Raw genomic sequence first — 144179 nt, 5'->3', positions numbered from 1 at the left:
AATAAAGTGGACATTACTTACTTCATTGGTAGGCCTTTACATGTATTATCTCCTCTGTATTCTTCATCAAGCGTAACTTTAATCTGCAATCCTGAGTAGGCCTCACCTTAAACAAACCCTTGGATAGGCCACACCTTATTGTCATCCTGGATTAATCATTTAAAATGCTAGGGACAGATTTATGATAGGTGTATGCCTCTTTTGTGCCACTGTGCGTCACTTTTATGATGCAGCGGCGGTGCTAATTTGCAATTAGCAATTTGCTCATTGCAAATTAGGAATGGTAAAGAATTGCTATTTATTCCTTAAAATTTGCTATTTAGGAAATGCAAAATAGTTTGATGGTACATATGGTGGTTCATCTGTAACAAGATAAGAAGCTTAGGGATACATTTATGATGACTGGCGCAATAAAGTGCACATTACTTACTTCATTGGTAGGCCTTTACATGTATTATCTCCTCTGTATTCTTCATCAAGCGTAACTTTAATCTGCAATCCTGAGTAGGCCTCACCTTAAACAAACCTCTGGATAGGCCACACCTTATCGTCATCCTGGATTAATCATTTAAAATGCTAGGGACAGATTTATGATAGGTGTATGCCTCTTTTGTGCCACTGTGCGTCACTTTTATGATGCAGCGGCGGTGCAAAAGATTTGCTATGAGGCGACAACATTACAAATTGATGCATTTAGGCAGATATGTCATGGTGTAAAAAAAACGTACCACATGAAACCGATGCAGCAGTGATGCAAAAGATGCACCATATCGCAAGACAGGCCTCACTTGGGGCCATATGTATCAAGCTAATTAGCATTCGCAAAGATCAAAATTCTACGAATTTCGGCCTTTGCGAATGTTAATTAGACAAATGGTATGTATCAAACAAGTTTGATGCAAAATAAGGAGTAGCAAAATTTGCTATTCCTTATTTTGCAATTGCACTGAAGGATTTGCAAATTTTGTGACTACTTAAATGCAATGTATCAAACAAAAAATATGTAAAAAATGACATTAAGGATTTGGAAACTATTGTGGTAAATTGGTGGTAATTTGTGAATTCTTTTCAAAAAGCTTTTTTTCAAAAAAACAAAAGGTGCCATATGACGCCAACACATGCCCTTAGGGCATGTATGTGTGCCATATGCCCCCAAATTTCTTTTTGAGGGGTGCAGCAGGGTGTTCTTGAGACACCCCTGCACCCTTGGAAAAATTCCTAGTTTGTGATGAGCAAATTGCTAATCGCAAATTAAACCTTCATTCCTATGAGCCTCCTAGCCCATGGAAATGAATGGGTAACTTGCAATTAGCAATTTGCTCATTGCAAATTAGGAATGGTAAAGAATTGCTATTTATTCCTTAAAATTCGCTATTTAGGAAATGCAAAATAGTTTGATGGTACATATGGTGGTTCATCTGTAACAAGATAAGAAGCTTAGGGATACATTTATGATGACTGGCGCAATAAAGTGCACATTACTTACTTCATTGGTAGGCCTTTACATGTATTATCTCCTCTGTATTCTTCATCAAGCGTAACTTTAATCTGCAATCCTGAGTAGGCCTCACCTTAAACAAACCTCTGGATAGGCCACACCTTATCGTCATCCTGGATTAATCATTTAAAATGCTAGGGACAGATTTATGATAGGTGTATGCCTCTTTTGTGCCACTGTGCGTCACTTTTATGATGCAGCGGCGGTGCAAAAGATTTGCTATGAGGCGACAACATTACAAATTGATGCATTTAGGCAGATATGTCATGGTGTAAAAAAAACGTACCACATGAAACCGATGCAGCAGTGATGCAAAAGATGCACCATGTCGCAAGACAGGCCTCACTTGGGGCCATATGTATCAAGCTAATTAGCATTCGCAAAGATCAAAATTCTACGAATTTCGGCCTTTGCGAATGTTAATTAGACAAATGGTATGTATCAAACAAGTTTGATGCAAAATAAGGAGTAGCAAAATTTGCTATTCCTTATTTTGCAATTGCACTGAAGGATTTGCAAATTTTGTGACTACTTAAATGCAATGTATCAAACAAAAAATATGTAAAAAATGACATTAAGGATTTGGAAACTATTGTGGTAAATTGATGGTAATTTGTGAATTCTTTTCAAAAAGCTTTTTTTCAAAAAAACAAAAGGTCCCATATGACGCCAACACATGCCCTTAGGGCATGTATGTGTGCCATATGCCCCCAAATTTCTTTTTCAGGGGTGCAGCAGGGTGTTCTTGAGACACCCCTGCACCCTTGGAAAAATTCCTAATTTGTGATGAGCAAATTGCTAATCGCAAATTAAACCTTCATTCCTATGAGCCTCCTAGCCCATGGAAATGAATGGGTAACTTGCAATTAGCAATTTGCTCATTGCAAATTAGGAATGGTAAAGAATTGCTATTTATTCCTTAAAATTCGCTATTTAGGAAATGCAAAATAGTTTCATGCTACATATGGCGGTTCATCTGTAACAAGATAAGAAGCTTAGGGATAGATTTATGATGACTGGTGCATCACCAGGGATGTGTCAGTCATCCTGCGCCGCTGTTCCGCCACCCATGGTGTGCTGCATTTAGAATGCGGGGCATCATGGGGCAAAAATGGCACAGATGCGTGACGTATCTGTGCTGTAAAGGTAGTGATTGCTGGAGTTGTATCGCAAGTGCGATGCAGCTCAAGCAAGGCTCAGGGGTGCCCCATCTCCACAATGTTGCGTCAAGACCTATGCCTGCTTAAAGCAGGCGCAGGGTTTTGACGAAGCTTTCTCCTATCTGATTGTAAATACGGCACACCATGGGTGGCAGAGTAGTGGTGCACGTTAACTGGTGCATGCCTGGGGATGTGCCATTTAACATAAATCTGCCCCTTTACATTTAAGTATGTGCAGGACACACAGAGTCGGTGAGGCTTATCCAAGGTTAAGAAGAGATGAGTCCTGTTCACTGAAAATTTAGACATAGTCTTCACCTGCTCAGCATTGCTGGACATGGCTAAATAATAGCTGCAAAATATTACTCTTGTTAAACAATTTTACTATTATAATCTCTGAGATTTGTCTCTTACTCTGCAACATCTCATTGTTGTTATCTTTCTTTAAAGATAAAGACAACCTCAACATGAGCGACAATCTGCAATCAGTTGATTTTGACCTCATCATTGAACTTGTAATTGAAACATCAGTGGATGTTGATCCCTTGGATGATTTAAATCCTGAGGATGAAGAAGAGCGTGATGAGGATGCAGATTTGTCCGAATTATATGACATAGGATGGGAAGCTGACCTGCTTGAGCCTATGGAAATATAAACATTTATTTTTAAAATTTATAATTAATAAAAAGTAAAAAGGTAAACCGTTTAATTTAAAAATAAAGACACCTTCAAAAGCAGGTTATGTGTAGTGTCTTCAATAAAATATTAAAATATGCTCATAAAATTAGATCAGATTCACATATAAAATAGCACAGGTAACATAAATATAAATGTCATTTCTTTTCTGCTATTTCTGTATTGTAAATTTGCAAGGACTAAAAAATCTTCTATTTAAAATGTCAAGTAGTGTGTTAAGTTTTTGATCACTGTTATTGTTTTACTGTTTGGTAATAATGGTTAATAACATTTTTTATTATATTTTACCACAGATTCAACTGCAGATCATTTCAAGATTTCACCATGCCAACAATAGAAAGACAGAGAAAGGCTGCAAAACGTCAAAGACAGCAGGTGAAAGAAAATAAGCAGCAGTCCTCCAACAAAAAGATTTGTCAAGTCACGAAGAAAGCACCGGGTAAGAGCACAAAATATTTCATAAGAAATATGTGTAGTAAAAAAAATATTACTACAGAAAATGTTTCAGTCCATAAAACGAGAAGGAATTCAAATGGAAAGGAAAGGCCAATCAAAAATGTTACTGCTAGAGCAAGAGATAACTCTGTGCATGATAGTAGAAGGAAACAACAGTTTAGGGAGATTCGTAAACGAATGTTCCACAACAGGATAATTGGCAATTTGTTAAAAAATATTAAGAAAGGTCAACAGAAACTGGTTTTTTATAAGAGAAAAAAAAAAGTTGAGAAAGTTATTGATCAGGCATTTGAAATTAAACGTAAGTTATTTATTTTGATAATCAATAGAATTAGGAAGCTAAACAAGGCAATTTATGATTTCAAAAGAAATAGTAGATGGAAGAGAATAGTTAATCGTAGTAATTTTTGTGAAGTTTTTTCTGGAGAATGGATGCATAGTTCAAGCTGTGAGGCATTTTTTAATGAGGAGAGTTATTTCCAGGATAATGATTTGGTGCATGCAGTTGACACCAGTGGTCGTGCTTATGAAGTGAAAGATGGTTGTCCAGTTGAAAAAGAAAAACTTGTGACAACAGAGGCAGAAGAGGTGTTAGGTAATGAGGTTTTAGGAAGACGTGCTAAGGGTCCTGTGTACACCTGGAAGTGTAGTAGTATTTGCAGTGTGCGACAGGATTCCATCAATTTGCTTTGTGATTTTGTACGGTCATTTAATAAGAAAAGTTTGAAGCAGAAAATAAGGTTGTTGCAAGAATTAGATCCTTGCAGAGTAAGAGAAGTGACAGGTTTGCATGGTCATTCACTGGCTTGTCTTTCCAGGAGAGTATGCCAGAGTGTTTTTCATCATTTCAGGATGCTAGCAGTGCATCATAATAAAGTGAGGAAATTAGTTAGAATGTTGTATTATGCTAAGAGTCCAGCAATTATGCTTAAACAATTATGCGCTGCTCTTTTGCATGGTTCTGAAATAGATGTGAAGAATATATGTGAAGAAATTGAGTTTTGTTACTTTGGAAGTAAAGAGGAGAATGTTGAAATTGAGCAAGAAGAAGAGGGTCATGTGGAAGATAGTGTACAGGTTTCCAGTACAGATAATTTCCAGAGGGAAATTGCGACGTTTGAGGTGAAATCAAGTGAGAGGCCTAATTTCACTTGTGTGTGTTGTCGACGCACTTATTATAAGAATCAGACTAAGTTAGTGGATTTATATGCAAAAAGTGAAAGGGAAAATAATAGTGAATGGAAGGATTTCGCAACATACTTGATGGTAGAAAATTGTTTTGATTTGGGATTGGATCAATGTGTGTGTAGTTATTGTTGTTGCAAATTAAATCAAAACCAGATGCCTGCTAGAGCAGTTCATAATAATCTGGAATTGGTTGAGATTCCTTCTGAATTGAAGGATTTAAATACTTATGAATCTATTTTGATTCAAAGTATCCATCCCTTTCAGGCTATTGTAAGAATGGAGCCAAAGACAGGGAAATTGCCTCCATCAGATTTATAGAGAGGATTAAAGGGAAGAGTTGTTTATTTGCCTCTAGATTTGAAGAAAAACATTAACACAATTGGAGTAGAAAAAGTGGAAGAGGAACCTCTGGTTATCTTAGGTAATGGGGTTCCGACAAAGAATAAGAAAATATGGCAAGATTTAGTAGATGTTAGGAAAGTTAAAAAGGCAACATTGTATTTGAAAAAAAATAATAAATACTATAAGAATGTATATGTTGCAGAAGAGGAAGTAAGTGAGGAAGAGGATAGCGATTTGTGTGTTGGTCAAATTGAGAAAGTAGAACCCTCTACTAGTGAAGAAATATATGAACATTATAGTGTTCATCCTTTGCATTCCAAGGAAGTCATGGGAAATGCTATTAAGTTGTTTCAAATGAAACAAGCCAAAGGGAGTCCCATTAGTGTTTGGGAGGAAAGTTTGGAAGCTCGGTGTTTCCCACAGCTTTTTCCAACAGGTCAGGGAGGAAGATATGATGAGCGACCTCATCAAATTCCTGCTTCTGAATACCGGACTTTGCGATTGTATGCAGGAGATGCTAGGTTTCGACAATGCATTCCTTATTTGTTTCATCTCCTGTTTGAAAGCGATCTGTCTGGACTGTCATATGCAGTGAACCACATCTTGAAAAGTGGTATACACATGCAAAACATCTCGGCAAGTGACTTTATGGATAAAGTCAATGTCCAAGACAGTATTTTGGATTCTCACCTGATTAATCTCATGGCGTGTCAGCGTGGTACTAATGAGTACTGGTACCGTCGTCATGGTGATTTAAAATGTATGCTGAGGAACTTAGGTACTCCCACATGGTTCCTCACTCTGAGCTGTGCCGAGTATGGCTGGGAAGACTTACTTGAATTTCTACGAGAGGCAAATGCTAACGTAGATAACATCGAATTCAAGACACCCGGAGAACTGTGCTCTTTGGATCCAGTCAATGTATGTAGGTACTTCAATCATAGATTTGAAGCTATGATGTCTTTCATCATGAATAAGAAGAATCCACCTCTTGGAGAGGTGTTGGATTTCTTCTGGAGAAAGGAGTACCAAGCAAGAGGTGCTCCTCATATACATATGTTGCTGTGGATCAAGGATGCACCTAAATTTGGAACGGATCCAGAAGACTCAGTGATGAGTTTCATCCAACAGTATTCTACGTGTGCTGTTCCAAACGCAAAGGAGAAGAAAAGCCTAAGAGAAAAAGTTCTGCGTTTCCAAAGCCATCGATGTGGAAAGTACTGCCGTCGTAAATTCCGAAACAAGGACAAGTTCTACACTAAATGTCGTTTCGGCTTTCCACGACCGGTGATTTCTAAAGGAAGAGTAAACAGTTTGATGTCTTCGCTGCGACACAATGTCATGAAGAAATCACCTAAAAACACTTACAATTTGAAGAGGAACGAAGAGTCCAAGTACATTAACGACTACAACCCGGTGATTTTGTCCATGTGGAATGCTAACATGGATATACAGTTTGTGGCTGATAACTGTATGGCTGTGGCTCGGTATGTGACGTCTTACATCACCAAAAAAGAGAAGACAGAATTGAAGGATATGTGGGAGGACATTTCCCATGAAAAGAGCCTCAGCAAGAAGTTGTACAGTTTCAGTCTGAAGATGTTGTCGCATCGAGAAATCGGAGCGTACGAATGTTCTGACCGGTTGTCTTCAGCAAGTCTCTATGCCAAGTCCAGAAGTATCGTTTGGGCGAGTCTTGGTCTTGCTGCAACGCGTAATCGAGTTCTTAAACCTGTGCGGGAAATTGAGTATTTGGCGGAAAAGGAGCCAAACAGTACCGACATTTTGAAGACCAACATGTTGGATACATATTATCCAAATCGAAGCATTCACCTCGAGAATGTTTGTCTGTATGAGGTTCTTCAAAATTACATATTCAAGAGGAACATCAAAGAAGATACTGAGAAAGGAGTGTATGCTGTAATAGGAAGTGAGGGATGTCTGGTCAAGCAAAGAAAATGCCACTTGGTAAACCATCGAAAATTGAGTGGCGAATCTCCTGAAAAAAAGGAGTTTTTCTATTTAGCACTTTTGCAACTTTTCAAGCCTTGGCGTGCAGAAGAGGAACTGCTTGGAGATTTCCTCTGTTACGAAGACTCTTTCAATGCCGCCAAGGAGACCATAGAATGTCCTTCTTTTCCCAAATATGTAGAAATGTTGAATGCGGAAATTGAGCAGGAAGCAACGATTGCAGCCGAGATTGCCAGAGACAGTTCTCAGGACGGTCAGAGTTCTGCTTCATTGAGTCAGGATCCACTAGGAGGACCTGTTATTGAAAATGAAGCTGCCACTGCTATGAATGAAGTGGAAAGAGCCATGGCACATGCTCAAGAGGATGCGGTTAACTTAGAAGAGTTGGAAAGACAACTCAACGTTGAGCAGAGGAAAATATATGACGAAGTTACCATGCAAATTGATCATGGATTAAGTCATGATAAGAAAGAGTGCTCATGTACGTCGTTGAAGCCTGTCCGACTGTACGTGAGTGGAGAAGCGGGAACTGGAAAAAGTTTCCTCATTAAAGCAATTTCATGCTATTTGCAGGAAAGGACAGAGTCATCGCTGTCTTGTGTTGTCACTGCTCCAACTGGACTGGCAGCACATAATATTAAAGGGATTACTTTACATCGTTTACTGATGCTGCCAGTGGAGCATGACAACAAATTACAATATCACAAGCTATCTGGAGATGCTTGTTTTGAAGTTTCAAGAATCTTGAGGAAAATGAAACTTCTTATCATTGACGAAGTAAGCATGGTTTCCAATGTCATGCTTGCCTTTGTGCATTTGAGGATGCAAGAAGTTCTCAAAACAGAGTATGATGTGTTATTTGGTGGCAAACACATCATTGTTTTCGGAGATCTTCTGCAGCTGACACCAGTGAAAGGGCAACCTGTGTTCAAAATGCTCACGCATGAAGATACCAGGAAGTGCCTAGGCAGCATTGGCAACGTCAATATATGGTTAAACTTCAATTATGCTGAACTGCATGAAAATATGCGTCAGGCGAAGGATGAAGTTTACAAGACTATTCTACAAGATGTTAGAATTGGAAAAGTGACCGAGCATGGGAAAGAAGCTTTACATGCACGATTACTGTCAAATTTATATCCAGAACAAGATGTTGTGCCTGAGAATATTTTTCAGAAAATTACTGAGAAGAAATCTGGAATATGTTTGATGCCAACTCTTGCAGAATGTGCCAAATTTAACAACAAAATGTTGCATTTAGAAAAGCAAGAGATTGTGAAACTGGAAGCTATTGATAGAGTAGAGCATATGGGATCAACAATTATTTTGTCTGAGAATCTGAAAACAAAATTGGATTCATTAGAGAAGAGTATATCTAAAACTGCAGGTTTTGAAAAGACTCTGAATGTGTGCTTGAACTGCCGTATAATTTTAAGAAGGAATTTACATGTTGAAAGAGGTCTGGTAAATGGATCAATGGGTAATGTTGTTGATTTTGTGAAATACAGAAATAGAGATGGAATTGAATTTTTAAAAATTAAATTTGATGGCATTGAGGAAGTACAGCTAATTGGTCGTTGTTCTGCTAGATTTTTGCTTGTAAAAGACTTATATGTTCGCCGTAAGCAGTTTCCTGTTTGCTTGGCATATGCGGTGACAATTCATAAATCGCAAGGTTTAAGTGTAGACAGTGCATTGGTGAATATTGGCAGTTCTGTGTTCAAGGAGGGTATGGCATATGTGGCATTGTCACGAGTTAGAACTTTATCGGGATTGTACTTGATTGAGTGTGATGTCACAAACATTTGTGCGGATCTAGATTGTGTTAAGGAATACAATAGGTTAAGAAGAGAGTATGCGCCACATTTGCCTCAGTATCCTTTGTTTGAGAAACGTGTGGTAGGCCGGAAACGAAGAAATGTGACCAATACTGGGGAGGTTGTAGCAAAAAGACAAAAAGTCAATGAACCTAAAATTACAAGCAGAAACAAAAAGGATTCTGTTGAAGATGTTGTTGGTTTTCAGTTTGAAAACAGTTCTGGTGTCAACTGCTATGCTAATGTAGTGGTTAATGTTTTGTTTTCTCTAGAAAATGTAAAAGAAGAGATTGTGGTCAATTCTGATCAAAGATTTTGCAGTTTGTTAAATTCTGTGTTAGAGAAATGTAGCACTGATAGAAGAAACATAGAAAGTGTGTCTGAAATTCGAAATCTGTTAGACAGATGTTCAGGGCAAACACAATTCTCTCAAAATATTCAGCAAGATTGTCAGGAGTTTTTAATGTATATGCTTGATGTATTACATGCTGAAGGTGTAGATGTAGATCAGCTGTTTGGGCTTTCTTATCAATGGCAGCATGACTGCGAGAACTGTATGGTATCAAGTACTACTAGTGTAGACTCAGAAAGATTTATATATTTAACTTTGCCAGACAGTAAATCAGTCTCTTTTAATAAGCTAGTAAAAGCAGCTGATCACAACATGGAGTGTAGCCAATGTAAATCTGAAATGATGTCCACATTATTTATACGAACATATGGCCAGTATGTAATTTTAATGTTCCAACGATGTAGGCCTGATGGAACAAAATTGACAACTTTAATTAAAAATTTTGTAGCTTCGCAGTTGTCAATATCAGGAAGGACTTTTGTAACTGCAGCAATTATATATCATGACGGCCCTTCAATAACATCAGGACATTACACAGCTTATTTAAAGTCTAGAAATGGCTGGTCATTCTGCAATGATTCTGTTTTAATTTTCACAAAAAAATTGCCGTATGACCTTAAAAACTCTTACCTGGTGTTTTTAAAACCAAAATTTTAGGGAAATAATCTCAGGATGTGCTCTGTGGAATTTCAAGAAGTTCTAATGGCTCCTACACAATTTGGCCTTGAGGATAAGTGTAGTTCAGAGACATAACTTCTAACCATAAGACTGGACGTCATGGAGAAATACGTGCACTTTGAATGAGTTCAGAAAAACTGTTTCTTTTTATAAGCTAATTGAAGCAGCCAATCAAAACATGGAGTAGAGGGAATGTAAGTCTGCAATGCTGTCTACTGTTTTACATTGCTTTGTGATTAAAAGTGATGTAGAGAATTAAATAATTGTAGTAGTCATAGAGGTAGTGTAAGTCTGCTTCATAGTAAGCAGTATCAGTGTCATAGGAAATGTAGAACATGACTGAGCAAGAAGGGGAAGATATTACTATTCCAGGATTGTGAAAATGATCTTCAACATTTTAATTCTGAAAGTTGCGGAAATGCCAAATGACGGGATTGGCTTACAAGAAATCCAAGAGTTATAAATGGCTCTGACAAGATTTGGCCTTGTGGAAACTTGTGGTAGAGAGCAAGAAGTCATTTATTGCATGTAACGTGTTTTTAAAAACGATGGAGATTTTCTTTCAGAAAGTGGCGGGCTGAAAGTAATAACAGCACAAAAGAGTGTAAGCTGTTCATAGGACATCCTTTGACGTCATGGAAAGTAAGTTAACTTTAAGGAGTTCTGAATTCTGATTTCTTATGTTGTATGGGTTTTTTAAACACAATCATTTTGATTGTGTTTTTTTTCCCCCGCTGTTACATGATGAATACCTTCAAGTCACTGATTTAAGTGAAATTTGATACATTCTGAGAACAGCAAAAATAAACCATTTAACATGTATAATTAATGTTCTACTTTTTGTACTTATGATATACATTTAGAAATGTGAGGTAGATATGGAGAAACTGAGGCTTCTGTAAGTGTCAAAGTTAATGCTTACAGTGCTGCACTTCTGGGTACTGTTTTTTTTTGAAAACTGAATAGGCCTCACCTTAAAGAAACCTCTTGAAAGGACACATCTTATTTGTATCCTGAAAGAATCATTTAAAATGTTAGACACAATTTTATGATGGCTTTACATCTTTTTTGCGCTGCTATTGCATTACTATTGTGAGACATCAGCAGTGCAAAAGATGCACCATGTTCCAAAATAGGCCTCACTTCATCAGCATCAAGATACTGTTTGTTTAAAATATATATCTTTAGGATTGTGTAGGGGACGTATAGCAGCAGAGGCTTCTGTAAATCTCAAAGTTTTTGAAAAACTGTTTCTTCTTGAACCTTTTCCCTTGTCTTTTCAAATTTTTAAATACATGTTTTAATATTTTTGAAATGTTTCTTCTCTCTTTTACAGATTGAAAGTATGAAAAAATATTTGAAAAAGTTAACAAGAATTATAAGGTAAATGTTTTCTACTCTTTTAACCCGCAATCCACTGCTGATGATGTCACTGACTATGTCATGAATGATGTAATAAGTGGACATGACTTACTTCATTGGTAGGCCTTCACATGTATTAATGCATACACTGCTGCACTTCTGCGTACTGTTTCATATGCTGAACTACATCTGCACTATGAGATACCTAAGCAAAGGCAACACAGGTGATGTGATTGTGAAATGAGCAAAAGAAACTCCACGTTTTTCAATTACATTACTTGTGTTTTCTAAGTTTACGGATGACATTGTGCAGATGAACTTTAGGTCTGTCTATGGACACAGAAGAGGTCTGGCCGTTGTTCAAGAGTGAAGTGGACATGTTTTACTTCAATGGTAGGCCTTCACATGTATTATCTCCTCTGTATTCTTCAACAAGCATAAATTTGATATGCAACCCTGAGTAGGCCTCATCTTAAACAAACTTTTGGAGAGGACACACCTTATCGTCATCCTGAATCAATCATTTAATCTATCACATTTAACATCTATTAGTTCTACTGCTTCATTTCTTTAATCCTTACTTTCCTGCGTTTGCTACTTCTCTCATTCCTTTCTCTATTACTTAATTATTCTACTCCTTCCAGTATTTTTCTCAGTCCCTCTCTTCTCATACTTCTTCATTATTATTCACTCATTCTGTCTCTATTAATGTTACTGTTTCTGAATGATCTCAAAAAAATTTTAAAACAAGAACAGTAAGTATAAGGATAGGAAACAGACATTTATGTTACAAGAAAGACAGCTATAGGAAGTAAACAAAAGATACTGTTACTCGCAATCCACTGCTGATGATGTCACTGACCATGTCAAGAATGATATAATATGTGACATGATCAGAAGTGGATTGCGGGTAACAGTATGTTTTCTTTACTCCCTGTAGCTGTCTTTCTTGTAACATAACTGTCTGTTTCCTTCCCTTATACTTACTGTTCTTTTTTAAAAAAAAAATTTTGGGTTCGCTCCTGGTTCGCGTACCGGAGTGCGAACTGGAAGCGAACTAAAAGAAATAGAGGTTGGCAGAGTTTCAAAAATTCTACCAATTTTTTTTATAATGGGGAGGTAGTTCTGAAAAGAACTTTTTTTTTGGGGTTTTGTTGTTTTAAATTTTTTTATTATTTTTCTGAACATTTTTTATATTTTTTTTGTTTTTTCTGAACATTTTGTAATTTTTTTGTTTTTTGGGGGGGAGGGGGGAAACAAAAATGATTCATTGAAAAGGGCTCAACAGGAGCAACGAAAAAAAGAAGAATTTATTTTTTGGGGCGTTTCGGGCAAACATGATTATTGATAGCTCTTATAAGAGTAATGCTACTTTCTCGGTAGCAAAGTGTTTGGTTGCACCACACGCACACTTGCTTTACTTCCCCCATGTCCATTTGAATGTTCGGGATCACCTCCCTCGCCTCTGGTCCCGATACTTCTTTGACAACAGATCTTCTCGCCATTGCCGGGGGATTTTGCTGTTCATCACGAAGCTGGGCAGCACTATAATTATTTGGGTGCCACCTACTCATATGCCTGTGCATCGTATAATTTCCGAAGCTGTATTTCTTGTCAGTGCCCCTTGAAAGTCGTTCGTCGCAAATACGGCAAAACACATATCTGGCATTGACTTTTTTTTGCCCTGCTGGAAATTTAAAAAATTGCCAGATGTAGTTTTCTTTTCTATTGTATCTTCTGGGCTCCTCTCGCAAAAACTCAGGCTCTTCCTCCTCTTGCTCCTCTTCTTGATCTTCCTCTTCTTCTATGATTGCTTGAGCAGGTGGTCCTTTCTTCCCTTGAGGAGGTGGGGGTGGTGGTGGGGGAACACTAGCTGAAGCAACAATGGAAGCCATTTCTCTAGAATGTAAAAGGGTCTTTCTCTCACCAAGATGAAAGTCAGAGTGAGGAAAGAAGGAGGGGTTTTCATCATTTGGGAAAAGCAAAAGTTCTCAACCAATGAAAAGTGTTATTTTTAGGTCACCTGACCTAGCCTTCCATCATTATGAAACCAAAAGTGAAATGAACCAATGAAAAGTTTTATTACCAAGTCACATGACCTCTCACGCTCATGTTACGCGCTGCGGAACGCGCCCCGGTTAGCTTCCGGGTCGCTAAGCTTCGCGCCCCGGTCCGCGCCCCGGGACACTTCCGGGTGCGCTAACGCAGTACGTCATAAGACGCATTACGCGGCAACGCGATACCGTCACTATGTTGATTTCTTATCGGTTCGCGGACCGGGTCGCGGCATCTATTTGAGCTAACGGAAAGCTTCCCGGTTCGCGGACCGGGAGCGAAACAAAAAAAATATTTAAAAAAATTTATTAATAAACATATAAAATATATTTTTGTATTTAAAGAAGAATACATTTTACAGCTATAGATATTAGCTTTTAAAAAACCAATGAAATTCATTGAAAAAACCATAGGTTATAGACCATACATAGTTAGGAATTTGCATTTACAAAACCTTGAAAATTCACTGAAAAAACCATAGGTTATACACCATATATAGTTAGGAATTAGCATTTAAAAAACCTTATTTTACTCACACAAAACCAATGAAATTCCATATATAGTTAGTTGTACTAACTATATATCACGCACCCGCAATCCACTGCTGATCATGTCACATATGACATCATTCATGACATGGTCAGTGACATCACTGATGACATCACTGATGACATCTCAAATGACATCACTGATGACATCACTGATGACATCTCAAATGACATAAAGTTCCAAAACTCCACACTTAGAAGAATTTTCAAGTGAAACCAGTCAATGTTAGCCAATAGAAGGAAATTAAAGTTACTGTAAGTATGGTTAGAATTACTTTTCAGGATCAGTAGTGGGTTGAAAGATGCAGCACTGAGGTCTCTCCTGATAACAGCTGAGTAAATCATAATTTGTTGTTCGACTGATTTTAGCTGAATATTTTAAAGTTCCAAAACTCCACATTTCCAAGTGAAACCAGTCAATGTTACCCTACGAAGGAAATTCACTTAGCAGGTAAGTAGTGTTATTGTTACTTTTTCTTACTCAGTGATGGATCCTGGATCCATCACTGGTGCATCTCCTGTAAACAGTTGAAAGAATGCGTTTAAGTCATACAGGCGATTTTTTAGGAATATTTTTAGTTTGTGAAAATAGACACTTAAAAACCTTTTCTGGTGAAAACCAGACAATGGATTCCTAGGGAAAGAAATACAAGTTACTGGTAAGTATGGTTAGAATTACTTTTCAGGGTCAGTGCTGGGCTAAAAGATGCAGATTGTGTTAGCTCCTGATAACAGGTGAGTAAATCGGAATTCGTTGTTCAGATGATTTTAGGTGAATATTTTAAATTTGCAAAACTCCACACTAAGAAGAATTTCCAAGTGAAACCAGTCAATGTTAGCCTATGGAAGGAAATTCAAGTTACTGGTAAGTATGGTTAGAATTACTTTTCAGGATCAGTACTGGGCTCAAAGATGCTGCACTGAGGTCTCTCCTGATAACAGGTGAGTAAATCGGAATTCGTAGTACATCCAGTAGGCGCCACAGAGCTGCGTAGCAGAAAGATGTAAAAAGGGGCACGGCCTGCACCACCTCTCTGCAACGCAGCGCAGTGGCGGTTCCTGAAAGCACCTGGTGGGCTACTTGGCCCCCATGGTCCCTCAGGTTTGAAGTGCAATTTTTTCCCCAACTTAAAGCGGGCACAGGGCGTGTTTGCACACATCACATCAGGCCCCTCCCCTCCCTTCACCACTGTGTGAACGCGCCCTGTCACCGTTCTAAATTGAGAGATTAAGTCCCCTTCAATCCTAAGGGTCCCTAGGGTCAAACTAGCCCACTAGGTACATCCAGTAAGCGCCACAGAGCTGCGTTGCAGCGAGGAGTAAAAAGGGGAGTGGCCTCTGAACACCTATCTGCAACGCAGCTCCCTGACGCATACTGGAGATACCTGTTGGCCTATTTGGCCCTCAGGGACCCTCAGTATTGAAATAGAATGAATTCCCCAACTTAAAACGTGCCGCAGGATGCGTTTGCACAGTGGTGAAAGAAGGAGGCATGGCCTATGGTGATATATCTGCAAGCACACCCTGTGTCGCGTTTTAAGTTAGAGAAATATTTCCTCCTCAATCCTGTGGGCCCCTGTGGGCAACAAGCCCACCAGGTCCCTCCGGTATGCGCCCTGAGGCTGCATTGCAGAGAGGTGTTCAGAGGCCATGCCCCTTTTTACAACACTCTGCAACGCAGCTCTGTGGCGCTTATTAGAGGTACCTGGCAGACTAGTTTGCCCCCAAGGACCCTCAGAATTGACAAGGAATTAATTCCCCAACTTAAACCGCACCACAGGGCGTGTTTGCACACATGTAAACTCAGGCCCCGCCCCCTCCCTTCACCACTGTGCAAACGAGCCCCGTGGCGCATTTTAAGTTGGGGAATTAAATCTCTTTGAATCCTGGGAGTCCCTGGGGTCCAACTAGCCCACCAGGTACCTCCTGTAAGCTCCAAAAGGCTGCTTTGCAGAGAGTTGTAAAAAGGGGCGTGGCCTCAGAATACCTCTCTGCAATGCAGTACCCTGGCGCATACTGGAGGTTCCTGGTGGGCTAGTTGGCCCCCAGGGGCCCCCAGTATTCAAGGTGAATTCTTTCCCCCTCTGCAAATGCACCAGGGGGCGCATTTGCAGAGTGGTGAAAGCAGGGGGCATGGCCTTCGGCGCGATGCCGGTCTTTTTTTTTTTTTTTAAGAAGGCCCCCCTACTTTTTTTATTTTTTGGGCCCTGGGGACCCCATCCCCCAGGGCCTGCCCCCAATTTTTAATAAAAAAAAAAAAATCAGCAAGGGGGCTGCATGGGCCCCCTCCCAAGGCCATAGTCTGCCATCCCATCCCCAAAGGCCGGCCATTTTTTTTTTTTTTGGAGGGGGGCCGCGTGGCCCCCCTCTTGTGCCACTTTTATCCCCAAACCCCTCACGGGCCCTGCCGGCTCCCCGCGTCCTGCGAGAGCCGGCATTGCTTTTCTACTTGGGCAATCGTCTTTGGTTTTTGGTAGAGAGAGCAGGTTTCCTGCTCTCTCTTCCAAAAACCAAAGCAGTTTGCTATGATAGGGCGGAAGCCGTAAGGCTCTGGCCCTACCATAGCAAACTACAGTGTCCCGGGGTGGCGGTCCCCAGGGCCACCACAAGGCTCCAGGAGGGGGCCCCCATCCCAACATTTAAAAGCCCCGGGTGGTGGTCCCCGGGGCTGGGGGGTCCTTCACGGACACCTCAATATAAAAATGTTGTGCCTTAGGGAGGAGGCGGTCCTTGGGGCATGTGGGGGGACTTGAGCTGACCCACACAGGTTTTTTTTATTTAAAAAAAAGAAGCCCGGGGGGTGGCGGTCCCCAAGGCTGCAGGGGGGGCAGTGAGCCCCTGCATACATAATATTTAAGCCCCGGGGGGTGGCGGTCCCCCAGGCCCCCCAATATTATCCAAGAAAAGCCACGGGGGTGGCGGTCTCCGGGGCTGCGGAGGGCCGAGCCCCCTGCATACATATTGTTAAAGCCCCAGGCTGATAATAAATCACATTGCCCCCGGGACTTGGCCCTCCCGGGGGCTAATTACCACTAATGCGGGCTTCGGGTTTCTTTTTTTTCACGGGATACGCGTATCCTACCCGTATCCCGCTATTTTTAAGGCCTGAGTAGTCCAAGGGGGTCAAGTTGTTCCTACCCTGCCCCCTTTGCCTCTTTTGCGCACTTGTTTTTCAGTTTTCTTGTGCCTCGGTTCTACTGAGACACAGGATGGCTGCCAACACTACCTGGTTTGGAGTGTTGACAGCCAATTAGCATGCAGCTCGTGCTCGTAAGGGTACGCGGAGGTTACGTGTCCCCTACGCGCCCATAGATATATCTATGATTTTACTTTTGATTTTCTCAGGAACTACTGCACGGATTTACACCATTTAACAAAAAGCGTGAACTGTGAACCAAACTCTACCTTTTTTATCCAAATTTGGTGTAATTCCGTTCAGCAGTCTGGGCTGTAGCCGCGGCTAAATGTCCCTATGGAAAATTGCATGGGAAAAACATGTTTTGGGACCCCCCTTTTTTCTCGGCCCCTGCTTGACGAATACCCCCGAAACTGTCAGGATAGGAGCGGAGCAGGGCAGGCCATCTTCTTAGAGAATTTCGCGATGGTTCGTCAACCGGCGCCAAAGTTATTCCAAATAGAATGTTGCAGATTTCCTATGGAAACTAGGTCTTACTATAACTACCTACTGGCGACCGCCGGGAGGGAATTATATATATATATATATATATATATATATATATATATAAATTTCACTCGTTGCTTTCCACCGCCTTGAATCCAGGCAAGAAACGAAAAGTCGACCCACAACTCTTGGTGCCAATCACATTTTTATTTTGTTGTTTCTCCGACCAGCCAGTCCGCCATGACGCGTTTCGACCCCTCACTGGGTCTTGATCACATGACACATTGCCATGGGGGAGGAGGCTTCTTAAAGTGCAACCAACACGTGAAAATGAACATGTGACCTACTAATGTGTAACGAGAGACAAAATACTCGGTCTGTCCGTGTGCAACTAATGCATGTGCAAAAATACGCCAAGGACAACACAGGATAATTTATAAATCGTAGAAATAAATGATCCTGATAATAAATAATGCATTGACATACATGACAAATGTGTTAGGCTAAAAACATATTCAATGTGCAAAATAGCGCTAGTGCAAATGTAAACAAAATTGAGTAAACATTTTTTTAAGTAAATATTTTTGGAAGCAGCCGCAGCCGGAACTATCCACATAATGCAAGTCATATTCCTCATGTGCAAATAACGCTAGTGCAATAAAGGCATGATCTGTAAACCATAAAATAGCAGCAATACAATAGCAGCAACAGTGGATAATGTCTGCATAGTGCAAATACTTGGGAAATGGACGATGTCACTCATCAGACCATCCCATACCTAAAGCAATTTTATCCAATCGAGAATAAATACATAAATATATAAATATATATAAATATAAAAAACAAATAAATAAATGCATTTCATAGGTATATTAAAAACCCACTGTGTGACACTCATTGCTTGTTCAAAATAAATTTAGCCACCTAATTTCTACACTATAAATGCTATAATGTCTGTATAGAGCCCAAGTGGGCATGTATATCTCCCTTAATCATAGTAGGTCTTTTATAGTGTCCCTATACCTGTGTAAAAATAATTCAAAATGTGCCTAATAACTGCCCAAAATATAACCTGTGCAACAAATACCTCATTCTAATCCCCTGTATCTGTAGAAACCAAATCCTCAGTTTATTACTACATGATACAATGTGCCTCCTCCAAACAATATTATTAGATAACTGTGAAATGTCTGTGTTTGAAATTGTTTCATAATATCCTTTCAACTATTGGTAATCAGTACATTTCTGCATAATTCCACTAATTCACCTATATCAAGGATGCTCTCGAAATCAGTAAAAAATGACTAGTTATAGACAAGAGACCTAAAAGATGTACACCATGTCCAGAATCTTGAGGTGCCTCTATCCGGAATTTCACCTACCCAGATATGCATATTTTCAATCCTTAATCCAGCCAAATTCAAGTGTTGAAATCCTCACTGGAATTTAAACCTGTAGGATGCTTAGTGTCTAATTCTAGTATGTACCTGGTCTCTAAGAGACGTAGTCTGGCCTCACGATTACCTCCCCGCTTCATTGGGTCTACTGAATCAATCACATAATATTGTACCAAATTGGGGTTGCTATTGTGCGATTGCTCGAAATGCCTGGCCACCGGGTACGTTTGATCTTTACAAGAAATAGCTCGAATGTGCTGGAGTATCCGTTTATGGGCCGGTAACTTTGTGCTACCAATGCACCTGAGCCCACACGGACACTCCAGCACATAGACAGCAAAGTCTGTCCTACAGATGAGTCTCTTGGTGATTGAGATAGGTTCTGCATGGAATGGACTGGTGTATTGGGTTCTATTGCTACCGAACTTGCAAGCCTTGCAGCTTGGACACTTTCTGAAACCCTTTATCAATGACATCCATGTGCCTACGGTAACCATTTCTGGGTTAGATTTAACCAGCTTGTCACCCATTGTTTGAGATTTTCTGAAGGTAAGCTCAGGCTTGTTGGATACCATACAGCCAATTACAGGATCCCCTTGTACCAGATTCCAATTACGGCTGAGTATCTTCCGTATTTGAGCATGTTGTTTACTATATGTGAGTATCATTCTGGTATGCGTGGAAGGAGGGCATATAGTTGCCTCCTCCTTCCGTGATTTTAAAACCAGAGCCTCACTTCTAGATAACTGTCTAGTTTTGTTGATAGCAGTATCCATAACACCCGGGGTATATCCCCTAGCCAAAAAACGTTCTTTACTGGCCTGTTGTGCAATTTGGCATTCAAGCTCTGTGCTACAAATGCGTTTTATCCACAACATCTCCCCATAAGGGATGCTGCGGATCAGATGTTGCAGATGGTGGCTCGACGCATGCAGCACGGTGTTGCCTGCCGTGGGCTTCCTATACAAACGGCTAGCCAAAGCATTACCCTCCACATACACCTCAACATCCAAAAAGAAAACAGAACTGGAACTGATAGTAGATGTAAAATTAGGGTTAAAGCAATTTGTGTTCAAACCTTCCACAAAATTAATTGCACTTTGCTCTGAGCCTTTCCAGATAAAAAACAAATCATCAATGTATCTCAGATACAAAATAACATGATTCTGCACCAACTGACCAAGTTCACCTCTAAGGACCTGCTCTTCCCACAGCCCCATGTGAAGGCATGAGTAGCTGGGGGAAAAGCAGGCCCCCATAGCTACCCCCCTTATTTGTTGGTAAATTTGGTTGTTAAACAAGAAATAATTGTGCTCAAGACAACCTTTAACCATGGATAGCAACATTTTGTTATGAGATGCACAGTTCATGGATCTCAGATTTAAAAAGTGCCCAATAGCTTTTAACCCATCTTGGTGTCTTATTGAGGTGTACAAGGAGGTTAGATCCAATGTCATTAGAACCATATCAGAACACCAGTCTATATGTTCAATTTTTCGAAGAAAGTCAGATGTATCTTGGACATATGAACAAAGGTTGTGTACCCATTCTTGCAGAAAGTAATCTATGTACTTGGACGTGTTTTCCATAATGCTTGCAATAGCGGAAATAATGGGTCTTCCAGGCGGCCTGGTCACAGATTTATGGACTTTCGGAATAAGATAAAATGTGGGGATGACTGGGTGATCTTTTTTAAGAAACTGTTATTCCGCATCGCTCACCAGTCCCCCACTTTTCCAAGCAAGCAACTTAGAGTAGTGTTCATTCCATGAATCCCGGACTATATGAATAAGGCTCTTCTTATAGCATGCTTTTGTCAGAGAGTTGTAATTCTGCTTCCGACATATATAGTTCCCGTGGCCATAAGACCACGTTACCTCCTTTGTCTGCTTGTCTCACAATTATCTTATTGTCCATTCCTAGTTTTTTCATCAAATTCCAATAGCAAGCATTGAGTTTATTTGTCACAACATGTGATTTGTTAACCGTTGTGTATAAATTTTTCAAATCCTGTGCGACCAGTTCATGATAAACATCAAGGTTATCGTGTAACATAATCGGATTGAAAATGGATTTGGGCTTGAATTTTGTCTCCCAAACTTTTCTATCAATACTTGTTGTCACGTTGTCTAATGCCATGACATCGTCTTGTTCCTTACGTTATGACCAGATATCTCCCCAATGATTCATAGTCACCAGCCATTAATACTGAGGGATTACCAGTGCTCAACATCGTTTCCCCCATTGCTCCCTTTTTCTCCTTTTTGTCTTTTGGTTGTAGCTGGTGAAATTTCATCAATTTTAATTTTCTTACAAATCTGTATATATACACTACAACTCGCCTTAACTTCTCTTCCGTACACAAACAGACAAGCGTGGACCCGATATTCAAGTGCAAATGTTTATTTCAGCAGTGCCGCCATTACGTGTTTCGGGAGATCCCTCCCTTGATCACATGAATATATATATATTACCTACTGGCATTCGCCAGTAGGATGTTATAGTTAGAACCTAGTTTCCATAGGAAAAGCATTTTTTGTTTTGCCGCCATTTGATGTATCTCCACAAATTTCTCAAACTAATTGTTCATTTAGGTTAGCTTCTGTCTTGAAAGTTTGGGGGTGATTTGTGAAGGGGGGCCAAGAAAAAAGGGGGTCCTAAAAGGTATTTTCTCCATGTTAATTTCCATAGGAAACTTTAGACACGGCTACAGACCCAACTGCTGAACAGAATTACACCAAATTTGGTCCAGAAAGCCCGCTTTTGTTTAAATGGTGTAAATCCATTCAGTAGTTTTGAGATATTTCAAGATTTAGAAATATCAATATTTGAGAATTGTGAGATCTGATTGGCTGAGGTGTTCCGAGCACGAGCTTGTGTGGGATTGGCTGCCATCACGTCAAACTAGGAAGCGTTGGCAGCCATTTTGTGAGTCAGCTGAAACGAGTAGGGGGAAAAGGGGGATAAAAGTATAAAATGGTAGGAAGGAACACTGTGACCTTCCTTGGGTGCTCAGGGGGTGACACAGGGAGTTGGAACGTAAAGAAACATTGTTATAGGTTTTCAGCAGGATTTACGTGGGGACTGGTAATGCGTGGTGTCTAGTGCTTCATTTAATTAAGACCCCGGATGTGCCAGTTCGTGGGAACAATGTTTAGTTATGATGCGGGCTTTACTTCTCTCACGGGGACCGGCACTTCCTTGGAGGACATACAACAATATGGGGGGGGTACGCGTCTTCCTTCCCTCTCCGTTCTGAGGAGCAGCACGTGTTTGGAAGTATACATTATACATCAAATTTAAGTATGCAGACACAGCTTTATTGACATTCTTCCTAGCTTTCTCAATCTGAGGACAGAATTGATTTGACTATTTCCACTTCTGTCTTTGGTATATATTGGAGTATACAAAGACAATTTGAGGCAAAAGCAACATCAATTGTGCAAAGGTATCCTTCATGAACATTTCCAGACCTACCCCAGTGTTAGACTTGGCATCTTTTGGCGTGTTTCCCCTGAGTTTTTGCTTTCTGACCTCCCGTTTTTTACTCTGTTTTTGCTGGTGTAATGATTCTGGGCACTTTCCCCACTGCTTTCTAGTGGTAAAGTGCAAGTGCTCCTGTATAAAATGCAATATGTATTGGTGTTTCCGTGATTGGCCTATTTGATTTATGTGTCATTCCCTAGTAAAGTGCCCTGCGAGTGCCAGGGCCTGTAAATCAAATGATGTTGGTGGGCTGCAGCACTGGATTGTACCTCCCACACAGACGGCTGTAAAGTGTAACTCTGGCCTGCCATTGCAGAGCCTGTCCGCAGCCTGGGGCTGCCATGTAGATTTGGAAAGTGCCCACACTTGAAAGTCCCTAAATCTTCCCTTTTCTACATGTGAGTCACCCCTAAGGTAGGCCCAAGGTACCCCCTGGGCAGGGTGCATTGTATGAGAAAGGTAGGGCATGCCTTGGTGTGTGGGGCATGTCCTGATAATGAATTACAGCCTACTTTGTTTTTCACTATTGCAAGGCTACCTGTTCGCCATAGGCCAGAGTGTGCAGTTTGATTATTACATCCTATAATCATAATTGACCCAGGGAACATGTGAGAAATTCAAGTTTAGTATGCCTGAACTCAAAATGATACAATAGTGGGTATTTTCTGACCTAACCATCCAGCCTACTTCTGCTACCTTGTGTATTGTCTGTCTGATTTGTGAGTGACAGGGGCTGGGGGAAACTCCAGGAGACAGGATGAGTCATCACAGGGCTGAATAGACCTATCTGCACATAGATGGGTGGGAGTAGTGGCACCTGGGCCTGAATAGAACTGTGCCTGCCTTCCACAATGCTGGCTCCACCTCCTGTGGTGCGTCTGAGGACCTTGACCCACATTGACAAAGGAAGAAGGTGCCCACTGGCAGGATGAACCCAAAACTGGCTTGAACTAGGTCCAGGCCCCTCTGCCTTCAGAGGACAAAGAAATTGCTGGTATAAATATTGGAGCCCAGACCCCAAGACTTTAGAACTCGCTGGAAGCAAGGAACCTGCCAAGAAGAAGAGCTGGAAGACCTGTCAGGAGGAGTACTGCCCCTTTGCTGTGTTGTTGCTTTGTTGGGATGGCCCACAGCTGCTGCTTTTGCCTTGGACAGTGAAAGGGCTGGACTGAACTGTCTCTACTAATCACATTTCTAACATTGTTTACAGTGGTGGGATGGGACTTGTGTTTGCACTGGCTTACAGTGATTAGTGTGCACTACTACCATATCGCAGACCATTATGTACCACATACAGGTTCTTTTTGTTCTTTTGACCTATTTCTAATCTTGCCAGTTTGAACTTGCTACTTCAACATGCCTAAATCAAGAGCATCATCAATTGCATCAATGGAAATTGCCTTTGAGGAGGATCTATTGGAAGCCTACAATGTAAAGGAGTTAAAATCGATTTCCAAGAACCTGAAACTCCAGGTCAGAGGCCTCACCAGAAAGTATTAGCTAGAAAAGGCGCTGAGGGCCTGGGTAGCAGCCAGACATGCCAGTGGGCAATCTGGTAATCTCAGTGGAGAAACGGAGGAGCCTGTTTCTAGGGTGGATGTGCTTTTGGGAGGTGAGGAACCCTCCAACCAAGGAAGCAGTAGCTTGTCCCCAGAGGAGCTGGAGGACAGGTGTGAAGCAAGGAAGTTTGAGTTGGCGAAACTCAGAATAGAAAGTGAGAGGGAAGACAAAATAATAGCCATGGATTAAAGGAAGATGATATTAGATCATGAGAGAATTATCAAGTAGCTGGAGCTAAAGAGTAGAACCGGCTCAGATGTTGGCAGCAACTCTTCAGCACACACAGACAGGATTATACACAACCCCAAGAAGGTCCCCGTGTGTTGTGGAAGGACCGTGGGCTCCCACGTGTACAGCCTGTAGCAGTGGAGAGTGACGGGGTGGAGGACTGACTGACCCCTCCAGATAGTACAGACGGCATCCCCCCCCTCCAAAATAGTCCTGCCGTTTCCGGGGCCTGATTTTACGAAGCCCAAGAGGGCATTACACTAGCATGCCTGACCTTACAATGGCAGCCCTGTGATGCCAGTCTACAAGCAGTAGAGGCATGAAATGGCTGAGTGGGGGTCATGCATGTGAGACTAGGATTTGCAGGCGCCCAGATGCATTCTACTTTGACGCAGTGCATGAAAAGTTGGAGGAGCAGTGACCGTCTGATGGGAATCTTTGCCTGACTCGAAGATGGCGTCTGGGAAGTAACACCGAGATACAGTGGAGAACCACAGCTCCAGTTGAAGATGCACAGCAACATACTGGGAATGAAGGCGGACGCACAATCATATAGTCCTATAGGGTCCTTAACTTCCACACTATCTCTTGGCTAGGTGAGCACACTACCCCTCCCCCTCCAGTGAGTTTACCAACTCGACGTAGTGCACAGCCTGCAGTCATTACAGAACTCTATAGCCCAAACCTTAGGTCAGGGGATGGTCGGCAACGTAAAACTACTCCGCGCATTGCAGCAATTCATTGGGGGGAATCAACCTGTGTTGGCAGGGGGAGTCCTTTGAGGTGCCCATTTACCACTAAAAAAGGTGATCCTTTACTAACAGCTCGGATTAGCTGATGGCTTGGGCGCATCTCTAATTGAGGTGTTATCCTCGCGGGCAGTAGCGGAGCTGATCTCCTTCCTGTGGGAACTTGGATCACTTCTTTAAAATCATTGGGACTGCCTGACCCCAAGATGACTGCCACAGTGTTCCCTACCATGTTGTGCTACTCCTTGAGAAAAAAAAAGTTGTCGTCCAGTCCTCATATACATCCCCCATCCGGCCTACCCTTCAGGACACCGAATCTGTGAACCTGGCTCTGACCATGGAGTCCTAGCTTTTTGGCCGATGCTACTTGATAGCTATAGAGGAGATGGGCTGCGAACTACCCCTTCGGCCATCACCTACCCAGCCGGACTTTGGGCAGACCTTACTTAGTCTCTCTGTCATACTTTCCCTCATTCCCCTTTACTTCACCCACTTTCTAATTTATGCTCCCTTTATCCCTCCTCTTTGCTCTCTAATTGTTTTCTCCTTGAGACCTAGACGCTTGACTGAAGCCCGATGGAGATACCTGTTAACTGTGGAGGACATGGGCTGTGGACTTCCCCCCTCGGCCGTCACCTACCCAGTCGGACTTTGGGCAGACTCTTCCTTCGTCTCTCCATCCATCCTATCTCCTTCCTCTCTCCCTCCTACACCCTACCCCACCTCATTACCCTTCTAAGCTCTTGAAATGTTCTCTTGTAACTGATGTAATCTTGTAATTGATGTAATTTTGTGGAACCTTATGTAAAGCGCTCTGATACCTCCGGGTCTAGCCAGCGCTATATAAAACTCAAATAAATAAATAAAAGTTTCAAGGGTAAGAGTCATCTATTCATATGAATGGGGTCCCTGAGAGGAACTGGGGGGCAGGGTTGTGGCCTCTCTTTCCAGAAGAAGCTAGGGATACGCCGATAGCTTTGGGTAAGGGGCAGCACCTCACCTATGCTGACATGAAAGACGCTATGCTCACTAGATATCGACTCACTCTTGAAAAGTACAGGGATCAGTTTAGGTCCAGTAAGAAGTCTGAGGCCAACACGTTGCAATGTGTAGATATCTTCTGTAGGTCGCTGGATGAAGGGCAGCAATGTAACAGATTTTCACAGGCTCTACAATTTGATTGTGTGGAAGCACTTGTCTAGTCTATGTTTTGCAGATCTGCACCAGCACCTAGTTGATAGAAAGCTGACTGAACCCAGAATGCTTGCTATGGAGGCGGACCACTGGGTGAGTAACAGGGTCCACAAGAAAGCGTTCGGGGGAGACTCAGATACAGGTGGGCAGGGTCCCCAGCAGAAAAGTGGGGGGGACAAAGGTAAAGCACAGGAGTTCTCTAAAGGACCCCAAACTAGTACCCAAGGTAAAGGTTCCCATCCCCCAGGTGATAAGAAGAAAGGGGTCTCTACAGGAAAGTCTGCTGAGACCGGCCCGCAAGTGTTTTTCATGTGACCAGGTGGGTCACTTGAAGGGAGACCCCAGGTGCCCAAAGGGGACACAGCCACCCACCGATGGACAGACCAAGGTGTTGGCTAGTGTAGCATTTAAGCAGGAGGGTGGGGATCCCGCAGAAATGACCCTCGTCTCACTAGGGAACAGTGAGATGGTCCCAGGAAACCAGGTGCCCCCTAACACAAAGAAATATAGCACCTAGGTGACCATCAATGGGAAAGGATAGAGGCTCTCAGAGATACTGGAGCCAGTGTGACATCAGTCCAGTGTCACCTGGTCTCTGAGAAGCAGGTAGTCCCAGAGGCATTCCACCAAGTAGTTGCTGTGGACAACTCTGAGTGCCAGTGTATCATGGCGCAGGTTCCCTTTGAATGGGGGGGTCTCAGGTCCCTTGAGGGTGGTTGTGAGCCCTACCATGACTGTAGATTGACTGCTAGGTAAAGACCTGGAGCTGTCCTTATGGAAGGATGTTGAGCTCAGGTCTCACTTGGAGATGCTTGGGTTGCCAGAGTGAGCATGCATGTCTACTCGGTCAATGGCAGTCAGAAAGGGTGATCAAGAGGACTTGGAGCCTGAAACAGTGGCCCAAGTCCCTTCCAAGAGAAAGGGCAGGGGGTGCGGAAATCGGCCCCTGAAGTTCCCACGGACTGGGAGGAGGCTGACCTTGAGGAGGACGCCCCAGTGCCTACAGGGGAACAAGTAACCTAACTGGGGGACATCTTTGAGCTGACCCATTGGCAGCAAGAAGGGGGTCCCACCAGGGAGGAATTCTGAAGGGAGTAGAAAGAGTGCCCTACTCTGGAGGATCTGCGGCAGCAAGTTGCAGACCAGGCAGCTGATAATCAGTCCAGGTCACATCTGATCTACTGGGAGAATGGTCTCCTATACAGTGAGCCTAATATTGCTGAGCCTGGATCAGCCCAAGTGCTGGTGGTACCCCAGGGCTTCAGGACCTTCCTACTGGCTCTGGCCCATGAAAAACCTTTGGCAGGACATTTGGGGCAGGACAAGACCTTTGACAACCTTGTCACACACTTCTTTTGGCCCAAAATGCGAAGGCAGTCAAATGCACACTGCAAGTCTTGCCAGACTTGCCAGGCAAGTGGCAAGAGTGGAAGGAAGGTCAACGCTCCTCTCCAACTTTTTCCTGTTGTTGAAACACCCTTTGAAAGGGTAGGGAAGGATATTGTGGGGCCACTGGATCCCAAGACAGCCATGGGCAACAGGTACATCCTGGTCTTGGTGGGCCATGCCACCTGGTACCCGGAGGCAATCCCTCTCAGGACAATGATGGCACCAGTGGTGGGCCGGGCATTAATGGGGATCTTTTCCTGAGTGGGATTCCCCAGCGAGGTGGTTTCTGACAAGGGGACCAATTTCATATCTAAGTATATGACACCCCAATGGAAGGAGTGTGGTGTAACCTACACGTTCACCACTCCTTACCACTCACAAGGAAATGGTCTGGTGAAGAGATTCAACTAGACCTTGAAAGGTATGATGAAGGGTCTAACAGAACTCATGAGGCGTAAGTGGGACGTCCTCTTGCCATGCCTTCTCTTTGCATACAGGGAGGTGCCTCAGAAGTCTATTGGGTACAGCCCCTCTGAGCTCCTGTATGGCCACCCTGTCAGAGGACCTCTGAGTCTGGTAGAGGAAGGCTGGGAGGCAGCTCCCAGGAATACTCCCCAGGATGTGTTTAGTTGCGTGCTGGCCTTCAGAAACAAAACTGCCCACTTCAGGAAGCTTTCTCAGATTAACCTAGAAGCAAGCCAGAAAGGAATGAAGAGGTGGTATGATCAGAATGCCACTCTGGTTGAATTTCAACCTGGGCAAAAAGTGTGGGTCATGGCCCCAGTGGAACCTTGTGCCTTGCAGGACAAGTGGACTGGGCCATATGAGGTGGTGGAGCGCAAAAGTAACGTCACCTACATGGTGGATTTGCAGACTCCAAGGAACCCTTTGAGGGCCCTTCAGGTGAACCGCCTCAAGCCCCACTTCGAGAAGTCCTAAGTGAGTATGCTCTTGGCCACCGATAATGGGGTGGAAGAGGAGAGTGAGCCTCTACCTGACCTCTTGTCTACCATGGAGCATGATGGGTCAGTAGAGGGTGTGATCCTCTCCCCTACACTGACTCAAGAGCAGCAGGGAGACTGTCCCCCATTGTTGGGACAGTTCACCCCACTGTTCTTTCTGACCCCGATGTTACTCACTGGTGTACCCATGATGTGGACAACGGTGACAGCCCCCCTGTAAAGCACAAAATGTACAGGTTGACTGACCGTGTCAGGGCCAGCATCAAGGAGGAGGTCTCAAAGATGTTGGCATTAGGGGTGATTGAGCCCTCCAGCAGTCCTTGGGCCAGCCCAGTGGTTTGGTATCAAAGGATGCTGCACCCGGTGCCACTCCAGAACTACGGTTTTGTGTGGGCTCAATGCCGTCACCAGGACTGACACGCACCCCATCCCCTGATGAACTTATTGATCGATTGGGAGCTGCCCAGTTCCTCAGCACATTTGATTTAGCGTCTGGGTATTGGCAGATTGCCTTAACCGATGGGGCCAAGGTGGGATCAGCATTCTCAACCCCAGAAGGTCATTACCAGTTTCGGGTGATGCCCTTTGGGTTGAAGAATGTCCCTGCCACCTTTCAGAGATTGGTCAATCAGGTATTGGCTGGACTGGAGTGTTTCAGTGCCACCTACCTGGATGACATTGCTGTGTTCAGTTCCAGCTGGGAAGAACATTTACACCACCTCGAGAAAGTGTTGAGGGCTCTGCAAGGAGCAGGCCTCACGATCAAGGCCAGTAAGTGCCAGATTGGGCAGGGTTCTGTGGTGTACTTGGGACACCAGGTAGGAAGCGGCCAGGTGGCATCATTGCAATATAAGAATGATACCATTCTGGCTTGGGAGCACCCCCAAGACCCAGACAGAGGTGAGAGCCTTCTTAGGTCTCACCAGCTACTATAGAACATTTGTTAAGGGTTGTGGCACCATTGTTTCCCCCTTAACAGAGCTGACTTCCAAGAAGCAGCCCAGGAAGGTGATCTGGACTGAGCCCTGCCAGAAAGCTTTTGATGCCCTAAAGGCAGCCATGTGCAAGGCGCCAATGCTCAAGGCACCAGACTTCTCCGTGCAGACTGATGCTTCCGAGCATGGTGTGGGAGTGGTGTTCTCACAACTGAAGGAAGAGGGCCTAGATCAGCCTGTAGTCTTCCTTAGCCAGAGACTACTCCTCAGAGAACTGAGGTGGAGTGCCATAGAAAGGGAAGCTTTTGCTGTGGTCTGGGGACTAAAGAAGCCGAGACCATACATGTTTGAGTCTTTCTTCCGGGTTCAGACAGACCACATTCCCCTCAGATGGCTGATGTAAATGGGGGAGAATCCAAAACTGCTGAGGTGGTCCTTCTCCCTAGAGGGAATGGACTTTAGGGTGAACACCGCCCTGGCACAGAACATGCCAATGCAGATGGTCAGTCCATGTTCTTCTGCCTTAGTTAAGAGAACTCCGATGAGTTTGGGTAGTTTTCCCTACTTTCAGCTGGAGGGGACATGTGTTCGACTTGGCATCTTTTGGTGTGTTTCCCCTGAGTTTTTGCTTTCTGACCTCCCGTTTTAGAGTCTCTTTTTGCTGATGTCATGATTCTGTGCACTTTCCCCACTGCTGTCCAGTGGTAAAGTGCATTTGCTCCTCTATAAAATATGTTATGGATTGGTGTTTCCATGATTGGCCTATTTGATTTATGTGTCAGTCCCTAGTAAAGTACACTGCGAGTGCCAGGGCCTCTAAATCAATTGCTGTTTGGTGGGCTGCAGCACTGGATTGTGCCACCCACGCAGACAGCCCGTAAAGTGTAACTCTGGCCTGCCATTGCAGAGCCTGTGCACAGCCTGGCGCTGCCATGTCGACTTGGCAAGTGCCAACACTTGCAAGTCCTTAAACCTTCCCTTTTCTACATGTGAGTCACCCCAAAGCTAGGCCCAAGGTACTCCACTGGGCAGAATGCATTGTATGAGAAAGGTAGGCCATGCCCTGGTGTGTGTGGCATGTCCTGATAGTGAATTACAGCCTACTTCTTTTTTCACTATTGCAAGGCTACCTTTAAACCTGGGCTTAGGACTACGCTACGCTTGCATAGTTTGCGTAGTTTGTGCAACTACGGGCTAAGCAAATTGCACGTAGCACAGTGCAAAAACACGTAGTGTAGCGGGCATTTTTTGCTTGCTCGCGGCCCACAATGTCAAGTTGGTGACCACGAGAGAGCAAAATACCATCCCGGCGAGACTTTTGCCTCGTTTGCAATCAGCAACATCAAGTTGCCGATCGCGAGCGTGGAAAATAAACCTCCCGGTGAGATTCTCAATGCAGAGAGGTCAGGTTTCTCATTGCGAGTGGTCGCGTATGCTCGCGACCACTCGCGATGAGAAACTACCAGTCCGCGTTGAGAAAGCTGCCATTCGAGTACAAATCTACTCGAGCGGCAGAAAACTACTGCTTGCACTGTGCAAGATGTCGTTTGCAATGATTGCACAGTGCGGATAAGCATCCGGCACTGTGCAATCAGTGCGAACAGCATTTTGCACAGTGCTCTACGCAGTTCGCGTAGCAACGCGTAGCTTGCTTAGTGCGAAGTGCACTTTGCGTAGCTAAGCGTAGCGCTACTACGCGAACTACGCCCAGGGTTAGCTACCGGTTCCCCATAGGCCAGAGTTGGTAGTTTGATAATAACATCCTATAATCCTAACTGATCCAGGGAACATGATAGAAATTCGAGTTTAGTATGCCTGAACTCAGAATGATAAAATACATATTTTAGTGAAGTTGGTTTTAACATTCTGTGTTTGAAAATACCACTTTTAGAAAATGGGTATTTTCTGACCTAACCATCCAGCCTGCCTCTGCTAGCTTGTGTATTGTATGTCTGGTTTGTTAGTGACAGGGGCTGGGGGAGACTCCAGGAGACCGGGTGAGTCAGCACAGGGCTGAATAGACCTATCTGCACATAGATGGGTGGGAGTAGTAGCACCTGGGCCTGAATAGGAGTATGCCTGCCTTCCACAATGCTAGCTCCACCTCCTGTGGTGCGTCTGAGGACCCTGGCCCACACTGGCAAAGAAAGAAGGTGCCCACTGGCAATATGCAACCAAAACTGGTTTGAACTAGGCCCAGGCCCCTATGCCTTCTGAGGACAAAGGAATTGCTGGTAAAAAATATTGAGGCCCAGACCCAAAGACTTTAGAACTTGCTAGAATCAAGGAACCTGCCAAGAAGAAGAGCTGGAAGTCCAGCCAGGAGGAGTACTGCCCCTTTGCTGTGTTGTTGCTGTGTTGGGTTGGCCTGCAGCTACTGCTTCTGCCTTGGGTAGTGAAAGGACTGGACTGAACTTTCCCTACTTGTGCTGAGTATCTCCAAGGGCCTGAAACGAAGCTGGCTTCCTGCTAAGAAGTCTCAGGGACCGCTGTTTCAGTTGCCAGAGAGAAGAGGGAACTACGACTGAGTCTGTCCCCACTCCGTCGCTGGCCTGGTGTCCAGAAGACACTGCAGGTCGCACCGTCTCGCCCTGCACCGCAAGCCTTGGTCTCACAAACACACCTGCACCGCAACGAGAGGACACCGCAGTCCGCACCGCCTCACTTCACTTCGCTGGCCTGGTCTCCCAGACACGGACGCTGCTGGCTCGAAACGCGTGACCGCCTCGTCACCCACAACTGTCTGGCTCGGCCAGCACCAATTCCCGCCAACCGGCTCTTTCGCTTGCATCGCAACCTGCTAGTATCGCATCGAGCACCGTCTCGCCCTGCACCGCAAACCTTGGCTTCACCGACGCCGTCTGCCCGATCGTCACAGAGCCGCTGCCTAGACCACATCGAGAGGACACCGCGCCCTGCACCGCTTCCACTTCGCATTATAACTGCAACGAATGCCAAAGCCGGCTCTGTCACCTGCACCGCAACCTACCAGCACCGCATCGAGCACCGTCTCACCCTGCACCGCCAGCCTTGGTCTCACCGACGCCGTCTTGGTGATCGTTACCGAGCAGCTGCTTGCACCGCATCGAGAGGACACCGCGCCTTGCACAGCTTCCAGTTTGCATCGCAACTGTGACAGATGTCAAGACCGACTCGCACCTCCGTGTGATCCGTCCTAAGATAGGTACTGTTAACGAGTCTGTTCACACTGTTGCTGGCCCATACCAATGGGAACTGTGAGACTCTGTTGTTTTCAGCTTCGCGGTAGGCTCGGACCGAGCTGCCGACTCGAATAAACTGTGTTTTCAACATATTTTTGAAATTTAAAGACATCTTGAGAATTAACTATTTTTAAAGTACTGTATTGTGGATTTTTATCATATTTAGTCTTGTTTTAAGTATATAACAATATTGGATATTATTCTAAACTTGTCTGGTGTCCTTTTGTACTGCTTAAACTGTATTATTGTTGGTTATGTGCCAATGCTTTACACACTGCCTCTAAGATAAGCCTGACTGCTCATGCCAAGCTACTAAGGGGGTGAGCTAGGGTTATTTTAGGAGTGGAACTCCTTATCCTGACTAGAGTGTTGGTTTTTGCCTCACTTTGACACAAGTCTCAGCTGGCCAGAAATCCCATTTCTAACACCCACTCACTGCACCTTGGTGATTGCCACCACAGTGCACAATCATGAGGTCAGGGGGTTGGAGATGCAAAGAGGTTTTAACCAAAGGCTACACTTGGTGCCACTTTAATCATCTCTGTGTAAACCATTTAATGTCCGTATTTTGTAAACCTAGGTCTTTGTCAATTTGTCTGTGTTCAGCGTACCTTTTGCACCAGAAAACAAAGCTGTGTCCTACGATACATACTAGCATTTTGAAGGTATGTCTGGAAGGAATCAAAAGATGTTTCTAGCTCGTGTAGTCAATTGGTAGAATAAGAGATATGTTGAAAGGTGGAGAAGAAGCTTTTTTTTGAGAAAACGATAATTGATTGGGTGATGAAGAACATTATGTAGTGAAAACTAGGGTGCGTGTTACTTTCGTGAAAAAGTATGTTTCTGATTTTTTAGCAAAAAATGTTTGAAACGTACACTACATAGAGTACGATCAGACCTGCGGAGCGCAACCACACCTGCTACTTTCATTTGGAAGGTACTGTTCTGAACTTAAAAAAATTGTGAACTTGTGACCTGCACCTGCTGTTGAATGTTCCAAAAACTGTTAGGATGAATCATGGTGAACTTATGACCTGCATGTGGCTTTGAATGTTCCAGAAACTGTTGGGATGACATTTGGTGAACTTGTGTCCTGCAGCCTTCCTTTGAATGTTGCAGAAACTGTTGGCATGGGAATTGGCAAAATGGTTATTGGGGGAGGAGTAGAAATAACTGTGGTTTTACAATATTAAATGTAAAATCAATTACAACTGGTAAGCTATTAAAGTTATTTTTTGTAAATGAGAAGTGTGTTATTTAAAATTTGCAGTAGTATTATTAGATATAGGCTTCTGAATTTTTGTAAGGCTTCGGGGCTGTATGGCGATGTAGCAGATGTTGTGCTCCGACTTTTGACTCTGGTGAGCTATATTTGTATATAAGTTTAGGTAACTGTCACTGTCTCTGGCCGTGCAGAATGTGCAGACATTAGAAGGCCGGCAGAATAATAGACTAAGAATGACACGTCCCTTTCTAGATGTATTTTTACAGGTGTTATGCATGGGAAGATTCGATAACTGTATAACAGCGGTATATAACTATTTGTCTTTTCTTTTAAGTATGTGCCACTAGGAAAAGATACAGCTCCATGTACACATGCTTTCAGTGGTATGGTGACACTCTCAACTGTGATACGAAAAGGGTTTCTGCTTTGCATTTGGATAGAGTCAACACTGTTGGCAGTTGCTGAGTATTGAAGAATGAAAAGACAGATGAGGTGAAATGAATGGAGTGATTGATTATTGTACTTCGTATGAGAGTTTGGGAAGGTATTGTTGAAGCGCACCATATATATTTAAGAGTTTTTGTGAAATGTGGAATGCAATCTCTTATGTTGAAAGGTCTGCAAGTTGTTGCGAGTAAGGTACAGTGTTGAATTAATATCGAAAATTGGCCCGGTCAATGTAACAGAAATAGGTATGTTTGTAGATTTTGCCTTGTCGGAAAATACAGGTGGAGGGGCATTTGTTTACAAGAGATATGTTTTATAAATGTGCAATAGATAAAAAAGAAATGGAAATAGTCCAAGCATATTCTGTGTACGAATTTGTTCACACTGGTGATGTACATGTGAATATAAATGGAGGGAATTGTCAGGGTCTTTCACTGTGCTAAATCTGCATATGTTACTGGCCCGGCAGATCAAGAGTTTGGGAATGACATGTCCCTTGACCCCTCCCCCTCCTTCCTCCAGCTCTCTAATGATGTGTCTCCCATTGTTTGTAGAAGGAAGGTAAGAGAGGCCCATGTACCCTAAAGAATAGCACTTAGACCTTCACTGGCTTGTTGGTAGCATCTGTGCAGCGCAGAGAAAGTTGCAATCGGTTTCCGTTGTACACGAGTGTAGTGTGTGATTTTGCAAGGGTTACATGGTCTTCTGTCTAAGATACAGGGATGAATTGGGGTCCAAAATCTGGTGGGGTAATGTACAAGAATTGGCCTTCTGCAGATTGAAGCTTTTGGGAAAATACTGGGGGGGGGGCTTTAACATGGACATGCTTTATTAACTTCAGTGAGATGAAAAAAATGAAACATTGTTTGCACACTTCGTGCACTGGTTTGTGCACACTTGTGAAGCACAGGTGAATATAAGTTAAGGTATTATCAAGCTTCCTGCTCGTGCTGAACCTGTGTACATCACAGGGGTGGCAGAACGAGAGACTGGGAAGTACATGTCCCTTGAGCCCCCCTCCTTCCTCCCGCTCTCTAACGGGTTGTTTCTCGACGTTTGTAGAAGGAAGGTAAGCTAGGTCCATGTCCCCTGAAAAATAGCACTAAGACCTTCACTGGCTTGTTGGTGGCATCTGTACAGCGCAGAGAAAGTTGCAGTCGGTTTCAGTGGTCTGCGAGTGCAGTGTGTGATGTTGCAAGGGTTACATGGTCTTGTGTCTAAGGTACAGGGATGAATTGGGGTCCAAAATTGGCCAGTGTAATGTCGAAGAAAATGCATTCTGCAGATTGTAGCTTGTGGGAAAACACAGGGGGGGCTTTAACACGGACATGCTTTATTAACTTTAGTGGGATGAAAACAATGAAATGTTCTTTGCACACTTCCTGCATTGGTTTGTGCACACTTGTGAAGCACACATGAATTACGTTAAGATATTGTCAAGCTTCCTACTCGTGCTGAAACTACGTACATCACAGGGACGGCAGATCAAGAAATTGGCAATGACACGTCCCTTTAACCCCCCCCTCCTTCGTCCCACTCTCTAACGGTTTGTCTCCGGATGTTTGTAAAAGGAAGGTAAGATAGGCCCATGTGCCCTGAGAAATAGCACTTAGACCTTTACTGGCTTGTTGGTGGCATCTGTACAGCGCAGAGAAAGTTGCAATAGGTTTCAGTGGTACAGGAGTGCAGTGTGTGATGTTTAAGCATGAGCACAAAATCCGTTCCGCTCGCGGATTTTGCGGATTTTTGGTAAATTCGCGATCCGCGAACTACCGCGAATTTACCAAAAATCCGCAAATCCGCGAGCGGCGGATCCGGGGGGGCAAAAGTTCAAGCCTTCAAGCTTGAAGTTGTTGTAACTATTTTAGGATGGCGCCGGCAAGCTGCCAGCGCCATCCTAAAATAGTTACTAAATTAGCTTCAACAGGAAGCACTAATAGATAAAATAAAGCTGGAGCTCGAGCACCTGCTTTATTTTATCTATTAGTGCTTCCTGTTGAAGCTAACTTAGTAACTATTTTAGGATGGCGCTGGCAGCTTGCCGGCGCCATCCTAAAATAGTTACAGGATGATGGACAGCTCACTCAAGGGACCCCTGCGCACATCGGTGCGATTGCATAGTAACACACACATGGTCGCTGGAACTAGTTGAAGCTCAAATTCAGTGACTCATTCATCAGCCCAAAAACAATCGTGAGCGTCGTCGAGGCTGGGCAGGTGTGCCTTCTTCCCAAATCTACAGTCGAAAATCAGCTGTGATGCTGGATAGAGGCCTTTGTATCCTTGACTTTCACGAGCGCAATCCTCGTGCTGACAGCTCACTCAAGGGACCCCTGCGCACATCGGTGCGATTGCATAGTAACCCACACATGGTCGCTGGAACTAGTTGAAGCTCAAATTCAGTGACTCATTCATCAGCCCAAAAACAATCGTGAGCGTCGTCGAGGCTGGGCAGGTGTGCCTTCTTCCCAAATCTACCGTCGAAAATCAGCTGTGATGCTGGATAGAGGCCTTTGTATCCTTGACTTTCACGAACGCAATCCTCGTGCTGACAGCTCACTCAAGGGACCCCTGCGCACATCGGTGCGATTGCATAGTAACACACACATGGTCGCTGGAACTAGTTGAAGCTCAAATTCAGTGACTCATTCATCAGCCCAAAAACAATCGTGAGCGTCGTCGAGGCTGGGCAGGTGTGCCTTCTTCCCAAATCTACCGTCGAAAATCAGCTGTGATGCTGGATAGAGGCCTTTGTATCCTTGACTTTCACGAGCGCAATCCTCGTGCTGACAGCTCACTCAAGGGACCCCTGCGCACATCGGTGCGATTGCATAGTAACACACACATAGTCGCTGGAACTAGTTGAAGCTCAAATTCAGTGACTCATTCATCAGCCCAAAAACAATCGTGAGTGTCGCCGAGGCTGGGCAGGTGTGCCTTCTTCCCAAATCTACCGTCGAAAATCAGCTGTGATGCTGGATAGAGGCCTTTGTATCCTTGACTTTCACGAGCGCAATCCTCGTGCTGACAGCTCACTCAAGGGACCCCTGCGCACATCGGTGCGGTTGCATAGTAACACACACATGGTCGCTGGAACTAGTTGAAGCTCAAATTCAGTGACTCATTCATCAGCCCAAAAACAATTGTGAGCGTCGCCGAGGCTGGGCAGGTGTGCCTTCTTCCCAAATCTACCGTCGAAACTCAGCTGTGATGCTGGATAGAGGCCTTTGTATCCTTGACTTTCACGAGCGCAATCCTCGTGCTGTTCCTGTGACCAGGAGCTTCTTTCTCTTCATCTGCTGCTGCTCTGATCGGTCTCTGACCATTTATACACACAAGAGGCACTTGAACTCGCACAGAAGACCCCCCCCATTTAAAAAATTTGCAAATTTGCAAATCCGCAAATTCGAGAATTTTGCGGATTCGCGAATACGCAAATCCTCAAATTCGCGAATTTGCAAAATTCGCCCATGCTTAGTGATGTTGCTAGGGTTACATAGTCCTGTGTCTAAGGTACAGGTATGAATTGGGGTCCAAAATCAGCCGCTGTAATGTAGAAGAAATGCCTTCTGCAAATTGAAGCTTGTGGGCAAATACTGGGGGGGGGGGGCTTTAACAAGGACATGGTTTATTAACTTGAGTGGGATAAAAAAAGGAAATGCTGTTTGCACACTTAGTGTATTGGTTTGTGCACACTTGTGAAGCGCACATGAATATAAGTTAAAGTATTGTCAAGCTTCCTGCTCGTGCTGAACCTGCGTACATCACAGGGGCGGCAGATTGATAAACTGTCAATGACACGTCCCTTGAGCCCCCCTCCTTCTTCCGGCTCTCTAATGGTTTGTGTAGCGTTGTTTTTAAAAGGAAGGCAAGAGAGCCCTATCTACCCTGAAAAATAGCACTGGACCTTCACTGGCTTGTTGGTGGCATCTTTACAGCGCAGAGAAAGTTGCAATTGGTTTCAGTGGTACACAAGTGCAGTGTGTGATGTTGCAAGGGTTACATGGTCTTGTGTATAAGGTACAGGGATGAATTGGGGTCCAAAATCGGCCGCTGTAATGTAGAAAAAATGCCTTCTGCAGATTGAAGCTTGTGGAAAAATACTGGGGGGGACTTTAACAAGGACATGAAAAAAATTTGATGAAAAAAAGGAAATGTTGTTTGCACACTTAGTGCATGGTTTGTGCACACTTTTGAAGCACACGTGAATATAAGTTAAGATATTGTCAAGCTTCCTGCTCGTGCTGAACATGCGTACATCACAGGGGTGGCAGATCGAGAGACTAGGAATGATACTTCCCTTGAGCCCCCCTCCTTCCTCCCACTCCCTAGCGGGTTGTCTCCCATCGTTTGTAAAAGGAAGGTAAGAGAGACCCATGTACCCTGAAAATAGCACTTAGACCTTCACTGCCTTGTTGGTGACAATTTGTACAGCGCAGAAAAAGTTGCAATCGGTTTCAGTGGTACAAGAGTGCAGTGTGTGATGTTGCAAGGGTTACATGTTCTTGTGTCTAAGGTACAGGGATAAATTGGGGTCCAAAATTGTCCCGGGTAATGTACAAGAAATGGCCTTCTGCAGATTGAAGCTTGTGGGAAAATACTGGTGGGGTGCTTTAACAAAGACATGCTTTATTAACTTCAGTGAGATGAAAAAAAATGATATGTTGTTTGCACACTTCGTGTATTGGTTTGTGCACACTTGTGAAGCACACGTGAATATAGGTTAAGGTATTGTCAAGCTTCCTGCTCGTGCTGCACCTGCGTACATTACAGGGGCGGCAGATCGAGTGACGGGCAATGACACGTCCCTTGAGCCCCCCTCCTTCCTCCTGCTTGCTAATGGTTCTTCTCGCATCGTTTGTAAAAGGAAAGTAAAAGTAGCCCATCTACTGTGAAAAATAGCACTTAGACCTTCACTGGCTTGTTTGTGGCAGCTGTACAGGGCAGAGAAAGTTACAATTGGGTTCAGTGGTACACGAATGCTGTGTGTGGTGTTGCAAGGGTTAATTGGTCTTGTGTCTAAGGTACAGGGATGAATTGAGGTCCAAAATCGGCCAGGGTAATGTACAAGAAATGGCCTTCTGCAGATTGAAGCTTGTAGGAAAATACTGGTGGAGGGGGGCTTTAACACATACATGCTTTATTAACTTCAGTGAGATGAAAAAATTAAATGTTGTTTGCACACTTCGTGCATTGGTTTTTGTGCACACTTGTGAGTTAAGGTATTGTCTAGCTTCCTGCTCATGCTGAACCTGCATACATCACAGGGGTGGCAGATTGCGAGACTGCGTATGACACGTCCCTTGAGCCTTCCCTTCTTCCTCCTGCGGTTTGTCTCCCGTCATTTGTAAAAGGAAGGTAAGAGAGCCCTGTGTACCCTGAAAAATAGCACTTAGAGATTCACTGACTTGTAGGTGGCATCTGTACAGCGCAGAGAAAGTTGCAATCGGTTTTAGTGGTAGATGAATTGGGGTCCAAAATCGGCTGGGGTAATGTACAAGAAATGGCCTTCTGCAGATTGAAGATTGTGGGAAAATACTGGGGGGCTTTAACATTGACATGCTTTATTAACTTCAGTGAGATGAAAAAAATGAAATGTTGTTTCCAAACTTCGTGCATTGGTTTGTGCACACTTGTGACGCACACATGAATATAAGTTAAGGTATTGTCAAGCTTCCTGCTCGTGCTGAACCTGCGTACATCACAGGGGTGGCTGATCGAGTGACAGGCAATGACACGTCCTTTTAGCCCCCACCTTCCTCCTGCTCTCTAACGGTTCTTCTCACATCATTTGTAAAAGGAAGGTAAGAGAGGCCCATCTACAGTGAAAATAGCACCTAGACCTTCCCTGGCTTGTTGGTGGCATCTGTACAGCGCAGAGAAAGTTGTAATCATTTTACCTAGTGTGAATGTGCTGGGTGCACGACTCTCAGCGCAGCACCTGAGTACTTCACAGGTCTTTAAAAGACCATTTACCTGTTAATGAGGCTTTGTTGTGTTTTCACCCCTTCTTAGAGCCCCTGCATCTCCACTCTGCCTATGACTGGAAGAATTACCCCCCTAAAATTTTTATCAGCCTACCCCGAAATTTGGCTCTAGTTGCCCTCCTGACTGGCATACGCCGGCTCTGCCTACTCTGCTTACGCTTACAGAATTCCGTAGATTCTATCCGCATATGTCAATAATAATATCTTGCAGACAGGATTCTGGGCCTTTTATTACCGGTACTCCACAGACCCAGCCTCTCGCTTTAGGGGATCTAGTGGAAGGGACTCCGGGGATCCAACAGTCAGAATTCCTTGATACAGGGATAAACGACCTGCGAGGGTATCCTCTGAATGAGAATGCAGTATACCACCATGAGAATTCCAAGCTCCTGAGCTCGGTTTTTCAGGCATCCGTGCGATATTCCCGCAAGCCAGTGGCCAAGGTTTTAGGGGGTGGGAACCCAGGGTACTAGAGCAAAGGCTGTGGGGATCCCGCAGCAAAGAAGGCAGATGCCTCAGGAACCCACGCAGTGCCTACTCACACTCCATGTGTAGCGGCGGCTCTCTCAAGGCTTGGTTTGCAATCCTGATGCTGCGCCTGGGTTGACACTGGTTGACAGTCAATAAAAGCCAAACCCTTGCTCGGGGGTTAGGCTCCACCAACATATGTACTTATCTAATCACTCCGCCAATCCCAAGCACTTATAAATTCACCATACACTCTCCTTGCAATACTCTAATCATCCAGTCTCTACCCATGTACTCATAGAATGACCCAGACAAAGCTACATAACCAAGGTCTTCCCCACTGCCAGAGGTAACATGGTTGCGTGCGTAGTCAACAGCACACTGTAATGTGGTAGGGCCCAGGGCCATCATGGATACTTAATGAACACACGGACACAGTTAGATAGATAATGGAACTGGCTACCGGCACGTGCACTCGCCCCTTTTTATGTCCAGTGACGTCTGTGCTGGATGCATGTGGGGTGAGTGTAAGCCAGCGCTCAGGGAATGGTTGGTGCTGGCAACAACTACAACAGTGATCATTGGATCACACAGAGATTCAATCATAAAGGGGGGGTCCATGACTTGTGGTGCACTAAGGTAGGGGCCCCAGACCTTAAATCACACACAAAAGATTGTATAGTAAAGAGTCCATGAGTTGTGGTGCACTGAGGTAGGGGCACCAGAGATGATCATACTCATTTGAAGAAATTGTTAATGTCCCTTCAGGGTATTCCTACAGCCTGAGGTGACATTGTTGCGTCCGGTGTCTACAGCACAAAAGTTAATCATAAAGGGTCCATGAGTTGTGATGCACATAGTTAGTGGCACCTGAAGAGCTCAGTGTGTGCTCAGCCAGCGATGATGGCGTGTCCTTGCAGGACAGGATTGGATTGGATATGTGTGAGACCTGCTGACCACAGTGTAGGCCAGAGGCAGTGGTCAGCAAGGGCCCACAACCATGTGGTGTTGACTTGTGATGCACTGAGTTAGTGGCAACAGTGGCGCTCAGCGTGTGCGCAGTCAGCGATGATACGTGGTTCAGGCAGGCCGCACTGGGAGTAATGTTTTTGCCTAATTAATTCTGCCTCAATAAGGCCACGTGGCTGTGACTTGTAGTGCACTGGGTTAGTGGCATCAGAAGCATTCAGCGTGTGCGCAGCCAGCGATGATGTGTGGTGCAGGTGGGCCGCACGGAGAGCAATGTCTGTTGCCTACTGGACTGTGTTATCTGTAATCGCGACTCAATCTGAATTGTGAGCCCTGCTGTGGGCAGTGTAAATGGAAGGCAGTAGTCAGCACAGACATCGAGGAATGCTTTTTGTCACTTCCTCTTGACAAAATCTGAGGACATAGAGTATAATGCACTCTGTAATTAATAAATCAAGACTGAATTTGAATTGTGAGCCCTGCTGAGCGCAGTGTAGGCATATGGAACAAAGGATGAAACATGTTTGGAATACATTGTCGAAATATGTAGGTTTCAGGGACGTTATAGTTAGTTGCCTACTGGACTGAAATGAATGAATCAAGACTGAATTTGAATTGTTAGCCCTGCTGACCGCAGTGTAGGCCAGAGGCAGTGGTCAGCAAGGGCCCACAGGCATGTGGCATTCAGTTGAGCTGCACAGTTAGTGGCACCTAAGCACTCAGTGTGTGCACAGTTAGCGATGATGCATGGTCCGGGCGGGCCGCACTGGTAGCAATGTCTGTTGCCTACTGGACTCTGCAATTAATGAATCAAGACTCAATTTTAATTGTGAGCCCTGATGACCGCAGTGTAGGCCGGAGGAGCAATGTCTATTGCCTACTGGACTGCGTCATCTGCAATCGCGATTCCATTTGAATTGTCAGCCCTGCTGACCACAGTGAAGGCCAAAGGCAGTGGTCAGCAAGGGCCCACAGCCACTTGGCAGTAACTTGAGCTGCACAGTTAGTGGCACCAGAAGCAATCAGCGTGTGCCCAGCAAGCGATGATGCGTGCTCTGGGCGGGCCGCACTGGTAGCAATGTCTGTTGCCTACTGGACTGCATCATCTGCAATCGCGACTCAATCTGAACTGTGAGTCTTGCTGTCTGCAGTGTAAATCGAAGGCAGTAGTATATACAGACATAACTCTGCAGTGCTGTGCCGCTGGGTTCGCAGGGGGCCTGTGTTGAGGAGGCCAGCGGTCATGGTGGCCGACTTGTGGCAGGGTGAGGGCCGCCGCTCTGGCAGACGCGTTGGCCTTCCCAGAAGTGAACCACACCAAGAGCCCCGGCCTTTTTATTCACACTCCTACGCTGGAGTGACATACGTTGGACCAGCCCACTCCACTTACAGGGGGACGACACAGCTACATGACAGAGATCTTCCCCACTGCCCGAGGTAACATGGTTGCGTCCACTGTCCACAACACTACAAGCACCAGCAGTATATTTCCACATGGACATGTCTGTGCTCTGCATAGTGAGGTCTGTCCGCACATCACCGCTACTCTTGGTATTGTGTGCATTGTTATTGATGGGTGACTTGCCTCCTTCACACATACTTGGTTTCCACCTCTTCCAACATTCAGATATTGTGTGGCTATGGGGCCATGCCATTTTGGGAAGGTCCGCTGTCCGGTTCTGCGCTGCCTCGGTGGTAGTCGGGGGGTGGTCCGGGGGGAGGTCCTGGGGGTAGTGGCGGTGGCTGTTGTGGCCTTCTTGGGTGTCTAGGCTGCATGATCAGTAGCTTTATGAGATGTCTTGGTCTTCAGATATGGCTCTGGGCTGAGTTCCCCTTCATACTGTAAGTAGTCATCCTGCTTTACCCCAGTAAAAGGTAGATGTTAAATTCTTACTTCTAAAGCAGCTTATCGCCTGTTTTTGGATTGCATCGCAGATTTGGCTGGTCGTTGACTCATCCTAATTCGTAGTATTCCTGCACAAAAAAACCCAACCCCAGCCTTTCCTCGACGCCCTGTGCTCCAGATCCAAGATTGTAGTCACTGAAATGGGGGCGCGCCAGGTCATGAAGTCTAGTAGTCAACAGTAGTGGAAAAACAGTACTTTATTAGAAAAACATAAATTAACAACACAAAAACATCAAACAACAAGTGACATTCACAATGGGGAACATCAACTTGTGGATCGAAATAACTGTAAATCGTCCTGGAATTCCCCAAACTCCGTATTCGGAAGGCTGTTGGATAAATGAAGACAAGGGTTAGTATGGTCACAAACGTAATATGGTAAAATGTATTGCACTTGGACAAACCGGAATGCTTACAGGTATGATCAATCCTGTACAAAATGACCGTAACAGAAGTTTGTGGGGTCGCAACCTTCGTAGGAAAGAAAAGGAACGTTACAACCACATGAACTTCTGTTACCATCTGATTATGCAGGATGTATCATACCTGTAAGCATCATGGTTCTTTTCAGCTTGATACGCCTGCATGCTCACTTCACCCATAATGTGCAGGAACAGCTGGAGACCAAGCAAGGGAACAACGTAATAGCAGGCTTCCTGCACGTGTTGGGGGCAATTGACTGTACACATGTACTACTTGTGCCCCCTGCACACAATCACCGCAACAGAAACTACACGCATTCCAACAATGTGCAGGCAAAACTGGACCACTGGGGCCTGTACACTAATGTTGTCACAAACTTCTCAGGCAGTGTGCATGATTCTGACATGTTTCGCAAGCATCCCAGCCCTGGTCCCCAGATCAGGCCACCACCCCACCGACCCTGCGCACCCAGACCTCAATGCTCACCTGTCACAACTGGCGTGTCTCCAAGAGGGCCCACCACCTGCTGGAGCAATCTCCTCAGCCGTCGCTGGATTCCGCTGCATAGGCCCCCAGCACATCCTGCTGCACTGCACCGAGGAATCATGCCTGTACAGCCAGTTCCTTTGGCCTACATGCGGTCCAGCCAAGCTCACAATTCAAATCTGGTCTTTATTGCCAGGATGGTGTATCAAGGCCTACGCATCATCACAGGCTGCACTCCCGCTCAGCTCTAACTCAGTGCAGCTCAAGTTATGGCCAATTAGCGGGAGGCCGGTGTCGGTCAAAGTGACTCGGCTGCCACCAACATAATACCCACACGGATACACCCAGATAGAGTGGAAATGGCATCGAGCACGTGTGCCCGACCCTTTTTATTGGCAGGGTCACATGTCCTGTAACACCTGTGCTGCATGGGTGTGGTGTAGGTGTAAAACAGCCGTGAGGTAGTGGCTGTGGCATGCTGACACCATACCTCTGATCAGCAGATCACTACAGGGATTAACGGGGACATGTAGTGTTGTAATTCCCTCCCTGTAAGCGGAGTGGGCTGGCTGAAACGTGCATCCTTCACGACTTTACCAATATGGCAGTTTGAATCCGCACACCCACCGAGATTGGTCCGCGATGGGTGTGCAACTCCACTTTTTTCTCGAAAAAAAAATACATATATATTAATATTTAAGAAAACAGAAGACATTATATTATTTTAATAACAAACAAAAAAATGTATAAAAACTATTTTAAGGATATTAAAGTCACAAAATATCACACAAAAAATTTCAAAATTACTGAAAAAATCATAGGTTTAATAAACATTATAATTCGAAATTAGCATTTAAAAACCTTTGAAATTCACTGAAACAATCAGTGATGTAACTGACCATGTCATGAATGATGTAATATGTGATGTCATCAGCAGTGCATTGCTGGGGCGCGAGTTATAGTTAGCTGAACTAACAATCATGGGGGAATTTCTATGGTTTTGTATGAGAGCAATCTCCAACTAACTATAACATCCCTGAAACCTATGTTTTTTTCAGTGACCTGCTGCTGTGCTGTGACTTCTGCCGAGAGTGAGGGGTGAGGAGAATCCAGGATATATATATATATGTATATTACCTACTGGCAGTCGCCAGTAGGTAGTTATAGTTAAAACCTAGTTTCCATAGGAAATCTGCAACATTCTATTTGGAATAACTTTGGCGCCGGTGGACGAATCTTCACGAATTTCTCCAAGAAGATGGCCTGCTTGGCTCTGCTCTTTCTCTGAAAGTTTGGTAGTGATTCGTGAAGTGGGGGCTGAGAAAAAAGGGGGGTTCCAATACATGTTTTGCCCATGCAATTTTCCATTGGGACCTTTAGCAGGCTGAACGGAATTACACCAAACTTGGCAAAAAGGTAGAGTTCTGTTCGCAGATGGGCCTTTTTTTAAATGGTGTAAATCCGTTCAGTAGTTCCTGAGAAAATCAATAGTAAAATCATAAGTATATATTGGAGGTGTTACGGTAAGCTTACTGTACTCTGTACCTTCCCGAGCATGAGCTGAATGCTAATTGGCTGTCAACTGTCTGTCAACACTCCAAACCAGAAAGTGTTGGCAGCCATCTTGTGCCTCAGTAGACTGAGGTACAAGAAAGCAGGGAAACAAAGGTGGAAAACACGCAAAGGGGGCAGGGTTGAAACACCCTGACCCCCTAGTCCTGCTCAGGGGGTCACACAAGGACCCCGAAGGCCCCACATTTGTTTTTAAAATCGCGGGGTTCGCGTAGGTACGCGTACCCTGCCGATAAAAAAAATGTCCTTTTTTTTTTTTTACATGTGGATTCCAACTCTGCATACTTAGGCTCAATTAAAACAAAATAATAATAAATGCGCACGGAGGCCTGTAGGTCCTCGGAGTTTCCTGGCTGCGGTCGGAGTAGATCCCCGGGTAGAGAGAGCATGGAGGATTCGGAGCCGCAGTGGAGGAGCGCGGTGGACATCAACAGAGCGGGCTTCAAGGAGCTGGAGGGGGCGCTGAGGGGTATCGGCAGGAGGAGAGCCTGGGGCATCATGCGGAAGAGAGAGGAGCTGAAGGGGTTCAACTCCTTAGAAGATCTCCTGCATGTGAAGGGGATTACCACCCGCATTCTCGAAATTAACAGTGACGGCCTGACGTGCCGGAAGAGGCAGTGCAGTGGTGATACTGGCCGGGGTAGCTGCTCGCACAACAACACACAGCCAAGGCTATCCAGTTCTACAGGAGATATTTTGAATGGCAACGTGTCTCAGGAACATTCCAGAGGCACGGGCAGAGAGGAGGAAAAAGAGTCAGAGATTCAGGCCGTTTGGGGGGAAGAAGAGGAGGATGAGTCGGAAGAGTCTGACCGCTCTGGCATGCGAGGAGAGGATGAAGGGGAGGAAGAGAGCGAAGATGGAGAGGATGGCAGTGACGTCTACTTCTATTATATGATGGATGAGCGCTGGATTGATTATCTGGAGCGTACTGAGGAGGGGAACCTCATTCGTCATGTTCGGCCCAAGATGAAACGAAAGTATGAGAATGGTGTTGATGTGAGAGCCCTATCTCCTGGAAAGAAGTTATGCAAAGGCTCAGAGTACAGCAGTTTTAGATCATTAGCACAATGCGTAAACAGTGCCGCAACGTTTGGGGACCTGCGAAATGCCAACCATGGGTATCAGTGTCGACGAATCCCTTCCATCGGCCCTCCAGCAGAGCTGCAGGACTGGCTGCGAACCTTTCAGAAGTGGACCGGTCCTGAGAGGTTGCTAGCATTGGATGAGCTTATCGATCGCTGTGAAGCATCTCAAATCAAGTATATGATGCAAGTCATCGAGCCACAGTTCCAACATGATTTAAAATGTTATGCAAATGCTGGCCCCTGACGCCGAAACAATATGTAATTTATGCATTGTTATTAGTTTGTATATGATCCCACATTAGGCATTTAGTACACTGGTTATTTTTACCCACTAGGCTCAAATAAGCTGCTAGCTAGCCAAATCTCGATCAGTAGTGTATTTGATTATTGTTATATGTCTAAATATCCAGACAGTGTCACATGGTAGGCTATTTTATATAAGTTTTTATTATGGCCCACTTCGGCGAATCAATCATATGTTTACTGAGAAGTGCACTGGTATGTTTAGGTATTTACTCATATCGGCTGTACCCACTTGGGTTGCATGCTTGTAAACCGGTCTATATTGCCTATCTAACTGCTTTTCATGTGAACGGGGGCATAGCTCAACCAGTACGTGCATCTTTTGCCGTGGGTTTCAGCTACTGACAAGAGTTCGCGGCTCACCCCGAGACTTTTTTTATAAAATTTCACACTAATTCATTATTACTATTATTTTTTGGCAAAAATGAACTTATGATGCCACACAAGAAGGTGATTATATGCCGTACACTATTTATGTGTTTTCTTTATGTATTAGACGCCATGACAGTCAGCAAGCCGATGATTTGTAAACATTGTATTTACTTTTTGTTTGCAGCACACATGTGTTTATTATTATATTTGCACACGTTTATAATGATGATGATATGAAAACAGGAGGCTCTGTAATGAATATGAAACTTTATTTACATCGTATATACATTATAATGATGTTAAATCACAAGATTTTCTTTATGTCCATGGTCACATGACCGTTGTTTGCACTTTATTATTCACCACTTAACAAACAATCTAATGCCCGTGATGAAGGAGTGACTGGAACTCCGAAACGCGCTGGTCGTAGTGTCGAGAAAATAAAATGTCACCATCTGATTTGAGGCCACGGCTCCATTGTCTTTTGTATCCCTGCCATCTTGGGAGACACGCTCTGGAAGTTGCTGCATATTGTGGGGGTGGCTACCCCTGTCGTGAGCCCGCCGTACAAGAGGCTCGGGTGAAAGCCATTGTTTGGTTGGAATATATATATATATATATATATATATATATATATATATATATTACCTACTAGCGGTCGCCATTAGGTAGTTATAGTTAGGATTGTTTTCCATAGGGAAATCGCAACATTCTATTGGGAATAACTTTGACGCCGGTTGAGGAATCTGCCTGAAATTTTCTTTAACTTTGCCTTGCGGCTCTCCGCTCCTTCCTTGAAAGTTTCGGGGGGATTCATCAAGTGGGGGCCGAGATAAAAGGGGGGTCCCAAAACGTGTTTTCCCCATGTTAATTTCCATAGGGCGGTTGGACTCACTTTTAGCCCGAACGGCTGAATGGATTCCCACGAAACTTGGCAAAATTGTAGGGACTGGTAGCCCGATGTGCCTTTGCTATGTCTCAAGATATGTGCTCCAGTGGATTTTGAGTAATTTAGGTTCTAAAAAATATATATATCTATAGCCGCGCCCAGGTACGCGCACCGGGGAGCGCTCCGGGCGCGCCACGCGACTTGCGCACGGAAAGCTGATTGGCTCTCGGGTGTCTGTCAACATTCCAAACAGTCCGGAGCGGCCGCCATCTTGTGTCTCGGTAGGATCGAGACACAAGAGGTGACAAAAACAAAGTGGGAAATAACCAAAAGGGAGCAGGGTAGACCCCCCCTGATCCCCCAGGTTTGATGTGGGGGCCATAAAAGGGTCCCGCGGGTGACAAAAAAAAGTACATTTTTTTTCGATTTTCGCGAGGGGAGCGCCCGGTACGCGCACCGGGGAGCGTACCAGGGAGCCTACGTTGGTGAAAAATAGTGAAAATAGTATTGTAAAAAAATCATTTTGAGTGATTAGAGGTAGGGTAGCTCTGAAAAGAGCTTTTGGGTTCTGTGGCTGTTTTAGGTACCTACAAGTACGTCCCATACACACCCACACGCACACAATCCCACACCCCCACAGCCACACACTCCCCACACATACCTCACACACGCACACCTCCACCCACACCCAAACACCCCACACCCCCACACTGACATCTTACACATCCACACCCACACCCACACACCCCAACACACACACACACACGCACACACAGATACCTCACAGACACACCCCACACATCCCACACACACACCTCCCTCCCCCCACACACACACACACACCTCACAGACACACCCACACATCCCACACATACACACACATCCTACACACATACCCCCCACACCCACACACCTCCCACACACACCTCACACACCCACACCTCCACCTACACTCAAACACCCCACACACCCACACCCACACTCACACCTTACACACCCACACCCCCACCCACACCCACATACCCCACACACCTACACACACCTATACACCTCACCCCCCCAGACACACACACACACACACCTCACAGACACACCCCACCATCCCCCACACACACACACACCCACACATGGGGAAAACTCAGTGAAACAGTAAAATAATAATTTAAAGTGCTTAGAGGTAGGGTAGCTCTGAATGGAGTTGTTGTGTTGTGTGGGTGATTTAAGTACCAACATGTAGGTACCAATGCAGAGTCTTAAATTCAATGTACACCTTTTTTTCTGTAGATATCTTGCATGTTGTTACAGAAGTTATTGTGGTATATGGAATCCATACCATAGTATGTCAGGAAAGCAGAAACAGATCCTTTAAGTACTCCCTGAGAAGACCTAGGGGATCATGGGTAGTCTACCCTGCTCCCTTATGATGTTTTAAAATTGCACAGTATACTGTAAGTTTCACTTTATACTATAATATAAACATAAATCCTTTAAGTACTCCCGAAATCGACCTAGGGGATCATGGGTAGTCTACTCTGCTCCCTTATGATGTTTTAAAATTGCACGGTATACTGTAAGTTTCACGTTATACTATAATATAAACATAATCATTTTGGTAGTACTTCATGAATTAGATATAAAAATGAATAATGTCTCAAACAATTTTTAATTATTAAATAAACATTTATTGGTTAGAATTTTCATAGTTCAATAAGACTTCCAGCATTAGATCATCTGGAATCTCCTCAAAAATGCATGTTTCTATATCTTGTAAACATTCAATAAATTGTTGATCCAAAGACTGATCCATAAAATCTTGTTCAACAAAATCTTCATTAAGAATCTCCTCATATGTAATCTCGAAGGAAACATTGATGTTTTCTTGCTCTCCTTCCATTTTTTTGCTGTAAATTGCATAAAAAATAACTATATCAGTAGAGTTAGGGCACTGTTGGGTTTAAGTTCAGACAGGTAGTTCTGATTTTTTAACAGTGAAGTTAACTTTGGGCAGTGTATGGTAACAGGCAGGAAGTAGAAATATAAAAAAGTGCCTGTGAAGAAGCGTAAGTAAATTCATAATTATAGCAGAGAAGCCTAAGTCAATCCATAAATATAACAGAGGAGTCTATCTCTATGTATAACTATAGCAGAGGGACAGTAAATAACTATCAGAAAAAGTTTTTACAAATTAACTTAAAGTGCCCCTTACAAATTATCAACTTACTTTACAGAGAGGTGAAGAAGACAAAATGCGAAAATCCTTTCAAGATGTACCTCAGGTAGTTGTAGTCAAAAAATGGCCGTGTTTCCCTCTCATTTTTCATTTATATTCATGTACATAACCAATCAAATGTCAGGAAAAAAAAGTAAAAAATGAAAGTAACATTTTAATTGGTTGTAAATTCTAACACTTCAGATGTGTTTTTGTCATGTAATTTACCTCAGGATATTTAGACAATGCTACAGCTGAAATGGCTCAATGGAATTCCACCAAATTTGGAAAAATGGTAGGGATTGGTATGTAGTACGGCCTATTCTATATTTGGTGAAAGTGTCTCCAGTGGTTTTTATGTAAATTAACTTTTAAAATTTTTGGGAGCGCTTCCCGGTGCGCGTCCCGGTACGCGTACCGGCAGCGCTACTGGAGTCCTCCATCTTGTGTTTCGGTAGATTTGAGACACAAGATGGAGGAAAAACAACGTTGGGAATGGGTAAAAGGGGGCACAGTAGACACTCCCTGACCCCCTAGGTTTTCTGAGGGGGGCTTAGGAGGCCCATATAGGCCCAAAAAACCCAATTTTGTTTTAATTTTCGCAGGGGGAGCGCCCGGTACGCGCACCGGGAAGCGTAACGGGGAGCGTACTTTGGTGAAAAACAGTGAAAAAAGTTAGAGTAAAATAATCATTTTGAGTGATCAGAGGTAGGATAGCTCTGAAAAGAGCTTTTGGGTTCTGTGGCTGATTTAGGTACCTACAAGTAGGTTCCAATGCACAGTCTTATATTCAGGAGGAATATTCTATTCCCCTCATCTGAGAAGTGCACACCATCTCCTCTGTAGATATCTTGCATGTTGTAACGCAAGTTGTTGTTGTATATTGAACCCATTCCATAGTCTCTCATGTAAGCAGAAACAGATTTATTCACATGTTTCCGTGCTGTCTCAAATTGTGGACAAAATTGGTTGGACCACTTCCATTTCTGTCTTTGGCATATATTGGAATATACCAAGGCAGTTTGAGGAAAAAGTGCCATCAATTGCTCAAAGGTGTCCTTTAAAAGCATTTCCAGACCTACCCCAATCAAAGTGCCTAAGTCATTTCCACCACAGTGCAGAATTATGAGGTTAGGGTGTGGCAGATGCAAAAAGGTTTTCACCAATGGTATCAATTGATGACATCTCAATCCTCTTTGGCCAATCCATTTTATGTCTACATTTGGTAAGTCAAGGTTGTGAAAATTTCTGGTAGCTGCATACCTTTGAGCCCAGTGGATGTAGCTATGTCCAATAATCCATACAGAATACATGGTAAGAGGAGGTTCTGGTGCAGTCAGATGAAGTGTGGGAATGAAATGGCAGTTGGAACAGTATGAGTTTGCAAAAAAAAAAACGGTGGAGTTTCAGTGCTCTTCAATCACAAGCAATGATTGGTGGATTCAGATAGTTGAAAACTGGAAGTTAGGGTGCATGGTTCTGTTCTGTGAAAGAAGCCATTTGAATGGTTAAGAAAAAGTCATTTAAAGAAAGATTGCAGCGGATAAGCTGGTGTATTGAGAGGTCAAACATCCTTGCTTAGTTCATTTGCAACATTGGAGAATAAACTTTTAACCCTGAGAGCTCAGTGAGGAGGGAGTTGCTATGGTAACAGGTAGAAAAGGCTGAGGGGGGGAAGGGGGTTGGTTTGAAAATAGAGAGGGAAGAGTTTTGATTGGTTAACATGTGCAATATGTGTGTAGAATTAGAGGTTCTCTGTGCCATTCATGGTTGCAGTGCCTGGAGTACATACCTTTTGCTCTTCTAAAGAAATATTGGTGTGTGTGTCTGACACTGTTCTCAATCTCCTAAAGCATTTGTAAAGGTGAGTAATGATTCATTTAATATATATAGAGACTTGTATACTCTATGGAGAAGATTTGGAAGCAAATTGTGATTTTTTAATGTTGCTTTGTGTCATGCTTTTTGATAATGCTTGGTAAAAAGTTTTTACTGCATAGAGGAATTGTATTTTGTAAAATTGTGAAGTTTCAGTAGTGACATGGAATTCTTGTACATAGGACCTGTGCTGTGTTTCTTAAATGTGATGTCAAAAACGATTTTGGGGAAAATGAATGGCTTTTACATTTTTTAGAAGGAATAAATAATGTGTGCATGCTTAAAGAAATAAATTTGACCCTTTCACAATGATGTTACCTGTGTTAACTCAGTGTAGGAAGCACATTGAGTTTCTTTGCATAGAGGAATTGTATTTTGTAAACTTGTGAAGTTTCAGTAGTGACATGGAATGCTTGTACATAGGACCTGTGCTGTGTTTCTTAAATGTGATGTCAAAAACGATTTTGGGGAAAATGAATGGCTTTTACATTTTTGAGAAGCAATAAAGAGTGTCTGCATGCTTAAAGAAAAACATTTGACCCTTTCACAATGATGTTACCTGTGTTAACTCAGAGTAGGAAGCACATTGAGTTTCTGTGCTGTTGGTTTGTGTCATTTTTTTTTGATAATGGTTGAATTTCAGTAGTGAAATTGAATGGTTGTACATAGGACTTGTGCTGTGTTTCTTAAATGTGATGTCAAAAACGATTTTGGGGAAAATGAATGGCTTTTACATTTTTGAGTAGGAATAAATAGTGTCTGCATGCTTAAAGAAATAAATTTGACCTTTTCACAATGATGTTACGTGTGTTAACTCAGTGTAGGACGCACATTGAGTTTCTTTGCATAGAGGAATTGTATTTTGTACAATTGTGAAGTTTCAGTAGTGACATGGAATGCTTGTACATAGGACCTGTGCTGTGTTTCATAAATGTGATGTCAAAAACGATTTTAGGGAAAATGAATGGCTTTTACATTTTTGAGAAGGAATAAAGAGTGTCTGCATGCTTAAAGAAATAAATTTGCCCCTTTCACAATGATGTCACCTGTGTTACCTCAGATTAGGAAGTAGATTGTGCAGATGAGGTGAGGCATGTCCAGAGGTACAGAGAAGGTGAGGCCTTTGTTCAAGACTGTAGTGGGAGAGAGGGCTTTCCTGGGGAGCATAGGTGGTGAGGCTTGTGTCTAAGAGTGCAGTGGACAAGGCTTCATGAAGCCTATCCCCGACTGCACTCTTAGACACAGGCGTGAATATGACTCTTTACAATGATGTTACCTGTGTTAACTCAGTGTAGGAAGCACTTTGAGTTTGTTTGCATAGAGGAATTGTATTTTGTAAAATAGTGAGGTTTCAGTAATGACATAGAATGCTTGTACATAGGACCTGTGCTGTGTTTCTTAAATGTGAAGTCAAAAACGATTTGGGGGAAAATGAATGGCTTTTACATTTTTGAGATGGAGTAAATAGTGTTTGCATTCTGAAAGAAATAAATTTGACCTTTTCAGAATGATGTTACCTGTGTTAACTCTGTGTAGGAAGCACATTGAGTTTCGTTGCATAGAGGAAATGTATTTTGTAAAATTGTGAAGTTTTAGTAGTGACATGGAATGCTTGTACATAGGTGCTGTGCTGTGTTTCCTCAATGTGATGTCAAAAACGATTTTGGGGAAAATGAATGGCTTCTACATTTTTGAGTTGGAATAAATAGTGTATGCATGCTTACAGAAATAAATGTGACCTTTTCACAATGAGTTACTAGTGTTAACTCAGTGTAGGAAGCACATTGTGTTTCTTTGCATAAAGGAATTGTATTTTGTAAAATTGTGAAGTTTCAGTAGTGACATGGAATGCTTGTACATAGGACCTGTGCTGTGTTTCTTAAATGTGATGTCAAAAACAATTTTGGGGAAAATGAATGGCTTTTACATTTTTGAGAAGGAATAAAGAGTGTCTGCATGCTTAAAGAAATACATTTGCCCCTTTCACAATGATGTCACCTGTGTTACCTCAGATTAGGAAGTAGATTGTGCAGATGAGGTGAGGCATGTCCAGAGGTACAGAGGAGGTGAGGCCTTTGTTCAAGCCTGTAGTGGGAGAGAGGGCTTTCCTGGGGAGCATAGGTGGAGAGGCTTGTGTCTAAGAGTGCAGTGGACTAGGCTTCATGAAGTCTATCCCCGACTGCACTCTTAGACACAGGCGTCAATTTGACTCTTTACAATGATGTTACCTGTGTTAACTCAGTGTAGGAAGCACATTGAGTTTGTTTGCATAGAGGAATTGTATTTTGTAAAATAGTGAGGTTTCAGTAATGACATGGAATGCTTGTACATAGGACCTGTGCTGTGTTTCTTAAATGTGAAGTCAAAAACGATTTTGAGGAAAATGAATGGCTTTTACATTTTTGAGATGGAATAAATAGTGTTTGCATTCTGAAAGAAATAAATTTGACCTTTTCAGAATGATGTTACCTGTGTTAACTCAGTGTAGGAAGCACATTGAGTTTCGTTGCATAGAGGAAATGTATTTTGTAAAATTGTGAAGTTTTAGTAGTGACATGGAATGCTTGTACATAGGTGCTGTGCTGTGTTTCTTAAATGTGATGTCAAAAACGATTTTGGGGAAAATGAATGGCTTTTAGATTTTTGAGAAGGAATAAATAGTGTCTGCATGATTAAATAAATATATTTCAACCTTTCACAATAATGTCACCTGTGTTACCTCAGATTAGGAAGTAGATTGTGCAGTTGGGGTGAGGCATGTCCAGAGGGACAGAGGAGGTGAGGTCTGTGTTCAAGACTGTAGTGGGAGAGAGGCCTTTCCTGGGGAGTATAGGTGGTGAGGCCTGTGTTTAAGAGTGCAGTGGACTAGACTTTATGAAGCCTATCCCCCACTGCACTCTTAAACACTGTTCTCACCTTCTTTGTACCTGTGGACAGACCTCTCTTCCACTACACTCTTCAATACAGACCTCACCTCTCCTGCACCCCTAGACAATCCTCACCTTATCTGCAACCCTGAATAGACTTTAACTAATCTGTATCCTTAGACAGGCCTCAGCTTATTTACACCCTTGGACATGCGTCACCTCATCTGCACCCAGTTACCATCAATTATACTCAATACATTGAGGCCTATCCAGAGGACACAGATGAGGTAAGGCTTGTAAAAGGGTGAGAGGAGGTCAGTCCTCTCCACTGTACTCATGGACACTGAATGCTTATACATAGGACCTGCAGTGTGTGTCTAAAATGTTATTTAAAAAACGATTTTGGTGCAAATGAATGAGTTTTAGATTTTTAAGAAGGAATAAATAGTGTCTGCATGATTAAATACATATATTTCATCCTTTCACAATAATGTCACCTGTGTTACTTCAGATTAGGAAGTAGATTGTGCAGATGAGGTGAGGCATGTCCAGAGGGACAGAGGAGGTGAGGCGTATGTTCAAGACTGTAGTGGGAGAGAGGCCTTTCCTGGGAAGCATAGGTGGTGAAGCCTGTGTGTAAGAGTGCAGTGGACTAGACTTCATGAAGCCTATCCCCTACTGCACTCTTAGACACAGGTCTCATCTTCTTTGTACCTGTGGACAGAGCTCTTTTCCACTACACTCTTCAATACAGGCCTCACCTCTTCTGCACCCCTGGAGAATACTCACCTGATCTGTAACCCTGAATAGACCGTTTGCTTTTTGTCATTGCTTTGTTGTTTGGTAATAGTGGTCTATAATGTGCTATTATTTTCTTTAACACAGATTGAAATCAAGATTTCAAGAGTAAGGAAAGATGCCCTCAAGGCAAAGGAGAAGAAAACATGATAACCGCAAAAAAATAAAAACAGCAACGGAATTACAGCACTCTTCCACAACAAATACTTCAAAAAACAGGAACAAAGCTCCTGGTAAGACAACTAAGTCTTTCTTACGGAACATATGTAGATCAAAAAGAAATGTTGGACAGCATGTAGAAAAAGAGAATGAGAGAGTAAATTTGAAAAGGAAGCAGAGACCCTCAAAAAATCTTACAACTGGAGCAGGAGAGAATAATATGTATAGGAATAGAAGGCAGAATCAGTTTAGAGACATTCGTAAACGAATGTTTCGCAATAGGGTGGTTTTAAATTTGTTAAAAAACATTAGGAAAGGTAAACAGAGAGCTGCTTTTTATAAGAAAAAGAAAAGTGTAGAGAAGATTGTTGATCAGGCTTTTGAAGTTAAGAAAAAATTATTTATTTTAATAATCAATAGAATTAGGACACTTAACAAGACAATTGATGTTTTCAAATCAAACAGTAGATGGAAAAGAGTAATTAATCGGACTCATTTTTGTAAAGTTTTTTCAGGAGAATGGATGCACAGTTCAAGTTGTGAGCCATTTTTTAATGAGCAGAGTTACTTCCAGGAGAATGATTTAGTGCATGCAGTTGACACCAGTGGTCGAGCTTATGAGGTGAAAGACGGTTGTCCGATTGAAAAAGAGAAACTTGTGCCTAGAGAACCAGAAGAGGTGTTAACTGATGAAGTTTTAGGGAGACGTACTAAGGGTCCAGTGTACACTTGGAAGTGTAGTCGTATTTGTAGTGTGCGACAGGAATCAATTGATTTGTTTTGTAATTTCTTACGTACATATAGTAAGAAAAGTCTAAAGCAGAAATGAAGTTGTTGCAAGACTTAGATCCTTGCAGAGTGAGAGAAAACACAGGTTTGCAAGGGCATTCACTGGCTTGTCTTTCTGGAAAAGTTCTGATCAGCGTATTTGTAAATATTGTTATGATAAATTAAATCAAAACAGAATGCCTGCTAGAGCTGTTCATAATAATCTGGAGTTGGTAGACATTCCCCGTGAATTGATGGATTTAAATACATATGAGTCTATTTTGATTCAATGTGTCCATCCTTTTCAGGCAATTGTTCGCATGGAGCCTAAGATAGGGAAATTGCCTCCTACAGATTTGCAGATAGGATTAAAGGGAAGAGTTGTTTATTTGCCTCTAGATGTCAAAAAAAATATTGATACAATTGGTATAGAAAAAGTAGAAGAGGAACCTTTAGTTATTCTAGTTAATGGGGTTCCGACAAAGAGTAAGAAAATCTGGCAAGATTTAGTGGATGTTAGGAAAGTCAAAAAGGCAACGTTGTATTTAGTCAAAAACAATGAGTATTACAAAGATGTATGTGTTGCAGCAGAGGAAACAGCTGCAGATGAAGACAGTGATTGTTCAGGCGGCCAAATTGAAAAAGTTGATGTGTCTAGAAGTGAAGAAATATATGAACATTATACTGTTCATCCTTTGCATTCCAAAGAAGTAATGGGGAATGCAATTGAATTGTTTCAAATGAAAGCAGCAAAAGGAAGTCCCATTAGTGTATGGGAAGAAAGTTTGGAAGCTCGTTGTTTTCCACAGCTATTTCCAACAGGTCGAGGTGGACGATATGACGATCGACCACTTCAAATTCCTGCATCTGAATATCGAACTGTAAGATTATATGCTGAAGATCCAAGGTTTCGTCAATGCATTCCCTATTTGTTTCATTTACTGTATGAAAGTGACTTGTCTGGGCTTTCCTATGCAGTAAACCATATACTGAAAAGTGGAGCACATCTGCAAAATGTTTCGGCGAGGGACTTTATGGAGAAAGTGAATCTGCAAGATAATATTTTGGAATCTCATTTAATCAATCTCATGGCATGTCAGCGTGGTACAAAGGAGTATTAGTACCGTCGTCATGGGGAATTGAAATGTATGCTAAGAAACTTAGGAACTCCTACATGGTTCCTCACTCTTAGCTGTGCCGAGTATGCATGGGACGACTTACTTCAATTTCTACGAGAGGCAAATGCAAATATACAAAATAAAGAATTCAAAACACCTCGAGAACTGTGTTCTTTGGATCCAGTGAATGTATGCAGATATTTTAATCATAGATTTGAAGCTATTATGTCTTTTATTACCAACAAAAAAAATCCTCCCCTTGGAGAGGTTTTGGATTTCTTTTGGAGAAAGGAGTATCAACCGAGAGGTGCTCCTCATATACATATGTTGTTGTGGATTAAAGATGCACCCAAATTTGGAATTGATTCAGATGAGACAGTGATGAGCTTCATTGAAGAGTATTCAACATGTGCTGTTCCGAAAACTACCGAAGAAAACAGTTTAAGGCAACAAGTTTTACGTTTTCAATCCCATCGTTGTGGAAAGTACTGTCGTTGAAAATTCAGAAACAAGGACAAGTTCTACACAAAATGTCGTTTCGGATTTCCACGACCAGTGATTTCTAAAGGAAGAGTAAATAATTTGATGTCTTCTCTACGACATACTGTGACAAGGAAATCACCCAAAAATACATACAATTTAAAAAGAAACGAAGAGTCCAAGTACATCAACGACTACAACCCAGTGATTTTGTCCATGTGGATGCTAACATGGATCTTCAATTTGTTGCTGACAACTCTATTGCTGTGGCTCGATATGTGATGTCTTACATCACAAAAAAAGAAAAGACAGAACTGAAGGAAATGTGGGAGGACATTTCACATGAAAAGAGTCTAAGCAAGAAATTATACAGTTACAGTCTGAAGATGTTGTCGCATCGAGAAATTGGAGCATATGAATGTTCTGATCGATTGTCATCAGCAAGTCTCTATGCCAAATCTAGAACCATCATTTGGATAAGTCTAGGTCTTGCGCAACACGAAACCGAGTTTTGAAATCTGTACAAGAGATAGAGTATTTGGCGGAGAAAGAACCAGAAAGTACAGATATTTTGAAGACAAACATGTTGGATATATCCTATCCACATAGAAGTCCTCACCTTGAGAACGCTTGTCTCTATGAAGTTCTTCAAAGCTATATTTATAAGAGGAACATCAGAGAAGATATTAATAATGGAATATATGCTGTCATTGGATGTGAAGGATGTCTAGTGAAACAGAGAAAAGGTCATTTGATTAATCATCGAAAATTGAGTTGTGAAAATACAGACAAAAGAGAATTTTACTATTTGGCTCTTTTGCAACTCTTTAAACCATGGCGTATAGAAGAGGAACTACTTGGAGATTTTCTCTGTTATGAAGACTCTTTTAATGCAACGAAGGATACCATAGAATGTCCTGTTTTTCCAAATTATCTGCAAATGTTGAATGAAGAAATAGAGCAAGAAGCAACAATTGCTGCAGAGATTGCGAGAGACAGTTCTCAAGACAGTCAGAGTTCTGCTTCATTGAGTCAGGATCCACTAGGAGGACCAATTATCCAAAATGAAGCTGCCACTGCCATGGATGAGGTGGAAAGAGCTATGGAGCAAGCTCAAGAGGATGTAATTAATTTAGAAGATTTGGTGAAACAATTAAACCTTGAGCAGAAACAGAAATATGACGAAGTCACAGAACAGGTTGAACATGGATTGAGTCATGAGAAGAAAGAGTGCTCATGTACATCATTTAAGCCTGTCCGACTGTACGTGAGTGGAGAAGCGGGAACTGGAAAAAGTTTCTGATTAAAGCAATTGCAACTTATCTGCAGAAAAGGACTGAATCCCCGCTGTCTTGTGTTTTTACCGTTCCAACTGGGCTGGCACACATAATATTAAAGGGATTACTTTACATCGTTTACTGATGCTGCCAGTGGAGCATGATAACACATTGCAATACCACAAGCTATCTGGAGATGCGTGTTCTGAAGTTTCCAGAGTCCTGAAGAAAATGAAACTTCTTATCATTGATGAAGTAAGCATGGTCTCAAATCTAATGCTTGCTTTTGTGCATTTGAGAATGCAAGAAATTCTTAAAACAGACTATGATGTGTTATTCGGAGGCAAACACATCATTGTTTTTGGAGATCTACTGCAACTAACTCCAGTGAAAGGACAGCCAGTGTTTAAAATGGTCACGCATGAAGATACCAGGAAGTGCCTAGGAAGCATTGGAAACGTTAATATATGGTTACATTTCAAATATGCAGAACTACTCCAAAAGATGCGGCAGGCAAAGGATGAAGATTATAAAAATATTCTACAAGATGTAAGAATCGGAAAAATAAGTCAGCATGGGAAAGAAGCTTTACATGGACGATTAATTTCAAATTTGTACCCAAATGAAAACATTCTTCCAGAGAATATTTTTAAGAAAATTAACGAGAAGAAATCTGGCATATGTTTGATGCCTACTCTGAAAGAATGTTCCATGTTCAACAACAAAATGTTAAAGTTAGAAAATGAAGCGATAGTGAAACTGGAAGCTATAGATAAAATAGAGCATATGGGAGCAACAATTATTTTGTCAGAAAATTTGAAATCAAAATTGGATTCATTAGAGAAGACTATATCTAAAACTGCTGGTTTTGAAAAGACTCTGAATGTGTGTTTAAATTGTCGTATCATTTTGAGAAGGAATTTAAATGTTGAACGAGGTCTGGTAAATGGAGCAATGGGTCATGTTGTTGGTTTTGTGAATTACAAAAATAGAGATGGAATTGAAATTTTAAAAATTAAATTTGATGGCATTGACGAAATAGAACAAATTTGTTGTTGTTCAGCTACATTTTTGCTTGTGAAAGACTTATATGTTCACCGAAAACAGTTTCCTGTTTGTTTGGCATATGCAGTGACAATTCATAAATCTCAAGGTTTAAGTGTAGATAGTGCTTTGGTGAACATTGGAAGTTCTGTGTTTAAAGAGGGTATGGCATATCTGGCATTATCACGAGTCAGAACTTTATCAGGATTGTACTTGATTGAGTGTGATGAAACAAAGATTTGTGCTGATCTAGATTGTGTTAAAGAATACAATAGGTTAAGAAGAGAGTATGCTCCACATTTGCCTCAATATCCTGTGTTTGAAAAACGTGTGGTAGGCCGAAAAAGAAGAAATGAGAATAATTGCAGTGAGGTACTACCAAAAAGACAAAAAGTAGATGAAACTGTAGTTGTAAGGAGAAAGAAAAAGGATTCTGTTGAAGATGTTGTTGGATTTCAGTTTGAAAACAGTTCTGGTGTCAACTGCTATGCTAATGTAGTAGCTAATGTTTTTTTTCTTCAAAATTTACAAGAACAGATTGTTGAAAATCGGGATCAAACATTCTGCTGTTTATTGAATTCTGTGTTTGAGAAATGTAGCAGTGATAGAGCAAAAATAGAAAGTGTTTCAGAAATTAGAAATCTTCTAGACATATGTTCTGGTCAAAATCAATTTTCACAGATAATTCAGCAGGATTGTCAGGAATTTTTAATGTATATGTTTGATGTATTGGAAGATGAAGGAGTAGATATAAAAAATCTTTTTAACCTTTCTTATCAATGGCAGCATGACTGTGATAACTGTACTTTATCAAGTAGTACTAGAAAAGACACTGAAAGATTTATATATTTGAGTTTACCAGACTGCAAATCAGTGCCTTTTAATAATCTCGTTAAAGCAGCTGATCACAATATGGTGTGTACCCAATGTAAGTCTGCAATGCTGTCCACATTATTTCTACGAAGTTATGGTCACTATGTCATTTTAATGTTCCAACGATGCAGACCTGATGGAACGAAATTGACAACTTCTATTAAAAATGTTGTGGCTTCTCAATTATCAATTTCAGGAAGAACGTTTGCAACTGTAGCTATTATTTATCATGACGGTCCTTCAACAACATCAGGGCATTACACATGCTATTTAAAAAGTTGTAAAGGTTTGACCCTTTGTAATGACACTCATTTGACTTTAAAACAACGTTTGCCTTTTGACTTAAAAAATTCATATCTAGTGTTTTTATAACCAACAATTAAGTAAAGGTAATTGGCCTATGAAGACGGGAGCAGTTAATAAAGGTTAGTTTGCTGTTTAAAATTATATTCTGAGTAAAAGTGATCAAGATAATATAAAAAATGGAGTTGTCATATAGGTACTGTAAGTGTATCTCACAGTAAGTGATATCAGTATTATAGGAAATGATGAACATGAGTAAGTCAGAGATAGAATTACGAAAATTTAAATATTGTGAAAATGTTGTTTGAGTCTTTCTTTCAGAACATCGGAAAAAGGATAATTTTAGAGTTTGTTTTAAGTAATTTGAAAATATACTGATACATCTGACACTATTTGGCTTTAAGGAATGGTGAAGGAATGAGTAAAGAGTCATGACTGAAAAAAGGAGTATTTGAAAATAATGAAAATATTTCAGATGTTCTTGGAGCTTTTCTTCTAGAAAGTTGATGAAATGGATTTTTTAGTGAACAGCAGAGTACTTTCCAACGAGAAAAGGACCTTCATGATATACTATTTGGCCTAAAGGAAAAGTAAGTGAATCAAAGATTAGTGTATATTTGTCATTTGTCAGTATCTAAGTTTTTTTTTAAAACACAATCTTTTAGATTGTGTTTTTTTCCCCGCTGTCATATGATGAGTAATTTGAACTCACTGTTTTAAGTGAAATTCAATATATTCTGAGAACAGCAAAAATAAACTATGTAACATGTTGTACAAGTTATTCTATACTTTGGATTGTGTAAAATAAATTGTATTCCCATTGTCTGACACTCACTTTCCTTTTTCTATCCTCTTTCAGCTCTTTTTACTCACTTATAATGTCTTTCTTTCACTTTCTGTAACCCCGTTCCTTTACTCCACTTCTTTCACAACCCCTCATTCTCATTTCAACTGTCTGCATCCCCTCTCTCCCTTGCATAACTTTTCAGCTTTCAGTCTCTCTGCTTTACTTCCCTTTTCCGTATTTTCCTCCTTTGCTCTTTTAGTAATTCCTCTTTACTCACTCAGCAGTATTGTCGCACTCTATCACTATAAATCACCCACTCTCCCTCCCTTATCTTTGTTTGCTCTTTTCTTTTGACCTCTTCTCTCTATTTTTCGTTCACTACCTCTATGTCCTCAGTGCCTCACTCTCCTTGTGTTATGTTCACTTGTGTTTATCTACCTTCTATCATTTCTTTTATAACAACTTCACTGCTCCTCTCTCATCGTTCTTCATCCCATTTCTTTCTCAAAGTCCTTCTCTTTACTTTCATCACCAAATTAGTTTTTTCTCAGTACCACTGTTTTAGTCGTCTTCTCCTCTGTTTCCTTTTTTTGCTCCCTTACTCATTTCCTTTGCTTAGTCATTGTACTCCACCTCACTCAGTTTTTCTCTTAGTGTGTCTGTCTACTAACTTCCTCACTCCATTTCCCTCAATCATTGTATATTATCCTCTCTCCCTTCATCCCTTCACTCTATGACTGTTCTTCACTTACTCTCAGTTATCTTCTATTCTTCATTCTTCTAAATGCATCCTTAATTAGACTCTTTTCCGTCTCTGTCATTATCTTTTTACTTACTACTGTTTCCTGACTTAGCTTTGCTAACTCACATTGTTTTAGTATCTTTCTTACCTACAGTTCATTTCTCTGTTCTTCTCTTCCTCTCTGTCAGTGAATCTATATGCCTTACTCTTACTAATTTGCTCTCCTTCTATTTCTTTTTCTCTCTTTTTGTCCTTCTACCTTACTTTATTTCCCTTTCTATGTCCTTCACTCTTACTTTATTTCTAAATACACTGTTATGCTTTTTAACCTCTTCATTTGTATCTTTTAATTTACAATACATATTTTACTAATTATAACTTAATTTTTCTTCTCTCTTTCACAGATACAAAGTGTAGTAAAAAAATGTAATTAAAGTTACATTTATTATATGGTAAGTGTGACTAAAAAAATGTAGTTTGTCATCACCCTTTGCTTTAAGCTCACTAATATTTTCTCAAGCAACCTCACTCCTGTTTCTTTACTCTGCTTCCCTCACTTATTCTTATTCTCCATGTTTACTCCAATTTCCATATTTCCCCTCTCATATTCAACTTCTTTCAGTCCCTATTCTTTACTTCACTTACCCTCTGTTCCCTTCCTTTGCTTCTTCACTCATTCTGTTTTTCTTAATTATTTACCTTACTCCTACACACACACCTCATCCCCCTGCCAACACATATACACACATCTAACATACACCCCACACACACACCACACACACACCTCATACACACAAAAAATCCCCCCACACACACTCCTCACACACACACACACACACATTCCATACACACACATACATCCCACACATATACACCCCACACCCATACACCCCTCACACATATTTCACACACCCTCACCTCCACCCACACCGAAACACCCCACACACCCACACCCACAGACACACCTTACACACCCACACCCCGACCTACACCCACTGACTCCCTATAAGTCACACACACTGCATTACTTACCTTTCTTTGCTGTTTCACTCAAACCCATTCAGGCACTGTTTCCTTTACTGTCTTTGTCCCTTCTCTTTGTCACTCCCCATGTCTTATCCTAATTCAATTTTTCACCCTCTTTCACCCCTCTTTACTTACACTAACTGGTCTTTTCTCACCCTCCTTCACCGTTCTTCATTTATCCCGGTTCTGCCACTACCCTTCATTCTCCATTTTTTACTGTCCTTTCTTTTTCTTTCAACACCCACTCACATTCTCCTTTAGTCATTTTACTTTTCTCACTTTCACCCTATTACGCATTCTCTGTTTTTTACTATGTAATAAACAATCCCTCTGTGTTTCTCCCTGTAGCTCTCTTTCTCTTAACATTACTCTCTTTGTGTTCTTCCCTCATGCTAACTCCTTCATTAATTTTTTTTTCCTTTTTTTGGGTGCGCGCCCCGGTACGCGTACCCTAAGGAAAACAAATGAACAGAGATTCTTTAAAAATATAGGTTTATTTTTATAAACTAAAGGTAGTTCTAAAAAGAACTGTTTTTTTTCTTCTTTTTGTTGTTTGATATTTTTTTTATGTTTTTTTGAACATTTTGTACTTTTTTTGGTTTTTCAAAACAGTATTATATTTTTTTGTATTTTTTATGGGGGAAACAAAAAAAGGGAATTGAAAATGGGTCAACTGGAGCAAAAAACAAAAAACTGAAAAAATTAGGGTTTTTTGGGGCAATTGTGATTGTCACCAGCAAGGACAACGAGCTTTACGCTCTTTTCACCATAGGAGATGAGTTTGCCACAATAAATACATGTTACTCTAAAATCTTCAAATCGTTGTTGAATGCAAGGCATCGTCTCCGTTGTTTCTGGTCCCGATGGAGTGGGTTGCTTTCTTTTGGAGGTGGTCCTTGAAGACTGGGGGAGGTTACTGGCCAGTTCCCTCATCTCTGCATGAGAATAGTTGTTTGGATGCTCATATGTCTAATCATGGTATTATTACCAAAAGAATATTTTTTGTTTGGGTTGCCCCTTGAGAGTTCCATGCCACAGATTAGGCAAGTTACCTTGGCCGCATTGACTTTTTTCTTGCCCTCTGGGATTGAAAAAAACTCCCATACAATGTGTGGCCTTGGCTTTTATGGGGTATTGTCTTCAGGCAGCCATCTTCTCCCCTCCTCCTCTTCCTCTTCCTCCTCCTCCTCTACTTGACCACCAATGTACTGTTGTGGTGGTCCTCTTGGTGGTGGTGGTGGTGGTGGTGGTGGTGGTGCAGATGCTCCAGCTGTTGCTGCTACAGTAGCCATTTGAAAGTACAAAATAATTCTCTTTATTGTTGAAACAGGTCTTCCTCAGTCAAAGGACAAAGTCAGAATAAGGAAAAAAGGTGGGGTCTTTCATCATTTGGAAAAAAAAAAACTGTCCTGAACCAATGAGAAGTGTTATCTTCAGGTCACATGACCCGGGCTTTCATCATTTGGAAACCAAAACTGTTCTGCACCAATGAAAAGTGTTATTTTCAGATCACATGACCCGACGCGCTTACGGTACGCGCCCCGGGGCGCGCCCGGGGGCGCGTAGCGTAAGCGCGCCAGGACGTTGCGCGATCGTATGCGCTTGCGTGCTTCCGGGTGCGCTTACGCAGTGCGTCATATGGCGCATCACGCGGTTAAGCGAAACGTCACAATGTTGTTTTCGTTCGCGAGAATAGCGTTAACGGGACGCTCCCCGGTGCGTGCCCCGGGGCGCGCCGTAACATTGCGCTTACACGTGCGTTCACCGGTACGCGCCCCGGGAGCGCCCCAGGGCAAAAAAAAACATAATTATACAATATAAAATTCGTTATAAAATGTTTTACTTTTTATACCTATAGAGACTTGCTATTAAAAAAAACATTGAAATTCACTGAAAAAACCATGGGTTTCACACCAGTTATAGTTAGGAATTAGTATTTAAAAAACCTATTAAATTCACTGAAAAAACCATAGGTTTCACACCAGTTATAGTTAGCTGGAAATTTTACTCGCATAAAACCATTGAAATTCCCACGTTATAGTTAGTTGGACTCACTATAACTTGCGCGCCTGCAATGCACTGCTGATGACATCACATATTACATCACTCATGACATGGTCAGTGACATCACTCATGACATCACTGATGACACCATCCTTGTGACAGAGTGACAGACCTGCTTTCACTGTAATTTAACCCTTGAAGCACATATTCAATAATAGAAACTAAAATTTTCAAAAAAATGGAGATACCCATACCAGTAACAACAACCAATTCAATAATTCCACCATCTATATACACATCCACTTATTCACCAACAGTTCTATATAGTCACTCATACATATACTCACTCATCATATGTAGTGATACACCTATACATCCTGATACACACCGACAGTCATCTAAAAGATACTCTGACACGTACTCACACATGCAAATAAACTATTGAACATTCATTTATTTGCATATACAGCTATACACACACTACCACTTTACTTCTAAGGAAACTTACACATACTTACTCTCTCAAACAATCACTTATAGAAGCATATACTAATTTAAACAGGAACTCTTAAAATCCCTCACTCTCACATATACTCACTTATATACATCAATATTCACATATACTAGATTAAAACATATATAGTTACTGATAAAGACACTAGTGAGATAGTCATTCACTCACTAACACACACATATACACACTCATCCACCCATACAGTCCTGCATATATGCTGTCTTCAAAACACATACAAAGAGAGAGTCAGTCATTCATGCATCTATGTGCTAAGTAATACCCCCACCAAACCATACAAACACTCATACTGATACTAAGAAAAACATCTAATAACCCATATACATACACATGTACCTACTCACCAACCCATGCAGCCACTTATACAGAAACTGAAACAATAATACATATATTTAAATATTTAAACATTACTCACTAGTATTTATTTTTCAGAAAGACACACATTCACTGGATGGTGTCATCAGTGATGTCATGAGTGATGTCACTGACTATGTCATGAGTGATGTAATATGTGATGTCATCAGCAGTGCATTGCAGGCGCGCAAGTTATAGTGAGTCCAACTAACTATAACGTGGGAATTTCAATGGTTTTATCCGAGTAAAATTTACAGATAACTATAACTGGTGTTTCAACCTATGGTTTTTTGCACTGAATATATATATATATATATATATATATATATATATATATATATATATTATATATATATATTACCTACTGGCGGTCGCCAGTAGGTAGTTATAGTTAGGACCTAGTTTCCATAGGAAATCCTCAACATTCTATTTGGATTAACTTTGGCCCTGGTGGATGAATCTTTGCGAATTTCTCAAAGAAGATGGCTTGGTCCACTGCGCTCCTTCCCTGAAAGTTTGGGGGGGATTGGTGAAGTGGGGGCTGAGATAAAAGGGGGGTCCCAAAACGTGTTTCCTCCATGTTATTTTCCATAGGACGTTTAGACACGGCTACAGGTCGAACGGCTGAATGGATTTATAAGAAATTTGGCAAAACTGTAGAGTCCGGCTCGCAGATTACGCTTTTTTTGGAATGGTGTAAATCCGTTCAGTAGTTGCTGAGAAAATTAAAGTTAAAGTCAATTATATATCTATAAGCGCGGACGGGTGCGCGCACTCAAGCGGCTGCGCGCGAGCGGATTTTTTTTTGCTGCGTGACGTGTGTTAACGTTCGATTCGAAGGAAATCAGGAAGTGTTGACCGCCATTTTGTCACTGCGAGTAAATATATTGTCATTTCAAAGCGTTGGAACATGGAAAGGGGAGAAGGTAGAGATTGTTTTGCTGCATAGGTTTTGTCAGGGTGTGCAGTAAGGCCCTTAAACGCGAAAATATATATATTTTTTTATATAAAAGAAATTGCGGGGTGCGCGCACTCGGGCGCGCACACCTATTTACAAGAGTGTGAAAATGGAGATAAATCAGAAGTTTGAGTGCTTTAATATAAGGTGGCTCTGAAAAGAGCCCTTGTGTTAATTGAGTTTTTTCTGCATTTATAAGTAAGTACTGATGCAGAGTCTGATGTTGCAGAGGAAGATTCTGTTTCCCTCATCCGTGAAATGAACACCATCTGTCCTATAGATGTCTTGCATGTGGTAACGCAAGTTGTTGTGGTAAATAGAACCCATGCTATAATCTCTGAGGAACGATACAGAAAAGGGGGTGGTGATGAACAGAGTGTCTGAATTAAGCAGACCACTCTTACCCAGTCCAAAGATCAGGGCTTGATCCATCACCGTTATTTATCTCACTGCCCCATCCCAGCTCAGAACCTGGCTATATGCAAATTAGTCTGTCCCTGGCCCAGTGCATCATGGGAACAGGGCAGACCAAACTACAAAGCCAATTCTTCACCAGAAAGGAGACAAGCTACCGGGGACCGGTTTCTGGCATTTCAGCCTCTTCGGCCCGGCTTGCTTGAATCCTGATGGAGCAGTGAGAAAGGGACTCATGTCTGAGTATACCCTGCCACACCTATAGTGGCCAAAAACGATACAGAAAAGGGGGTGGTGATGAACAGAGTGTCTGAATTAAGCAGACCACTCTTACCCAGTCCAAAGATCAGGGCTTGATCCATCACTGTTATTTATCTCACTGCCCCATCCCAGCTCAGAACCTGGCTATATGCAAATTAGTCTGTCCCTGGCCCAGTGCATCATGGGAACAGGGCAGACCAAACTACAAAGCCAATTCTTCACCAGAAAGGAGACAAGCTACCGGGGACCGGTTTCTGGCATTTCAGCCTCTTCGGCCTGGCTTGCTTGAATCCTGATGGAGCAGTGAGAAAGGGACTCATGTCTGAGTATACCCTGCCACACCTATAGTGGCCAAAAACGATACAGAAAAGGGGGTGGTGATGAACAGAGTGTCTGAATTAAGCAGACCACTCTTACCCAGTCCAAAGATCAGGGCTTGATCCATCACCGTTATTTATCTCACTGCCCCATCCCAGCTCAGAACCTGGCTATATGCAAATTAGTCTGTCCCTGGCCCAGTGCATCATGGGAACAGGGCAGACCAAACTACAAAGCCAATTCTTCACCAGAAAGGAGACAAGCTACCGGGGACCGGTTTCTGGCATTTCAGCCTCTTCGGCCCGGCTTGCTTGAATCCTGATGGAGCAGTGAGAAAGGGACTCACTGTCCATCACCACCCCTTGTTGTAAATAATTTTGTCCACCCTAAGCGTGGAAGGGTATACTCAGATGTGAGTCCCTTGCTCATTGCACCATCAGGATTCAAGCAAGCCGGGCCGAAGACGGCTGAAATGCCAGAAACCGGTCCCCGGAAGCTTGTTTCCTTCCCAGTGTAAGAATTGGCTTTTGTAGTCTGGTCTGCCCTGTTCCCATGATGCACTGGGCCAGGGACAGACTAATTTGCATACAGCCAGGTTCTGAAACTGGGATGGTGCAATGAGCTAAAAAACGGTGTTGGATCTAGCCCTGATCTCTTGACTGGGTGAGAGTACTCTGCTTAATTCAGAGACTCTGTCCATCACCACCCCTTGTTGCAAATAATTTTGTCCACCCTAAGCGTGGAAGGGTATACTCAGATGTGAGTCCCTTGCTCATTGCACCATCAGGATTCAAGCAAGCCGGGCCGAAGACGGCTGAAATGCCAGAAACCGGTCCCCGGAAGCTTGTTTCCTTCCCAGTGTAAGAATTGGCTTTTGTAGTCTGGTCTGCCCTGTTCCCATGATGCACTGGGCCAGGGACAGACTAATTTGCATACAGCCAGGTTCTGAAACTGGGATGGTGCAATGAGCTAAAAAACGGTGTTGGATCTAGCCCTGATCTCTTGACTGGGTGAGAGTACTCTGCTTAATTCAGAGACTCTGTCCATCACCACCCCTTGTTGTAAATAATTTTGTCCACCCTAAGCGTGGAAGGGTATACTCAGATGTGAGTCCCTTGCTCATTGCACCATCAGGATTCAAGCAAGCCGGGCCGAAGACGGCTGAAATGCCAGAAACCGGTCCCCGGAAGCTTGTTTCCTTCCCAGTGTAAGAATTGGCTTTTGTAGTCTGGTCTGCCCTGTTCCCATGATGCACTGGGCCAGGGACAGACTAATTTGCATACAGCCAGGTTCTGAAACTGGGATGGTGCAATGAGCTAAAAAACGGTGTTGGATCTAGCCCTGATCTCTTGACTGGATGAGAGTACTCTGCTTAATTCAGAGACTCTGTCCATCACCACCCCTTGTTGTAAATAATTTTGTCCACCCTAAGCGTGGAAGGGTATACTCAGATGTGAGTCCCTTGCTCATTGCACCATCAGGATTCAAGCAAGCCGGGCCGAAGACGGCTGAAATGCCAGAAACCGGTCCCCGGAAGCTTGTTTCCTTCCCAGTATAAGAATTGGCTTTTGTAGTCTGGTCTGCCCTGTTCCCATGATGCACTGGGCCAGGGACAGACTAATTTGCATACAGCCAGGTTCTGAAACTGGGATGGTGCAATGAGCTAAAAAACGGTGTTGGATCTAGCCCTGATCTCTTGACTGGGTGAGAGTACTCTGCTTAATTCAGAGACTCTGTCCATCACCACCCCTTGTTGTAAATAATTTTGTCCACCCTAAGCGTGGAAGGGTATACTCAGATGTGAGTCCCTTGCTCATTGCACCATCAGGATTCAAGCAAGCCGGGCCGAAGACGGCTGAAATGCCAGAAACCGGTCCCCGGAAGCTTGTTTCCTTCCCAGTGTAAGAATTGGCTTTTGTAGTCTGGTCTGCCCTGTTCCCATGATGCACTGGGCCAGGGACAGACTAATTTGCATACAGCCAGGTTCTGAAACTGGGATGGTGCAATGAGCTAAAAAACGGTGTTGGATCTAGCCCTGATCTCTTGACTGGGTGAGAGTACTCTGCTTAATTCAGAGACTCTGTCCATCACCACCCCTTGCTGTAAATTATAATCTCTGAGGAAAGCAGAAACAGATTTATTAACATGTCTCCTTGCTTTCTCAATTTGTGCACAATGATGATTGGACCAATTCCATTTCTGTCTTTGGCATATATTGGAATATACCAAGGCAGTTCGAGGAAAAAGTGTCATCAATTGTCGAAAGGTGTCTTTTAGAAGCATTTCCAGACCTACCCCAGTCAATGTGCCTAGATCGTTCCCACCACAGTGCACAATTATATGGTCTGGTTCTGGGAGATGCATAAAAGTTTTCACCAATGGTATTAATTGGTGACATCTTAATCCTCTTTGCCCAATCCACGTTATCTGCACATTTGGTAAATCAAGGTTGGAAATTCGTCTGCTTGCTGCATATTTTCCACTCCAGTGAATATAGCTGTGTCCTAAAAGCCAAACCTTCATTTTCAAGGCAGATGCACTCGTACTCCGATGGGTTCTGGAAGTGGAATGGCAGTTAGAAGGTGAAAGTCAGGATAAAAAAATGGATGAAGCTTGGTGTGGTTGAAAAACAAAAAATGATTGGTTGATTCTAATACGTGAAGATTGAAGACTACGTTGCATGTTAATGTTATGTAAAAGAAAAAGTAGTATTGGGTGTGAAAAAAATGACATGTAACAGAGCTGTGGATAGGCAGGTGTTTCTGGAGGGAAAACAGTGTTGTTAGTTTGCTGTAGAACGTTGAGATATGAACTTTTGACCTGTGCCTTCAGCCAGGTGCAGAATGAGTTGTTACCATGGAAACAGCCAGAGATGGCAGTGGGTGATGGGTGACTTTTATGTGACATTGAAAATATTGTGAGGGACAACCAACTGAAATGTAAATTTGAATACAAAATTTTGCGGGAGGAAATATGATTGGCTGAAGAGACATATATGAGTCTGTATTGACTGGATATCTGTGCCATTGAATTTTGGTTGCAGTGATAGCAGCATAATTGAGACTTCTGTCAAACGAATATCTATTTTGTGACTGTCACTGTTGTACATCGTACAAAGCATTGGTAAAGGTAAGTCTGTAACTGTTTGTTTTGTCATGTACAGTAAAATATGGTTTACTCACAAACAATGATTGATTTTCCTCATAGTTTGAAACTAAACTCATTTTTGGCTGTCATAATGTGTTGTATTTCTAAAACTATTTTTAATTTAAATGTGAAATATGAAGTATAAAATATGTTTAATATAAAGAGTAATTATTTGTGTGATTTTGAAGCTTTTATATATAATGAGAGAAGTTGTTTATGAAGTGAAAAAATGATATTAGCAGAGAGACAGATAATGCAGATAGAGAGAGAAATGGTAAATTACATGTGATACCGTCGTGAAAAAATGTTAATGGTTAATGAATTCGTAAACTTTCCGTCACACGACAAAATTAGAGTGCGGTTTCTGGACGCAGCCTGCATTGGTGGGTGTAGGGTGAGAGGGCCAGGTGGTTGAGTGAAATAAAATGAAAAGTTGGTATATTACATGTGATACCGTGTTGAAAAAGTGGTAATGTTTAATGAATTCTTAAAGTTTGTGTCAGACGACAAAATTATAGTGCGGTTTGTGGCCGCGGCCTGCGATGGTGGGCGTAGGGTGAGAAGGGCAGGTGGTCGAGTAAAATAAAATGAAAAGTTGGTACATTACATGTGATACCGTCTTGAAAAAGTGGTAATGCTTAATGAATTCTTAAACTTTCTGACAGACGACAAAATTACATTGTAGTTTGTGGCCGCGGCTTGCACTGGTGGGGTGAGAGGGGGAGGTGGTCGAGTAAAATAAAATGAAAAGTAAAATGCTAATGGTTAATGAATTCGTAAACTTTCTGTCACACGACAAAATTAGAGTGCGGTTTCTGGACGCGGCTTGCATTGGTGGGTGTAGGGTGAGAGGGGCAGGTGGTTGAGTGAAATAAAATGAAAAGTTGGTATATTAAATGTGATACCGTCTTGAAAAAGTGGTAATGTTTAATGAATTCTTAAAGTTTCTGTCAGACGACAAAATTATAGTGCGGTTTGTGGCCGCGGCCTGCATTGGTGGGCGTAGGGTGAGAAGGGCAGGTGGTCGAGTAAAATAAAATGAAAAGTTGGTACATTACATGTGATACCGTCTTGAAAAAGTGGTAATGCTTAATGAATTCTTAAACTTTCTGACAGACGACAAAATTACATTGTAGTTTGTGGCCACGGCTTGTACTGGTGGGGTGAGAGGGGGAGGTGGTCGAGTAAAATAAAATGAAAAGTTCTGACCATGAGGTTGTACACAGATTTGTGCAGTAAATGTGTTCGTAAATTGAGGTACCAAACGGAGTATAAAAATATCTCTCTCACTCCTGCTGTTTGACTGCATCTTCATCTGCCTTCTGTTTTCCGTCTCCGTTGCCCTGTGTTATCTTATTGTGTGTGTGTCTGTCTGTGTCTGCCTTCAGTCCGGGCTGTGGAACTTTGCTGTGGAGGCACACACAGATAGTGTCATCAAAGTAGTTGGAACGTTTTTAAAAAACTATTTATATAATTGAAATGCTTTTTTGAAGCGCTAGTGAATGTTTTCTTTCAGAATTACCGCTCGGTTGCTTCCATAGAGCAGAGGGTATGTTGTATTTCACTACTTAGTGCCTCTGCATCTGCACTCTGTTCTCTGGTGGCTGGCGGAGAAGTGTTTGTTATTGTGGAGATTAAAGCGTGATAAGGAGTGAAATACGACATAGCGTCTGGTCTGTAGAAGCGTGGGAGCAGTGATTAACACTGAGTGAAGCGGAACTGCGACGGTGCTTGAGAAGAGTAATAAATAATTTTTTTACAGAGGTACAACTGTCTGCATGGTGCGCGACCTACTAAGAAAGGGTTCACGGGCTGTTATAGGCCTGCGGGTTCTAGTATGAGTAAATCAGGTCGACAAAAGAAAATATTAAGTTAGTACAGCTGAAGTTACGTGGAACACATGAATACTGTTTCAGTATACAATCATTTTAGTTGATATTATGGATTAAAAGAGAGAACGTGTATATTTGAAATGTTTATTCAGAAATGCACTGTTTTCAAGGCAAGTTTCTAATCTAATACGAGTACAGACATTGCAAAAAACAAAGTAATCGGTATAGTCAGTAGTACATAGAATACAAACGGTATAGTTGATGAAAAATGAATATGGTTTTGCAAAATTAATTATACACTCTTATGAGGAAGTATATTATATTTTAATAAATGGAAGAAGGTCTCTGGCCTTTCAGTTTAAGAACGATACATGAAAATGCTAGTGGTTAGACATTATGTCTTTATCAATCAGCTCTCTGCATGCGAAGCACTATCACGTTTCTGTTATGCTATTGTGTAAGGGAAAAAAAACGCGCCAAAACCGACAAAATGGCGAGAGGTGCATGTATGTAATCAAAATATTTTAGTTTATGGAAAATTAAATGATCAGAGGTGTCTGAGGCGGAATTAAGCAGTTCAAATGCGAAATGGCGTTTACAGTTATAAAAAACTTATTCTATATTTACACATTAATTAGGGCACATGTAGCATATATTAGCGAGTTTTGGTTCGAGTACGTTTGAAATAACATAAGATAAGATATACAATAGAATTGTTGAGATTAGACTTTAATAAAAAATAAAGTTAAAAATCGAGTAGGTGAAGAAAAAAAATGTAGTCCACATAAAAGATCAAAATTTAACCAGTAGGAAATCATAATGTCCACTGTTAGTAAAGCCAATAGGTCTGTTCATTTTAAGAAAATATCCAAGAAAACGTGAAAAAGATAGGGAGGCAAAACGAAATGTGGACGTCAATGGCTTGCATAACAGTCAACCCAGGATTGTATAGGCAAAGTAGGCAGCAACTGCTTCTAACAAGAAGTCACTGTTATGATCCGAAAACATGTCAGCCATCCAATTGAAAAGAGGAAAGCAGCATTCATGATCTGTTATTACCGGAGCCTCTAGTACCATCAGAGGACAGCTCGGTGGGTTTTCAATGTAGCTGTCTGTCAGGAAATCGTGCGCCGCTGCGAATATATCCCAATGACCCAGAACTCCTTGTATCGCTGCAAAGGCCATAATCCCTCCGTTGCAACAAAACTGTTCATGATCAATTAACGGATTCATGAGATGATTGTAATTCACTTCAGGAGGTACCAAGTTGCAGAGACATAAGTCCAGGGCCCACATGAAATCACAGCTCAGGCAATGAAATACAGGCTGTACACAGGTGAAATAGGAATATCGAAATGATAATCGAGATGAAGTATTCAGAGTCGAGAGTGCTAAGATGCCGTAGTAGTCAAGCATCTTCTGGCGAAATAGTTCTAAGTGTTCCGGCTTGTTTGCGAAGACAGGAGGGACATCCATTTTGAAATAAACGAGATGGGAACACAAACGTCGCAGCACTGGCAGTTCAACAGGAAGTCCACAGAAATAGGTCGCAGAGCATGGAGTGAAGAGTAGCAGAATGACTTGATATAATTTTTGGCAGTCCGCTCACTAAACCATTGCTTAGTAGGTATAAAAAAAATAGCCTGTCTTGAAGTGGAAGATGCGTTTAAAATTAAGGGAGTCACCTCAGCAAATTGTAAAGGAAGGCCACTCTTTTATAAGGAATGGTGTTGTCTGTGAATATTAGCTAAGTGAAAGGTATGTTCGCGAACAGATGCTACGCTAACTTCTTTTTGTGACAATAAGGCTGTTGTTCATGTCTTGTGATTCAAGGCCAGAATTTGCTGCCAGATGGAAATATCAAGGTTCAAATGCGTGGGGTAGATTAACTACATTCTTAAAGGGAAGCAAATGCAGAGTGATTTTTACCGCGTAAGCTTTGTCGTTTAAAAAGTCATAGTGATTTTCCTTATATGTAAACAATAATATCACTGATGAAGAATGAAAAAAAATCGTTATAATAATAGGCACTGGTGTATTTTTGGAAAGATATGCAACATTACAGGGATTCCACTTAAATAAGTCATGTAATTGAAAGTGCCTGCATGTGGACGACTAAATACATGTTTAGGCGTTTAATATGCAGCTTTGAAAAAAAACGTGCGTTTGTTTTAAAAATGAAATGTAAAGGTTTAGAGAAGGAGTTTCCAAAGCGGTCGTGGAGGGCTAGATGCATGTTAGATAAAAAAAATTACTACATGTTTTTCAATGGGGTTATCTTAAACATATGGGGGCATATTACCAAGCAATAGCGATAATTATCGTTTATCGCTATTGCTTGGTTAGAGACAAAAATGTACCGCTGCGCTGCGGCAATTTTTATCGCAGATAAACCTTGGTATTACCAAGGTTTATCGCAAATGCGATAAAAAACGGCCGCAATGCATGAATATGGCTGAAAAGTCAGCGATATTTATGCATTACCGAGCTAATGCTCTTAGCCATGTTATCCACCTCCCATTGGATAACATGGCTAAGAACTGCTCAGGGCAGGTGTTAGCTTTTGGAGATATTCGCGCCTAGCACGAATATCTCCAAAAGTTGGTAATAGGAGATAGCGATGTTAGCGACTGTTTCCAGTCACTAACATCTTGGCACGCCCACTTTGCATGTCATTAGTGATAAATATCACTGACATGCAAAGTGGGGCCCAAGATGGTCGCTATCTCCTACTAGCTGTCACTAACTGGTGTTAGCGACAGCTAGGTAATAGGGAGATAATTTTATCTCCGCTTTCTTAGCTTTTAAAGCCAAACAAGCGGAGATAAACCCCCTTGATAATATGCCCCTCGTTTCTTTATCTACTGTGCAGTTTTTCTGCATGTTGCCTATTCTTTGATTTTTACTGTTGCTGTGTCTTATACATTTTCCAGGGGCGGGTATAGGGTCATGGCAGCCCTGGGCAGGGAGCGTAGGTAGGGGGCTCTGTAACAGGGGGTTTGGGCGGAGCGCGCAGCCCACTGAAGAGGGGGGGGGATCAAGGTGTTTGGAAGTGGAACAGAGGCAGAGCACGCCAAATTCCTGCCATGGTCCGCTACGCAAATATGTATGCATCCTTAGAGGATTATTATATTAAGGATATATATTAATATGGTGGCTCCTGGGGTTTGGTGGTCCTGTGCAGGTGTACTGCTTGCATATGCCCATGGTTGGCCCTGTATTTTCTGTCTATGCACTTGTTCTCCGTCACATGGGCTTTTAGTTATGAAGGCCTTGTGTCGCTGGTGCATGAGTTTTAACATGGGAAAAAGTGATATATCTGTGGCGCAATGGTTTCATAAATGAGACATTTTGTATCTTATTGTAATGATAGAGAATCTTGGGGAATTTATCTGTTATGCTTGTTCTTTGCTATAATGGCTCTATGTTGTGTAAGAAATAAGTCTGTAATAAGTTAATTAAATGTTATTATTTTCTTTTTTACAGTGTTTGGTGCTGAAAAGCAACAACCTGCCTTCTGAATTACAGAATTTGAGGAATTATATTCTTTTTTTCAGGTGAGTTGGTATTTTTGCATAGGCAATTTTTTTGGGTGCACATGAAAATAATGAAGAAGTTTTTTTTAAATGTTTGTAAAATTTCATTTTGGAATATGATTTTATCTTGAATTATTCACATGGGTTGTATCTGCTTATACTAGATATGTATTTTGAGATATTCTCCACTGACAGTTGAAATTATCTTTTAATGGGCTTGGTGCATGTGTTCTTTTTGATGGAGTTCAGATTTACGGATCATTGGAGTATAATTCTTTCATGTTTCCATTACTTAAATCTTGTGAAGTGCTCATGATTTTTGAAATCTTGTTGCATTATGTTTGGCAGTTTTTCTCCTTTATTTACAAAGAGGTATTATGATATGGTTCTAGGTGTGATGGGTATCTTTCCTGCATATCTGTGATTATACTATGTATAGGCATTGTTTTACATATTCATGCAGAGGTTTATTATGAGGTTGTTCTTCATGCTTAGTATGACATTTTGTATATGCTATGACTTTTACATGGTGAGTATGCTGTTGAAACATAAAAGGAACTGTCTCTGTGGGAAGTAGTAATCTGTTAAGTGAATGCTATGGTTTGTATAGTGTGAGCCTTCTCTTCAGAGTGCATATAGTTTACATAGCTCTTTGTACTGGTGAACTGAAAAGATGGGTCTCTAAAAATTAATTCTACAGATTATCAATATTTGTGATATCTAGAAAATCTAAAAAGAAATTTTACAGTAAAATGTCTTTTAACAACAGTAATTATTTAATGGAAAAAAAGATCAGTGTTAATGTTTAGGGTTATATTGCCAATTTCTTTTCAAAACAAGAGGAACGTGGTATCTTAAAATATATAGAGTTAATAAGTTAGAAATTATAAAAATATATGTAGTTTAAAAATTTGTAAAGGTACTTTTAAGTTATACATTTATGAAAAAAGATATAATTTAGTCTCCATATTTTTTTAAAAGGATACAGAAGAATAAACTGAGTCTAGTTATGGAGAATTTCACAGAAGAGAAACAAATTCATTTTGAAATCATTAACGAAGTGATGGAGGAAATTTTAGACGCAGTCTTTCAAGAGGAAATAGATGAAAAAAATGATTTTATGGACATGTCTTTAGACTCCGCTTAGTTAGAGATGGTAGAAGGAGATGAGGACTTTGGACTTGAAGAAGTCCCTGATGATATAATGGTGGAAGTTCTACAAAATTATGAAGATTTCAATAAATAAAAATTTTTTGGATAGTAAAGCATTCTTGAAAACAGTTTTCTTGTCCTATTCGTCGTTGATGTGCTTTAGGAGAGTGATAAGACATGTTCTCATGAAGTGTAAAAGAGATTGTAGTAAAAAAGATTAAAACATCTACGATGACCCATAGTTCTTGAAAAAAGTGTACTGTTTGTATGCTTTAAAAATTAGAATTAAAAACTGTCTATAATGTTAAAACAGATATGGAGTGTGATAAAATTAAGAACCAACATTCACTACAGGATTTCCTACTCTGTTCAGAGACTTTCTGTTATTTTCTTTATTCTACTTAGAAAATGAATCTGTGGTTTAAATTTGTACATTATATGCTTGTAGTCAACTATAATATTTGTTATGTTTGTGTTTTACAGATTGAGAATTTCATCAAAATCTTAAATTAAGATGCCGACCAGAACTGAAAAAAGAAAGCTCTATAAACGGACTTACAATTTGAAGAAGAAAGGAATTGAAGAAGTATCAAAAGAACATAGGACGGATAAAAAGAAGAGTGCTCCTGGTAAGCAAACCAAAAAGTTTTTGAGAGCAATATGTGGAAGGAAAAATGTTAGTATTGAAGTGCACAAGGAAAAAAGTATACCAGTATCGAGAAGGAGACATGGAACCAAAGATAAAAATGTTTCTGGAATCAGGAGACAGGAAAATCTGTACAGTAAAACTCGGATGAATCAATTTAGCCAAATCAGGAAGCGTATGTTTTACAACAGAGTAGTTTCGAATTTATTACAAAAGGAGAAAGTTTCTAAAAGAAGATGTGCTTTTCTTAAAAAGAAACAATATATAGAGGGTATTGTTGAGCGCGCGTTTGAGACAAAAAGAAAATTATTTATTTTAGTACTTAATAGAATAAATACGCTAAATAAGGCAATACGAGTTTTAAAAGCTAAAAGTAAATGGAAGAGACACATAAATAGGAGTAATTTTTGTAAAGTGTTTTCTGGGAAGTGGATGCATACTTCAACGTCTGAACCATTTTTTAATGAAGAGAGTTACTTTCAAAGTAACGATTTGTTGCATGCAGTTGACACCAGTGGTCGAGGATACGAGGTGAAGGAGGGATGTGTAATTGAGAAAGAGAAAATTGTGGTTAGAAATGCAGAAGAGGTGATGGCTGGAGAAGCTTCAGGGGGACGTCCTAATGTTCCTGTTTACAGTTGGAATTGTAGTAGCATTTGTAGTATACGACAGGATTCAATTGATTTCTTTCGCAATTTCTTACGTAAGTACACTAAAGAAAGTCTTAGAAAAAAAATTGTTATGTTGCAAGAATTAGATCATTGCAGAGTGCGAGAAAAAATAGGTCTGCAAGGTCATTCTCTGGCTTGTCTTTCTAAAAAAATATGCCAGAGTGTGTTTCATCACTTCAGGATGTTAGCAGTGCATCATACTAAAATGAGAAAATTGGTGAGAAAGTTGTATTATGCAAAAAGTCCAGCACTTAAACTTAAACAGTTAAATAGTGCTCTTTTGCATGGATGTGAATTAGATGTTAAGAAGATTTGTGCAGAAATTGAGGTAAGTTATTTTGGTCCAGAGGAAGGTAATGCAGAAACTGATATAATTATAGAAGGAAATGTGTTAGAAAATGTTGGACATGTTAATATTGAAAATTTTGAACAGGAAATAATAAAGTTTAAGGTAATTGCAGGTGAGAAACCAAATTTTTCTTGTGTCTGTTGTCGACGCAATCATTACAAAAGTCAAACTAGGTTAGTTGATTTATATTTAAAAAGTGAAGATGAAAGTAATGGTCAATGGAAAGATTTTGCAACTTATTTGTTGGTGGAAAACTATTTTGATTTGGGTTTTGAGCAACGTATTTTTAAATATCGTTATAATATATTAAATGAAAATAAAATGCCTGCTAGAGCTGTTCATAATAATCTAGAGTTGATAAATATTCCATCAGAATTGATGGATTTAAATACTTATGAGACTATTCTGATCCAATGTGTACATCCTTTTCAGGCTATTGTTCGTATGGAGCCTAAGACTGGTAAATTAAATCCTTCAGATTTACAAAGAGGATTAAAGGGTAGAGGTGTATATTTGCCACTTGATTTAAAAAAAAATATGGAAACAATTGGTGTTGAAAATGTAGAAGATGAACCTCTAGTTATTCTAGTTAATGGTGTACCAACAAAGAGTAAGAAAATCTGGCAAGATTTAGTGGATGTTAGAAAAGTCAAAAAGGCAACGTTGTATTTAGTTCAAAACAATAAGTACTATAAAGATGTATACGTAGAAGAAGAAGATGTAAGTGAAGAAGAGTAGAGTGATTTGTCTATTAGACAAATTGAAAAAGTTGACCTATCCAGAAGTGAAGAAATTTATGAACATTACAGTGTTCATCCACTGCATTCCAAAGAAGCAATAGGGAATGCTATTGAATTATTTCAGATGAAAAAGGCGAAAGGAAATCCTATTAGTGTGTGGGAAGAAAGTTTGGAAGGTCGTTGTTTCCCACAGTTATTCCCTACAGGTGAAGGTACACGATATGATGATCGACCTATGCAGATTCCTGCATCTGAATACCGGACAACAAGATTATATGCAGAAGATCCGAGGTTTCGCCAATGCATTCCATATTTGTTTCATCTTCTGTTTGAGAGTGACTTATCTGGTCTCTCTTATGCAGTAAATCATATCTTAAAAAGTGGAGTTCATCTGCATAATATTTCAGCAAAGGAATTTATGGATAAAGTGCAACAGAAAGATAGTGTTTTGGATTCACACCTAATTAATTTAATGGCTTGTCAGCGTGGTACTAATGAGTATTGGTACCGTCGTCATGGAGATTTGAAGTGCATGCTTAGAAACTTAGGAGCACCAACATGGTTTTTAACTCTAAGCTGTGCAGAGTCTGCTTGGGAAGATTTACTTGAATTTCTTCAGGAGGCGAATGCAAACATAGAAAATATAAACTACAAGACACCTGGAGAACTGTGTTCGTTAGATCCGGTTAATGTTTGCAGATATTTTAATCATAGATTTGAAGCTATGATGTCTTTTCTTACAAACAAGAAAAATCCGCCTCTTGGTGAAGTACTGGATTTCTTTTGGAGAAAAGAATACCAAGCAAGAGGTGCTCCTCATATTCATATGCTGTTATGGATCAAGGATGCTCCTAAATTTGGAAGAGACTCGGATGAGACTGTACTGTCTTTTATTGAACAGTATGCCACTTGTGACATACCTAATAGTACAACTGATAAGGACTTAAGAGGAAAAGTGTTACGCTTTCAAAGTCATCGTTGTGGAAAATATTGTCGGCGAAAATTCAAATCAAAGAGTAAATTCTACACCAAATGTCGTTTTGGATTTGCACGACCGGTACTTTCAAAAGGAAGAGTCAACAATTTGATGTCATCTTTGCGACATAACATCAGAAGAAGGTCACCTAAAGATACGTACAATTTAAGAAGAGGTGAAGAATCCAAATATATAAATGACTATAACCCAGTCATTTTGTCCATGTGGAATGCTAACATGGACATACAATATGTTGCAGACAACTCTATTGCTGTGGCTCGATATGTAACGTCTTACATCACAAAATCTGAAAAGACGGAACTGAAGGAGATGTGGGAAGACATTTCTCATGAAAAGAGCCTAAGCAAGAAATTGTATACGTACAGTTTGAAGATGTTGTCTCATCGAGAAATTGGAGCATATGAATGTTGTGACCGATTATCATCAGCAAGTCTTTATGCTAAATCAAGGACTATTCTCTGGGTGAGTTTGGGTCTTGCAGAAACACGAAACCGTGTTCTAAAACCTGTGCAAGAAATTGAATATTTAGCCCAGAAAGAACCAAACAGTACAGACATTCTGAAAACAAATATGTTGGATACATACTATCCAAATAGAAGTACTCTTCTAGAAAACATTTGTCTGTATGAAATACTTCAAAACTACACTTTTAAAAGGAATGTTACAGAGAACATTGATAAAGGTGTATATGCTGTAATTGGACAAGAAGGATGTCTGGTGAAGCAAAGAAAAAAACACTTGATTAATCATCGGAAACTGAGTTGCGAAACACCTGACAAAAGAGAATTTTACTATTTTGCTCTTTTGCAACTCTTTAAACCATGGCGTAGAGAAGAGGAACTACTTGGGGACTTTGATAGTTATGAAGATTCATTCAACGCATCTAAAAGTAGTATTGAATGTACTGTTTTTAGTAATTATCTGCAAATGTTGAATGATGAAATAGAGCAAGAAGTGACAATTGCAGCGGAGATTGCTAGAGATAGTTCACAAGATAGTCAAAGTTCGGCTTCATTAAGTCAAGATCCACTGGGACAACCAATTATCCAAAATGAAGCAGCCACTGCCATGGATGAGGTGGAAAGAGCAATGCAGCAAGGTCAAGAGGAAGTAATCAACTTAGAAGAATTAAAGAAGCAATTTAATATTGAGCAAAGACAGATATATGATGAAGTGACAGAGCACATTGAGCATGGCTTTCGTCATGAGAGAAAAGATTGCTCATGTATGTCATTTGAACCTATTCGATTATATGTAAGTGGAGAAGCTGGAACTGGTAAAAGTTTCCTAATTAAAGGAATTACTGCATATTTACAGCAAAGAACTCAGTCAACACTGTCGTGTGTTGTTACTGCTCCAACTGGATTGGCAGCACATAATATTAAAGGTATTACTTTACATCGTTTACTGATGCTGCCAGTTGAACATGAAAATAAATTACAATATCACAAGCTATCTGGAGAAGCTTGTTTTGAAGTTTCTAGAGTGCTTAAAAAAATGAAACTTCTTATTATTGATGAAGTAAGCATGGTATCTAATTTAATGCTTGCTTTTGTGCATTTAATAATGCAACAGATACTTAAGACAGAGTATGATGTGTTATTTGGAGGTAAACATGTCATAGTTTTTGGAGATCTACTCCAACTAACTCCAGTGAAAGGACAACCTGTATTTGAAACTGTTACGCATGAGGAGACTAGAAAGTGCCTGGGCAGTATTGGAAATGTTAATATATGGTCACATTTCAAATATACTGAACTGATTCAAAATATGCGACAGGCAAAGGATACTAAATATGGAAATATTCTTCAAGATATTGGAAAATTAACTGAAGATGCGAAACACACTCTACGAACACGATTACTTTCCAAGCTGTTTCCTAATGAAGATAATGTACCTGAGAAAATATATAGTAAAGAGGTAGCAGATAAATCAGTGATATGCTTGATGCCAACTGTGAAAGAATGTTCAGTTTTTAATGAGAAAATGTTGAATTTAGAAAATCAAGAAATTAGGAAACTGGAAGCTAAAGATAGAATAGAGCATGAAGGTAGTACTATTGTTTTGTCTGAAAAGTTGAAGTTAACATTGGATTCTCTTCAAAAAAGTATATCTAAAACTGCTGGTTTAGAGAAAAATCTGTATGTATGTTTAAATTGTTGGATAATTTTAAGGAGAAATTTACATGTAGAAAGAGGATTGGTAAATGGAGCAATGGGTAATGTTGTTGGTTTTGTTAATTATACAAATAGAGATGAGATTGAATTTTTAAGAATAAAATTTGATGGAATTGAGGAAGTTCAGCAAATTAGTCGCTGTTCAAATCGTTTTTTGCTTGTGAAAGACTTATATGTCCGTCGGAAGCAATTTCCAATTTGTTTGGCATATGCAGTGACTATTCACAAATCTCAAGGTTTAAGTGTAGATTGTGCTTTGGTAAATATTGGAAGCACTGTATTCAAAGAGGGTATGGCATATGTTGCTTTATCGCGAGTTAGAACTTTATGTGGACTTTATTTAATTGATTATGATGAGACAAAGATTAGTGCAGATTTAAATTGTGTGAAGGAGTATAATAGGTTAAGAAGAGAATATGCTCCAAGTTTACCTCAATATCCTTTAATTGAAAGGCGTATGGTTGGTCAGAATAGGAAAAATGAGGAGAAATGTGCTGAAGTAGTTGAGAAACGACGAAAAAAAGATGTAGCTGTTGTTGGTAGGCATAAGAAAACGGTTAGTATTGAAGAGATTGTTGGATTTAAGTTTGAAAACAGGTCTGGTGTCAACTGTTATGCAAATGTAGTAGTTAATGTTGTTTTTTTTCTAAAAAATTTTAGGGAACAGATTGTAGAAAATCAGGAGCAAACATTTTGCTATTCCTTAAATTCTATATTTGAAAAATGTAGTAGTGGTGAAAGTGAAGTAGGAAGTGTTTCAGAACTAAGGAATGTTTTAGACATATGTGCAGGAGTAAATAAATTTTCACAGAATATTCAGCAAGATTGTCAGGAATTTATTATGTATATGTTTACAGTTTTGGAAGATGAAGGTGTAGATATTGATAATCTTTTTGGCCTTTCTTATAAATGGGAACATAACTGTGATAATTGCTCATTTTCAAGTAGTACTGATATACACAGTGAAAGATTTATATATTTAACATTACCAGACTGTAAAGAAGTGTCTTTTAATAAACTAGTTAAAGATGCGCATCAGAACATGGTCTGTTCTCAATGTAAGTCTGAAATGTTATCAACTTTATTTATCCATAGATATGGACAATATGTAATATTAATGTTTCAACGATGCAGAGCTGATGGGAGTAAATTGTCAACTTTAATAAAAAAATTTGTGGCTACTCAAGTATCTATTTCTAGAAGAACATTTGTAACTGTAGCCATTATTTTTCATGAAGGGCCTTCCACATCATCAGGACATTATACAGCTTATTTGAAGTGTGGAAGTGGCTGGACGCTTTGCAATGATACCCAATTGACTTTTAAGAAACGTTTGCCTTTTGCCTTAACTAACTCCTATCTGCTATTTTTGGAACCCAAATTTCAGTAGAATCACTTGCTGTAGGAAGATTAATACTGTAAAGATATGAAACTTTCTTGTTTACAAATATCATGTGACTGAGGGTCTACAAATCTATAAATGAAATTTGTGTTTGGTATAGTGATAACATCAGGTAGAAATTTAGTTAATGTTTGGTGGTATAAAACATGTTACACATTTTTACTGTAAAGGTTCACAAAAGAATAGATAAGATTAAGATTAAGAAATTTCAGAAAAAAACTACTTAACTCATAGTATTTGGCCATATGGAAAAATATGAGAGAAGAAAATGAGTACTTCAGATAATTATTTTAGAACATATATGGGCGCAAGTTTTTGGGAGAGGTATTTAAAAGGTAATGAGTTAACTTAAGATAGATTTTTACAGGAGATACTGCACGGTGTTTTTTTTAGATATATTTAAAAATAGGTCGTATAGTTTAATTAGTTTGTAACTGTGGAAGATGTAGTGTGCTTACTCAAGAAATTGCGAATTTGAGAAAAACATTTAAGATATGTTTTTTTCAGGTATTTATAATATGTATGGAGATTTTGGATGGGTTTTTTAAACACAATCATTTTGATTGTGTTTTTTTCCCCGCTGTTATATGATGATTAATATTGAAATCACTGTTTATAGTGAAAATCAATGTATTCTGAGGACAGCAAAAATAAACCATTTAATATGTTGTTTGAGTTATTTTGTTACATTGAATTTAGAAATATGTATTATAACATATTTTTTTACTGTCTTCCACAGATATTATATTTATAAGGTAAGTACAACTAATAACATCCGAGAGTTTTCTCTGCCTCTCTCTTATTGACTCCTACTTTTTTTATTTTATGAAATGTACATTATAATCTTATTTTTACTTTTCTTCCACAGGTACTACGTTTTTAAAAGAAATTTACTTTACTTTTTTATTATTTTTTAGGTAAGTATAAAAAATAAAGAAACTTTTACATCACTGTGTCATTTCTTTGTCTATCCTGCTTAAAGCAATGTCATGTTTAATATAAGCACTTCCACATAGGATTGGGTGCATTGTTATAAGGCATGCTTTAAAAGTGATTTAATGAAATGAGCGACATTTCACTGAGTGAGTTCAGCAACACTGATATATGAAAACATTGGTGGGAAATGATATTAAATGTTACATGTTGTTCTTTCCAGGAGTTTAAGTTCTTTGCTGCAGTGGCAATTCTGCCACAGCATTAGGGGGCCGGGGGGCTGAGTGGTACTTCTATGCTCATGATAGAGCTACTCCTTCATGAGCCACGGTTGAGATCTGTTCATGATACAGTGGTTCTGTCATGGCTCTGCTTAGACAATAGAACGTGTCATGGAGGCGCAATATTAGTGCTGTGCAAGCACAGCGGCAAGCCCATGACAAAACTGGTCCATCCTGAGGACAGCTGAGGCAATGCTCGTGATGGAGCGGCTCTGTCATGAGCATGGAAGGACTTAACAGGTGTTAAAAAAACCTGAGGGGTCTCTTCAAAGAGAGTGTTGGTTGTAATTTAAAGGGCACTTTAAAACACATTGTGGCAGCTTTATGTTGACGTTGCGTCTCTTTGCGCCACAATTTCGTCAGTTTATTTAATACAATGACAGTGGAAATAATGTACCATATTTACAACGTTATGGATCTAGGAGATATGTCACATTCTAAAGCCCTGCACCATAAGGAAGTGTTCCTCTGAAGGAATGCGTCTTGAAAGTGGCTGACTGTAATGCATGATATTTCACTCAGTGACTTTCAGACCCATGCTGTTTCAAAACTGTGCATGTGCTTGAAGCAGGCGTAGGTATTGATGCAGTATTGTGAATATAGTGCATTGGTGAGCCTTGCTGGAGCTGCATCACACTTGCGATGCAACTCTAGTAATGTATTACTTTTTCAGCACAGATGTGTTACGCATGTATGGTGTTTTTGTACCATGGTGCGCCACATTTCAAATGTGGCACACCATGGGTAACGGAGCACTAGCATACTGTGGTGCACATTAACTGGTGCATATCTGGGTATGAAGTAGTTAACATAAATCTGCCCCATAGGTTACAAATCCGCGTTTAGTAGAGTGTTCGGCCTTTGTAGTGTTATGTTTTTTCTGTTATTCTATGTAGGTATGTAATATTGCAAGATTTTTGTCACGAAAAAGAAGCCATGAGTATTGGGTTTGTGAAAGATTGCAAGATTTTTAAAATTAAAAAGCAAGAACCATGGCATTGTTTAATATAGCATTGTAAATACTTATCTTTAATAATGATGAGAGAGTAAAAAAAGGTTAACCTGATGTTTTAAAGTTATTCACAGGCTTCTTTAGAGGAAGTGTTCTATATGATTGTAGCGTGGGTGTTTGACTTTTTTATAGGTAATAGAATGCATTTTGTATGCTTTAGCAGGAGGAGTACTACATACTTGAATATTCTTCAGTGCTTATTTTCATTTTGTAAGTGGTATTGAGACCGACACAGAACTTCAATGGATCGGAGGGGCTGTTCCTGTGCATCTGGAGGACTGCCAAGCCGTTGCAGCAGTGGGAGTGAGGCCTCTCACAGGGACGTAGCGCAGCTCCTTTTGATGCTCACAATTGCAGATAACAGGGTAGAGATGTCTGTGGAATTTATAGATGGTTAGTCACACTAGAGTGTGGGCGGCGCCCCTAGCACTTCATTATGGCACACAGGGGAGCCGCGTTGCACTGTTTGAGAATCAGAGACTTAGGAGATAAACCTTCATAATAGGAAGGCTTCTAAGTGATAAAAATCGCCGGTGCTCGGCGTTAAAAATATCACTGCTATCGGTGGAATTTTCCACGGTGTTAGTGCTTCAACAGAAATGGGAACACATATCTGATAGAAAATCCTGTAACAATCTCAGTATTTCACATTATCGCGTGAAAAGAAAGTCTTTCGAAAGATGTTGAACGTTGTTCTCTTTTGAGAGTAGAAAAGATAGTGAGAGAAGTGGGTGGAGTTCTCCGTGTAAATTGCAGAATAGAAACTACTAAGAACCAATTGGAAGTGTTGTTTTCAAGTCACATGACTTCACATGCGCGTCTCAGGACGTGTACGCGGTGATAGTATCTGGTCACGTACGCCATTTGGAAGTAGCGGTCTAATTCAGCGAAGTTTCAAAACGTGAAAAGGAGTAAATCCAAACACATCCGGATTTAATATATCTTCTGAGCTCAATTCAAGCATACAATTGTTAAAGCATAAAACCTTTTATATTTTTTTTTTTAAACACCAAGGTGTGTACATTCGGTCAGGCACGAAAGTTTAAAAAGACATTCGGCTCCATTTAATGAAAATTTTCATAATAATAAAAAAGAAGCCTAGGTTTAGTGTCTTTGACGTAGTATAAGTTCTTTGATGGGTCTATGAAGAAATTTAATAAGTTGCAATTGCAAAGTTTTCACGAAATATATAGGCGGGTGCGCGCACACAGTCGCGCACGAACGAAAGGCAAAAAAGCGGAGATAAACCCCCTTTATAATATGCTCCTGGAGCTGTTTTTGGTACAATGAGTTAGTTCTGAAAAGAACTTTTTTTTTTTTTTTTTTTTTTAAACAACTGTTATGTTGTTTTTGATTTTTTAAACTTGCAACAACATTTTCAAGTGTGACACAGGATCAAAATGAAATGAAGAAATTTATCTTTTCTCGGGGCATTTATGACTCTCAATTTTTAGTTTAGTAAGAATGAGGCTCTGCTCTCCGTACAGAAGAATTTCTCCACACTCGTTGCATTTCATGTGCACCTTTGCAAGATATGGTCTCAAGTCCATCACAGCACTCGATGGAGATACAGGTCGTCCACCAGAAGATGTGCTGGCCACCTCTGATGGTAATAGCGTGGCCAGGGCTCTTGTCGATGCCTTTGCAAATTCCACAGGGTGCACTTGTTTGACATGCCGCACCATGGTATGTATGGAAAAGGAATATTTTTTTCTTGGATTTCCTCTTGAGAGAACCGAATTGCATATCGTGCAGGTAACTTTTGGCGCATTCACTTTCTTTTGTTCTTCAGGATAAGTGAAAAATTGCCAAATAAAAGATTCCTTTTTTCTTTTTAAAGGTAGTCGCTCATTTCCTTCAGATTCGGAAGATGAATGCGGGGCGGCAGCCATTTCAGCAAAGTCTTCTGAAGGGTGTTGAACGTCGTTCTCTTTTGAGAGTAGAAAAGATAGTGAGAGAAGTGGGTGGAGTTCTGCGTGTAAATTGCAGAATAGAAACTACTAAGAACCAATTGGAAGTGTTGTTTTCAAGTCACATGACTTCACATGCGCGTCTCAGGACGTGTACGCGGTGATAGTATCTGGTCACGTACGCCATTTGGAAGTAGCGGTCTAATTCAGCGAAGTTTCAAAACGTGAAAAGGAGTAAATCCAAACATATCCGGATTTAATATATCTTCTGAGCTCGATTCAAGCATACAATTGTTAAAGTATAAAACCTTTTATATTTTTTTTTAAAATACCAAGGTGTGTACATTCGGTCACACACGAAAGTTTAAAAAGACATTCGGCTCCATTTAATGAAAATTTTCATAATATTAAAAAAGAAGCCTAGGTTTAGTCTCTTTGACGTATTATAAGTTCTTTGATGGGTCTATGAAGAAATTCAATAAGTTCAGATTGCAAAGTTTTCACGAAATATATAGGCGGGTGCGCGCAGTCGGTCGCGCACGAAAGCCTGGAAATGCGCTATCCATTTTATTGAGAACTGTTGCCGAGAGTGCGCACACCGGGTCGTGCACGAAACTTTAGAAAGGCAATTTTTATTTACAGACAAATTTTAATGCGTTGAAAAAAAGGCAAGGTACAGACTTTCTAATTCTGTATCGCTTTACAAGGAGTCTCTATGCAACTTGAACAGTGAAGAAAACGGCTTGTTTCCGAAAAAAATATTGCCAGAACTTTATTGACAAAAGTATAGGTTGTATACACGAGATATTTCTGAATTAGCATTTTAAAAACCAATGAAATTCACTGAAAAAACCATAGGTTTTACACACGTTATAGTTAGGAAGTAGCATTTACAAAACCTATGAAATTCACTGAAAAAAAACATAGGTTTGACACCAGTTATAGTTAGCTGGAAATTTTACTGATATAAAACCAATGAAATTCCACGTTATAGTTAGTTGGACTCACTATAACTTGCGCGTGTAATGCACTGCTGATGACGTCACATATTACATCACTCATGACATCACTGATGACACCATCCTTGTGACACAGTGACAGACCTCCTTTCACTGTAATCTAACCCTTGAAACGCATATTCAAAAATAGAAACTAAAATGTTCAAAAAAATGGAGATACCCATACCAGTTACAACAACCAATTCAATAATTCCACCATCTATATACACATGCACTAATTCACCAACAGTTCTATATAGTCACTTATACATATATTCACTAATCATATGTAGTGATACACCTACACATCCTGTTACACACCGACAGTCATCCAAAAGTTATTCACACACATACTCACACATGCAAATAAACTATTGAACCTCCATTTATTTGCATAAACAGCTATACACACACTACCACTTTACTTCTAAGGAAACTTACACATACTTACTCTCTTAAAAAATCACTTATAGAAACACATACTAATTTAAACAGGAACTCTTACAATCCCTCACTCTCACATATAGTCACTTATATACATCAATATTCACATATCCTACATTAAAACATATGTGGTTACTGATAAAGACACTAATAAGACAGTCATTCACTCACTAACACAGACATATGCACACTAATCCACCCATACAGTCCTGCACATATGCTGTCTTCAAAACACATACAAACAGAGACTCAGTCATTCTTGCATCTATGTAGTAAGTAATACCCCCACCAAACCATGCAAACACTCATACTGATACTAAGAAAAACATCTAATAACCTATATACATACACATGTACCTACTCATCAACCCATGCAGCCACTTATACACAAAGTGAAACACTAATACATATATTTAAATATTTAAGCATTACTCAGTAATATATGTATTCACAAAGATATTCAATAATATATACATATATAACACATATTTATTTTTCAGAAAGACACACATTCACTGCATGGTGTCATCAGTGATGTCATGAGTGATGTAATATGTGACGTCATCAGCAGTGCATTACACGCGCAAGTTATAGTGAGTCCAACTAACTATAACGTGGAATTTCATTGGTTTTATATCAGTAAAATTTCCAGCTAACTATAACTGGTGTCAAACCTATGTTTTTTTCAGTGAATACACATATACATATATATATATATATTCATATATATATATATATATATATTCCTCTCAATTGTCCCCGTCACAGAGGGAACACTTCTGTTGGTGCCCGCGTGCAAGACCGGGAGCGTGTCTTTCTTTAATTCCAGTAACAAAAAAAGGTTCACGCGGCACACTTCTTGGCAGAGGAGTGCCGCGTGAACCTTTTTTTTTGTTACTGGAATATATATATATATATATATATATATATATATATATATATTACTGGCAGTCGCCAGTAGGTAGTTATAGTTAGGACCTACTTTCCATAGGAAATCTGCAACATTCTATTGGGAATAACTTTGGCGTCAGTGGGCGAATCTTTGTGAATTTCTCAAAGAAGATGGCCCGTTATGCTCTGCTCCTTTCCTGAAAGTGTCTGGGGGGATTCGTGAAGCGGGGGCCGAGAAAAAAGGGGGTCCCCAAATGTGTTTTCCCCGTGTTAATTTCCATAGGACGATTAGACACGGCTACAGCCCGAACCGCTTAACGGAATTACACCAAACTTGGCGAAATAGTAGGGACTGGTACGTAGTAGTGCATGTTCTATATTTTGTGAAAATCGCTCCAGTGGTTTTTATGAAAATTAACTTCAAAAACGCATATATATCTATATGCGCGCTCCGAGCGCTTTTGATACGCGTACCGGTAAGCGCACCCGGCGCACCACGGAAGTGCGCGAGCGGAAAGCTGATTGGCTCTCGGGTGTCTGTCAACATTCGAAACAGTCCGGAGAGTCTGCCATTTTGTGTCTCGGTAGAACCGAGACACAAGAGGGAAAAAATAAAAGGGGAAAACATTGAAAGGGGGCCGGGTAGAGACCCCCTGACCCCCTAGGTTTTTTCAGGGGGGCCTAGGAGGACCCCGAAGGGCAAAAAAACAATTATTTTTTTAATGAAAATTTCGCGGAGTAAGCTCAGGGTGCGCGTGCATGGGCGTTTACAGGTACGCGTACCCTGTGCGCACCACGGGGAAAAACAGTTAAAAAAATTAGAGTAAAATAAAAATTTAGATTGCTTAGAGGTAGGGTAGCTCTGAAAAGAACTGTTGTGCTATGTGGGTGATTTAAGTACCTAAAAGTAGGTACCGATGCAGAGTCTAAAATTCAAGAGGAAGACTCTATTCCCCTCATCTGTAAAATGTACACCATCTCTCCTATAGATGCCTTGCATGTTGCAACGCAAGTTGTTGTGGTATATACAACCCATACCATAGTCTCTGAGGAAAGCAGAAACAGATTTCCTCACATGTTTCCTTCTTTTTCAATCTGTGGACAAAATTGGTTGGACCAGTTCCATTTTTGCCTTTGGCATATATTAGAATATACCAAGGCAGTTTTTAAAAAAAGTGACATCAATTGCCCAAAGGTGTCCTTTAAAAGCATTTCCAGACCTTCCCCAGTCAAAGTGCCCAGGTCATTGCCACCACAGTGCACAATTATGAGGTCAGGGTGTGGTAGATGCATAAAGGATTTTACCAATGGTATCAATTGGTAACATCTCAATCCTCTCAGGACAATCCACATAATATCCACATTTGGTAAATCAAGGTTGGGAATACCTCTATTTGCTGCATACTTTTCACTCCAGTGAACAAAGCTATGACCCACAATCCAGACTTTAGGCATCTTGAAGGTAGATGTGGTTGTATTCAGATGAGTTGTGGAAATGAAATGGCAGTTTGAAAGTAGGAGTTTAGAAAAAAAAGTGGTTGAAATTCCGTGCACTTGAAAAAGAAGAAATGATTGGTGGTTTCTTAAAATTCTCCACTGAAAATTAGGGTGCATGCTTCTGTTTTTGAAAGAAGTAATTCTAATGGTTGAGAAAAAGTAATTGAAAGGAACATTGCACAGGATAGGCTGCTATATTGAGAAGTCAAACACCCTTGCTGGGTTCATTTGCAACATAGTATCATGAACTTTTGACCTGTGTGCTCAGTTAGGTGATGTGTGGAGTGTTACCATGGTAACAGGCAGAAAGAGCAGTAGGGGGATGGGTGAATATTATGTGAGTTTCAAAGTGTTGAAATGTAGAACCAATTAAAATGTTAGTTTGGTTTTAAATTTGTGTGGGAAGAAATGTCATTGGTTATGTAGATGAATATGGGTCTGAAATTAGAGGGAATCTGTGCCAGCCTGAGGCTGCAGTGACAGAAGCATTATTCAGAGATTCTGCATAAGAAAATCTGGTTTGTGACTGCCATTGTTCTAAATCTTCAAAAGCATTTGTAAAGGTGAGTAATGATTTATTTAATATAGACAGAGTGCTGTATACACTATGGGGAAGAATAACAAGCATATTGAGCTTCTTTATTCTTGCATTGTGTCTCGTTTTTTTGTAAGGCTGGTAAAAAACTTAATGGTGCATATTGGAAATGTATTTTGGAAATGACTCAGGTTTCTACACTGTAATGTAGTGCTTATTTATATGGGCTGTGTCCTATCTTTTAAATGATTTTTTGTGGTACATGTTTTTAGGTAAAATGATTGTTTTTAACATTTTTAACTAGGATCACACTAAGTGTATGTGTAAATTAAAGAAATATATTTTCACTTTTTTTATAATGTCTCCTCACAGTTTGCATCTGTTTCTTTATGCATTGTGTCTCATGTTTGTAGGTAATGCTGGCAAAAAACGAATGGTGCATATTGGAAATGTATTTTGGAAATGAGTCAGGTTTCTGCATTGTAATGTAGTGGTCATTTATATGGGCTGTGCTCTGTGTCTTAAACGATTTACTATGCTAAATGTTCTTTGGTAAAATGTATGGCTTTAACATTTTTGACTAGGATCACATGTCTTTCAGGCCTCTTAGTTCCCAAATAGGCTCTAAGCTGTGCAATACAGATCCAGGGTGTGCTGTTGAAATAAAAATGGAATGTTATGTCATGGGTATATACATATTATCTGTTTTTTGCCAGTAGAGACAGTGAGATAGTATGAGCACAGACACACATAGTGGAGGCAGAGACAGACATGGTAGATTACGTGTAACATCCTGGTCATGTGTCTAAGATCACACTGTGAGTCAAGCTTGATTTTAAATGAATCTGGGTGAATAATTTGCTTAGTTGATGTGTTTAAAAATATGGGAACACATGTAATCTTGAAGTCAGTTAGGCTTTAGGATATATACTAGTAGAGAGTCTTAGGCAGCATGTCTGTCAGTCCTCTTAGTTCCCAAATAGGCTCTAAGCTGTGCAATAAAGATCCAGGCTGTGCTGTTGAAATGAAAAAGGAATGTTATGTCTTGCTTATATATATATGGTCTGTTTTTTGCCAGTAGAGACAGTGAGATAGTATAAGCACAGACACACATAGTGCAAGCAGATACAGACATGGTAGTTTACATGTAAAATCCTGGTGAAAAACTTGAAAAGTGCTCATTTTACTAAAACCATTTATCACAGTCATTTCTTTAAGACAGAGAACTCAGCCCATGTGTTGAATATTAGACAGATTTGTTAGCATGAGCTGGAAGCCATTTTGTATTTCTGGCAGCCATTTTCTTTTCCATGTGCTCTCTCTTACCTTTCTGTTAACTGTCTTTGTAGCCTGTCTAGAGACAAACTATGTTTAACATACTCCACTTCTCACATGCCCAGAAGGGCCTAACTAACAAAATGCACCTACTTCTCTAGTATAAGTGTCAGACTATTTTGACCAGGATCACAGAGAGTGTCTGGGTGAAAGAAAGAATTATATTTGCACGTTTTTCTTTAATCTGTAAAGATGGTGCAGAGACACGGTGAGATGGTATGAGCAGAGACACACATAGTGCATGCAGAGACAGACATGGTAGATTACATGTAACATTCTGGTCATGTGTCTAAGATCACACTGTGAGTCAAGCTTGATTTTAAATGAATCTGGGTGAATAGTTTGCTTAGTTGATGTGTTTAAAAATATGGGAAGACATGTATTCTTGAAGTCATTTAGGCTTTAGGATATGTACTAGTAGAGAATCTTAGGCAGCATGTCTGTCAGGCCTCTTAGTTCCCAAATAGGCTCTAAGCTGTGCAATAAAGATCCAGGGTGTGCTGTTGAAATGAAAAAGGAATGTTATGTCTTGCTTATATATATGGTCTGTGTTTTGCCAATAGAGACAGTGAGATAGTATTAGCACAGACACATATAGTGGAGGCAGAGACAGACATGGTAGATTACACGTAACATCCTGGTCATGTGTCTAAAATCACACTGTGAGTCAAGGTTGATTTTAAATGTATCTGGGTGAATAATTTGCTTAGTTGATGTGTTGACAAATATGGGAATGCATGTATTCTTGAAGTCAGTTAGGCTTTACGATATGTACTAGTAGAGAATCTTAGGCAGCATGTCTGTCAGGCCTCTTAGTTCCCAAATAGGCTCTAAGCTGTGCAATAAAGATCCAGGGTGTGCTGTTGAAATGAAAAAGGAGTGTTATGTCTTGCTTATATATATATGGTCTGTTTTTTGCCCGTAGAGACAGTGAGATAATATGAGCACAAACACACATAGTGGAGGCAGAGACAGACATGGTAGATTACATGTAACTTCCGGGTCATGTGTCTCAGATCACACTGTGAGTCAAGCTTGATTTTAAATGAATCTGGGTGAATAATTTGCTTAGTTGATGTGTTTAAAAATATGGGAATACATGTATTCTTGAAGTCAGTTAGGCTTTAGCATATGTACTAGTAGAGAATCTGAGGCAGCATGTCTGTCAGGCCTCTTAGTTCCCAAATAGGCTCTAAGCTGTGCAATAAAGATCCAGGCTGTGCTGTTGAAATGAAATAGGAATGTTATGTCTTGCTTACATATATATGGTCTGTTTTTTTGTCAGTAGAGACGGTGAGATAGTATGAGCACAGACACACATGGTGCAAGCAGACACAGATATGGTAGTTTACATGTAAAATCCTGGTGAAAAACTTGAAAAGTGTTCATTTTACTAAAACCATTTATCACAGTCATTTCTTTAGGGCAGAGAACTCAGCCCATGTGTTGAATATTAGACAGATTTGTTAGCATGAGCTGGAAGCCATTTTGTATTTCTGGCAGCCATTTTCTTTTCCATGTGCTCTCTCCTACCTTTCTGTTAACTGTCTTTGTAGCCTGTCTAGAGACAAACTATGTTTAACATACTCCACTTCTCACATGCCGAGAAGGGCCTAACTAACAGAATGCACCTACTTCTCTAGTATAAGTGTCAGACTATTTTGACCAGGATCACAGAGAGTGTCTGGGTGAAAGAAATAATTATATTTGCACGTTTTTCTTTAATCTGTAAAGATGGTGCAGAGACACGGTGAAATGGTATGAGCAGAGACACACATAGTGCGTGCAGAGACAGACATGGTAGATTACATGTAACGTCCTGGTCATGTGTCTAAGATCACACTGTGAGTCAAGCTTGATTTTAAATGAATCTGGGTGAATAATTTGCTTAGTTGATGTGATTAAAAATATGGGATACATGTATTCTTGAAGTCAGTTAGGCTTTAGGATATGTACTAGTAGAGAATCTTAGGCAGCATGTCTGTCAGGCCTCTTAGTTCCCAAATAGGCTCTAAGCTGTGCAATAAAGATCCAGGGTGTGCTGTTGAAATGAATAAGGAATGTTATGTCTTGCTTATATATATATATGGTCTGTTTTTTGCCAGTAGAGACAGTGAGATAGCATGAGCACAGACACACATAGTGGAGGCAGAGACAGACATGGTAGATTACATGTAACATCCTCGTCATGTGTCTAAGATCACACTATGAGTCAAGCTTGATTTTAAATGAATCTGGGTGAATAATTTGCTTAGTTAATGTGGTTAAAAATATGGGATACACGTATTCTTGAAGTCAGTTACGCTTTAGGATATGTACTAGTAGAGAATCTTAGGCAGCATGTGTTTCAGGCCTCTTAGTTCACAAATAGGCTCTAAGGTGTGCAATAAAGATCCAGGCTGTGCTGTTGAAATGAAAAAGGAATGTTATGTCTTGCTTATATATATATGGTCTGTTTTTTGCCAGTAGAGACAGTGAGATAGTATGAGCACGAACACATAGTGGAGGCAGAGACAGACATGGTAGATTACATGTAACATCCTGGTCATGTGTCTAAGATCACACTGTGAGTCAAGCTTGATTTTAAATGAATCTGGGTGAATAATTTGCTTAGTTGATGTGTTTAAAAATATGGTAATACATGCATTTTTGAAGTCAGTTAGGCTTTAGGATATGTACTAGTAGAGAATCGTAGGCAGCATGTCTGTCAGGCCTCTTAGTCCCCAAATAGGCTCTAAGCTGTGCAATAAAGATCCAGGCTGTGCTGTTGAAATGAAAAAGGAATGTTATGTCTTGCTTATGTATATATGGTCTGTTTTTTGCCAGTAGAGACAGTGAGATAGTATGAGCACGAACACATAGTGAAGGCAGAGACAGACATGGTAGATTACATGTAACATCCTGGTCATGTGTCTAAGATCACACTGTGAGTCAAGCTTGATTTTAAATGAATCTGGGTGAATAATTTGCTTAGTTGATGTGATTAAAAATATGGGGATACATGTAATCTTGAAGTCAGTTAGGCTTTAGGATATGTACTAGTAGAGAATCTTAGGCAGCATGTCTGTCAGGCCTCTTAGTTCCCAAATAGGCTCTAAGCTGTGCAATAAAGATCCAGGGTGTGCTGTTGAAATGAATAAGGAATGTTATGTCTTGCTTATATATATATGGTCTGTTTTTTGCCAGCAGAGACAGTGAGATAGCATGAGCACAGACACACATAGTGGAGGCAGATTAAAAATATGGGGATACATGTATTCTTGAAGTCAGTTAGGCTTTAGGATATGTACTAGTAGAGAATCTTAGGAAGCATGTCTGTCAGGCCTCTTAGTTCCCAAATAGGCTCTAAGGTGTGCAATAAAGATCCAGGGTGTGCTGTTGAAATGAATAAGTAATGTAGTATTCTGAGTTATATACGTATGTTCCTGCATTTCACTGCATCTAGCTGCTCAGCCAGTGTGAGTGTTCCAAGTAAGAATGTTGGTGTGATTGACTTGTATGGTCTGTTTTTTGCCAGTAGAGACAGTGAGATAGCATTAGCACAAACACACATAGTGGAGGCAGAGACAGACATGGTAGATTACATGTAACATCCTGGTCATGTGTCTAAGATCACACTGTGAGTCAAGCTTGATTTTAAATGAATCTGGGTGAATAATTTGCTTAGTTTATGTGTTTAAAAATATGATAATACATGTATTCTTGAAGTCAGTTAGGCTTTAGGATATGTACTAGTAGAGAATCTTAGGCAGCATGTCTGTCAGGCCTCTTAGTTCCCAAATAGGCTCTAAGCTGTGCAATAAAGATACAGGCTGTGCTGTTGAAATGAAAAAGGAATGTTATGTCTTGCTTATGTATATATGGTCTGTTTTTTTGCCAGTAGAGACGGTGAGATAGTATGAGCACAGACACACATAGTGCAAGCAGACACAGACATGGTAGTTTACATGTAAAATCCTGGTGAAAAACTTGAAAAGTGCTCATTTTACTAAAACCATTTATCACAGTCATTTCTTTAAGACAGAGAACTCAGCCCATGTGTTGAATATTAGACAGATTTGTTAGCATGAGCTGGAAGCCATTTTGTATTTCTGGCAGCCATTTTCTTTTCCATGTGCTCTCTCCTACCTTTCTGTTAACTGTCTTTGGAGCCTGTCTAGAGACAAACTATGTTTAACATAATCCACTTCTCACATGCCCAGAGGGGCCTAACTAACAGAATGCACCTACTTCTCTAGTATTAGTGTCAGACTATTTTGACCAGGATCACACAGAGTGTCTGGGTGAAAGAAAGAATTATATTTGCACGTTTTTCTTTAATCTGTAAAGATGGTGCAGAGACACGGTGAGATGGTATGAGCAGGGACACACATAGTGCGTGCAGAGACAGACATGGTAGATTACATGTAACGTCCTGTTCATGTGTCTAAGATCACACTGTGAGTCAAGCTTGATTTTAAATCAATCTGGGTGAATAATTTGCTTAGTTGATGTGATAAAAAAATTATGGGAATACATGTATTCTTGAAGTCAGTTAGGCTTTAGGATATGTACTAGTAGAGAATCTTAGGCAGCATGTCTTTCAGGCCTCTTAGTTCCCAAATAGGCTCTAAGCTGTGCAATAAAGATCCAGGGTGTGCTGTTGAAATGAATAAGGAATGTTATGTCTTGCTTATATATATATATGGTCTGTTTTCTTGCCAGTAGAGACAGTGAGATAGTATGAGCACAGACACACATGGTGGAGGCACAGACAGAAATGGTAGATTACATGTGGCATACTTGCCATGTGTCTAAGATCACACTGTGAGTCAAGCTTGATTTTAAATGAATCTGGGTGAATAATTTGCTTAATTGATGTGTTTAAAAATATGGGAATACAAGTATTCTTGAAGTCAGTTAGGCTTTAGGATATGTACTAGTAGAGAATCTTAGGCAGCATGTGTGTCAGGCCTCTTAGTTCACAAATAGGCTCTAAGGTGTGCAATAAAGATCCAGGCTGTGCTGTTGAAATGAAAAATGAGTGTTATGTCTTGCTTATATATATATGGTCTGTTTTTTGCCAGTAGAGACAGTGAGATAGTATGAGCACGAACACATAGTGGAGGCAGAGACAGACATGGTAGATTACATGTATGTAACATCCTGGTCATGTGTCTAAGATCACACTGTGAGTCAAGCTTGATTTTAAATGAATCTGGGTGAATAATTTGCTTAGCTGATGTGTTTAAAAATATGGTAATACATGTATTCTTGAAGTCAGTTAGGCTTTAGGATACGTACTAGTAGAGAATTGTAGGCAGCATGTCTGTCAGGCCTCTTAGTTCCCAAATTGGCTCTAAGCTGCGCAATAAAGATCCAGGCTGTGCTGTTGAAATGAAAAAGGAATGTTATGTCTTGCTTATGTATATATGGTCTGTTTTTTTGCCAGTAGAGACGGCGAGATAGTATGAGCACAGACACACATAGTGCAAGCAGACACAGACACGATAGTTTACATGTAAAATCCTGGTGAAAAACTTGAAAAGTGCTCATTTTACTAAAACCATTTATCACAGTCATTTCTTTAAGACAGAGAACTCAGCCCATGTGTTGAATATTAGACAGATTTGTTAGCATGAGCTGGAAGCCATTTTGTATTTCTGGCAGCCATTTTCTTTTCCATGTGCTCTCTCCTACCTTTCTGTTAACTGTCTTTGTAGCCTGTCTAGAGACAAACTATATTTAACATACTCCACTTCTCACATGTCCAGAAGGGCCTAACTAACAGAATGCACCTACCTCTCTAGTATAAGTGTCAGACTATTTTGACCAGGATCACAGAGAGTGTTTGGGTGAAAGAAAGAATTATATTTGCACGTTTTTCTTTAATCTGTAAAGATGGTGCAGAGACACGGTGAGATGGTATGAGCACAGACACACATAGTGGAGGCAGAGACAGACATGGTAGATTACATGTAACATCCTGGTCATGAGTCTAAGATCACACTGTGAGTCAAGCTTGATTTTATGAATCTGGGTGAATAATTTGCTTAGTTGATGTGTTTAAAAATATGGGAATTTATGTATTCTTGAAGTCAGTTAGGCTTTAGGATATGTACTAGTAGGGAATCTTAGGCAGCATGTCTGTCTAGCCTCTTAGTTCCCAAATAGGCTCTAAGCTGTGCAATAAAGATCCAGGGTGTGCTGTTGAAATTAATAAGGAATGTTATGTCTTGCTTATATATATGGTCTGTTTTTTGCCAGTAGAGACAGTGAGATAGTATGAGCACAGACACACATAGTGGGGGCAGAGACAGACATGGTAGATTACATGTAACATCCTGGTCATGTGTCTAAGATCACTCTCTGCCTGCATCATCTCTCTCTTTGCGTGTGTCATCTCTCTCTTTGCGTGTGAGATAGTGCAGGCAGAGAATGAGATGACACACACAAGGAGAGACATGGTGCAGGCACAAAGTGAGATGTCAAACGCAAAGAGAGAGATGACACATGCAAAGAGGAGATGGTGCAGGCAGAGAGAATATACAAAGGCATCTACCATCTCATTTCAGTCTCTACCTGCGTCATCTCAACACTGTCATCTCACTCTCTGCCTGCAGCATCTCTCGCTTTGCGTGTGTCATCTCTCTCTTTGCGTGTGAGATCTCTCTCTTTGCGTGTCATCTCATTCTCTGCCTGCACTATCTCACACGCATAGAGAGAGATGACACACGCAAAGAGAGAGATGATGCAGGCAGAGAGTGACATGACATACGCAAAGAGAGAGATGATGCAGGCAGAGAGTGAGATGACACACACAAAGAGAGAGATGATGCAGGCGGTGAGAGACACGATGCAGGCAGAGGGTGAGATAGCGCAGGGAGAGAGAGATGACACATGCAAACAGAGAGATGGTGCAGGCAGAGAGTGAGATGACACACGTAAAGAGAGAGATGGTGCAGGCAGAGAGTGAGATGACACATGCAATGAGAGAGATAACATAGGTGGAGGGAGACATGATGCAGGCAGAGGGGAGATGGTGCAGGCAGAGAGTAAGATGGCACACGCAAAGACAGACATGGTGCAGGCAGAGAGTGAGATGTCACACGCAAAGAGAGAGATGACACATGCAAATAGAGAGATGGCGCAGGCAGAGAGTGAGATGACACACGCAAAGAGAGAGATGACACATGCAAAGAGAGAGATGGTGCAGGCAGAGAGTGAGATGACATACGCAAAGAGGGAGATGACACACGCAAAGAGAGAAATTGTGCAGACAGAGAGTGAGATGACACACGCAAAGAGAGACACAGTGCAGTCAGAGAGTGACATTAATGTTGAACCTGTTCTGCACTGTCATAAAGTGAGAAACAGCACTAACTGCTTGATTTCCTACTCTGGTGTGACACAGTTGCTGTGCTATAAATGTACATATGTTGTAAACTAGTGTTTATATTGTTTAGTTATTGTAATTGCTACATAGTATGTTAGTAGTGGTCTATAATATGTTATTTTTTCTTTACAACAGATTGTAATTATCAACAAAAAGAAGAAGCAAAATGCAAACAAAATCTCGCCCAAAAAAAAAATAAGAAAACTTACTTTTCAAAGAAAACGCAATTACAAGATGTATGTAAAAAACAAAATACGGAGAAAAAGAAGAATACTCCTGGTAAGGCAACAAAACATTTTATACGGAAATTAACTCAATGTAAAAAAAGTCAAGATAATAGACAACAGAAAAAAAATGTTTCTACAACTACAAAGTAAAAACAAAAACCCAGCAAAAATGTAGAAAAAGTTTATGGAGATGATATTGTCTACATTAATAGACGTAAAAATCAGTTCATTGACATTCGTAGGCGAATGTTTTATAACAGAATTCTTTTAACTTTATTAAAAAATGTTAAAAATTGCAAAAAGAAAACTGATTTATATAAGAAAAAGAAAAATATAGAGAGGATAGTTGATCAGGCTTTTGAAATGAAAAATACATTATTTATTTTAGTAATCAATAGAATTCGTACACTAGACAAGGTAATCCATGTTTTGAAATCAAAAAGTAAGTGGAAAAGAGTAGTTAATCGGACTAATTTTTGTGATATTTTTGATGGAGAATGGAAGCATAGTTCAAGTTGTGAGCCATTTTTTAATGAAGAGAGTTATTTTCAGGATAATGATTTGGAGCATGCAGTTGACACCAGTGGTCGAGGATATGAGGTGAAGGACGGTTGTCCGATTGAAAAAGAAAAAATTGTGCCTAGAAATGCAGAAGAGGTGTTAGCTGATGAAGTTTTAGGGAGACATCCTAAGGCTCCAGTGTACACTTGGAATTGTAGTAGTATTTGTAGGGTGCGACAGGATTCAATTAATTTGTTTTGCAATTTCTTACGTACATATACTAAGAAAAGTCTAAAACAAAAAATTGAAATGTTGCAAGAGTTAGATCCTTGCAGAGTGAGAGAAAAAACAGGTTTGCATGGGCATTCACTGGCTTGTCTTTCTAGAAAAGTATGTCAGAGTGTTTTTCATCATTTTAGGATGTTAGCAGTACATCATACTAAAGTGAGGAAATTAGTGAGAAGGTTGTATTATGCAAAAAGTCCAGCACTTAAGCTAAAACAGTTAAACAGTGCTCTTTTGCATGGATCTGTATTAGAAGTGAACAACATTTATGAAGAAATTGAGTTTAGTTACTTTGGTGAAAAAGAGGGCAGTGCTGAAACTGATACAGTAATAGAAGGTAATGTGGAAGAGAATGTACAGAATTTAAGTACAGAAAATTTTGAGCATGAAATTTCAAAGTTTAAGGACATTTCAAGTGAAAGGCCACATTTTTCTTGTGTGTGTTGTCGCCGAACTCATTATAGGAATCAGACTAGGTTAGTTGATTTATATGTACAAAGTGTAAAGGAAAATAATAATGAGTGGAAGGATTTTGCAACTTATTTGTTGGTAGAGAATTGTTTTGATTTGGGTTCTGATCTGCGTATTTGTAAATATAAATAAATTAAATGAAAACAAAATGCCTGCTAGAGCTGTACATAATAATCTTGAGTTGGTTCCTTCTGAATTGATGGATTTAAATACCTTTGAGTCTATTCTGATTCAATCTGTGCATTCATTTCAGGCTATTGTTCGCATGGAGCCTAAGACAGGAAAATTGCCTCCTTCAGATTTACAGAGAGGATTAAAGGGAAGAGTTGTTTAGTTGCCTCTAGATTTAAAGAAAAATATTGATACAATTGGTGTTGAAAAAGTGAAAGAGGAACCTCTGGTTATTCTAGTTAATGGCGTTCCTACAAAGAGTAAGACAATCTGGCAAGAATTAGTGGATGTTAGGAAAGTCAAAAAGGCAATGTTGTATTTGGTAAAAAAACAATCAGTACTACAAAAATGAATATGTAGGGGAAGAGGAAACAACTGTAGAAGAGGACAGTGATTTCTCAGCTGGGCAAATTGAAAAAGTAGATGTGTCTAGAAGTGAAGAAATTTATGAACATTATAGTGTTCATCCTCTGCATTCCAAAGAAGTAATGGGGAATGCTATTGAGTTATTCCAAATGAAAGAAGCAAAAGGAAGTCCCATTAGTGTATGGGAAGAAAGCTTGGAAGCTCGTTGTTTTCCTCAGTTATTTCCAACAGGTCAAGGAGGTCGATATGATGAGCGATCTGTTCAAATTCCTGCATCTGAATACCAGACTTTAAGATTATATGCAGAAGATCCAAGGTTTCGCTAATGTATTCCATATTTGTTACATCTTCTGTTTGAGAGTGACTTTTCTGGTCTTTCTTATGCAGTGAACCATATACTGAAAAGTGGAGTACATCTGCAAAATGTTTCAGCAAGGGACTTTATGGATAAAGTCCAACAGCAAGACACTATTTTGGAGTCTCAGCTAATTAATCTCATGGCATGTCAGCGTGGTACCAACGAGTATTAGTACCGTCGTCATGGGGAACTGAAATGTATGCTAAGAAACTTAGAAACTCCTACATGGTTCCTTACTCTTAGCTGTGCTGAGTATGCCTGGGAAGACTTACTTCAATTTCTTCGAGAGGCAAATACAAACGTAGCAAATATAGAATACAAGACACCTTGAGAACTGTGCTCTTTGGATCCAGTTAATGTATGCAGGTATTTCAATCATAGATTTGATGCTATGATTTCTTTTATCACAAACAAAAAAAATCCTCCTCTTGGCGAGGTTCTGGATTTCTTCTGGAGAAAGGAGTATCAAGCAAGAGGTGCTCCTCACATACATATGCTGCTATAGATCAAATATGCTCCCAAATTTGGAACAGATTCGGATGACACAGTGATGAGTTTTATTGAACAGTCTTGTACATGTGTTGTTCCGAAAAGTACAGAAGAAAACAATTTAAGACATCAAGTCTTATGGTTTCAAACCCATCGTTGTGGAAAATACTGTCGTCGAAAGTTCAAATCCAAGGACAAGTTCTACACAAAATGTCGTTTTGCATTTCCACGTCCAGTGACATCGAAAGGAAGAGTGAACAATTTGTTGTCATCTTCATGACATACTGTGACAAGAAAATCACCAAAAAATACATACAACTTAAAAAGAAATGAAGAATCAAAATACATAAATGACTATAACCCAGTCATTTTGTCCATGTGGAATGCTAACATAGATATTCAATATGTTGCTGTCAACTCTATTGCTGTGGCTCGATATGTAACGTCTTACATAACAAAATCAGAAAAGACAGAACTAAAGGAAATGTGGGAAGAAATTTCTCATGAAAAGAGCCTAAGTAAGAAATTGTACAGTTACAGTCTGAAGATGTTGTCGCATTGAAAAATTGGAGCATACGAATGTTCAGATCGGTTATCATCAGCAAGTCTATATGCCAAATCAAGAACAATCCTTTGGGTGAGTCTAGGTCTTGCTGCAACACAAAACCGAGTTTTGAAATCTGTACAAGAAATTGAGTATTTGGAAGAGAAAGAACCAAACAGTACAGATATTTTGAAGACAAACATGTTGGATACATACTATCCAAATAGAAGTACTCATCTTGACAATGTTTGTCTCTATGAAGTACTGCAAAGCTATACTTTTAAGAGGAATATTACAGAAGATATCAATAAAGGAGTATATGCTGTAATTGGATGTGAAGGATGTCTGGTGAAACAAAGAAAAGGACATTTGATTAATCATCGAAAATTGAGCTGCGAATCTCCTGACAAAAGGGAATTTTACTATTTAGCTCTTTTGCAACTCTTTAAGCCATGACGTACAGAAGAGGAACTACTTGGCGATTTTCTCAGTTATGAAGATTCTTTCAATGCAAGCAAAAATACTATAGAATGTCCTGCTTTCACTTAGTATCTAAAAATGTTGAACGATGAAATACAGCAAGAAGCTACAATTGCAGCAGAGATTGCTAGAGACAGTTCTCAAGACAGTCAGAGTTCTGCTTCATTGAGTCAGGATCCACTCGGAGGACCAATTATCCAAAATGAAGCTGCCACTGCCATGGATGAGGTGGAAAGAGCAATGGAACAAGCTCAGGAGGATGTAGTAAACTTAGAAGAATTGGAAAAACAACTAAACGTTGAGCAGAAACAAATATATGACGAAGTCATAGAACAGATTGAGCATGGTTTATGTCATGAGAAAAAAGAGTGCTCATGTACGTCATTTAAACCTGTCCGACTGTAAGTGAGTGGAGAAGCAGGAACTGGAAAAAGTTTTCTAATTAAAGGAATTGCAACTTATCTACAGACAATAACTGAGTCATCACTCTCTTGTGTTGTTACCGCTCCAACTGTGTTGGCAGCACATAAAATTAAAGGGATTACTTTACATCATTTATTGATGCTGCCAGTAGAGCATGATAATAAATTACAATACCACAAGCTATCTGGAGAAGCTTGTTGTGAAGTTTCCAGAGTCCTGAAGAAAATGAAACTTCTTATCATTGATGAGGTAAGCATGGTATCAAATTTAATGCTTGCTTTTGTGCATTTAAGAATGCAACAAATTCTTAAAACAGAGTATGATGTGTTATTTGGAGGCAAACACATCATTGTTTTTGGAGATCTACTGCAGCTAACTCCTGTAAAAGGACAACCAGTGTTTAAAGTGCTTACGCATGAAGATACCAGAAAGTGCCTAGGGAGCAAAGGAAATGTTAATATATGGTTATATTTTAAATATGCAGAACTGCTTCAAAATATGCGACAGGCAAAGGATGAAGATTATAAAAATATTCTTCAAGATATAGGAATTGGAAAAGTAAGTGAACATGGCAAAGAAGCTTTACAGGCATGATTACTTTCAAATTTGTTTCCAAACGAAAATATTCTCCCAGAGAATATTTATAGGAAAATTGCTGAAAACAAATCTGTGATATGCTTGATGCCAACTCTGCAAGAATGTTGAATCTTCAACAACAAAATGTTAAAATTAGAAAATCAAGAGATTGTAAAACTGGAAGCTATTGATAAGATAGAGCATGAAGGAGCTACTATTATTTTGTCAGAAAAGTTGAAATCAAAATTGGATTCTTTGGAGAAGACAATATCTAAAACTGCTGGTTTTGAAAAGAGTCTATATGCATGTTTAAATTGTCGTATAATTTTACGACGGAATTTAGATGTGGAAAGAGGTTTAGTAAATGGAGCAATGGGTCATGTTGTTGGTTTTGTGAATTACCGAAATAGAGATGAAATAGAATTTTTGAAAATTAAATTTGATGGAATTGAAGAAGTTCAACAATTGAGTCGTTGTTCTGCTCGGTTTTTGCTTGTTAAAGATTTGTATGTCCGCCGAAAACAGTTTCCTGTTTGTTTGGCATATGCGGTCACTATTCATAAATCTCAAGCTTTAAGTGTAGATAGTGCTTTGGTGAATATTGGAAGTTCTGTGTTCAAGGAGGGTATGGCATATGTTGCTTTATCTCGAGTCAGAACTTTATCTGGATTATACTTGATTGATTTCGATGAGACAAAGATTAGTACAGATCTAAATTGTGTGAAAGAGTATAATCGGTTAAGAAGAGAATATGCTCCAAATTTACCTCAATATCCTTTATTTCAAAAGCCTGTCGTAGGCCGAAAAAGAAGATATGAGAAAAACTGTAGCGAGGTTGTAGCAAAAAGAAAAAAATTTGATGAACCAGTAATTGTAAGCAGAAAGGAAAATGATTCTGTTGAAGATGTTGTTGGATTTCAGTTTGAAAACAGTTCTGGTGTCAACTGCTATGCTAATGTAGTGGTTAATGTTGTTTTTTTTCTCCAAACTTTACAAGAGCAGATTGTAAAAAATCGGGATCAAAGCTTTTGTTGTTTGCTGAATACTGTGTTTGAGAAATGTAGCGGTGATAAAACAAAAATAGAAAGTGTTTCAGATATTCGAAATGTTTTAGACATATGTTATGGTCTAAATCAATTTTCACAGAATATTCAGCAAGATTGTCAGAAATTTCTAATGTATATGCTTGTTGTATTGCAAGATGAAGGTATAGATGTTAAAAATCTTTTTGGCCTTTCTTATAAATAGCAGCATGACTGCGACAATTGTTCCTTTTCAAGTAGTACTACAATAGAAACAGAAAGATTTATATATTTGACTTCACCAGACTTCAAATCAGTATCTTTCAATAATCTCGTTAGAGAAGGAAATAAAAAGGATCACTGACATAATATCGAGGGACATAATATCGACTAGCAAAAATATCGGCGACAAAATATTGACAGAGAGAATATCGACTTTGTATCTACAAACAGGTAAGTACAAAAATATCGAGTAAAAAATATTGTTTACAAAAATATAGTTTATAAAAATATCGACTTTATTAAAAACAATGTTAAATTAAATTAATATTAAAAATTAATTACTAAAATATACTTAAAAATACTTAAATTACCTTATAATACCTAAATAATTATTGAAAGTTAAAAAAAATGTACAATCATATTTGTTAAAACATATATATATAGTAACATATTGTAATAAAAAAAATCCAATATTATTACCGTAGGATAGCAAAAGTGTAAAAATTACTATTCCCACTCCACAGAGTGCAACAGTAGGGAAAGCGTTGGATAGCGTAGGGGTAAAAATTACTATTCCCACTCCAGAGAGTGCAACAGTAGAGAAAGGGTTGGAAAGCGTAGGGGTAGAAATTACTATTCCCACTCCAGAGAGTGCAACAGTAGGGAAAGCGTTGGATAGCGTAGGGGTAAAAAAACTATTCCCACTCCAGAGAGTGCAACAGTAGGGAAAGCGTTGGATAGCGTAGGGGTAAAAATTACTATTCCCACTCCAAAGAGTGCAACAGTAGGGAAAGCGTTGGATAGCGTAGGGGTAAAAATTACTATTCCCACTCCAGAAAGTGCAACAGTAGGTAAGGCGTTAGATAGCGTAGAGTTAAAATGACAATTCCCACTCCAGTGAGTGCAAAAGTAGGAAAACCGTTGGATAGCGTAGGAGTAAAAATTACTATTCCCACTCCAGAGAGTGCAACAGTAGGTAAAGCGTTGGATAGCGTAGGGGTAAAAATTACTATTCCCACTCCAAAGAGTGCAACAGTAGGGAAAGTGTTGGATAGCGTAGGGGTAAAAATTACTATTCACACTCCAGAAAGTGCAACAGTAGGTAAGGCGTTGGATAGCGTAGAGGTAAAAATTACTATTCCCACTCCAGAGAGTGCAACAGTAGGGAAAGGGTTGGATAGCTTAAAAGGTAGACATTACTATTCCCACTCCAGAGAGTGCAACAGTAGGGAAAGCGAAGGATAGCGTAGGGATAAAAATTACTATTCCCACTCCAGAGAGTGCAACAGTAGGGAAAGCGTTGGATAGCGTAGGGGTAAAAATTACTATTCCCACTCCAGAGAGTGCAACAGTAGGGAAAGGGTTGGATAGCGTAGGGGTAAAAATTACTATTCCCACTCCAGAGAGTGCAACAGTAGGGAAAGCGTTGGATAGCGTAGGGGTGAAAATTACTATTCCCACTACAGAGAGTGCAACAGTAGGGAAAGCGTTGGATAGCGTAGGGGTAAAAAATACTATTCCCACTCCAGAGAGTGCAACAGTAGAGAAAGGGTTGGAAAGCGTAGGGGTAGAAATTACTATTCCCACTCCAGAGAGTGCAACAGTAGGGAAAGCGTTGGATAGCGTAGGGGTAAAAAAAACTATTCCCACTCCAGAGAGTGCAACAGTAGGGAAAGCGTTGGATTGCGTAGGGGTAAAAATTACTATTCCCACTCCAAAGAGTGCAACAGTAGGGAAAGCGTTGGATAGCGTAGGGGTAAAAATTACTATTCCCACTCCAAAGAGTGCAACAGTAGGGAAAGTGTTGGATAGCGTAGGGGTAAAAATTACTATTCACACTCCAGAAAGTGCAACAGTAGGTAAGGCGTTGGATAGCGTAGAGGTAAAAATTACTATTCCCACTCCAGAGAGTGCAACAGTAGGGAAAGGGTTGGATAGCTTAGGGATAAACATTACTATTCCCACTCCAGAGAGTGCAACAGTAGGAAAAGCGAAGGATAGCGTAGGGATAAAAATTACTATTCCCACTCCAGAGAGTGCAACAGTAGGGTAAGCGTTGGATAGCGTAGGGGTAAAAATTACTATTCCCACTCCAGAGAGTGCAACAGTAGGGAAAGGGTTGGATAGCGTAGGGGTAAAAATTACTATTCCCACTCCAGAGAGTGCAACAGTAGGGAAAGCGCTGGATAGCGTAGGGGTGAAAATACTATTCCCACTACAGAGAGTGCAACAGTAGGGAAAGCGTTGGATAGCGTAGGGGTAAAAAATACTATTCCCACTCCAGAGAGTGCAACAGTAGGGAAAGTGTTGGATAGCATAGGGGTAAAAATTACTATTCCCTGACTCCACTTCTCTCACTACCCCTCATTCCCCATTCCTTCACTCCCCTTCCCCTCTCTCCCTTCCTCCACTTTCCAGCTCTCAGTCCCTCTGCTTCACTCCCCTTCCCCTTCTTTCCTTCCTTTGCTCCCTCAGTAATTCCCCTTCCCTCACTCACCTTACTCCACTTTACTCACTCCTTCTCTCACTCCCTCTGTCCTCTCACTTCCTCACTCCTCTTCCCTCACTCCCTCTCTGTTACCCTCACTCCCTTTGTCCCCTCACTCTCTCACGCCCTTCACTCACCCTCACTCACCTTCCATCTCTCATTGTCGTGAATGCAGCCTCACTCACTCCCCTTTCCTCTCACTCACTCCCCTTTCCTTACTCCCCTTTCCTCATTTAGTTTTGCTAACTCACATTCCTTTAGTATCTTACTCATCTTCAGTTCATTTCTCTCTCCCTCTCTTCCTCTGTGTCACTGAATCTAGCCGTTGCATTATCCTCTTAGTATTTTGCTCTCCCTCTATTTCTTTTTCCCTCTCTCTGTCCTTCACTGTTCCTTTCTTTCCCTTTCTGTGTCCTTCACTCCTACTTTATCTCTTAGTACTCTTTTATGACTTTTAATCTCCTGCCTTGTCTCTTGTATTTTGAAATGTATATTATAAAAATTATAACTTATTTTTTTTCCTCTTCCACAGATATTAAATTTAGTAAAAATATGTAATTAAGTTTACATTACTTATAAGGTAAGTTTGACAAACAAAATTTAGTTTCTCATCACTCTTTTCCTTAAACTCACTACTCTTCTCTCACCCTCTCTCACCCCCGTTCCCTTACTCCGCTTCCTTCACTTATTCTCATTCCCCATGTTTACTCCCCTTTCTCTCACTCCCCTCCCACACTCAACTTCTTTCAGCCCCCCTGCTTTACTTCCCTTCCCCTCTTTTCCCTTCCTTCGCTCCCTCACTCATTCTCCTTTCCTCTCTCACCGTACTCCACTTCACTCACTCCTTCTCTCGCTCCCTCTGTCCTCTCACTTCCTCACTCCCTCTCTCTTAGCCTCACTCTCTCCGTCCCCTCACTCTCTCACTCCTCTTCCGTCACGCTCACTCCCTATAACTCACCGACACTCCATCACTTACCTTTCTTTGCTCCCTCACTCAGTCCCTTTCTGTCACTCCTTCCTTCACTCCCTCTGTCCCCTCTCTCCCTCACTCCCCTTGTCTTACCCTCACTCACTTTTATCCACCCTCTTTCACCTCTCTTTACTCGCGCTCACTGCCCTTCTCTCACCCTCCCTCACCCCCATTCCCTTACTTCGGTTCCCTCACTACCCCTTATTCCCCATCCTTCACTCCCCTTCCCTTTACTTTCATCCTCCACTCACCTTGTCTCAGTACCTCTGCTTTTGTCCTCTTCCCCTCTATTCCCTTCCTTCGCTCCCTCACTCATTCCCCTTCCCTCACTCACCTTACTCCACTTCACTCACTCGTTCTCTCACTCCCTCTGTCCTCTCACATCCTCACTCTCCTTCCCTCAGTCCCTCTCTCTTAGCCTCACTCCCTCTGTCCGCTCACTGTCTCAGTCCCCTTCCCTCATGCTCACTCCCTTTAACTCACCTACACTCCCTCACTTACCTTTCTATGCTCCCTCACTCAGTCCCCTTCTCTCACTCTTTCCTTCACTCCCTCTGTCTCCTCACTCCCTCACTCCCCTTGTCTCACGCTCACTTGCCTTTATCCACCCTCTATCACCACTCTTTCCTCAACCTCACTGCTCTTCTCTTACCCTCCCTCGACCCCATTACCTTACTCCACTTCTCTCACTTATCCTCATTCCCCATCCTTAACTCCCCTTCCCCTCACTCTCCTCCCGCACTCGCCTTTTCCCAGTCCCTCTGCTTCACTCCCCTTCCCCTCTCTTCCCTTCCTTCGTTCCCTCACTCATTTTCCTTTCTTCTCTCACCGTACTCCACTTCACTCACTCCTTCTCTCAGTCCCTCGATCCTCTCACTTCCTCACTCCTCTTCCCTCACTCCCTCCATATTACCCTCACTCCCTCCATCCCCTCACTCTGTGACTCCCCCTTTACTCACCCTCACTCACCTTCCATCCCTCACTGTCATCAACTCACCCTCACTCACTCCCATTCTGTCATTTGTTCCCTCTGTCACTTTCTACCCTTCATTCAGTCATTTTATCCATTCATTTATGCAGTGCACATTAATTGAAAAAAGAATAACACAATATATAAGGAATATAGCTCTTTTTGGAGCATTGGAGGTACTTCTAAAAAGAACTTTTTTTTTCTTCTTTTTTCGATTTTATATTTTTTTTATACTTTTTCAGAACGATTTTATACTTTTTTTGGTTTTTGTGGGGGAGAAAAACAAAACCAGGGAATCCAAAACTGCTCAACAGGAGCAAAAAAGGTGGAAAAATAAGTGGTGGGTGGAGCAGCGGTGTTCTTCTTTTCTCCAAACAATAAGTTCTATGCTCTGCTCCCCATAGCAAAGCAGTGCGTCACAGTCCTTGCAGACAAATTTGAGACCTGCAAACACCGGCTGCACGTTTGGAATTAGTCTTGCAGCTTGTCTTCCTGAAGGTGTTGCTCCACCAGTCGAGGTGCTGCCGCCATCTGTTGGGGGATTGCGTGCCAGGTCCCTGACACACTCCCTCGCATAATTGTTGGGGTTCCTCCTCTCGACATGCCTAATTAAGGTGGCGTTGCCGAAGCTGTACTTTTTGGAGGGGTTTCCACGTGACAAGATGGTGTCACAGATTTTGCAGCACACCTTTGCAGCATTTACCTTCTTTTCACCTTCGGGGGAGGAAAAACATTTCCATATAAAATGTTCTTTCACTTTGCGCCGAGGAGGGTCCTCTGGCAAAAACTCTTCATCAGAGTCACTGCTGGGTCTTTCAGCCATTCTTCAAAAAAAGAGATGTTAGAGAAGAAGCAGGGAACAGCTCTTGCTCTCTCCAAGGTGAAAGAGGTAGTGAAGGAAATGGGTGGGGGCTTTCAATAGTTGAAAAAAAAACTGTTATGAACCAATGAAAAGTGTTGTTTTAAGGTCACATGGCTTGACGCACTTACGCTACGAGCTCCGGGGCGCTTCCGCGGGCGCTTCCGCGGCACGTACGTAGGCGCTTCCGGAAACACTTCCGGGGGCGCATACGTGGCACGTCACAATGACGTTTTGCTCGATTTTCAGAAATGCGTTTAAGGTTAAAGTACGGTTATTAAAAAACAAAAATAGTACTTTTATGAGTATGCCACTGAATGTCTTGCATTATTATTAAAAAACAAAAATAGTACTTTTATGAGTATGCCACTGAATGTCTTGCATTATTATTTACTTTAAATACATAAATAAATGTTTTTTCGATCGTGGGAATTGCGCTCACGCTACGTTTACGGCTGCGTTTACGGGTGCGCGCACCCTGAGCTCTACAGGGTTTAAATATAAAAAAAAACAAGAAAAATACATTAAAAAATGTATATTACAAAAATATAGAATATTGGAATAATTAAAAAAATATATAATAATTCATAGCTATAAAAATTAGCTATTGAAAAAAACGTAATAATTCACTTAAAAAACCATAGGTTTGAAACCCGTTATAGTTAGGAATTAGCTTTTAAAAAACCTTTGAAATTCACTGAAAAAAACATAGGTTTCCCACACGTTATGATTAGGAATTAGCATTTAAAAAACCTTTGAAATTCACAGAAAAAACCATAGGTTTCACACCAGTTATAGTTAGCTGAATATTTAATTCACACAAAACCATTGAAATTCCCACGTTATAGTTAGTTGGACTCACTATAACTCGCGCGCCCGCAATCCACTGCTGATGATGTCACATATTACATCATTCATAACATGGTCAGTGACATCACTGATGACATCACTGATGACATCTCAAATGACATCACTGATGACATCATTGATGACATCTCAATTGACATCACTGATGACATCATACATGCACCTCCTCACACTCTAAACTAACCTTTGATACACCCAGTGTTAAATACAGACTATCATTCTTGAAACCATTGACACACCAATACCAGTTACTACATACGCACTCACTGATTCCTAGGTCTACACACACATCCACTCATTCACCCGTTCAATCACTCATACATACTGTCACTCATCAATACAACACTATCATATGCACTCATACACCTATACAGACACTCACACACTGCCACTCATCCATGGAGTTACTCAAACACCTAGTCAGCCATGCAAAGAATCAATTACACTCCCATTTCATCATCTATACAGTTATACACACAACACCTTACTTATTCAAACATATACTAACACATACTTACTCTCTTATACAATCACTGATACAAGTACACATTGATCCATACAGCCATTTGCACAATCACTGGCACTCATGTATAGTCATTTATATATGCCAACTCTCACATGCACTGTGTTTTACATATGTACTTACTTGGACATGTAGCACTGATATATCCATTCACTCACCAACACACACATACACACAGTCAACCACCCATACAGCTGTTTCCACATGCACTCTTGAACCCATACAACTAGTGAATCAACTGCTCACACATCTATGCACAGAGTCACACACCTCCCAGCCACCCACACACACACACTCAGCCTCACAAACAAATACTTGGGCAACCAATCAAAAACCCATATAGCCACTCATATAGCTACAGATCAACACATACAGCAGCTTACACAACAACAGACATACTGATACACACATTCAGACAGTTTAGTCACTAACCCATGCATTCAGTAAGAAACATTTAATCACTCACTCATACAGTCAGTCACGCACCTACTAAATCCTTCATCCAGACACTAATACATCCACTCATTCTTCAATATTTAAAACATATTTAAACTTTACAGAAACACACAGTCACTGGATGATGTCATCAGTGATGTCATCATTGATGTCATTTGAGATGTCATCAGTGATGTCATCAGTGATGTCACTGACCATGTCATGAATGATGTAATATGTGACATCATCAGCAGTGGATTGCGGGCGCGCGAGTTATAGTGAGTCCAACTAACTATAACGTGGGAATTTCAATGGTTTTGTATGAGTAAAATGTTTAGCTAACTATAACTGGTGTGAAACCTATGTTTTTTCAGTGAATTTCAAAGTTTTTTTTTAAATGCTTATTCCTAACTATAACGTGTGTGAAACCTATGGTTTTTTTTGTGAATATATATATATATATATCCAGCAAAACACGCCTTGCGGCGAAGTAAAGACGCACTCACTCGTTTTCAGGAAACTTTCCAGGCAATTTTATTTATTTTTTGCCATGCCTTATGCGTTTCGGTCAAGTACTTTGACCTTGCTCACGGGATAGTGACATACAAAAAAAGGCCTTCTTTTATTTCTATCTGCAAACAGTTACTTCCTGTTTCATATTTTAAGTGCATTGTGGTTAGTGTAGTATATAAGTTTTAAATAAACAAAGTGATTTTGTGAATTGTGATGTGCTTGTCTCTAAGACATTTTATCAACAATAAGTTATTATTTATCGTTCCAGCGTCAGTTCATACTTTTATGTCCATTTTTATATCCACTTTAGATTATTTACAGTTATGATTTCATGCTCTCTGGTGAGCCTTTCAATTCAGTCTCTTGCCCTTTTGAATGATTCTGGCATCTCTGTAACAAATTTTACATCTTTATTTGGTGATTTTGAGTTAATGGTAGTTCATACTCTCTAGTGAGTTATTCTTTTGATGTTACAGTCCCTTTGTTTAATTTTATTTTCTGATGTTGGTGATAAATTTCAGAGATGTACATAGAGTTCTTCGTCCTGGTTGAGACCTCTTGGATCTAACGTTCTGAATGCTACTATGTTTCTAGACTCTTTTTGATGCAGGGTTCTTTCACAGTTTCCTCCTCTTTTCCAAAATGGCACTTGTTCTATGGCCCAGAATTTGAGACATTCCCACCGACTTTCATGTTCTTTCTCTATATGTTTCGCTATCGCATTGGATTTCATCTCTTTACTACCCAAAGAGCTTGCCCTGTACGTACTATCATTCTTAGAGCCCCGGGGCCTTCTGCGAGACGCTCAGACCTGCCGCTACTGGAGAATCCTGACTGAGGACAATTTGTTATGGCGGGAAAAATGCAGAGATGAAGGAATTGATGAGGCCCTCAACCTTAGACGGCGGAGGATGCTGACACCTGGTTTCATGTACAGTCCATGGAAATTTGGTTTCACGAGGCAGCACAAGATAGATATGAACTGGCGAAGCGGGGACATCAGGACACCTAAGGTGCTAAAGGGACATGATGATCACGTCATAACTTGTCTTCAGTTCTGTGGGAACCGGATAGTTAGCGGGTCTGATGACAACACGCTAAAGGTGTGGTCTGCTATCACAGGAGAGTGTGTTCAGACATTGGTGGGGCACACAGGCGGCGTCTGGTCCTCTCAGATGAGACATAATATAGTGATTAGTGGCTGCACAGACAGGACGCTGAAGGTCTGGAACGCAGACTCTGGTGAGTGCATCCACACCCTGTATGGGCATACATCCACAGTGCGCTGCATGCAACTCCACGCAAGCAGGGTTGTTAGCAGCTCACGTGATGCATCCCTGCGTCTCTGGGACATTGAGACTGGACAGTGTCTGCATGTACTTATGGGTCATGTGGCTGTTGTTCGCTGCGTGCAGTACGATGGCAAGAAGGTGGACAGCGGTGCTTATGATTACACTGTGAAGGTCTGGGACCCGGAGACGGAGACTTGCATTCACATTCTGCAAGGACACACCAACAGAGTCTACTCCTTGCAGTTTGATTGGGAGAATATTGTGAGCGGCTCCTTGGACACCTCCATCCGTGACTGGGATGTGGAAAGTGGAAATTGTTTGCACACGCTCATGGGTCATCAGTCCATGACCAGTGGGATGGAGCTGCGGGACAACACCCTCGTCTCAGGAAATGCCGACTCCACTGTGAAGATCTGGGATATAAAGACAGGACAGTGCTTACAGACACTGCAGGGCCCCCAGAAGCATCAGAATGCTGTCACTTGCTACAGTTCAGCTCGAAGTTTGTGGTAACAAGCTCAGATGATGGCACCATTAAACTTTGGGACCTGAAGACAGGCGATTTCATCCGTAACCTGGTGGCTCTGGAAAGCGGTGGTAGTGGAGGAGGAGTATGGTGAATCCGGGCTTCCAATACTAAGCTAGTGTGTGCAGTTGGTAGTCGAAATGGCACAGAGGAAACAAAGTTGCAATAATAAATGTGTAAGTTGACTGCCAAATTCCGTTCCTTGTGCCTCTACTATTGTGATCCCGTCCCTCTCTGCTATCACTCCTAGACCACCAATTTTTGATATCCATCCGGCAACAATTTAATTAAATCAATGACCAGCACTGGGAGTCGGAGCCGAAATATCTCTCATTGCATTTCCGCTTCCAATCTCTCTAGCTCAAACTTCCAATCATCTCTCAACCCGAAGAAGGATACGTCAATCTATCCGGCGCTGTTTGCATTCCAAGCCTCGCTATCAAAATTAGAGCAACTCTCATTGGCCAAACGTCACCAGTGAAGAATCTAATTTGCTGTACTTTCTAGGGGGACTGACCTCTGTCTTTTTAAAATGGCGCTGCTCTGAGTTTCTCACTAAATGCTAGAACTGTAGCCCAGTGTTGCCAGATTTGTTGTCTGTTAGTTGTGAAGTGTCTGTAGGTGCCTCGCAGTGTGTATGCACAGCCCTGTGCAGAGTGTGAAGTGTGCCATGGATATCTCCGTCTGTGAGCCCAGCCTATAGCTCGCTAGCTCGGTCCTAAACCTGTCCTGATTCCTGCTGCAGACACCTCTCCTCTGAAGCGGACACGCTCTCCTCTGGTGCTCTGGCAAACACGGGCTTCTGTCAGAGGAGTGCCCCTCAAAGTGAGCTTTGTGACAGTATCACAACATACCGTAACCAGATGTAATGATTCCCAGCCTATTTACAACGGAAGGATAAAGGGCTGAGACGGTCATTGCCAGATTCAGGCTCGACATCTGCAGACCACAGTGATCCCTGAAGTCACTGAGTGCTATTGCCGGATTTAGTCTCGTGATCTGCACTCCCGCCATAGTGATCACTGAAGTCATCGAGTGACATTGGTGGATTCAGTCTCGTGATCTGCAGGCTGCAGTGAGCCCTGAAGTCAGAGTGATATTGCTGGAATCAGTCTCGTGATCTGCAGGCCACAGTGAGCCCTGGAGCCACTGAGTGATATTGCCGGTTTGCACTGACGTCCCTTGTTTTCCTGCTTTAAATGGGCTGGTGTTGTCAGACACTGGGTGCTTCCAGTTCTTTCGTTTGAAACGGAGAGTTTCACCTCTTTATTGCAGTGACACACTGCTTTGAATTGGTGACTACAGGTATCTCTCGATAGTGATCAGACCCCCTGGGACACCAAGTGCTGGCGCTGTTACATTTCCGCTTCAGCCTCGGGGTCTCAGCAGCACTGTTGAGTTCACCAGCTCACCCACCCTGTCAGGCCAGGAAGAAACAGTGCTACTTTGAACAGCATCTCAATGCTTCCCTTGCTGACCAACTTCGGGTCAAGTAGTTGCCACTCTTGCTTCTCTCTGTTATCTTCTGACCCGGTCAGGAATGTCCCTTTGACCTCCTTGTCACAGGTTTTAATTCCGGTGTGACCACTCAGCCCTTCATCCTTCCAAAGTCGATAAAGTAAGTGAGTACCACCTCTGGTACTCGGCACCAAGATGCCCCCACGGGTTAGCGTGCCGCACTCTATCTCCTACCTCCCATCCTTCACAACTATACAGAACTGTTGCATGTTTCAAAATCTGCAGAACTGCCCCCGCATCTAATTTGCAGAATGTCTTCTGGTTTCCCACATCTGCTGCCTTTTACAGCTCTTGAGTCACCTCCATTTGTTCAGTTTCCTTAACATTTGCACAGAATTCCCCATCCCTCGCAACTCCACAGAACACCGTTAGCAGTTTTCTTGAGCTCCTCTTGCATCCTTCCTAGTTCCATAGACCTCGCTTCTATTCCTCACAAATCCAAATAACTCCTCTCACATCTTTCACAACAATACAGAAGTCGCTTGTGTGCTTTGACACTACAGGACTTGGCTCCTATCCTTCAGCAACCTACAGAATTGTTACACTCTTTACAATTCACAGAATATTACTTCCACGCTGCATACAAGCTCCTAATGTTGCATACATCCTCCACAGCTTTCCAGAACCTCCACCATCATCCACAGTTTCATAGAATATCCCTTTGTTCGAAATGTTGTCCATCCAATCTCTCATCTGAGGAACATCCTTCTTGTAGTTAAACAACTGCAAAGGTGCACCACAAAAGACAATGAACAAATTCCAATGCTATTAGTAAGCAGGAAAAAAGGACGTTTTGCATTAACAGGATGTTGTTAATCTTCAAATGATCTTTATTTTCAATGTATTCAAAAACAATGTACAGCCGACGCGTTTCGTCCCAAGCTGGGACTTCTTCAGGGCTTTTATAAATGTGAGCTGTCCCATAAGGAGTGAGAGTATGCCGAGATTGAAGAGTCTGGACCACGTGTTCACAGATTCAATCGTCCATTATGCACTTATTGATGTATTAAATTTCTGATGTTTCCTTTTCTCATTCAGTATGGAACAAACCGGGTTGTACCTCTATGTATCTATTTATTGGGTCTGGACTAGGTCAGGTTGGATTCCTGAATATAGGCAGTGAAAACTCTTCAAGGATTCATATGTTTGAACATCTTATACATGTTCTGTAATAATGACAAAGTAACAGGGGACAAAGATGTCCTATAGGTCCCCAGAAGAAGGAGGTGGGCACTGTGTTCCAGTAGGCCGTTTGTGTTCAAAGCAGCCGGCGCCCATCCACCAAACCTACGTCCCGCCGAAACACCCGCAAGGTCGCTGTGTTTACCCGGTTTGTTCCATACTGAATGTTTTTGAATACATTGTCTTTTGTGGTGCACCTTTGCAGTTGTTTAACTTGTATATAATTCCATAAGGAATCAGCACAGTAACGATGGGTGCCAGTCAGTGTGCACACACTTCCCTTTAGTCATCTTGGGGTGAATTATCATTTGGGGTGAAAAATAGTCAGGTGCTGACATTAGGAAGGGTCCGTCGTTGTACCTTTGGTATTAACATCCTTCTTGTACTTCGCTACTTCTCAGACTTTCTCCATATTTCACAACGATGTAAGACTAAACTCTTATCCATCCTGATTCTTTAGATAGTTGCTCCACCCTTTTCAAGTCTTGGTTTTGGGCTGTCATCGATGGTGAGTCGTTCTCCTCTCTGTTCTTGCACTACCTGCTTTGAGCAGGGGCTGGTCATTACGTGCAATGTTACATTTTCACCTCTCGCCTCCGCACCACCTAGTATACAGCACGTGTGGACATAGGCTGTGTGTTCCTACACACCAAAAAGATGATGCTGCTACCGTTAAGAATGTTTTTCACAAAGAACATATGCAGGCACGGTCTCAGGGCGTTCTCTGGGTCACAGCAGAGGCACAACAATGAGAAAAAGGTAGAGTGAGTTATCAGTGCACAGGCTAACATTGACTGGTTTCACATGGATATTTTTCCAAGTGTGGAGTTTTGGAAGTTTAAAAAATTCCTGTAAAATCAGCTGAACTACGAATTCCGATTTACTCACCTATTATCACGAGAGACATCAGTGCTGCATCTTTGAGCCCAGGACAGACCCTGAAAAGTAAATGTTACCATACTTACAGTAACTTGAATTTCCTTCCATAGGCTAACATTGACATGTTTTACTTGGAAATTCTTCTAAGTGTGGAGTTTTGGAACTTTAAAAAATTCCACTAAAATCAGCCAAACTACGAATTTCAATTTACTCACCTGTTATCAAGAGAGACCTCAGTGCTGCATCTTTCAGCCCACTACTGATCCTAAAAAGTAATTCTAATCGTAGTTACATTAACCTGAATTTCCTTCCATAGGCAAACATTGACATGTTTTACTTGGAAATTCTTTCAAGTGTGGAGTTTTGGAACTTTAAACAAATTCTCAAAAATCAGCCGAACTACGAATTCCGATCTACTCAGCTGTTTTAAGGAGAGACCTATTTGCTGCATCTTTTAGGCCACTACTGATCCTGAAAAGTAATTCTAATCCTAGTTACAGTAACATGAATTTCCTTCCATAGGATATCATTGCCTGCTATATAAAATATAGATAAATTAAAAAAATATAAAACAAATAAAAATATTACAATTTCAATATTTTGAAAAACATTTATTTTTCAATTTATATAAAAAAATATGTAATGTAATTTAAAAAATAAAATATCTAAAGATAAATAATTTAAAATAATGTAGTAAATCAGTATAAAAACAATGTAACAATTAATAAATTTAAAAATTATAATTTACAAACCTTTGAAATTCACTGAAAAAACCATAGGTTTCAGCCACGTTATAGTTAAAAATTAGCATTTAAAAAACCTTAGAAATTCACTGAAAAAAGTAAAAACCATAGGTTTCAACAATGTTATAGTTAAAAATTAGCATATAAAGAACCTTTGAAATTCACTGAAAAAACCATAGGTTTCACACACGTTATAGTTAAAAATTAGCATTTTAAAAACCTTTGAAATTCACTGAAAAAACCATAGGTTTCACACATGTTATAGTTAGCTGGACATTTCACTCATACAAAACCATTGAAATTCCCCCGTTATAGTTAACTATAACTCGCGCGCCCGCAATGCACTGCTGATGACGTCACATATTACATCACTCATGACATGGTCAGTGACATCACTCATGACATCACTGATGATATCTCAAATGACATCACTGATTTCAGGCTCTGAAAGGATGATGCAGGATGAAGAGGATAGGGCGCAGGGGCGGCTACTCTATCTGGTAGCCGCCCCTACCTGCACGACCCTCCATCCACGAGTCATGACGACCGCGACTGATATGGCAGAGGAAGCGTGGAATCTTCATTAACACCAAACACCCAGAAAACTGACGAGGATTCAAGAGTCCTGCAGAAGAGTGGGAAGTCAGAAAAGGGAGATGCCAAAGAGCCAACCCCGGAAGAGACAAAAAGAGGGACTGATGAAGATGTCTCTGCACTACCAGCACTCTTCCTCTAAGGACCTCCTCCACCAAGGTTCTAAAGAAGAAACATGGCTCACCAGGCGAGTGATGGGAGAGCAATGCCAATTAAGTGTTTATGGGTGGGTGCATTTTTATAATGCATAATTTTGGTTTTAGGGAAGTGAAAAGGCGTTCTTTGTTCACCGCTGACTAGCGCTAAAGTGCATATACTTCTCTCCTAAACATGGTAACATTGGTGTAGAGACAATTGACCTCCTTAATTAAATGGTATACCATGTACCCAGAGCCTGTAAACTAAGTGCTACTAGTGGGCTTGCAACATTGATTGTGCCACTCACACAAGTAACCTTTCAAACCTGCCCTAGGTGTGCCATTGCAGGACCTCTGTGTGCAGCTAACTTCCACTTTGACTTAACATTTAAAACCACTTCCCAAGTCTTAAACTCCCCCTTTTTTACACATAGGTGACCCCTAAGGTAGGCCCTAGGTAGCCCTAAGGACAGGGTGCTCTGTATATAAAAAGTAGGACATGTACTTTTAGATTTCATGCCTATTTTTAACAGAGACGTGGCTGGGGGCAGGTTCTGAACCGGATGTTGCCTGTGCCCTTCCCTCTAACTATACCATCTTAAGGAAGGACAGGGTTGGGGGCAGGGGTGGAGGGGTGGCTCTAATAGTGGATAAGGCCTTGGGATGTTCTTCTTTCCCTGTGGAGGATATTGCAGGATGTGAAGCTTTAGGCTTTTCACTTAGTTTTTCTGCCTCTCTGACATGCACAGGGATTCTCGTTTATAGACCACCTGGGCCCATTGGCTCTTTTTTTGAAGACCTGCAGGCGGCTCTTTCTGTACCCTGCTTGCGATCAGCGCACTGTATGTTGCTGGGTGATCTAAATTTACATATGGACTCGATATTGGATGCTGATGCATCCAAGTTGCGGGATATTACTGCGCTGTTGGGGCTTGCCCCTTTTGTTGACAGTCCTACCCACGTCAAAGGCCATACGTTGGATCTAATTTTTTCCACGGTGTTGATTGAGGTGTCCCCGCCGCTCCCAGTTCTCTGGTCTGATCATTTTTTAATCAATTTTGCTATCTCATATGAGATTAGAACTAGCCATAGAACACAGAAGGAGGTATTTCGTCAGTCCAGAGCGTTTCATTTAGTGACAGCAGATATGCTATCGGATGCTCTTTGCCAACACCCGTGTAAACTCACAGGAAACTTAGATGTTGACTTAACTTTGGTTCATAAATGGCTGCAAATAAGATTTGTAGAGTTAGCTCCAGTGAAGTCAACTAGAACAGCCCCCTGCCATGATTCCGCGCCTTGGTTCACCTCCGTCTTACGGAAAATGCGCCAAGACTGTAAAAAAGGCGGAAAGACTCTGGCGTCGCAAATATGACCCAGTGGAGAAACTAAAGTACCGCGATGCTATAAAACAGTACCACAAACACATCTCCGAAGCCAAAAAGTAACATCTGGAGCATAGAATAGATCGGGCGGACAACACGAGTAGGGAACTTTTCAGAATTGTGAAAGAGTTTGTAGATCCTGCCGCAGGTGCCCTCTCACACTCTCATACAAAAGGGTGGATTAGGCAGCTGGCTGACTTTTTTGTCACAAAAATTAAAACCATTCAAGATTCTTTTCCCTCCGTGGCTTCCTCCACGGATGCTGACGACTTAGGTCTTACATGGAGCCCGGTATCATCCTTAGAGGAAGAGACCAGACCTACATTATCGGTCTTTCCGCAGATGTCCTGTGGAACGTCGCTGGAGCTACTGTCTCGGCTTCAATCCGGCTCGCCCCTGGATGCATGTCCAGCAAAGTGTTTGGCCAGGGTGGCATCGGCAGTAAACAGCTTGTTGAACCCCCTGCTCAATTTGTCTTTGAGTTCTGGAGTGGTGCCCAGGGAATGGAAACACGCGCTTATTCTGCCGCTGATCAAAAAACCTCTGTTAGATCCTTTGCTGCCGGCCAACTACAGACCAATCTCCCTCCTCCCTTCTCTGGCGAAGGTGGTTGAGAAGCATGTTCAGCATACACTTACCACCTTTATTGAGAACAACAACCTCCTCCATGATTCTCAATCGGGTTTCCGTGCCAATTATAGCACGGAGACAGCCCTTGTGGAGGTGACCGACGCCATCAGGGAGACGCTCGATCGAGGGGGAAAGGCGATGTTGGTCATGTTGGACTTGTCGGCGGCTTTTGACACCGTCCCTCATGCTGGTCTCCTTTTAAGACTCAGGGAGATCCGACTGCGGGGGACGGTGTTGGATTGGTTTCAATCCTTTCTATCGGGCCGCCGACAGGTGATCTGGGCTCCACCGTTCTCAGGTGAAATGCCATCGCTAGAGGTCGGGGTTCCTCAAGGTTCCATTCTGAGCCCCACCATTTTTAACATCTATATGGCTCCTCTGGCGATGGTAGCTGAGGCTTTTGGGGCCCGGGTCATCTCATATGCTGATGACACCCAGCTCCTGTTCACGTGCAGCAAAGGAGAGGTCTTTGACGGCGACAGGATCAAAGACTGTCTGAGTGCAGTCTTTGCGTGGTTTCAGCGGCACAGCCTGAAGTGCAACTCAGATAAGTCTGAGCTGCTTTTCTTTGGCTGTGCCCCCGACCCGAGCTGGAAGTCATGGTGGCCTCAGGACATGTTCCCTCCTGAGAAGTCATCCTCCCAAGTGAAAAATCTTGGAGTGGTATTTGATGACGATCTATCGTTCCGTCCCCATATTATGGGGCTAGCAGGGAAATGCTTCGGCATTCTTAAAATGCTGAGGAAATTTCTGCCACTGCTTTCCCTGCAATATCGAAAGACTATAGGCCAGGCACTATTAGGGTCATGGTTAGATTACGCAAACGCGCTCTTTGCAGGCCTGCCCAAGTATCTTCTGGCTAGACTGCAAATCGTTCAAAACTCGGCGGCCCGAGCCATATTTGGCCTGCCAAGGAGAGCCGGTGCTTCTCTGCTTTTACATAGGTTGCATTGGTTACCTATTTCTAAAAGAATCAAGTTCAAAATTCTCACGCTGGCGTTCAAAGCCCTTCATCATGTAGGTCCCAACTACATTAGAAAGCGTACTGCTTTCTATGTGCCACGGAGGATGCTGCGGTCAGCCGACTTGGCTAAAATGGAGGTGCCTACTGTCAAACGAGTTCGGATGGGAGGACGGTCCTTCCAATATATGGCAGCGTGCCTCTGGAATGAGCTTCCTCTCTCCCTCCGTAAAGCTAACAGCCTCTTAGCTTTTAGGAAAGAGCTGAAGACCATGCTCTTTTCCGTGTAATCATTGTGACTGTAGCGTTTTCTGCCTTTGTATTCTAGGACTTCAGGCCTCTTTGCCAAAGCGCCGGGACACCTCCTGGGGTAGCCGTGCGCTCTAAAAATACGGCCTTAACATAACATAACATTTCACTTGTCCCTGGAGTGACAAGCATCCAAATTCTTTTTCACTGCTGTGAGGCCTTCTCCTCTCATAGGATAGCATTGAGAATTCCTTAATACACATTAAGTAATTCCTGATTAGAACGCAGTGGCCGCATCATGTTTCATAATCTTTGAAATGGTAATGATAAATCCTCTTTTCCGGTAAAGTTGGTTTCACCATTACTTTTTCAGAAATGCCACTTTTAGAAATTGGACATTTCTCTGCTCTTGCAACTCTGTGCGCTTTGCTGTCTGTCTCCAATACATGGCTGGGGTGGGTGACAGCTACACTTTGTGCATTCCCTCTAGACAGACACAAACACAGGAATGGTGGTTGTGCCAGAGAACTCATCTGCATTCATCTTCATTCTGATAGCTCTTCCTGGGCAGCAAGACAGAGTTGGAGCTGACACTTACACCTGCATAGGCAGTGTCCTGCTTCCCACAAAAAGGACTGATTACTCCCTATTGATAGACTGGAGTGAGCCAGGACTGGGAATAAACGGGGACCTGTGCACTTCAAGGGCCTACTTTGAAGTCACCCCCACTTCAAATGTACAACTGGGTATAAGTACTGGGCCTCTGCCCCTACCATGGCAGTACACTACTTGACCTGTGAAGAACTCTTCCAGGAGTAAAGAGTGCTATGCTACAAATATTGTCACTATGCTTGAATTTTTTTTGTCCTAATTTGCCTCATTTCCACCTTTCTTCTAATGATGCCAACCCTGGGTTTTCAAACTTCATACGCTGGAAAAGGGAAAAGGGGAAAATGGTGAAGGCTCCCAAAACAGCGCCCTTAGATTTTACTGGGAAAACCTCCTCCTTAATTCGACCACAGACCCTTTCCATGTCCTTCTGCTCGCACAGAGAAGACTACAACATGCTGAGGCAGGTGAAGCTTAATTATTGGACCATTGTTCAAGTTGCCCCTTTCATTGACCACACCAAGACATAAAGGGGGTCCAAAATTCATATCTCTTTTTCCCCTGATCCAAAATATCTAACTTAGCAATATACCTCATAGATTTCAGCCAAACATCCTTCGTTGGGGGCACCAGATATACCCATAGTTTACAAATCTCCCTGCGCGCTAAGAGCATAGAATAGAATAGCAACTTTTTGCTGCCCTTAGCAACAGTACATTGCAGTTCCAATCCTCCAAATATAACCAATGCAGCGCTTACCTTAACCTGCAGATTTAAAACACTGGACAGGCAATTACTCACGGCCTCACAAAACGACTGAATCTTTGGGCAGTATATAAACATATGTAGATCATCTTCATTCGGACTGCCACATTTAGGACACACCACCACTCCTCCAGAGCCAAATTTGGATAACCTTTGTGGAGTCCAGTAAGCCCTATGCATAGTAAAATGATGGTTCCTCCTCAGATCTGCAGGTTTCACTATTTTATAAAGAGTAAACATTGATACTTGCCATTGGTCTTCCAGCGCAGTCCCTGGCAAGCATCCTCTCCACAGATCTTCCGGCAAGGTAAACGCGCCGTCTTCCGCCTCAAGCATCAGCCAGTACCACAATGCAATTTCCTTTTTGAATACAAGGCTGGACAGGAGTTTTTCCTCAAGTTCATTAGGATCTCCTATTTTTTCGCCCAACGCCAAGTACCACCTTTGTATCTGGAGGAGTTTAAATCTTGAAAACCTTGGACCTGTCGCCTGCTCGCACCAATCCCACAAAATCAAATGACCATCTGGAAATAACTGCTTCCACCTAAATATACCCGTGTCTTTTAATGGTAAACCCAGTATGTCCTTAGTCCCTTCCAGAGAGCCTGGTGCATCCCATATCGGGGCCAACTGACTAAAGTATGGAATTTTTAGGGCCTTTCTAAGTTTGTACCACATTTCAGCCATGTACTTTAAAATCTTTAACCTAACTTTCTTAAAAAATTTCAGATCACCGTATTTATACATAAACCTCACTTCTGCTCCCTTTTCTTTTCTCAGCATTTATTTAAACATCCTGCCTATCTCTGAATTTGTAAGAGTATCCAATAACATTCTACATTTTTTTATTAAAAAACGCCCAGGAATAGAACAACAAATCGGGCAGTGCCAAACCCCCTTCACCCACCTCCTCCTAAGTTTACGCTGGGCAATTTGGGGACCTTTAGATGCCCAAATAAAAGAACTGATATCACTCTGCAATTTTATGAATCACTGTTTCCTATAAGTTAATGGGATTGTTTCGAACAGGAAAGTTAACTTTGGCAGAACAATCATCTTTACTACGTTCACTCAGCCAAATAACGTTAGTGGGAGATGCATCCAACCCTGTAAACTGACACGTATTTCCTTTTTGACCCTGTCAAAATTTGCATTAGTGAGGTCTGCAATATTCTGGGTAATCCTGACTCCCAGATATCTCATTTCTATCTTGCACACTATCCTCTCTGCCCCCATATTCCAACTCATGACTTCCATTTTATCCTTATTAATATCATACCCTGAAACTTTTCCCAAAATCTGTATTTATTTCCAGGACAGCTTTCAAAGTTTGTGATAAATTAGTTGTAAAAATGAAGACCTCCTCTGCAAAGAGCCCTACTTTCTTACTCATTAAATTCAAAAGGCAATAAATCAATACTGCTCCTTATTTTTCTGGCTAGCGGCTCAATATAAAGGTCAAACAAAAGTGGGGTCAGATGACAGCCCTGCCTAGTACCCCGCATGATCTTCACTGGCTGTGTCAATACCCCAATAACTAAAACTCTGGATTCTGGGGAAGAGTAAATACCTCTCAGTATTCTACAGAAATTTGTACCCAAATTAGGATACTTGGCCACTGTCTGCCAATAAACCCAATTACCGCGATTGAACGCTGTCCCCAATAACTTCCTCTAGCTCCTAAAGCGTGATCTCCTCATTTAATACCACCATTACCTCATCCGATAAAGGTTCCATATGGTCCAACCAGGTCAACATGTCATCTTCAGTTATAACCAAATCTTCTTTATAGACTTTCCCAAAATGTCTATGAAACGCTAATCAAATTCCCAGACTATCACTAAGAACCGCACCTGAATCTTCACAACTAATCTCTTCAATCAGATTTCTAACTTGATCACTTTTTGCCTTCCACGCTAGTAATTTACAACAGCCTTCACCATATTCGAAATGTACCAATTGGCTTGACTCCCACTTCTTCCTAACTCCGTCGCTTAAAACTCCTGACAGACTTGCCTTTAGGTTTATTATTCCAACCAGCTCCTTTTTGCATCCTTTCAAGCTTCCTACATTACTCCAAACCTCTTCCAACTTTTGATTCTGCTCTTCTATTTCCAATACCTTTCTATAGTATGCTCGCCTTTTCCCTGCCGCTAGAGTACCTAGTCTGCCTCTTAAATAGGCCTTGCATGCATCCCAGACAATCCCAATCGCAGCTGAGCCCTGGTTCCTCTCGAATAATTCCTTGGTTTCCTCTCTTAGGATCTTAACAGTCTCAGTTTCCAATAAAATTGTGCGGTCTGAAGGAGGATAGCTGAGTGATATGACAGGTGTACACCTATATGTTCAACCTCCAAAATGGAATCCTTTAGAACCCTGTCTACAAGAAAACAGTCAATACGTGACTTATGTTTAAATTTTTTGTTATAATATGTAAACAGCCTTACATCTTCATATATCACAAAGTCCCCACTGGACCATCAACAGTCGCACCCTATCCGACATCTTGGGATTTACTGCAACTCTGCTATTCAGGGATCTATCCAATTTATGGTCCAAAACTGTATTAAAATCTCCTGCCATGATAATATGATCCGGGAAGCCGAAAAGCTCATTAGCTAATTCATCCAGAGGACCTGTATCATCCTGGTTCGGGCCATAGCCCACCAAAGTAAAGCTCTGCCCAAATTTTTTTTACTTTGCTAAAAGCCATCTTCCTGCAATATTGGAAACACTGCTCTCTACCGAAATATGTGTGCCCTGTTTAACCAATAATGCTACCCACTTTGTGACTGCTGTCTGCCTTGTATAATTTACCTGCGAAACCCACCTCTGTTCTTTAAAAATCTTCCTACTTTTCCCTTCCATAAGATGTGTCTCTTGTAGGATAATAATTTGTGCAGGGCAGTCCTTCAAATATTGCATTATCTCATCTCTCCTTCCCTTCACCCGGAGACCATTCACATTCCACGATAAAACTTGTATCTCGTTCGCTCTATTCCCAATAATCTCCGAATTAATCTTGCATTACTCACTAGATTGGCGAAAAACAAGACATTTGAGGTATTTTTTATATTTTTCTCCCTTATGCCCCCCACCATGTGTCCCTACACCCCCCCACCCTTGGAAAACCCTGTCCAACTTCCCATGGCAAAGCCCTAAGGGAAACACCTAGACGTGCAACGGAAAAGCGAAGCTCATCAAGTGCATAATAAATCGTGAACCAAGCAGTTTTAGCTTAACTCTTAAACTAACACACAGCAAATACCGATTTACCTGCATCTAAGTGGTAACTTTTTAGTGACCCCAGATTGGAGCTCCTCAATAAACGTATCCACCTCCTCAACACAGCGGAAAGAGTACATTTAATTGTTTAACATCACTTTGAGTGGAGCTGGGAATTTTAATTGAACTGAAGCACCTAACTTTCTTAGAGGCTCCATTCTTTTCCCAAGCTCCCATTGCCTGTTAGATGTTACTGCTGATAAGTCCGATCTTATTTCAATTCTTGCTTTGTCCAGTTCTAATGTTTTGTTCTTCAGAGCTTTAGTTAAAATCTTTTCTTTCAGAGTGTAAGTGAAGAAGTTAATTAAAATTCTCCTTGGTTTAGTTCTATTTGTATTTAACCTGAAATGATCTCTGTGGATCCTTTGAATGTCTCTAGCAATGTCATCCTCAGTTTCCTCCAGCTGAAGCTCTCTTTTAAACATCTGGACCACAAAGCTTTTAATATCTCCTACTTCCTTACCCTCGGGGACTTTTAGAATCTTTAAAGTGTTTCTCCTTTGAAAATTCGCCATCCGTTCCACTCTTTCATCTTGCTCTCTCTCCCTGGCTCTGAGACCTTCCATCTCTTTCCTAGTAACCTGCACTTCCTCCTTGAAGTCTCTTACTTCGGCTTCTAGTGCCAGTGTTCTGCCACTTAGGTTGTCCATCTTTTTCTCTAAAACTTCACAAGCGGACCTGATTTCTCTCTGGTTAATCTCTGAAGTTTCAAATCGATTTTGAATCTCTAATGTGAGGGTAGTAAGCAAAACACTAATAGAGGGGTCCCCACTCTCGGCTGTTTCTTTCTGCCCAAAACTAATATCTCTCCCCGTCACTGACTCACTCTGCCCCCTTTAGAGTTTAAGTATTTCCCCTGTGAATCAGGAGGTGACTGATCCAAAGGCTCCATACTAACATTTGGAGATACTTCCCCATCGGAGAGTCAGCTATGTCCCCCGCATCCGGGGATAACACTTGAAATCGATTTGGGCTCAGATTTGAAGACCAGTCCCCCAAATTTGGAGCACCTTTGGAACTCCCTTCTCCTATCAGTTGGTTATATTGGTTATGTTGGGGCTCAACTACCTCCATCTCGGGATTGCACCTTAACACCAGGATTTTGGGTAGAATGTGGAAATAAGTCCTGGGAGAGGGGGTCACCTGTATCTTATGCTCCGCAATACCCCTCTTACAAGTTTCTTTGTGTACTGTGATCTCCTTACTCAACAGTCGCCCCTAGACTTTGCCTCCTTCATATTCACCCCTCGCTCCTTTTCATATTTTGGTGGACAGTCAAGTAGCTCAGGGAATTCCACCATAATCCCCCTTCCCACACTTCTCAAAGTGTTTCTCAAAATTCCTCTTGAGCTGGCTCCAACACTTGCATCAACACTGCTCCCCCTTCTAGCCCTTTCAGCTCTTTTTTACTCTTACTTTTATCTTTCTGCTTGCTCTTACCATTAGCTTCCTGCTCCTGAGCCAAGCAGGATAGGGGCACCGACTGTGTCTAAGCCTCTACTGTGTCCAAATTCAAGCACTGCTGCTAAATTGTCTTGCTGGCGTTTTCCCCACTACCCCACAGTCTTCCTGCTGCCTCCTCCGCTGCTCCCATGGAAGAGAACCCTAGCAGCAGCGCAACACACCCGGCGCAGCCCCAATGCCGCTCTCATCCACGGCTCCTCAGTCGTGTTTGCTCTCCCGAGTGACCGGATCCAACTTCCGCACTGGACTCCAGCTACAGGGTCACAAATAAGCCACCGAAACACTTGTAAGCTCTGCTATTGTTAGTTTTTCCTTAAAAATTCCTAATTCCACTTTTCCATCATTTTCAGCTACACATACCGCTTCCCCAATCCAAACACTGCTGCACGCCTCCAGATCACCGCGACCTGCCAGTAGCCGGCCGCCAGGTTTTCCCCGTCCCTATGCTTGATTGATGCTCTGGAAGAACTGCTTTTCTGCTTTGCTGTGCTTCCCTGCTGTGTGTTGATGTCTGCCCTGATGGGGGCAAGGACTAGATCCATATCACTTGAACCCAGAGTGACTCCAAGGGCTTGCTGGTTTGCCCCCTGTTCTGAAGTATACTCGTCATCAAAAACTTCCTTCAACCTTGCAACAGTACTTGGCTCTACCATCTGTGAGTCCAAGTGGGCCCACTCCAGCTCTGGGCACTTGAAAGATGACCTCTGCTGTGCAGTATCATCATAATCGACACAGTCGCGACTTTGCGCTGATCGGAACCAACGCATTGCCCTTCAATAGCGATGCAGCAGATGATCAACAACATTATCTCGATGGACTATGCAACTCAACGATGACGGACAGCGCTGCTTGACAAAGACGCAGTGCCTGCATCATAAAGGAGTTTCTCAACTGAGCCTTCATTGCCATCAGAACCAACGCATCGGCCCTTTGACATCGATGCTTGCTCCAGCTACGGTACTTTTTCAGCAGGACCTGCATGAGTCCTGTAGCCTGCCTGTTCTCCATCACTGTCAGGATGAACTTTGGATCTAACCTGGTCCAGCGCGACCTCAAATAACCCCTAAGCACTATTTGCTTCTAATACTCCTTTTTGATTTATTCTTTAAGAATTCTTAACTCCTGTTCTACTTATTGGAGTTTTGGTCTTGTTTTACTCATAAAAATATCATCTATTTTGCTAACCCTGTGTGGAGTTTTTTTGTGGTGTTTTCATTGTGTTACTGTGTGTGTGTGTTACACATTGCCTCTTTATATGACTCTGACTGCTCTGTGCCAAGCTACCTGAGGGTGAGCACATATCTTTTACTGTGCATCTATCTTACCCTGACCAGAGTGGTGGTTCTAAATCATTGACTTTATTAGTAGTTAGCTCTTTGCAAAGGAGTATAGATGTGTCGCAATAAGAAACTAGTTTCTAGTGGTAATTTGGCCTGGAGATAAACCTAACTCTTTCTTAGAAGATTTTACTGTTGTGGGTGTATGAGTCTCAGGCGCTGTACATGGAATACATTACTATGTACTATCCGGCTAAATCAGTGTGATGCTCTTGAAAGGAGGAGAAAACATCCAGCTTCCCCCAAAATGTATCGATCAGAACAATTGAAGCAATATTTTTACCAAATTCAGGGCACACGGCAAGACAATCAAAACTATAGTAAGCAATTATTTTGAAGCAAAGAAAGATGCTGGAATTCATCTTCCTCTTTATGTTGTGTTCTTTAATTGTCTTTTAGCCATACGCCTTTGCTACAAAATAATTGTTTAGTATTGTTTTGATTGTCTTGCTGTGTGCCTTGAATTTTGTAAAAAGTACTCCTTCTTAGAAGGCAAGGAGTTTATTTATACAGTGATTATGCTCTCTTTACTTTGGTAACTACGAATAAAGGGAACTATGTAAGAATTTTAAGATGTTCTTTGTATGCATAGGAAAGGTAAGGAATAGATTAATGTGGACTTTTTGCCATGATACAATATTAATATAACCAATCTGAAGAATCCAGGGGTGGGGGTGTTTGAGGGGAAGGATGAGGATACAAATCACTTACCTAGGGGCACTCCCACAAAGGCTGTATCAACCAATGTGGCAGCAGGAGCCTGGAAGAAGAACAAAAGATGAAAGGTTCAAAATGAAATAAAGACTTGTGGAAGCTACCCTACAAACTGAAGGCTTACTAATAGAAACAAAAGGGGAATGTAAGAGGAAATACAGTTTTACAATTTGGCTCTGACATGATAACACAGCTTGCAGCGGACAGGACCTTCTTTTAAGCTGAGTACCCAGGAACAGGACTAGGAGTGGCCCATAAAAGAGTGGGAAGGATGCAGAGGGAGAACCCAAAAATCATGCAGCAAAACAGACACAAAGATGGATTCATGGAGATGCCCCTCCGTTTCTAGCCCTCCACCTCTACTGCGCACTGCTGCCATGGTTCTGTGAAGGAACCGTGGCTCACCAAGTGGATGATGAGAGAGCAATGCAAATAAAATCGTTAAAGGTTGTAATATTGTTATATTGAATTGTTAGAACTGGGGTCTCTAGTTGGCAGAGGTAGGTACCACTGTCCAAATAGGGACCCTTGCTTCTAGTCAGGGAAAGGAGGAAACACTCTTTAGATAACCTCTGCTCACACCCTTGGTAGCTTGGCACAAGCAGTCAGGCTTATCAAAGGTAAAGTAAAGTATTTGTACCAACACTCACAGTAACACAGTGAAAACACCACAAACTGACTCCACAGCAGTTTAGAAAAATAAAGGTATTTAATCTAAACTACACAAGACCAAAACGACAAAAATCCAACATACACAGTTCAAGAATATGGTTTGCAAAAGAGTTCTTAAAGTTGCGATAAAAATAATCCACAGTTGTGTGAAAAGTTAACAGTTGCGTCACGTTTAGCCAAAAGTACCTTTAAATATGACAAAGTTCCAAAGCAGAAGCTGGTGCGGTGGAAAACAAGCGACGCGTAGCTCCTGAGACCATTGTGAGGCGTAGGCAACAGCCCCGCTGCAGCAGTGGTACAAAAGGGGGTGGTGATGGACGGAGCATCTGAGCCAATCAAACACTCACACCCAGTCAACAGATCTGGGTTTAATCCATCACCGTTCTTTAGCCCACTCTGCTACCCCAGTTCAGACATGGCCATATGCAAATCAGTCTGACCCTGTGCCTCATGGGAACAGTCCAGCCCGAACTGCCGAGCCATGCGTTCTCTGCACCGGGAACAAGCTTCATAGGACTGGTTTCTGGCATTACAGCCGTCTTCAGCCAGGCTTGCTTGAATCCAGTGGTAAAGTGAGCAAGGGACTCACGTCTGAGCATACCCTGCCAACTTATGGTGAACAAAGCGGTACAAAAGAGGGTGGTGATGGACGGAGCATCTGAACCAATCAAACACTCACACCCAGTCAACAGATCTGGGTTTAATCCATCACCGTTCTTTAGCCCACTCTGCCACCCCAGTTCGGACATAGCCATATGCAAATCAGTCTGACCCTGTGCCTCATGGGAACAGTCCAGCCCGAACTGCCAAGCCATGCCATCCCTGGACCGGAAACAAGTTTTCTAGGACCGGTTTCTGGCATTACAGCCGTCTTCAGCCAAGGCTTGCTTGAATCCGGCGTGTTGCGATGAATCCGGTCGGTACGGGGAGGAAGGCGATGACTTGTATGGATTCCGGTACATAGGTTCCGTAGGAAGTTTGGTCTCGCAAAGGCACGATGCGATGATCTGTAGGGGCTGCGACAATCTCCGGGGCGACGATGCGTGATCCAGCGGCGATCTTCCTCTCGCAGCTCCTTGATGCGATGGCTCTGCGAAGATGTTCGCAGTGACGTGATGCGGTTCGCAAGCAGGCGGTGCAGTGATCTCACCCAGCGATGACAGGCTCTGCGACGATGCTTGCAGCGATGGTGATCTTTCCGCAAATGAAGGATGCGACGTCTCCGGCAGCGGCAACAGGCGCTGCGACGATCTCGGTCTTCGTAGAGGCGGGAATTTCCACGCGCTGTCGGGGATGCGCTCTGCAAGCGAGTGATGTGATAACTTTTCGGTAGCAAAGTCTCTCAAATCTTGGTTTCCAGCTTCCCAGCACAGGTACAACTTCCAGAGGCACCACAACTGGCCCAAGCACTCTAGGAAGGACAGAGCTCTCTCAGCAGAGCTCAGGGAAGCTGGGGGTAAAGTCCTTTTGTTCCTGGAACTTCAAAACAGGGAGCCAGCTCACAACTGGCCCTTGGAGATTTCTTCAAGTAAGGGGACAAAGCAACAACAAAGTCCTTCCCCTCTCCTAGGCAGTAAAGCAACTGCAGGTCAGTCTAGCATCACACAGCAGGGCAGTCCTTCTTCTTCAGTCTTCCAGCTTTCTCCTTGGCAGAGGTTCTTTCTTGTTTCCAGGATGATCTAATTTTCTGTAGTCTGGGGTCTTGTAGTTATACCCCTAAAAGTCTTTGATCCCTTTGTGCAGGAGGGCTCTGAGCCCGGTCTGAACAAGTTCTGGGTGTTCCTTGAGCACTTTGTTTTCCTGGCCTCTCCTTTCCTTTCAGGGAGGGGGGCAGGGTCGGCAGCCGCCCAGCAGGAGGTGGAGCCAGCATTATGGAAGGCAGGCACATCCCTATTCAGGCCCAGGTGCTATCCCCTCCGACCACTCAAGATGCAGATTCAGTCATTCAGCCTAGGGCTGACCCAGCCAGCCTCCTGGGGGCTCCCAGCCCTTGTCACTCTGAAACCAGACAGCCAATTCACAAACAGGCCAAGGCACTCAGAAGGGTTAGACAAGAGAACAACAACTTTCTAAAAGTGCTGTTCTCAAACACAGGATTTAAAAATAACCTTTCCTAAAAGATGTGTTATTAAATCCTGAGTTCAGGAATACCAGACTTTTATGTCCTATCTTGCTCCTATGGAAAGATATGCTGGTAGCCACTATAGCCAGGATCCCCCATGATAGCCTATGGGGAAATATACCCTTACAATAGTGAAAAACGAAAATGGCTGTAATTCACTACCAGAGCATTTCTCCTGCACAAGTACATGCTCTACCTTTCACCTACACTGCACCCTGCCCAAGGAGGTACCTTGGGCCTTCCATAGGGGTGACCAATGTGTACAGAAAGGGAAAGATTAGGCCTGGCCAGGGGGACGCTGACTAGGAGGACAGGCCAGTTCACAGACTGCACACAAGCACTGTGGTAACAGGCCTGAGACACCATTTTAGGGCGACTCATTTGAGTGGCACAATTAGTGCTGCAGGCCCACTAGTAGCATGTGTTATCACCAGCCCTGGCACACTCAGTGCACTTTACTAGGGACTTCTTGGTGACACAAATATGCCAATCATGGATAACCAATCACAATATTAATTTACACAGGAAGCACTTGCACTTTGACACTGAACAGCAGTGGCAAAGTGCCAAAAGCATCTAAACCAGCAAAATCAAAATCCAGCACAGCATCAAAAATACAGGAGGTAGAGACAAAAAGATAGGGGAGAACCGCGTCAAAGATGCCAGGTCTAACATGAATATTTTGTTTAAGGGGGGTGGAAGGGAGTTCTTTGTTTTCCCATCTTTTTCATTGGGGAGACTGGTGAAACCGTGGAAACAGATAACAGACGGAAAGAGTGAAAGTGAGCCCAAAAAGCATGAAGTGAAAGAAAGGAGGGAAAGAAGAAGACAAAAGAAAGGAAGGGAAAGAGCAATGAAACAGGGATCAAATGCCGTTATAAGAAAGCCTGGATGAGTAGCAAACAGCCTATTAGGAGAACAAGCGCAATAGTGCAAGGTACCTGGCCCAAGAATGCTAAGTTGTTTTGGGCAAAGAAATAGAGAGAAAGCGAACTAACAGAAGAATCCAGGGGAGATAAAAACGAGAGAGAAGAGCAGTTAAAAAAGATTTGCGTTCTTAATGCCTACTTATTATTGTCCCAAGGGAGGCTGCTGGAGGAGGAAGCCTGGAGACTTTCAGTGGCTGTCTGATTGGCAAAAGAATTAAAAACTGAATGTCCAATAGCTGGTACAAGAACCAGGATTCTGGTTAAAGAAGATTAGGGAATAGAGAGAACAGTGGGGTACGGTATCCATATTCGATTGAAATCTCAATTAAGAAACCTTTGAAAATTGCAGACAACTTATAAGGTCATGATATGGCTAACTGTTCAGGGGGAGAAAAGAGGTCTTCACCCACAAACTGCTTTCTCAACTGATGTGCACAGTGCTGTTTCACATATCTAGATGACCTTTTTCAGATTCTTATGCTTAACTTTTGTAAGAAATTGGATTTTTGGTTGAAGGGGGTGTGAGCCTTGGTCAAGCATCAACCACAATACCTGTCAGCGTGAAGCACAAGCCAATCCTAAATTAACCTGTTCTCAACCCTCTAGGAGCTTTGCACAAAGCAGCCAAACTTAACTTTGAGACAATGTGTCAAATGTTTATGCAGCACTTCAAACAGAAACAACATGAGAACAACACACAAAAGAGACCCCGCCTCAGGTTAGGGAAATAGACACATTTTGTATAACTTAAACAAAACCAAAACGACAAAAATACAATCAGTAGAACTAGAGATATGCAAGTTTAAAGATTTCAATGAAAATAGCACCAAAAAACACAAAGCGTCAACCAAAGACCTCAGATCACGCCGGACCTGGACAAAGTCACAAGTCCAGGCAGATCACAATGGAGCATGGGCTGGCTACAGAGCCCCAGTTAGGCCCACTGAGCAAAGTATCTTCAATCCTGGTTTGTAGAGCATTACGAGGGTCCATGCCAAAAATGTGTTGCACAGCCATAGCGATGCATCGGTTTCTAGATGTGGCTAGGCTGCAATGTGACGTCCTGCTTCATCGTCAAGTATCCCACCAATGTGTGAAGTTCGGCACTGAGGATGAGTTGCGCAGTGGGGGAGATGCATCGGCTCCGAGAATCTGCGAGGCTGCGATGCAGTGTCCAGTGGCATAGGCTAGTGATACAAGGGCCTGCGCCAAGCATGCCTTGTGCAGCTGCAGTTCCAATGAGGCGGGGGGCTGCAATGAGATGTAAGTCTTTGCGATGAGGAAGACCCACACAGCCGTGACAATGTTTCAGTTCTCCTTCGAAATATGCTATGCAATAGAAAAGATGTGTCAGTTCCGTTGGATCCACTGAGGCTGGCAGAGCACCTCAAGCCCACTCACAAGGGTCCAGAACTGGGGTGGCACTACTTGGCAGGGTTGACTCACAGATAGAAAAATTGGTCAGGAGAGCACAATCCTATAATGTAAATACAAACACGACTAATACAATTTATAGTCTAAACAAAAAGGAATCCAAATAGAATCAGCAGCTTCTCGTAAAGAACAGGACGAATAGATGAATAAAGTTCATATTTTGTGTCATCTTTATCTTTATTGATCCATAAAAGTGATTTTCCAATTGATAAAACGACGGCCGACACGTGTTTCGTCAGTACTCTGAATCAGTACAAGGACTTTTTCAAGGCTGTAAAAGCAGATATATACAAGAGATTACAAAATTGTAAAACTTGAGTAATTACAAAACAGAGAATAGAGGGGCCTAAACAAACAAATATAAATAATCACATAGTGAAAAATAAACAGTGAAACACCAGAAAGGCAGAGTGAATGTGTCCAGTAAAGGAATCCAAGAGAAGATGTGAACGGTAATCTGATAAAGAATTAGAGGAATAGGAAAAAGAGCCAGAGTGAACAAGTGACTGAAAAGTAAAACGAAAATGTAGAATCACAAGAAATGTGAGTATATGCAATACCCATTGTGAAAATGAAATAAGAACTGTAAAATAGCGACATCCACCACCAAGAATAATTTATCAATAGAAGGACTGACCTAATGAGGTTGACAGATGCGGCGCATGTATTGTCAATTCATATAGATGATGATTGATGATGTAGACTAGAGGCTCCTGAATCAAAGTAAAGAAAGAACATATATATATATAAAAGAATATATAAACTGTAAATGTGTAACTCATGAGCATAATAGCACCAACGGGTATTTTCCCAATGGATCTGCACAGACGAAGAAGTGACAACAAATCAAACTATCTAATCATGGTCAATTAAATAGAAGTTAGATGATTCTACTAAATCAAGGGACGGTGATTTTAAGACCAAGAGTATACTGTATTGGTAACGAAAAGTCTCACCAAAGCAACAAGAACAGTCCAAATGCCCGAATGGGAAGATCGCAAAGAGATAAATGGATGAGTATCAAATGAAGTTCACACCAAGGGTTCTAAAAAATAAAGAATAATAAAAAAATTATTTAAACAACAAAAAATGGACATAAAGTATAAATAATTGGCTTCAGTAGAGTGACATAACCAATCGAGAGAGCACCGGCCAATATAATGTGGGACCTCAAATAATAAAAAGAAATCTCACTTAATATGCTACCACAATGAAGTTATCAAAAGGTCCCACATACATGAAAAACCACAATAGATGGCACGATGAAATAAATCAAACGTGATTCTGTAACAAAATATAAAGTATATCTTAAATAAAGCAATATCCAGTATAGATCCATAATATCAATGTCTACATAACGGAGAGTTAACTGCACAAGCAGACACTCAACAGTAATTAGTTAAATAATTCCCTCATTCAAGGAGATAATAAGTAGAGTATAGTAAACTGCCTGTATGAAGAGAAAAATAACAATGATGAGCCAGCCATGTTAACAGGAGCAAGATAATCACGGGCTTACTGTGTCCTCTACACTCATAAGAAAACATCAATCTAATAGTACAAAGTTGCTAGTGAATACAGTTCATTGGTAGACTAATATCAAACCATCATGAAAATATAAATACCCAGTGTGTCATAACATAAGTCACAGCACAGTACCCAAGTCTAAATGCGAACAAAACATAGCTTAATACGTTTTGAAATGAGTTTGCATACCACACATGTCTTGGTTCGACCCTTTAAGTCAAGGTTATGATGGCCCAATCCTGGGTCGCAATATATCTTTAAGGTGTATTATAACACCCATGTACTGAAAAAAGGTGATTTTGTAGGTAAGATATCATTACTAGTCACGAGGCTTTGTATGTTGTGTCTAGAGCCTCTATTCAACTTACATATTACTTTATATTTTCTTGTTTTTTCTGATGTTTTCTTATGAGTGTAGAGGACACAGTAAGTCCGTGATTATCTTGCTCCTGTTAACATGGCTGGCTCATCATTGTTATTTTTCTCTTCATACAGGCAGTTTACTATGCTCTACTTATTATCTCCTTGCTCAAATGAGGGAATTATTTAACTAATTACTGGTGAGTGTCTGCTTGTGCAGTTAACTCTCCCTTATGTAGACATTGATATTATGGATCTATACTGGATATTGCTTTATTTAAGATGTATTTTATATTTTGTTACAGAATCACGTTTGATTTATTTCATCTTGCCATCTATTGTGGTTTTTCATGTATGTGGGACCTTTGGATAACTTGATTTTGGTAGCATATTAGGTGAGATTTCTTTTTATTATTTGAGGTCCCACATTATATTGGCCGGTGCTCTCTCGATTGGTTATGTCACTCTACTGAAGCCAATTATTTATACTTTATGTCCATTTTTTGTTGTTTAAATAATTTTTTTATTATTCTTTATTTTTTAGAACCCTTGGTGTGAACTTCATTTGATACTCATCCATTTATCTCTTTGCGATCTTCCCATTCGGGCATTTGGACTGTTCTTGTTGCTTTGGTGAGACTTTTCGTTACCAATACAGTATACTCTTGGTCTTAAAATCACCGTCCCTTGATTTAGTAGAATCATCTAACTTCTATTTAATTGACCATGATTAGATAGTTTGATTTGTTGTCACTTCTTCGTCTGTGCAGATCCATTGGGAAAATTCCCATTGGTGCTATTATGCTCATGAGTTACACATTTACAGTTTATATATTCTTTTATATATATATGTTCTTTCTTTACTTTGATTCAGGAGTCTCTAGTCTACATCATCAATCATCATCTATATGAATTGACAATACATGCGCCGCATCTGTCAACCTCATTAGGTCAGTCCTTCTCTTGATATATTATTCTTGGTGGTGGATGTCGCTATTTTACAGTTCTTATTTCATTTTCACAAAGGGTGTTGCATATACTCACATTTCTTGTGCTTCTTCATTTTCGTTTTA

General features: G+C 41.3%; 1 pseudogene; it reads left to right on the top strand.

Moving 5' to 3' along the window:
- The first annotated feature begins 46665 nt into the window (after positions 1–46665).
- LOC144828014 (F-box/WD repeat-containing protein 7 pseudogene) lies at positions 46666–119779 on the top strand (annotated as a pseudogene).
- Positions 119780–144179: the final 24400 nt, after the last annotated feature.

This window comes from Lissotriton helveticus, chromosome 4_1 (genome assembly GCF_964261635.1).
Source record: "Lissotriton helveticus chromosome 4_1, aLisHel1.1, whole genome shotgun sequence".
Lineage (NCBI taxonomy): Eukaryota > Metazoa > Chordata > Amphibia > Caudata > Salamandridae > Lissotriton > Lissotriton helveticus.
This window is presented reverse-complemented; position numbering and strand designations above follow the sequence as displayed.